This window comes from Mustela nivalis (assembly GCF_964662115.1).
Source record: "Mustela nivalis genome assembly, chromosome: 5".
NCBI classification, from domain to species: Eukaryota; Metazoa; Chordata; class Mammalia; order Carnivora; family Mustelidae; genus Mustela; species Mustela nivalis.
In genome coordinates, this window is record NC_139024.1 from 61,984,283 (window position 1) to 62,107,703 (window position 123,421).

A 123,421-nucleotide genomic window follows, 5' to 3' on the forward strand; every position below is an offset into this window, starting at 1 on the left:
TACCCCTTGATCTTATATCATGAGCATGATCCCATGTCATTAAATGATCCTTAAGAGCTACAAAACATTCCTGTTCATAAATATGTAATAATTCTATTTTTATCCTGTGGGTATTTGTTGCTTCTAATTTTTGTTATTATAAATAAGCCTGTAATGAACATTCTTATGACTAGAAATATTTCAGCATCCTCTGATTATTTATTCAAGATAAATTATTAGAATAAAAATAACTAAATCCTGCTAATGAATATTTTTAAAGCTTTTATTACATTTTGCCATATTGACCTCCAGAAATCTCGATCAATTTTACATCAGTGCGTTAAGAATGTGTTATCAAGGAGTTCTTGGGTGGCTGAGTCAGTTAAACAGTCAACTCTTGATTTCCGTTCAGGTGATGATCTCAGGGTTGTAAGATAAAGCTCCAAATCAGGCTCTGTTCTGGGCATGGAGCCTGGTTAAGATTATCTCTCTCCCTTTTCCTCTGCCCCTTCCCATTTGTCCATTACTGTAATTTGGAGTAGGAGACAGATAATATTGTCATCTAGTTCTTTTAGGTTTCCTGATCAAGAGGAGCCACACTTGGATTTGATTTAGAGACCCCTATGAACCATCCCCTAATGAAGAAACAACCCCACACCAGAGACACTGGAATTTGAATTTCATACTGTGACTGAGTGGGACTTTAAAGATATTACCCCCAGAGAAGAGCTGAGTATATTTTGTATGCAGGAAGCAAAGTAGCCTGAATTTAATTACCAGAAAGCTGGATTGTGGTGGTCATTTTTCCCAAGGTAGATTTGTACTTCCCCTGAAAGTTGAGGCCAAATGACTGGTGTTGGCCTCACTGGTGTTGGAAGTGTGGATAGGAGTGATGATCTCTTCACTGGCTACTGTTAGCCAGGGAAATAAACCCATGTGTTCCCTTTCAGAAAGTGGTACTTTCTGAGGTCTGCCACATTTGTCCCCCATCTCTGCATGTGCCATGACATAGTCTCTATCTCCTTCAGTAATTATTCCTATTTGTTCTCAGTCCTGCTCACTCAGAGGAGTGCCCTTTTCTTTTGAAAGTGAATATTGATGGTAATTTCCAATATCTTCCTCACTGACCCTCTTCACACTGTCCATTCTTCTCTATAACACAATACTTTATCAAAGATTTCCATGAAGATTCACTGATCTCAATTACTTTTGGCCATATTTCCATATAATACAGAGTTTGTAGGATTTGTTTCTTGATGACCATGTGGCTGTAATGTGTTTTTAAATTATTTTTAAAAGAATCATTATACAGTAATATTGAACTTGTGGGATTATATAAAATCCCAATACATAAAAGTCCATTTCCACAAGACTTAACACATATTTGTAAAAACACCACCATAATCTATATACAGAAGAATTCCATCATACCTAAAATCTTCCCTGTGCTATCTCTTCACAATCATACCTTCCCTACCCTTAACCCCTGGCAAGCACTGATCTGTTCTCTGCCATTACAGTTTTGTCATTTAGAAAATGTCATATCGTTAGAATCCTGTATACAAGCTTTTGAGACTGGATTTTTCACTCAGAATAATGCCTTAGATCCAAGTTGTTGTATGTATTCATAGTTGGTCCTTTTTTACTGCTTAGTAGTATTCCATTATCTAGATATACCAGAGTGTATTTATACATTTATCCACTGAAAGACATTTTGTTTCCAGTATTTTGTCACTGTGAAAAATTCTACAAAATTCATGTATAGGTTTTTATCATAAATAGGTGTTGAATTTTGTCAAATTTTTTTTTCCGTATCAACTCTTCAGACTATTTATATGGCAGATTGCACTGATTGGTTTCCAAATATTGAGCCAGTCATGCCTTTCTGGGATAAACCTCATGTATTGTATTATTCTTTTTACATATTAATGAATTCAGTTTGCTAATATTGTGTAGATTATTTTTACATCATTTCCTCTTGTTTTTCTTTTTTGGGTACCATTTTTGTCTGGTGTTAGCATCAGAATAACATTGATCTCATAAATTTCATTGGGAGGCATTCTCTCCTCTTTAATTTTCTGAGATTATGCAGAATTGGTGTTATTTCTTTAAATTTCAATGTAATTTGTCAGTGAAACAACATGAAGCTAGACATTCCTTTTTCAGATTTTATCCAGCAAATTTAATATCTTTCATAGTTATAGGACAGTTCAAGTTATCTATTTCTTCTCAGGTGAGTTTGGGTAGTTCTGGGATTTTTTAAAATTTGGTCCATTTCATGTACATTATCAAATTTATGCACATGGATTTTTTTTTAAGATCTTATTTATTTATTTGACAGAGAGAGAGATCACAAGTAGGCAGAGAGTCAGGCAGAGAGAGAGAGAAGCAGGCTCCCTGCTGAGTAAAGAACCCGATGCAGGGCTCGATCCCAGGACACTGAAATCATGACCTGAACCGAAGGCAGTGGCTTAATCCACTGAGCCACCCAGGTGCCCCTATGCACATGGATTTTTTTTTTTTTGTGGTGTTCTCTTATTATCTTTTTAATGTCTGCTTGCTCTGTAGCTATATTCTCTGTTATAGTTTAATTTCATTAAGGTCAAATGTGAAATGTTTTCCCACCTTCCTCATTGCTCTGTATGATTTCTGGAAGAGAAAAGTGGAAACATTTACAGCTAAGGTTCTTCTGCATTCTTAGTAAAACTGAAATATGAGAAAAATTTCCCTCAGATTTCCAGTGCCTCTTCTCTAACCCATGTCCAAGAATTTGGATTTTTGGTAAGAGTAACATATAGGAAAGAAAATAGTTCACTGGCAACAATTGTGTTTCTCCAGGACTGAAACTGGCAAGTCATAACCAGCTAGCAATAAAGGAGATTGTCTCTTGCATTGTAAATATTCTTTGTGGTTTTTAGAAGTTACTTGGAAGCAGAAAACCTAAAGGAAGAATGGATAAGTGCTCAAAATTATTATAATTTTAATTTTCTAACTTAATTTTAATAGATATGAGATCAAATTTATACTTCCACATTGGTAAAATAGGACCTATGTCTTATGTAATATTTTGGAAAATACATAGACTTAATTACCAATTAAAAGCTGTTTCTTGGGGCGCCTGGGTGGCTCAGCGGGTTAAAAAAAGCCTCTGCCTTCGGCTCAGGTCATGATCTCAGGGTCCTGGGATCAAGCCCCACATTGGGTTCTCTGCTCAGCAGGGAGCCTGCTTCTCCCTCTCTCTCTGCCTATTGTGATCTCTGTCTGTCAAATGAATAAATAAAATCTTAAAAAAAAAATAAAATAAAAGCTGTTTCTTAGGTAACTCTTATTTAAGAGGAGGGGAGGAAAGTTGGTAACAGGGCATTCATATTTACTTAGAAAAACATTAGATTTTAATCACTTTAAGAAAATTTATTTTAAAAAAGACATGAAGTACTGTTATAAATTATGCTACAAATTATGAAATATTTTAGTTCTGTATTATTGACATAAGCAAAATATTTATAAAGTAGTAGAAATGTGCTTTTTAAACTGATAATCTTTTGACATTTTACCCACCTAATGGCCACTTTAGTGTGCTGTTTATTGCTAAGACTTTCTAAATTTGCCTATTGTTTCCTGTTATAATTCTTTGTCAAATTCTTCAGATTTTTAAAAAGTGGCCCAGATTGTGATTTATTAATGTGCAGTACTCATCAAAACATAATAAATCCTGAACAATGCTGCATTTTCTCAGATCCCCCTAAAAAATTAACTACTTTTAGTGAATTCATCATTTTAGTCTATCCATTTATAACTTAATATTTGAGAGTCTCTTTACCTTAATCAATGCTAATGTGGATTTACTGGCAATAAATATGCTCAGATTTTTGTCTGAAAATCATGTCTTTATTGTGTCTTCACTTTGGAAAGATAGTTTTGCTGCCTGCAGAATTCTAAGTTGGGAAAAAAAAAGAATTCTAAGTTGGCAGTGTTTTCTTACAACATGTTAAAAATAGCATTCCATTATCATCTGACTTTCATCACTCCTTGGAATAGATGTGTTTTGTCCTCTGGATACATTTAATATTTCCTTTTTGTCTTTAATTTTAGGCAGTTTTACTATAATGTACCTAGGTATGCTTGGGTTTTATAGAGATTCTTGAATCTTTGCTTCATATCTTGCATCAGTTTTGGACGATTCTCATTAACTACTTATTCCCCATTCTCTCCCTCTTCTCCTTATGGGGCTCTAAATACACATCGAAAGAATTTCTCACCATTTGTTAGATATATCTTGTTCTCTTTTGTATTTTTTGTCTTTTTTACTTTACACTTTTTTTTTAAGATTTTATTTGTTTGAGAGAGAGAGAAAGTACATGAGCAGGGTTGGGGGGAGGGGCAGCAGCAAAGGGAGAGGCAGAAGCAGACTCCCCACTGAGTAGGGATCCCAATGCGGGACTCAATTACTGAGGATCCTGAGATCAGACCTGAGCAGAAGGCAGATGCTTAACCGAGCCACCCAGGCATCCCTTCATTTAATACTTTTACTTGGCAGCTCTAATTTAAATTAAATTTGTCTGATGAGATCTAATTTTGATATTTGTGTTTTCCAAATCTTGAAATTTGATTAGATTGTGTTTATAGGTTCCAGCCTTCTTGTGGAATTCTCTTTTTATCTATTTTCTTAAATATTAATCAAATTTATTTAAAAGTTTCTGTGTGATAACTCTAATACATAGATCAACCAAAAGTCTGTTTGCTTTGATTTACTTTTGTTCTGGCCATTTTGTCCTGTTTCCTGGAATGTCTAATAATTTTTATTGAATGCCAGTCATTGTGAACAACAAATTATATGGGCTCTGGATAACATCCTCCTTAAAAGAAGTTGGGTGTGGAGAGAAGTCAAGATGGCAGAGAAGTAGCAGGCTGGGACGATATCAGGTAGCAGGAGATCAGCTAGATAGCTTATCAAACCATTGCGAACATCTACAAATCCAACAGGAGACTGAAGAGAAGAAGAGTAACAATTCTAGAAACAGAAAATCAACCACTTTCTGAAAGGTAGGACCAGTAGAGAAGTGAATCCAAAGCGATGGGAGGATAGACTGGGGGGGGGGGGGTGTGTGTGCTGGCTCCTGGCAAGTGGCAGAACAACAGAGCCCCAAATCAGGACTTTTAAAAGTCTGCTCCACTGAGGGACATTGCTCCAGAGACTAAACCAGGGTGAAGCCCATGAGGGGTCAGTGTGGCCCCAGGTCCCGTGGGGTCACAGAAGGATCGGGGGTGGCTGAGTGTTGCAGAACTCACAGGTATTAGAGCGGGGAAGCTGGCTATAGAGACAGGAGTGAGCTCTCAACTCAGAGTTACCTTGAACCGTAATCAGTGGCAGAGGACACTGCTCTGTGAATGGGGTCCCCACAAGATCTGAGGAGACACCCCCTGGAAGAACTCAGGGATCTGTGGGGTTCGGAGACTCCACGTAAAGCGCTGTGCCAGAGACGCTTGGTCACAGGCTAGGTGAGCTTGGAGAGCAGCTGGAGGCCAGGGAGATGGGAGTGATTGAGCACTCCTCTCTGAGGGCGCACTGAGGAGTGGGGCCCTGAGCTCTCGACTCCTCCGGGCCAGAGATTGGAAGGCCGCTATTTTCTTTCCTGTCCTCCAGAAATCTACAGAAAACATTCAGGGAACAAAAGCTCCCCGGAAAGCAAACCAGAGCAGATTACTTAGCCTCGCCCCTGGTAAGGGTGGTGCAATTCTGCCTCAGGCAAAGACATTCGAGAATAACTACAACAGGCCTCTCCCCAGAAGATCAACAAGAAATCTAGCCAAGACCAAGTTACCAAGGAGAACAGCGGAATTCCAGAGAAGGAGAAAGCAAAGCATGGAATTCATGGCTTTCTCCCCATGATTCTTTAGTCTTGCAGTTAATTAATTTTCCTTTTAATTTTATATTTTTCTTCTGCTTAATTTTTTTTAACTTTTAGCCTTTCTTCTTTTAACATAACTAGTTTATCTTAACAATACCTTTTATTAAAAAAAATAATAATAATATTTTTTTAAACTTCATTATTATAGTCATATTTTATCCTTCATTATATCTAACTTTATTTTTTTGTATACACATAGGGTGTTTTCTTCTAAAAAATTTGGGGTACAACTTCTTCTAATAGATCAAAATATACCCTAAATCTAGCTCTGGGCTTATTCTATTCTCCAGCCTGAGCAAATTCCCTCCACCTTCTTTTTCTTTATTCTCCCAACCAGCTTACTTTATCAACTCCTGTTTTAGAAATTAAAAAAATTTTTTTTAATTTTCATATTTATAGGCATATTCTATCCCTTCATTGTGTTCACCTTTATATATGTTTTTCATTCTTTAAAATTTTGGGAGACAGTTTCTTCTAAGAGACCAAAATACTCCCAAAATTAAGAGGGTGACCCTGTTCTAGTCACCAGTCTAATATATATATATATTTTTCTTTTTTTATATTTTTTCTTTATTTGTTTGCTTTTTTTCTTTTAATTTTTTTCTGAACTTCTTTTTATCCCCTTTATCCTCTCCATGAGTTGGGGTCTCTTCTGATTTGGTTAAATCACATTTTCCTGGGGTCTTTGCCACCCTTTTAGTATTTTATTTGCTCCTTCATATATTCTTATCTGGACAAAATGACAAGGCAAATATCTCACCACAGGAAAAAAAAAAGAACAAGAGGCAGTACTGAAGGCTAGGGACCTAATCAATATAGACATAATGTCAGATCTAGAGTTCAGAATGACGATTCTCAAGGTTCTAGCTGGGCTCGAAAAAGGCATGGAAGATATTAGAGAAACCCTCTCCGGAGAGATAAAAACACTTTCTGGAGAAATAAAAGAACTAAAATCTAACAAAGTTAAAATCAAAAAAGCTATTAACAAGGTGCAATAAAAAAATGGAGGCTCTTCCTGCTAGGATAAATGAGGCAGAAGAGAGAATTAGTGATACGGAAGACCAAATAACAGAGAATAAAGAAGCTGAGCAAAAGAGAGACAAATAAATACTGGACCACGAGGGGAGAATTCGAGAGATAAGTGACACCATAAGACGACACATTAGAATAATTGGGATTCCAGAAGAAGAAGAGAGATGGGAGCAGAAGACATATTGGAGAGAATTATTGTAGAGAATTTCCCTAATATGGCAGAGGGAACAAGCATCAAACTCCAGGAGGTGCAGAGAACCCCCCTCAAAATCAATAAGAATAGGTCCACACCCCATCATCTAATAGTAAAATTTACAAGTCTTAGCGACAAAGAGAAAATCCTAAAAGCAGCCCGGGAAAAGAAGTCTGTAACATACAATGGTAAAAATATTAGAATGGTAGTGGACTTATGCACAGAGACCTGGAAGGCCAGAAAGAACTGGCATGATATATTCAGAGCATGAAACTAGAAAAACATGCAGCCAAGAATACTATATCCAGCTAGGCTATCATTGAAAATAGAAGGAGAGATCAAAAGCTTCCAGGACAAGCAAAAACTGAAAGAATTTGCAAACACCAAACCAGCTCTACAGCAAATATTGAAAGAGGTCCTCTAAGCAAAGAGAGAACCTAAAAGTAGTAGATCAGAAAGGAACGGAGACAAAATACAGTAACAGTCACTTTACAGGCAATACAATGGCACTAAACTGGTATCTCTCAATAGTTAACCTGAATGTAAATGGCCTAAATGCCCCAATCAAAAGACACAGGGTATCAGAATGGATAAAAAAACAAAATGCTGCCTACAAGAAACTCATCAATATGCTGCCTACAATAAACTCATTTTAGACCTGAAGACACCTCCAAATTTAAAGTGAGGGAGTGGAAAACAATGTAACATGCTAATGGACATCAGAAGAAAGCTGGGGTGGCAATCCTTATATCAGATCAATTAGATTTTAAGCCAAAGACTATAATAAGAGATGAGGAAGGACACTATATCATACTCAAAGGGTCTGTCCAAAAAGAAGATCTAACAATTTTAAATATCTATGTCCCTAACATGGGAGCAGCCAACTATATAAAACAATTAATAACAAAATCAAAGAAACACATCGACAATAATACAATAATAGGAGGGGACTTTAACACTCTCCTCACTGAAATGGACAGATCATCCAAGCAAAAGATCAACAAGGAAATAAAGGCCTTAAATGACACACTGGACCAGATGGACATCACAGATATATTCAGAACATTCCATCCCAAAGCAGCGGAATACACATTGTTCTCTAGTGCACATAGAGCATTCTCCAGAATACATCACATACTGGGTCATAAATCAGGTATCAACCAGTATCAAAAGATTAGGACCATTCCCTGCATATTTTCATACCACAATGCTCTGAAGCTAGAACTCAACCACAAGAGGAAGTTTGGAAAGAACCCAAATACATGGAGACTTACAGCATCCTTCTAAAGAATGAATGGGTCAACCGGGAAATTAAAGAAGAATTGAAAAAAATCATGGAAACAAATGATAATGAAAACACAACTGTTCAAAATCTGTGGGACACAACAAAGGCAGTCGTGAGAGGAAAATATATAGCAATACAAGCCTTTCTCAAGAAATAAGAAAGGTCTCAAATACACAACGTAACCCTACACCTAAAAGAGCTAGAGAAAGAACAACAAAGAAAGCCTAAACCCAGCAGGAGAAAAGAAATAATAAAGATCAGAACAGAAATCTATGAAAGAGAAACAAAACAAAACAAAACAAAAAAAAAGAACTAATCAATGAAACTAGGAGCTGGTTCTTTGAAAGAATTAATGAGACTGATAAACTGCTGGCCAGACTTATCAAAAAGAAGAGAAAGGACCCAAATAAATAAAATCATGAATGAAAGAGGAGAGATCACAACCAACACCAAAGAAATACAAACAATTATAAGAACATACTATGAGCAACTCTATGCCAACAAATTGGACAATCTGGAAGAAATGGATGCATTCCTAGAGACATATAAACTACCACAACTGAACCAGGAAGAAATAGAAAACTTGAACAGACCCATAACCAGTAAGGAGATTCACGGTCATCAAAAATCTCCAAACAAACAAAAGCCAGGGCAAGATGGCTTCCCAGGGGAATTCTACCAAACATTTAAAGAAGAATTAATTCCTATTCTCCTGAAACTGTTCCAAAAAAGTAGAAATGGAAGGAAAACTTCCAAACTCATTTTATGAGGCCAGCATCACTTTGATCCCAAAACTAGACAAGGACCCTATCAAAAAAGGGAACTACAGACCAATATCCTTGATGAACACAGATGCAAAAATTCTCACCAAAACACTAGCCAATAGGATCCAACAGTACATTAAAAGGATTATTCACCACGACCAAGTGGTATTTATTCCAGGACTGCAAGGTTGGTTCAACATCTGCAAATCAATCAATGTGATACAATACATTAATTAAAGAAAGAACAAGTACCAGATGATACTCTCAATAGATGCGGAAAAAGCATTTGACAAAGTACAGTGTCCCTTCCTGATCAAAACTCTTGAAAGTGTAGGGATAGAGGGCACATACCTCAATATTATCAAAGCCATTTATGAAAAACCCACCGCAAATATCATTCTCAATGGAGAAAAACTGAAAGCTTTTCTGCTAAGGTCAGGAACACGGCAGGGATGTCCATTATCACCACTCTTGTTCAACATAGTACTAGAAGTCCTAGCCTCAGCAATCAGACAACAAAAAGAAATTAAAGGCATCCAAATCAGCAAAGAAGAAGCCAAACTATCACTCTTTGCAGATGATATGATACTATATGTGGAAAACCCAAAAGACTCCACTCCAAAACTGCTAGAACTTGTACAGGAATTCAGTAAAGTGTCAGGATATAAAATCAATGCACAGAAATCAGTTGCATTTCTCTACACCAACAACAAGACAGAAGAAAGAGAAATTAAAAAGTCAATTCCATTTATAATTGCACCCAAAACCATAAGATACCTAGGAATAAACCCAACCAAAGAGGCAAAGAATCTATACTCAGAAAACTATAAAGTACTCGTGAAAGAAATTGAGGAAGACATAAAGAAATGGAAAAATGTTCCATGCTCCTGGATTGGAAGAACAAATATTGTGAAAATGTCTATGCCACCTAAAGCAATCTACACATTTAATGCAATCCCTATCAAAAATCTCATCCATTTTTTTCAAAGAAATGGAACAAATAATGCTAGAATTTATATAGAACCAGAAAAAACCTTGAATAGCCAAAGGAATATTGAGAAAGAAAGCCAAAATTGGTGGCATCACAATTCTGGACTTCAAGCTCTATTACAAAGCTGTCATCATCAAGACAGTATGGTACTGGCACAAAAACAGACATATAGATCAATGGAACAGAATAGAGAGCCCAGAAATAGATCCTCAACTCTATGGTCAACTAATCTTCAACAAAGCAGGAAAGACCATCCAATGGAAAAAAGACAGCCTCTTCAACAAATGGTGTTGGGAAAACTGAACAGCCACATGCAGAAAAATGAAACTGAACAATTTCCTTATACCACACATGAAAATAGACTCAAAATGGATGAAGGACCTCAATGTGAGAAAGGAATCCACCCAAATCCTTGAGGAGAACACAGGCAGCAACCTCTTCAACCTCCGCCACAGCAACTTCTGCCTAGCAGCATCACCAAAGGCAAGGGAAGCAAGGGCAAAAATGAACTATTGGGATTTCATCAAGATCAAAAACTTTTGCACACCAAAGGGAACAGTTAAGAAAACCAAAAGACAACTGACAGAATGGGAGAAGATATTTGCAAATGACATATCAGATAAAGGGCTAGTATCCAAGATCTATAAAGAGCTTAGCAAACTCAACACCCAAAGAACAAATAATCCAATCAGGAAATGGGCAGAGGACATGAACAGACATTTCTGCAAAGAATACATCCAGATTGCCAACAGATACATGAAAAAATCCTCCACATCACTCGGCATCAGGGAAATACAAATCAAAACCACAATGAGATACCACCTCACACCAGTCAGAATGGCTAAAATTAACAAGTTAGGAAATGACAGATGCTGGTGAGGATGCAGAGAAAGGGGAACTCTCCTACACTGTTGGTGGGAATGCAAGCTGGTGCAACCACTCTGGAAAGCAGCATGGAGGTTCCTCAAAAAGTTGAAAATAGGGGCACCTGGGTGGCTCAGTGGGTTAAGCCTCTGCCTGCAACTCAGGTCATGGTCTCAGGGTCCTGGGATCAAGTCCTGCATCAGGCTCTCCGCTCAACAGAGAATCTGCTTCCCCCCTTCTCTCTCTGCCTGCCTCTGCCTACTTGTGATCTCTGTCTATCAAATGAATAAATAAAATCTTTAAAAAAAAAAGTTGAAAATAGAACTACCCTATGACCCAGCATTTGCACTACTGGGTATCTACCCTAAAGATATAAACATAGTGATCCAAAGGGGCACATGCACCCGAATATTTATAGCAGAAATGCCCAAATAACCAAACTATGGAAAGAACCTAGATGTCCATCAACAGATGACTGGATCAAGATGTGGTATATATACAATGGAATACTATCCAGCCATCAAAAGAAATGAAATCTTGCCATTTGCGACAAGGTGGATGGAACTAGAGGGTATTATGCTTAGCGAAATAAGTCAATCGGAGAAAGACAACTATCATATGGTCTCCCTGATATGAGGAAGTGGAGATGCAAAATAGGGGGTGTGGGGGGTAGGAAAAGAATAAATGAAACAAGATGGTATCGGGAGGGAGACAAACCATAATAGACTCTTAGTCTCACAAAACAAACTGAGGGTTGCTGGGGGAAGGGGGGTTGGGAGAGGGTGGTGGGGTTATGGACACTGGGGAGGATATGTGCTATGGTGAGTGCTGTGAAGTGTGTAAACCTGGTGATTCACAGACCTGTAACCCTGGGGTCAATAATACATTAAAAAAAAAAAAAGTTGGGTATTTTGTTTGTTTGTTTGTTTGTTTCCTAGGAGACAAAGATGTTGTTAATCACTTTGATCCAATAGGGGATTGAGATTATTAAAATCGAAGACATCTTTGGAAATATCTGAATATAGTGTTTGTGTCTCTGAAACACTGTGAAACTATCCTAAGTTAGTTTGCATTTTCTGCTTTGTTGCTTACATTCTCACCTTGTGCAATTTACCAAATACCCCAAAGAAAAATAATTGCAGAATAATGGACTCACTTCCTTGCAATCCCCTTTATTCCAAGGTCTTAACTTCTCAAGTCTTAGCTACCTTGGCCATGTGGAACCCCAACTCCTGCCTACCCAACTTTGTGAGCATAATAAAAGTTCTAAGACTTCTCTTTCCATTTATCCTCTCATCTGTGCCACTTACCTATTAGAAAAAGGCTTGAGAGGACCACCAGTAAAGAAGGTCATGTTTGCATCAATGCATTGCTCTTGTTTCCAGGATTTGATCCCACTAATCCTAATAGCCTCAGTTGTTCTCTGATGCCTTCAAAAGCTGGGAGGGAGGAGTTTAAATTTTAATACATTATTTTTTTTCATTGTTCTTTTTAGGGTAAGGGAGTTAATCTGATATAAACTACTGTGCCATAGCTAGAAACTTCCTTACAAAATTTTTGCATTATTCTCTCTATATTCTTACCAAATGTATTTTCACCCTGTCATTTTAACTTATTATTTCAGTGAAAGAGATTTTACTATTATCATTTCTGTATAAAACTTGGTTTTTTAATTTCTTTCCATTGATAAAAACGTATACCATTTATACATTTTGTTTCTTTTCAGTCTGTAACTTTAATCTCATAATCCAAATTTTCTCTGTAAATTCTTTGTCTAAAATAGTATTCACTATAGTTCTTTTGATTAAAGGCTTATTTCTAAAGTTATAAGAAAGGAACTGTGATTTTTTAAAAAACTGGCCTGCATACCTTTTGTTCATGCCAGAATAAATTATTTTTCTTTTATCATTTGTTTTATTCTCAGAAGAATTTCAAGCCCCCTTGTCTAGATATCCATCCTTGTGTTTCACAGTTTTTGTAATACATTCTACTTAAACAGAATCTGAAACTCAAACTTCTCTGGGATGCCATAAATATTCTACTTGTATAAAATTTGTATTCAGAAGCTGTTTCTTTATTATGTCATTCATATAAGTAGTAAGAGATGACAAACAAATAATTACATAGATGCTGACTTAATCCAAAGAATTCTAAGATCATGAGTTTTACTCATAATTTACTTTCATGCCTGTAACAAGTTCTTTTAAAAAAAATTTTTTTAATACATAGTATTGTTCCAGATAAAATTATTGTAAGGTTTGAAATCCCATTTTGTAGAGAAGAAATGTCTTATAAATGAATACTAGGGCTACCTGCAACACAGGAGTCTTAAAAAATAAGTCTGCAGCTGTGTTAGTACCCAGAATTTACCTTAACAGCATGAACTTTCCCGTATCAACTGCCCCCAGTTGTTTCTGAAAACACCACTGAGCTTTGTCATATATGCTCCACAACAGATCCTGCCTGTGGTCTTTCTGGCCCAAACTCCTAGTCAAGGCACTCTTTCCCTTTCCCTTCTCCTGATATGAGTTCTCCATTCTGTAGGAGCAGCTCCACTGGAAAATGGCTATTGCTAACACCTAAACAGCCTAGGGGACAGAGTTTTCCCTTAACTAAGGGATGCAGCTAAGTTCAAAATGCAGCAGATGATGAAAGCATACTGTAGTTTTTTTGATGTGTAGCACCCTCAGAAAAGCATCTTACAAATGCTACAAATGCTCTAGAGGAAGTTACCCTCACAGTTTAGACTCCACTTACTTTCAGGGTCCATATGGGTGCTCCCAAACAGAGTGAACGTAGTAAGGGTCAGGTTATTCTAACGCCAGGAATACTCTGAATATAAGTGTACCTAAGAGTCCAGATCATTCAAGACAAGTTGAGAAGGAATGATTTTTTTTCACTCTTCTTTAAGTCTAAGGTCCTAAGATCTGTTGCTCTTGCTCAAAGATGACTGAAGAAGAAACATCTTCACAGGAAGGTCCTGCCCTTGACCATAGGAAGGGCCTTGCATAAAGATCCCATCAGAACAATGACACCAAACAGAATAGTACAGTATTGGTCATCCCGGATTCTGTCTTTTTTTTTTTTTTCTTTTTAAGATTTATTTATTTGAGGGAGGGTGGTAGAGAGGCAGAGGGAAAGAGAATCTCAAGCAGATGACCAGCTGAGCATTGAGCCAGAGGAGGGGCTTCAGGTGGGGGATCCAGGCAGGGTCTCCCCACAGGGCTCCACCTCACAACCTGAGATGATGACCTGGGCCAAAACCAAGAGTTGGGCCCTCAACTGACTATGCCACGCAGGGGCCCCGAATGTTTGCTACTTTTTAAAAAGTTTCTCTAGCTTCTATTGATCAAAATTTCAAAAAAAAACATTAGGGCCACATTGACAACCAATGTCCTCAATGACACAAGACTGGGTGGTGGGCAGAAAGGTATAGGGTTGGCTAGCTCATCTAGAGGCTGGAAAACTTATGTTCTTATCTTAGCTCTAGATTAATTGTTATTTAAATAATTATTTCATTGGTTATGATATATCAACATTTACTAAAAAATTCAGTAAGACCTGACGGTGTCTGGCAGTGAAGCAGAATGGCAGTTCATTTGTCAGTGCGATGATAATAAAATTTATCAAAAAAAAATTTTTTAATAATTAAAATACTTCTTCATTGGGTAGCTGGCTACCAATTGGGAATATGGCTCTGAAAGCTTCGTAATTGGAAAGATGAGTAGAATAGCAATACTTTAACTGCCAGAAATTTTTATCTGATAGACTGAATGGTGGGAGTGGGAATTTGTTTTGGGGATAGATACCTTCTTTTGGGGGAGGTTTCACTTTAATGAGCATTTCAAAGTCAAGAATCTAACCATTTCCCTTGGGACATCTCTGGGCATGGCTGGAGGAACCCAGCTACAAATGCCTCATGCTAAGACACAAAGTATTCTGTTTAATAATGCTAAAGACTGTCCCGTATCCCATCTCTAATGAAGGGTTTTTTACTCCAAATTGATTGTCAGTTTCCCTGGTCTAAAAAGAAAAAAAGGTCAAGGGAGCACAGGGCCTGGGTAAGGAAGGCAAAGAGGAAGGCCCAAGTCAAGGATAAGAATGCTAAGGGTGTACCTGCTATCCCTTTGCCTGGACTCTCTGCGCTGGTCTTGGAATGGCTAATTCTTTCTGATCATTTGAATTTCAGCTCAAATATCACTTCACCAAGGAGGACTTCTCAAATCACCCTGTGCACAGCAGCCTCTAAGATGGCTTCTTATTGTCAGGATCTCCAAGGAAGGAAAGGAAATAACTTTTAAATGAATCACTAAAGAAAACAAAATTACCGGTTTATTTTTCCCCTCCTTTGTATGTAGAAGTATCATTGTTTATCAGTCATTCTAAGAAATTTATAGCTCTAAGCTCTAAATTTTAAGCAAAATTTCAAGAAGAAATTCCCATATTGTTTGTTAGATAAGAATAAACATACTGAATTTTTTCTGCCATCTGATGCTGAGATAAAAGACACCATCTTTGTTCCCAAGAAACACAGTCCAGTGGGGTTCTAGGCAAAATAGATCACTGTGATGAAATTGGATGAAAGGCTGCAATCATGGCTATTGTCCTAGGTAGATCTTACAGTTCCTACTTGATGCTCATATTAATATATTGTTTCAACCCTTTTAAGTTTTTCTCTGCTTAATTCTAAGTCTTTGGGGGATTGAAAGGTGTATACATATTGAGAAAGATGATTCCCTTTCTAATCTATAGAGATTATTTACTGATAGAGACAAATGAAGGATCTGGATCCTTCTCAAGACCCTAGAATTAATGCAAAACTCTACTTATAGTAACCATGTTCATAATTTCACAACTCTGAGAGAAGTGATCACTCAGCTCACTTTCCTAGATTTACATTATAAACAATTTCTAATTCTTCCATCTACCTTTAGAAATCTACAGATCTTGTCCAGGATGATCCTTTTGATGTGCTTGGGATTCTTAAGCTATGTAAATAACTCTTTGCCTCTAAAGACTTACAAATTGAAAATATCATAAAATATGTAGATGCTTTTTCCATTTAATTTTTTTCATAATTGAAATTTGTGTTCCTTGATCAGTCCATAGATTCTATGAAGCTACTTGTAAATAATTCTTAATATAAACACTGAATGTTTGAAAATTCATGAGCTATAATCCATAGCAATTTTTTCAGCAGCTTTCTATCTTAAAATCTGTAGGCAAATTGTTCTTAAATAGAGGATCTCAAATACTGGTATTTTAAAATATTGATGAGCTATTAGATCTAATTTCCCTCCAACTTGTATTTTAATGCATATACACAAAAATTTCTACTCTTTGACAGCACATGAAAAAAGTAATAAGGAAAACTAGAGTACCAGCAACAAAGATGTCACAGTTAGAATGAAAAAACTAAGAACAGGGAGCAGGCATTGAGGGAAACGATTCTACTTTAAAAATGGATTTTAAAAAAGTAAATCATTTGAAATACTTGTCATGCCGAATACATAATTATGACTTCAAATTGTTCTTTAGTTACACCGCATATTGTAGGCTATTCAAACTGCCCTTCTGCAGCCTATGGAGTATTAACTTAACACAAAAGATAATCATTCACTTTTTAAAGAAGATTTGCAGTGAAAGGGGGGAAAAAAGGCACCTACCTAAATATGTTAAAAAGGGGGGGCAAGTAAAATAAGGGGTGGAATTTTTTTCTCCTTTAAAATGTCTTCCTTGGAGCACCTGGGTGGTTCAGTGGGTTAAAACCTCTGCCTTCGGCTCAGGTCATGATCCCAGGATCCTGGGATCAAGCCCCATATCAAGCACTCTGCTCAGCGGGGAGCCTGCTTCCCCCCCCCACTACCACTGCCTGCCTCTCTGCCTACTTGTGATCTCTGTCTATAAATAAATAAATAAATAAATAGAATATATAATATAGAATATATAATATATAGAATATAGAATAAATATAAATAAATAGAATAGAATATATTATATATATATATAAAATATATGTATATATATATTATATATATATATATATATATATATATATATAATGGAATACCATGCAGCCATCGAAAGAAATGAAATCTTGCCATTTGCAACAACTTGGATGGAACTAGAGGGTATTATGCTTAGCGAAGTAAGTCAATTGGAGAAAGACAACTATCATATGATCTCCCTGATATGAGGAAATGGAGATGCAATGTGGGGGGCTTGGGGGGTAGAAAAAGAATAAATGAAACAAGATGGGATTGGGAGGGAGGCAAACCATAAAAGAATCTTGTGTGTGTGTGTGTGTGTGTGTGTGTGTGTGTTAACTTTATTAATTTTTATTTTTTATAAACATATATTTTTATCCCCAGAAGTACAGGTCTGTGAATCACCAGGTTTACACACTTCACAGCACTCACCAAAGCACATACCCTCGCCAATGTCCATAATCCCACCCCCTTCTCCCAAACCCCCTCCCCCCAGCAACCCTCAGTTTGTTTTGTGAGATTAAGAGTCACTTATGGTTTGCCTCCCTCCCAATCCCATCTTGTTTCATTTATTCTTTTTCTACCCCCCAAGCCCCCCACATTGCATCTCCATTTCCTCATATCAGGGAGATCATATGATAGTTGTCTTTCTCCAATTGACTTACTTCGCTAAGCATAATACCCTCTAGTTCCATCCAAGTTGTCGCAAATGGCAAGATTTCATTTCTTTTGATGACTGTATAGTATTCCATTGTGTATATATACCACATCTTCTTGATCCATTCATCTGTTGATGGACATCCAGGTTCTTTCCATAGTTTGGCTATTGTGGACATTGTTGCTATAAACATTCGGGTGCACATGCCCCTTTGGATCACTACGTTTGTATCTTTAGGGTAAATACCCAATAGTGCAATTGCTGGGTCATAGGGCAGTTCTATTTTCAATATTTTGAGGAACCTCCATGCTGTTTTCCAGAGTGGCTGCACCAGCTTGCATTCCCACCAACAGTGTAGGAGGGTTCCCCTTTCTCCGCATCCTTGCCAGCATCTGTCATTTCCTGACTTGTTGATTTTAGCCATTCTGACTGGTTGAGGTGATATCTCATTGTGGTTTTGATTTGTATTTCCCTGATGCCGAGTGATATGGAGCACTTTTTCATGTGTCTGTTGGCCATCTGGATGTCTTCTTTGCAGAAATGTCTGTTCATGTCCTCTGCCCATTTCTTGATTGGATTATTTATTCTTTGGGTGTTGAGTTTGCTAAGTTCTTTATAGATTCTGGACACTAGTCCTTTATCTGATATGTTGTTTGCAAATATCTTCTCCCATTCTGTCAGTTGTCTTTTGATTTTGTTAACTGTTTCCTTTGCTGTGCAAAAGCTTTTGATCTTGATGAAATCCCAATAGTTCATATTTTCCCTTGCTTCCCTTGCCTTTTGCGTTGTTCCTAGGAAGATGTTGCTGTGGCAGAGGTCGAAGAGGTTGCTGCCTGTGTTCTCCTCAAGGATTTTGATGGATTCCTTTCACACATTGAGGTCCTTAATCCATTTTGAGTCTATTTTTGTGTGTGGTGTAAGGAAATGGTCCAATTTCATTTTTCTGCATGTGGCTGTCCAATTTTCCCAGCACCATTTATTGAAGAGGCTGTCTTTTTTCCATTGGACATTCTTTCCTGCTTTGTCGAAGATTAGTTGACCATAGAGTTGAGGGTCTATTTCTGGGCTCTCTATTCTGTTCCATTGATCTATGTGTCTGTTTTTGTGCCAGTACCATGCTGTCTTGATGATGACAGCTTTGTAATAGAGCTTGAAGTCCGGGATTGTGATGCCACCAACGTTGGCTTTCTTTTTCAATATCCCTTTGGCTATTCAAGGTCTTTTCTGGTTCCATATAAATTTTAGCATTATTTGTTCCATTTCTTTGAAAAAGATGGATGGTACTTTGATAGGAATTGCATTAAATGTGTAGATTGCTTGAGGTAGCATAGACATTTTCACAATATTTATTCTTCCAATCCAGGAGCATGGAACGTTTTTCCATTTCTTTGTGTCTTCCTCAATTTCTTTCATGAGTACTTTATAGTTTTCTGAGTATAGATTCTGTGTCTCTTTGGTTAGGTTTATTCCTAGGTATCTTATGGTTTTGGATGCAATTGTAAATGGGATTGACTCCTTAATTTCTCTTTCTTCTGTCTTGCTGTTGGTGTAGAGAAATGCAACTGATTTATGTGCATTGATTTTATATCCTGACACTTTACTGAATTCCTGTATAAGTTCTAGCAGTTTTGGATTGCAGTCTTTTGGGTTTTCCACATATAGTATCATATCATCTGCGAAGAGTGATAATTTGACTTCTTCTTTGCCGATTTGGATGCCTTTAATTTCCTTTTGTTGTCTGATTGCTGAGGCTAGGACCTCTAGTACTATGTTGAATAGCAGTGGTGATAATGGACATCCCTGTCGTGTTCCTGACCTTAGCGGAAAAGCTTTCAGTTTTTCTCCATTGAGAATGATATTTGTGGTGGGTTTTTCATAGATGGCTTTGATGATATTGAGGTATGTGCCCTCTATCCCTACACTTTGAAGAGTTTTGATCAGGAATGGATGTTTGAAGTTTGGAAAGAACCCAAATACATGGAGACTAAACAGCATCCTTCTAAAGAATGAATGGGTCAACCGGGAAATTAAAGAAGAATTGAAAAAAATCATGGAAACAAATGATAATGAAAATACAACAGTTCAAAATCTGTGGGACACAACAAAGGCAGTCCTGAGAGGAAAATATATAGCAGTACATGCCTTTCTCAAGAAACAAGAAAGGTCTCAGGTACACAACCTAACCCTACACCTAAAGGAGCTGGAGAAAGAACAAGAAAGAAACCCTAAGCCCAGCAGGAGAAGAGAAATCATAAAGATCAGAGCAGAAATAAATGAAATAGAAACCAAAAAGACAATAGAACAAATCAACGAAACTAGGAGCTGGTTCTTTGAAAGAATTAATAAAATTGATAAACCCCTGGCACGACTTCTCAAAAAGAGAAGAGAAAGCACCCAAATAAATAAAATCATGAATGAAAGAGGAGAGATCACAACTAACATCAAAGAAATACAAACTATTATAAGAACATACTATGAGCAACTCTACGCCAATAAATTTGACAATCTGGAAGAAATGGATGCATTCCTAGAAACATATAAACTACCACAACTGAACCAGGAAGAAGTAGAAAGCCTGAACAGACCCATAACCAGGAAGGAGATTGAAACAGTCATTAAAAATCTCCAAACAAACAAAAGCCCAGGGCCAGACGGCTTCCCAGGGGAATTCTACCAAACATTTAAAGAAGAACTAATTCCTATTCTCCTGAAACTGTTCCAAAAAATAGAAATGGAAGGAAAACTTCCAAACTCATTTTATGAGGCCAGCATCACCTTGATCCCAAAACCAGACAAGGATCCCACCAAAAAAGAGAGCTATAGACCAATATCCTTAATGAACACAGATGCGAAAATACTCAACAAAATACTAGCCAATAGGATTCAACAGTACATTAAAAAGATTATTCACCACGACCAAGTGGGATTTATTCCAGGGCTACAAGGTTGGTTCAACATCCGCAAATCAGTCAATGTGATACAACACATCAATAAAAGAAAGAACAAGAACCATATGATACTCTCAATAGATGCTGAAAAAGCATTTGACAAAGTACTTTATCTATTTTTATCTTTATTTTTTTAGTAGGCTCCACACCCATTGTGAGCTTGAATTCAGAACCCTGAGATCAAGACCCAAGATCAAGAGTCAGACACCCAACTGCCTGAGCCAATCAGGCACACCCCATCATGTTTTTAATGCTTTAGCAAAACTCTCTTAGATACCTATGAAAAAGGCAAGTAGGAATTTGTCCTTTCCAGATACCATGATTCCATCTGGCCACAGTCCAGTTTGAATGTAGGACCACCACGACATACAAAGCTTGGGAGGCCCTTTAGTTTCATTGATGACCCCTGGGGTTAAACAACAAGCCAGCTCTGACAGGATCCAACTACATTTTGGCACCATTACTGATTAATTAAATTCTGAATGGATATTGAATGGGTTCCACTAAATGATTTAAAAATGAATAGAAGAGGTGAGGTGCTTCCTTCCCAGTCCTTGAAACTGAACTAAGGAGCACAAACGGTAAATGAATCTAGACTCTAGACTAGGAAAACGAGTCACATAAAAGATTATTAAGAGCTGAAAAGGCTCTTAAAGATTAGATAGGCAGATAAACAAACTCAGTTAATGGTCTGACTCCAAAACAATAAAGCCTAGGCATCCATACCACAAAAGGGACGTAGGGAGGAGACATAATAAGGAGGATAGAAAAGTGTCAGTGGTTTAAGCATTTGCTCACTCAGTCCTATCCCGCTGATCACCTCTGCCATTCTCAGGGTCTATGTTGTTCTAGATCCTATCAAAACCACACCAAATTATTGTGGAGAAAAAGGCTACATACTTAGAATTTAAAAATAGGTCCAGAAAGAAGGAAGGAGAAGAGAACTCACCAGCTTATAACTAGGTGACCACCACACCCCTATTTTTTTTAACACATCAAAATGACAAGCTTTTCTTAAACACAAGTTCAACCTTAAACCCTTTCTGAGAATTGCTCTGTAACCAGCAGGGGAAAGGGTGCTTTATGACACTCAGGTAGGGGAAAGAAGAACTCATGACCCTCACAGAGGAGAATCAAAAGAACCTTTGATACTAAACAGAGAAAAGAAAAATGAACCTTGTAGTCATTAGTTACCGAACCTCAAAAAAGAGTTTTTGAAAGACAAGCCTTTGTCAAACCTTTGAAAGAAGGCACAATTGCTTGGGGTAAAACACCATGGATCTATCATTTTGGAAGACTTTATTCCTTTCTTTAATACTTGACAAGTAGTGCTGTCTTATTAGGAAGGGCTGTTTTGTTTTGTTTTGTTTTGTTTTCACCAAAATGTCATCTACCTAGCAGCAGGTCAGGTGGCTCTGGACAAAACCCCTGAATTCAAGGGAGATGGCAAGATGATCTGTGAGGTTCCTTCCCTTGCCAAGATTCTACAGATGCTACAGAAGTCATCAAATCCCAGAACAAGAAGGAATGAGAAGAGGGGAAATGTTGGGAGGGGGGATATACCTGACAGGGAGTCACAGCCCCAAACCACCGGTGGCTTGGCAACCTTAAAGATGGGATCATCAGCAATTGGTATTTTCAATCTGTATCATTGCCTTCTTGTTGCCATTAATTTAGTGACCACAGTTCTTTTAAATGGGATGTATAGCCCGAGTTTTCTGTAGGGAACATGAGTCAAAGGAAGTGGGACACCCAAAGTTATGACGCCTCTCGAGTTCAGGAGCATCTGTCCCCACAGTTATGTTATGAATATTCAAATGTCAGCAGTATTTTCCTATTGGTCTGCATCAATAAACAGACACTTACCTGAGGAACATCCTGGAACTCTGCTGGGCAAATCGCTGATGACACATGTTTTAAACAGGACAAAGGAGAAAAATGTCTCCATGCTTCAACCATATGTCCTTCAAGCAGGCACTCAGAGGCTGGAATGGTAAAGCCCATTTCAGGACAATGTCATTGCTGCAGCCGTTGGCAGCTATTAAAATTCAGTTTTACCCTCAGTGGACACATTCTAAATGAATAAGACAACACAAAGCCCCATGCTCCCAGATCTCTACTATACTCAGCAATTTGGTAAAGAGGGGGCTTTTCAAAGATGAGAGAACCAAAATTATACATGTGACAGACTTCATTCTGACCTTCCTTGAACAAAATATTGACACAAGCCAAATCTCCCTTGTACAGTGCATGCAGCAAAATCTTGTTAATTCAGATTAAACAGAGAATCAGTGTAAAGAAGCTTACTCTAAAATGTATCTGCATTATTTATAAGAAGAAATTCATGATTAAATTATTATCATGAAAAAAAATTTAAGTGTAATCAAATAAGGCTATTGAAGAAGTGGAGCTCTTTCCAAGCACAAGTGTAGCACCCAATATTTATGCAAATTTCAAATGATTTATTTTATTCATGAAAGCTAGTTCACATTGCCCTTTCTAGAGATAATCCTGTTTGGTTAATTCTTGTTTAGAAGTAATAAAACCAAAGTCTTTTCATAGGATGTAAACCATAATTTTCACTTCTGGAGACCAACTGTACACAAGAAGTACAAATTAAAGAGGCATCACCACAAAAATCGAACATTGTAATTTGTTGCATAGGTTTTTGTATTTAGACTTATTGGAAATTATTTCTGTTGACCACAATCCTGCATTTTCTCCTTTTCCAGAAACACAGAGGTGTTGTCTGGTGAGTAGGAACAGAATGTACAAAGATTTGCTTCTCACCCCAAGAAAGTCTAATTCAGGCCAAGTATATACCATGACCAAGATATAATATAATAAATTCTCACATTTAACCTTGCTTCTATATAGCAACAATTTCAAAATGCTATTAGTGTAGAAAATATTAATTTCCATTTCATGGGTTTCACTTCAATGTGTCATTATTTGAATCAGTTTACATTGATTACGTGTTCATTATATAGACCATATTTACTATGTTGGTCTCAAAACAACCATATAAAATAGGTAGTCCCAGTTTACAGAGAAGAAAATTGAAGCTGAAGAAGTTAAAATATAGTCTAAGGGGGCACCTGGCTGGCTTAGTCTGAAGAGCATGAAACTTTTTATCTCAGTGTTATAAATTCAAGCCCTATACTGGGCAAGGAACCTACTTAAAATAAATAAATAAAAAAAATATAGTCTAAGTAAAAGATAGATCTGGAATTCATATGCAACTGCCTGAGTTTCACACTTATAATCTTAATTATTAAATGATTTCTATTTCTCTTAAATTCACAGTAAAGAACTATAGAATTAATAAATGCATATTTGATAAAGGTCTTAAATGAGTCATTTCATCTAATTTTCCCGCACCCCATGCAGAAGTTTCTTCTTCAGTATATCTAAAAGAAAGAAAAATCAAGGCTTTATGAGATATTTCTGGTACTGAAGCTTTTGATTTTGGCTGCTAGTTCATTTCATCATTGGACAACTGTGATGGTTAAATAGATCTTCCTGACTCCAAGATGGCTTTATAAAAATCTTTCTGATCTCTTTTTCCTCTAAAATTCTATAGCAAACAAGAACAAGACATAAAAACTTATAACACCAATGAAACCAGAAAAATTGAATCCATAAACCCCAAACCATAATGAATGAGGACTAGAACAAAAGACAGAATGGTAAATAATCGAACAGAAAAAGGATGCTTAACGGAAATGGGTTAGTGAGCTGAGGGAAAGGTAGCAGGAGAGTTAGAAACAAATAATTTTCCTGGTAGACTTTAAAAAGACTAAAGAATTTGAGGTTAATACTCAGCAAATAGAGGTTCTATCAAAAGTAGTAGTAGGGCTGGGTTGTTTTGTTTTGTTTTGTTGGGTTTTACTCTTTGTTTTTTTTTTAATATTTTATTTATTTATTTGATAGAGATCACAAGTAGGCAGAGAGGCAGGCAGAGAGAGAGGGAAGAAGCAGGCTCGCTGCCGAGCAGAGAGCCCTTTGCGGGGCTCGATCCCAGGACCCTGAGATCATGACCTGAGCTGAAGGCAGAGGCCTTAACCCACTGAGCCACCCAGGCGCCCCACTCTTTGGTTTTTAATTAAGGGAATGAACAGTCAAACCCAAGGGTCCACAATCCCACCTCACAAAGTAAAGTAACTTCTCTCCACCTTTTCAGGATACATAAGGATTATTCTCTGGGGAAGCTTAACCAGAAAGACTCTCTGTTCAGGGATATGAGGCCCAGAGGAGGAAGAAGGTGAGCAACAATGATAAAGGGGGAAAGAAGTTAAAGTTATTAGTCTCTGGATTTAAAAACCCATTAAGCATCCAATACAATAAATGAAAAAGATGCTCATCAAATTTTATCATTGTGAAACTTCAGAATATAAGGGATAAAGAGAAGATTCTAAAGGTTCCACAAAGAGAAAAAAAGAAAAGAGAATCATACAAGAGATCAAGAATAAAAATGACTCCACTTTCAAGGAAAAAAAAACTGGAAACCTAAAAAAACAAGGGAATGAGCCTTTAAAAATTCAATAAATATGTAAAAAAAAAAAGTTTTATTAAAAAAAGGGGGTTTGTTTGTTTGTTTACATTTTGTAAAAAAGTTTACATCTAGCCAAGCAATCAAGTAAGTATAATGGTCGCAAAAAAGGTATTTGAGACATACAAAGTCCCCCATAAATGCTTTCTCAGAAAGCCAGCATACAATATGTTTCACTAAATGAGGAAGTATAACATGAAAGAGGAAGAATGGGAATCAGGAAACAAGAGAGAAATAAAGGGAATTCCCAGGATGACCTCAGGGGAAGTGCTAGGACCACAGCTGTGCAGCAAGCCAAGACTGTGCGCCAAATTAGGCTATAGCAAGAAGTCAAGTCTCTGGGGATGTTTGTATGTGGGGGTGATATCTCCAAGAAGATACTAGAATGTATAAATTGTCTGAGAGGTTTTACCTTGGACAAAATTGCTTAGCAAGGCATTTTACAGAACTTTTGTGCAGTTTGGGGAATACAGAGTACTCTCAATACTAAATAAATGAAAAGAAAAGGTAATCATTAACTCCAGGAAAAACTAAAAGTTACAAAAGAATGGAATTATATATAATCACCGTGCTTTACCCAATTTAGCAGTGAACATATTTCAACAATGAAAATATAGAATATTAATATGAGTTATATTTTATGAAGAAAACGAGGGAAATGGGGTATAGTTAAAATCTTGATTATTATGGGAAGACAGTAGGTAATGTCAAAAACTGACAAGCTGACAGGCAACAATCTAGGTGCCTTATTTATAAAGGAAAAAGTAAACCAGAAAAGAAATACCTGTGTTGATTTAATATTACTATCCCTGGGGAACATGACAGGGTTGAAGGAACAGGGTGGAGAGAGGGACAAGGGATTATTGTTTCTTGTGATAAACTTTTTGTATTGGTATTAGAAATTAGACTTTATATTTTCTTATACCATTTGCATAAAAATTAAAATGTTATTTTCCAAAAAAAAATCCTTACAACAGCTCAAAGGAAAATCACTGAGTTCTGGGGTATCTAAGTGGCTCAGTCAGTGAAGTGTCAGACTCTTGATTTTTTAGCTCAGGTTATGATCAAGCCCTGTGTCAGGCTCTGTGCTCAGTAGGGAGACGGATTAAGATTCTCTCTCTCCCACTCCCCTCTCCTTCTGCCTCACCCACTTCACTCACAACAATAAATAAATAAATCTTAAAAAAAAAAAGGTAAAATACTATTATTAATTTATTAAGTAACACCCATAATAATAATACTATTATTATTAACTAATTAATTAAGGCCCAGTTCTTTGGGCCTCTACCATGCTACAGATGGGTTCTAGAGAGCTACAAGTTTGTGTGTTTGTATTCATTTCAATAATAATTGAAAATGTATAAGTCTGTCCTGAATCACCTAGATAACTAACTGGCATTTGGTGCCATCACTATCACGTGTGTATCTATCAACTTAGCTCGAAGTAGTGCAACTTTTTTTTAAGTTTTTATTTCAATTCCAGATAGTTAACATATAGTGTAATATTAGTTTCAGGTGTATAATATTGTCACTCAGCACTTCCATACAACACCCTTGCTTACCACAAGTACACTCTTAATTCCCATCACTTATTTAACCCATCCCCCCACCTCCCCTCTGGTAACCATCAGTTTGGTTTCTACAATTAAGAGTCTGTTTCTTGGTTTGCCTCTCTCTTTCTTTCTCTCCCCCCACCCCCCACTCTGTTCATGTGTTTTGCTTTATAAATTCCACATATGAGTGGAATCATATGGTATTTGTCTTTCACTGACGGACTTATTTCACTGAGCATCATACTTTCTAGCTCCATTCATGTCATTGTAAATAGTAAGATTTCATTTCTTTTTTGTGGCTGAGTAATATTCCATTCTTTTTTATATTTTTTTTCTCAGATCTAGGGTTAGGATTAGGGTTAGGGTTATGGCCAGGGTGAGAGTATTCAAGTAGCATTACTTTAATAATAGCAAGAAAGTAAGAAAGAGCTATAAATGATACATTCGTATCAAAGGAAGTCCAGTTGAAATGATAACAGGTAATGTGTATGAAAACTATGTAACCATGTGGATGGACCAAGTGTTGAAGAAATCAAGTCATTTCATAAGGCACACTCTACAAGAGTATCATAAACTCAAGAGGACCAGCAAGCAGTACCATATTCATGTTGCAAGTAGCAATTTGGGTTCAGCAAATATTACCTGTCACATAAAAGTAATATTTATTTGAATAGTCCATATTTTTTTTTGTTGGGCTTTTAAAATAATATATATTTAAAATTTGTATCATATAATAACTATAAGCAGAAGTTTATATCTATTTTTACATTAGTACATATTGATACAATGGATAATAAAATAACTTATTTCAATCATGGTAAGTTTTCTTTTTTCCTTTATTAATTTCAATAGTAAATTATTCTGCTAATCCATACATTACTTAAATTTGAGAACGGACTTACTTTTTGTATTCACTGAGATATTTAACTATATCTGTTTAATGCACTCCAGTGTGCCACCCATTTGTGGCCCTCACCAAGGACACATTAATTTAGAAAGAAGTACTTTTTTCTCTCACCCATTTTAGTTTACCAACCCTATCATCAAATGATGTGTATTGTTGGGAACAGTTATCTATATATAACTTATACCTCCCCTGAACTCAGAGAAAGGTGTGAGAAATTGGGGATGGAATATTTTAGTTCTTCTTTACTACTGTAACAATTTACCATGAATCTAGCAGCTTTAAAACAACACAAATTTATTGTTTTACAGTTTTGGAGGTAAGAACTCCACAATGGGTTTCACTGAACTAGAATCAGGTGTCAGCAGAATTGCATTCCTTCTGGAGGATCTAGAGAATAATCCACTTTCTTCCTTCTCCTAGCTTCTAGAAATTTCCCAAATCCCTATTTCTGGCCCCACATCACTCTGACCTCTTTTGGAGTCCTTTTCTGACTCTGACCCTCCACTTCCCTCTTTTATCTTTAGGGACCCTTGTGATTACAACAGGGCCCACCCAGATAATTATGGATAATCCCTCATCTCAAGATCCTTGGTTTAATCATATATGCATAGTCTCAATGTCTCTTTCATCTTGTAAAGGAACATATTACCAGTTCCTGGGATTAGGATATGGACATCTCTCTGGTGGCATTATGGGTATCATTATGCCAAGCCAGTCCCAAGAGCAGGAAGTCTGATGGAGGACCCATGTTCTCTAGAAACGGAAGGAAAAGGGCATGGATGTAAGGTAAGAGAAAGGGGCATTTTAGGGTGAATGAAGAGAAGGTTCTTTTCCTGAGAAGGACTAAGGAGCAAATTGAAGACATAAGAGGGATGGAAAAACTTGGAAGAGCAGCTGGTGGAAAAGGCTCCAACTCAGGAAGAAAGAGTGACTACCTCCCCAAGGGCTTATCTGTGATGTGAAGGCGGTAACATGCTTAAGGTGTGGGATGTGAGGCCAATTACACCAGTTACCATGTTTCTGAAGATGCCACCAAATCCAGCCCCAAGAGAGCCACCTCGACTAGTATTTCAAACTTTACAAAAACAACCAAAGACATCAGAATTCAAGTAGTTCTCCCACCTCCTTTTTGTTATGCCATTGGATTCCCCCCTGCCAAGATTCCTATGAGAAATCTGATGCTAATTAGACTTGCATAAGAAGGGAAAAAAAAGAAGATGAATCATGGACCACACTGGAAATAAACTAAGAAATAAGAAAATACGATCTCTGCCCAAAAGAACAGTGAAAAATTATACTTACAGAGGAGCCTCTAGTGAGAGTTTTAATTTTTTAAAGGACAAAACATGGAGAGTCTGATATGATCTACCAGCTGCTTCTCTTTCCTCAGATACTTGCCCAGGAGGCAGCTACTGAAAGTTGGTGTATTTCTCTCTTGCTGTGTCATACACTGTTCCTTTCCTTCCCCACCCCCTCCCTGCTCTCCTGTCGCTTTGGTGCCTGTGAGTGTGTGTGTCCTTTCTCTCTCCTGTGTTAAGAACACAGCTGCCTGCCGTTCTCCGGCTGGCTGTCGCAGCTTCTCTGACTAGCTTTTCACAGCCTCCTGCCTCTCCTCTTTCCGCTTAGCTCCTTGTCTTCTGGTAAGTGTGACAAACACTCCTCCAAGCCCTGTAAGAAGTTGCAGGGTGCGGTTTGTGGTGTTCGAAACTTGCAACTTGGAGATTGCCCGTGAACTGTGCAAGAACTTTCCATTGTTTTATTTATAATTGAAATGTGTTACTCAGGAAGGTATGTGGGTGATAATCTGCTGGATTCCCCATACAAGTGAAAAATTCTCAAAGAAGGAAAAAAAAAAGCAATAAAGTGTATTAAGAAGATAAACTTTAGAAATAATTTCTTGCTGTTAATTAATTAATATGGTAAGGAACAATTTAAAAGTAGCGGAATTCTTTGACTTTTTTTTTTTTCCTTTATGTTGATTTATCTTGAGGCTACTTTTAGGAATTGAATTGTCTTGTGGTTTACAAAGATTCCGTTATTCTGTTTTAAAGTAAATGTGGGCTATGAGTTTAAAGGATATCCATGGAATTAATATTAAAAACACCATTGGCTGTGGCCTCTGAGGAATGAAGAATAGATCAAATACAACCCAACTTTTGCAGTTAGACTAGCCATACTAAAACTCCTGTGGAAAGTCAGTTTTAAATTCATTGCTTTGAAGTTGGGTTGACTTTAGATTTTATTCCATCCTCAGAAGCCTCCCTAACACTTTAAAACCCACATATGTATTTAAGCCAGTACATGTTTACTGCTTTTAGTTTTGATTTTAAAAGGATTCTCTTCCCTTGATTCGCAAAGAAGAAGGGCTAAATGCCATGGCTCCTTTTAGAAGAGCTTAAAATAACTTCTGGCTGGACAGCAGGTGCCATGTATCTTTCTCTGATTTAGGGGAGGGTAAGTTATATATAGATGAGTGTACCCAGCAAGTAGGGGTCAGGATAAAGAAATGCCAGTGACGGAAACAATAAGGCTGTTTACTGCATCGTTTAATCATAAAGTTGGTGCATTCAAGTGGCCAAGAGAAAGAAGTACTTCCTTCAAAGTGAATGAGTACTTAAGTGGGCGGCCTAGGACTGTAGGTTGAACTTTCCATTCTTGCTGGAGTCCAAGCACTTGACAGCGCCTGCCCTGAGAACAAAAGAGGAAGCTATGCAGTATGGGGAACAGTATTTTTTGTTTTTCCTCTCAGGCCACTACAACAGCAAAACCTGTGAATTATGAGAACCCCATCATATTTTTATGCTGTTAATTAGCAGCATGACCATTAAGCACCATTTACAAATAAAATGCACCATCACTTAAAGGCCTAGGTCAACTCTATTGCAACCCGAGAAATGGAGATAGCCAGAAATCCTGGAATTCTTTGACTCAGCTTGGACTTCAGCCCCTATTTTCAAAGAGGCCATATTATATGGATTATTTCTCAAGTTCATTCCCTCCCTATTCATTAAACATTGCTATTTCTTAAAAATTACAGCTATCCTAGAGCTTCTTGACTGAGAAAAAAAAAAGAGTTGTAATCTTTTTCTTTTCCTAAAAGAAATTCAGTTTTTATATTGGAACAAAAAAGTATTATAGAAATTCAATAAATTATTATCTTGACCATCACCATGGTTCCCAACTAGTTTGTTGGTTAATTAGTCCCTTCCTCCATTCTTCATTTTATTCCAAAAATGAAGCTAGTTTGAACCTCAGAAAACATATTTTATTGATGGATAATTATGTGTTGCTCATTTGAAAAAGGAAAATACTTGAAAAACAAGAAAGTATTTCCTGTATATAGTATAATAATTCATTTATATCAATGTACTCATATTTATCAAATCTTCACTTATGAATTAGAATAGAGTTTAGGACTGCTGTTGTTATGAGTGCTTTTAGTAAGCTCTGTGGCTCTTGTATTAAATGTTTTAACTTTGAAATAAAATAACACCACTTTAAACATTTTAAACACCACTTTAAACATTTAAGACATCTCTGTACTTACAATGACCATAAGTCTACATAGAATAATGTAAGAGAGGGGTAACACAAGTTGGCTTAAGCAATATGATAAATATAAAATGAAAAACAATATCTTGAATTATTCCATTAATGTCAGTGAAAGGAATTTCTACTGGAATTAAAGACCAAAACCAAAAATGTGCTAATAGTGTGAATTGCTTTGGAAAAATGTCTCCCACTGTTTTTACCTAACTAATTGCAACATCAAGGGTTTGTGAAAGTACATTCATTTTATGTTAGAAATTGTAATTAGTAGGTGGCTTTTGGGAATATCCATACCTTTTACATATAACTGGGTTAACTATATAAAACTTGACTATGCTTACCACTAGATACTATTCCCAGTATGGAGGTGAATCACTCTGTACAGCTCTCAGGAGAACCCCAGTCAACACCTCCAGGGGACAGTTCATCATTACTGAGTCAAAATGGCCTGGAGAAGCAAGATGATAAGGATTCCTCAACCACACTCCAAACAACGGAGGATAAGGCAGGTGTGCAGTCTGAACAGGGAGTTCAAGATATCTCTGAGGAACTAAATCGACAACTGGAAGACATCATTAACACCTATGGGTCTGCTACTGAAAAAGAGGGTCCCGCCAAGGCAAAGGAGCCACCTGAGAACATAGAACCACTGGACAATGAGGATTTGGACGGTGATGAGGCCACTGAAGAGACGGAGAGAGAACACTTGTCTTCTGGAGAACCAACCACAACCAAAGAGCCTGTCAGCAATAAAGAGCAAAAATTGGAAAAGAAAATACTTAAAGGACTAGGCAAGTAGTTATGTTCTAATGCATGACTTTCCTTTGATGATTCCTTCATCAGGAAGGGGCACTTCCTCCAACCTTTACTAAAAGCCGCATCTCATTTTTGGATTACTGTAACAGCTTCCTGTAGGGTCTCCCTACACTTCCTTTGCTATACTTGGTGCTTAGCCACATCCTCTCAAAAGAGAAGTGAACTTTTGAACATGTTACTCACCTACCCTGTTTCCCCAGTGGTTTCTCACTGTTCTTAGGACAAAGACTAAAATTCTTAACATGGTCTCTCAGGCCCTAATGGTCTAACCCAAATTAGTCTCCCTAGCTTTACCTCCCATCACTCTACACAGCATCTGCTTCCCGGACTCTCTGCCCCTATCACCACCACCACTACTACTGACTAATGGCTAATCATTCTGATCTTCTCTATCAGTGGTTTGAACACAGCATGCTCTATCCACAAAGCCCACATATATCCTATTTTCTCTACCTAGAAATCCCTACATGTTCAGCCCTTTGGGCACTTAACTTAGCATTTAGTTCACAATTCAAGTGGCATTTTCTTAGCCCAACACTAGATAAGGTCTTCTTGTTTTCCATTTCTGTTGTATCTTGTATCTTTCCTTCTGAGCATTTAGCAGTATATGAGAATGTTACTTTTTGTGATATTTGCTTAATGCATGTCTTCCCTTTCCCTAGCTGGTTTTAGCTCAAGAACAGGAACTGTGTGTGTATTCAGACATCACTGAATGCCTAGTGTTTAAGATAGTGGATGACACATGCCAGGTGATCAATAAATATTTGTTATAAGGATGAACAAACAAGTAAATGAAAGGGAAATTGCTTAAAGCAAAGCTAGTGGAATCTGGATTTAAACAAAATATAAATATAGAGATTGTTTATATGTAAAATGATTACCAGATTGCTGAGTTGTATGTTCTATTACTATATAAAATATTTTTTATTTCACAAAACTCTTCAAAAGGTATCAATTATAGAATGTCAAAAATTGCAGAAAATATTTTTATTCTCATTAGTTTATTGATTCAGCAAATATGTATTAATACCTCATCTTTATGAGGTACTGTACTAAGTAAACAAAGATGAATAAATCATCAAGACCCTTTGGTTAAGGAGCTATAAGCATGGAGAGAAAAACCTTGTTTTTCTAATTATAATTGTAATCTAATATGTTTTATAGGATACTGCTAAGAACAGGCATGGGAAAATTTTAGGTGACCATGTGGGATTTTACACCAAAAATGGCTGTGAAAGAAAGATGAGTTAATTTATTTGCTAGGTTGAAAGCATATTACTGTACATAGGAGAACACCTCTGCCTGTCTTCCTTGGTGAATTTCACTGTGACACTCTGTACAAATACCACTTTCTATATGGTACATTCCCAGACATGCTCAGTAAGGGTTAGCATCACCTTTCTTACTTCTCCATTAAATTTTCTGCATCAATCATTTGTTTATATACCTGCCTCCCAAGGGAGGTAGAAAATCTATCGGGGGCAGCTATAATGTCTTACTCATTTCTTGAAGATAGTGTGGCAAAGTGAAAGGTCATGGGCGCTGGAGTCAGAACTGGGTTTAGATTCCAATAACCAGGTATCTATAAATCCCAAAATATGTCTGCTGGCATGGGATATCACTACCTTACTTAAAACCCATTGTGGGCAATGTTTTCAAGAAGGGCTAAAAGACACATTTAAATAGGACATTTGACTCACCCAACATAAAGAATAAAATAACCCAAATAATACTTTAAAAATATCTACCAAGTTGCAAAGTGCAAGACTGGAATCACTCAAGGGTTCTGGATATTTGGGAAAGAGAATGAAGTTGCTCTATGTTCAAAAGCTGTTTTTCCTTATCTAGCCAAGGCATTTCAGAAACGTCCCTTTGTATTAGCCATCATTAAACTTCCCATAAGACAGTACAAAATCACATCATGGAGGGTTATGATTTCAAGTGTTCCTAATGGAAAATTCTTTTTGCTTTATCACTTTATAATTATTTCTACAGAGGAATATGTATGTGTTGTATTGAGGGGATATGAAAAAAAGTAGGGGTAAAATTAAAGATGACCAACTGTGGTTTCTTCTCTGTCTTCCATGAGTTATTTCAGAATCTATAGTGATGATCTAATTACCCGATTATCAAAAGAACTGTAGAGAAAGAAAACATTCCACAACTCTAATTCCACCACTCTCTCCAAGTTACCAGATTTCAACTGAATGTTTGATCAGAACCAGTGTTTGTGAAGCCAGTGACCACTTGTGTCCACCCTAACTACATGTGTCTCTGAACACCATTGGAATATTCTTCTAGGCACTGTAATGTTTCAGCTACATTATGGCTTAAACATTTTTAGGCTGATCGAAATATATAACCACCATTTTAAACATGATTTCAGCTACCTATAAGTAAGTAGCTTTAACAGACTTCCTAGCTGTTGATCGTCTAGACCATTAGTTTTCAAACTTAACTGTGCATTAGAACCAAATACAGAATTTATGAAAAATGCTGTTCCTGAGCACAGAAATTCAGAATTGGGAGGATTTGAGTGGAACCAAAGCACCAAGGGCAATTTTTATATAGACTGCAGAAGAACAAAAAAGTTCTTCTTCCACCCTTTTGAAGAAAAAGTGAAGTGCTGACGGTGGTCTTCTTTAGAATCTATTTGTACCTTTTATAGAATTTTAATAAATCATTTTACCAGCACCTGAAAATATATCCTTAGATTTTGCTTAGCTACTTGATCAAAGATGAGTTTTCCATTATTTCATGTTTATCCGATAATATCTGCTTTATTGGTATTTTTGAGATGATGAAACATTCTGGCTCTCTAACCTAAAATTCTCCATAGTATATACTTTGGCATATTTGAGATTTCACAAAAAGTTAAAGATTACTTACTGCCACAATTCTTTGACTTTTTCTATATACAGTGAAAATCTCCACTATAGGTGGGCACAGTTTACAATATTTTCTGGACTAATTGGACCAAAGAGATCCTTCTTTCACAGAACACCTTTGATTATTTGGGAAATGTCTCTGCAACCCAAGTACCCAGGACTTATTTTTCCCTGAGAGATTTATTTTTCCTGAGAGATTGCTCCCCACAATCAACACACTGTACACCAAAGCAGTTAGAGGAATGTTTTTAAATCTCTTTAGTGGATAGAGCCATTTTCCCCTTGGCATCTGAACTGAAAGAGACAAAAACAGAGACACGTCTTAAGTAACTGACACGTCTTAAGTATCTCCCTCACCGCTCCCACCCCACCCTCCAGACTCACAGATTCTTATTAATCACTTCTCTGCCAACAGTACGTGGGCCGCACAAGCACCACATAGTAATAAGCACAGAACAATGATAAAATATAATATACTTTCTGATATTCCGGTTGATAACCAATTGAGTAGGAAATCAGAGGTTTGAAGCATAAGCCTGGGAAGAAAACAAAGCTGATCCACAGGTCCAGTCTGAGTTCAGAATACATCTAGTCAACCCACTAATTTTATAGACAGGGAAATTGAAGCTTAGAGAGTTTAAGAGTCTACAAAAAAAAGGTTACTCAACTAGTTGATGTGATTGTGAGATGAGTCATAAAGGAAGCAAGGGGGCAGAACTGAAGTCACTAATATTGCAGGACTGAAGATACATACAAAGTAATTGGTATATTGGTTAAGGAGCATTTACCATAGCTCAGTTAATGGTTTTGCCTTCAGTTACAGGTGACTTTCAGTTGTACCTACTGAGGAGCTTGACTAAGATGGTGGATTCCAAAATGTCTTTAGAAAACCATTTGCTTACTCTTCCTTAGAAAGGGTACTTTCCCAGATGATTTGTTTCATCCATTTTTAGCTTGATTTCTAGTTTCACTGCAAAAGGGGAATAAACTGTTGCCTTAATACAACTGCTAAACTTTTGGAAGAGATAGTAGACCAGAAGAATTCAGGGAAAAGAGGAATCAACAGAGATGGCAAGGTTCGTGAGTAGATTCACAGGGAAGTTAGATTTTAGACCAGGTCCTAAACAGAGAGAGAGACTTAAAGAAATAGGTCAGTTGGGACAGAAGAATATAACTTGAGCAAAGTAATTAGCACTCTCTTCTGATCAGAATTAGGAATAGATGTATTCATTTCTTGCTGTTCTTCCTGGTATTTTTCTTTTTCATTATAAAGTTTTGTTTTATTTTGTTTTCCCTGGAATAATCTCTTCATTTTTAGACTCTTAAAGGGTTTTTTTTCCTTTTAAGAAAGTTTTCTTTATAGTTAGAGTCAAGAAATTACTAATAATTCAAACATATCATCAACTGACCTAATAAGAAGTCCAGGTCCACTCCCCAACTGGGTGAGAGGCAAAAGTTCCAAGTACATAAAGAAAAAAAACAAAAAAAAACAAAAAAAAAAAACAAGGTGACTAAAACACAAAAGATATAAAATGTTGGCCAAATAAAAACAGTGTAACTAGAAAATACAGAGTAGGCAGTATTTTCAAAACTGATAAGCCATTAAAACAAAGCAAAACAAACAAAAACCAGACTATGAGAAGCAACAATGAGGGATAAGAGAATCCTGATAAGTTTTAGAAGTCTGTTGTTTTTTTCCCCAAAACATTTTGGAAAGACAAATATACCGTCCAAACATTGTTAATTTTATTGTTGTCTAAATCAAGATAAAAATGGTTAAATTTATTCCAGTCATGGAATCAACAAATCTTAAATGCTAAACTCAGAACCCATTTAGTCAACTTAATAATTTTATAGAGAGAAAAATTTAGGCCTAGAGAGTTGAAGAGTCTATAAAAAGGGTTACTGTGTCAACTAGTCAGTGACACAGTCTGTTTTAGAACCCAGGGTCTAGTCCTTATCCTTAGTCCAGTGTGAATTTAAATACACTGTCCTTATAATCAACATACACAAATCTTATTTCTCTCAAAAGATATCTATAGATACTCAGAAATTATTTGTATCAGAGTCACTATTTTTAAATTATGTTAGAAAACATAATTAACATTGAAATTTGAATCTGGGTCTAACATTTGAAACAGAATATTCACGATCTTTTCTAGCTTTAAGATTCTGCCATAACACATAGAAAGCAGGGAGGGAGAAGAAAGACACACTTGTGTGTCCAAGACCAAATTTTAGCCCCAAATTTCTAGAAGATAATTTTGGTAGAGAAAAAGTCAGGGTTTAAACACTTATCAAATCTGCATAAACTTAGTATAAATAGTTACCACTATGCCAAAAGTTTAAGAAAAATTCCCATCCTCGTTTATATAGCTGACTTCATTATCTCAATTTAAGTCTTTTAATTTCTTTGATATAAAAATCTTTCCTTTGTAGTATAATACTCCCTTGGCCTACAACTGTGCCTTTGGCCATAGCCACGTGTGACACAGCCGTTCTTGTTGCTCATGTGGCCCTACCCCCTTGTAGACTTACTACTCAACTGAGTGTTTTGTGAACGGAGGGCCATATACCCTTCATGTGCCTTCCCCATTTTCAATGGGGACTTCAGGTCTGTCCCTCACTTTTTTTATGACTAATCTCACAATCACACTGGGGGAAAGACAGGTCACTTGTTCCTAATAAAATGTCTCTGACAAAAAGTCAGTTTGTCTCTCGTGTCTGACAATATCACCAAATGATCTCATTTCTGTGGAATTGTAATTACAGCCTCTAATAGAAGATGAGCAATCCCTTTCCTAGTTCTCTTCTCCATGATAATACCACACAGCATTCTAGTCTGGCAAACCAATGGAAGCCTAAAAATTAAACTCCCTGATGTCACAAATTTATTCATTCTGTGCATGCCTATCTCCAAGTTTCTGGATATTTGTGTAGTTTTTGTTGAAGGGCAAAATCAGTTTTGAAGGATAAATTGATGCTTCTGAATGTTGACCTTTTAGGCAAAATAACAGGATGTGAGAGCAGAAAGATCTCCAATGAGGGTGCCCTAAACAAAACCCTCTTCTCATGGTTAAGGAAAATAAAAAGTTAAGATACTTGGTGTGGAGAGAAAAAAGAGACTTATTGTACTCACTCAAATGTTTCTATCTCCCTCAAATGAGACACATAATGGTTTTATGTGACCATAATCATACTGAGAGGTTTCCTAAGCATATATTCAATGGCAGAGGTGAGAGTAAGATCTGTCATTCACAAAGTCAATCACAGAGCTGTCTTCAGGACAGTCTTCATTTAATTCACCTGCTACTAATGTGCACATGTTGGCTTTGCTTTGTTCCACTATTACCGACATTTACTGAGAGCTTGCCCTGGAACAAACATGATCTCGGTTCTGGGCCAAATCTGATCCACAGCAATCTCTTTCCTCCAATAGATGGCACTCACTCAGGACAACAGTCTTCCTGCGGCCCCTTTCCCAGACTGAAGACAAGGGGAAGGGATGTCCCGACCAATGCACATCTCTCCTGGTTGCTTAAGAACGAACTCTGAGCACAGGCACAGGGGAGATGGGGCAGCAGTGATGACCAGTTTAAACTTGGCTCAATATGTCACAGGCCATAATTGGAAAGCTGGTGGGATGCCTCTCACACCCACCTTCTCCCGGTCTTAGGCCATGTCTCTAATCTGAACTGACTCACTGGGCAGAGATGGACAAAACCAGCTGTTAGCAATGAGGTCATGTTTTTTAAGAAAAAGTTTCCTTTTATTTCTCTGAGTTTCCTGGCATCCAAATTCCACATGGGAATGAATTGAGTTAGAGCAAGTAGACAAACCTTGGATTCAAGCCTTGACTCTGCCAGTGTTAATTATGTAACTTTGGACTTTGCTGGGCCTTAGATTTTTAATCTATAAAATTAACCATTTGTCTGAATCTTCTTTAAAGTCCTTCTAGACCTAAAATACTTTGATGCCATTAGAGTTAGCAGATATAGCAAATAAAAATACAGTATGCCAAGGAGAATTTGAACTTCAGTAAACAATGAAAAAATTTTTTAGTATAATCATGTCTCATGTCCTGTATTTCATCTGGCAAGCTTAGTTTCATGCCTCTCCAGGATAAAAGCAAATACTCTAGCAAAAGGGAAATGCCTATTTTGGGGGAAAGGTTGTCAAAGTTGTTAATATTCTCACATAGATTTACATCAGGAAACATGGCCTCTACTGTGTGGATTGACCTTCCTATTCTAATTAGACAGACTGGCTGTCACTCTGTTCCACCTTGATCAGACAATTTGAAAAGACATCATCAGGGGTACATGCAGGCCCCAGGGTCCCTCTCCTCCCTTCCAAAACTCAGCCCAATGGCTACTTTAAAACAAGATTTCCAGGCCCACAGAAAGGCAAAGGGGAGGCTGAGCTGAAGAAGACAAAAAGAAGAACAATGAGGAAAGAGAAGAATCTGAGATTCACCATCAAATAATCACGAACAGATGAGTCTTAAAATGTAGCATAAACTCCAAGTGGGATCAGAAAAGAAGACTATCAACAAAGATTAAGCCTGGGTGGGAGGAAGGAAGGGCCAGGAAGGTTGAACCCAGTATCACAAGAGACCCAAAAAGGCCTGTGGATAAGAACCTCCAAGTCTTGGCTTGGTTTTCCTTCTATGTTGATTTAATTCTCTGCTAGGTAGGAAATATGAGCGGAACATTCTCATCCAAACCTCACAGAATGCATTCACACAGAAAAACAAGACAACTGGTTACCCCCCAAAAGAGAGAAAAAAAGTACTGAAGGCAGAAAACAAAACCCAAAAATGGCAGATGAAACTGTCCAGACTCTGTGCTTTGGACTGGAAGTCTAGAACCGCATGCATCAATGCAGGCAGTTCGGTGGGCGTCAGAAATTTTGATTGGCTGCTCTGCCTCTTTTTTTTTAATTAACCAATGGGGGAAAACAGGTGACTTATACAAAGTCAGCATTTTTTATTCTTTTGAATATTTTCAAAACATTTTTCTAAATGTCTTGATGGGTTTTGTTTTCTTTAAAGGCAAAGAAGCCAATGTGTTGATGCAAAATCTGAACAAGCTGCAAACACCTGAAGAAAAATTGGATTTTTTATTCAAGAAGTATGCTGAATTGGTAAGATGAGCTCTTTGTGCCAAAGAGGTTCAGGCCCTGGTTGGAGCTGAGAAAAGGCCATTCATTTTTCGGGGACCTCATTAGAGACCATAGCTGGTTACCTCACACAAGCCAAAGCAAGAATCCATAAGAGCAGAATTTTTTTTAAAGGAAAAAGAAAGAGAAAAACTGAGGATAAACAGCACAACCAAGAAAGAGGATAGTGCTGGAGTCTATTGAAGTCTAACCTTCAATTATATGTATAATTTGGGGAACAGAAGAGAGAATTAGAGATCATTGAAAATTGCAGATATTTTAAACTTCTTTTGGGGTTTGTAAGAACACAGAAATATACTCGACCTAAAGGCAAACTTTCATTCAGTTCTTGTGCCTAGGTATTTTGAGGAGCCCCCTCAGGAAGGCAGAGGGATGAGTTTTTCCTACCCTCAGCTTGTGACCCCTTTTCATTTGAGCTTGAAAACTATTCATTCAGTCAGTCAGTCATTCAACCATTCATTTTTCCTCTTTGATCTACATTCTTCTCCCCACCCCACTGTGGCAGTGTTTGATGTGGGTTGCTTTATGCCTAGTTCTAGGTCCTCCCCAGGCAGGGTCCCTCTGAATAAGGCCATTGGGAGGCAGGGAAGCCGCTCAGAGACATCAGAGAATCTGTGAAGGGCACTGCCTCCCCGCCAGTACTCTTCCAATGGGTCAGTTTGGAAAAAGAGGAGGGTTCAGTGAAACCAACCTCTCTGTGAGAGGAGTGCCATTTGAGGTCTGGGCACTACTCCCCAGGGTGTGCGACCCTCCACAGGGATGTGACATTCTCTCACATGATGCTATCCAATGTGCTCCTCCTTCCCATCGGCTTCCTTTTTTTGTTTTAAGATTTTATTTATTTATTTGTCAGAGAGAGAGAGAGAGCACAAGCAGGGGAAGGGGCAGAGGGAGAAGCAGGCTACCCAAAGAGCAGGGAACCCAAGGCAGGGCTCAATGCCAGAATGCTGGGATCATGACCTGAGTCAAAGGCAGACACTTAACAGACTGAGCCACCCAGGCATCCCCCTGGTTGCCTTTAAAAATATATTTTCTTTATTTAAGAAAAAAAAATATTTTCTTTCTTTAAAAAAATATTTTCACTCACTTATGTCTTTTGGACAAGCAGTGACAGGAGAATGACACTACGTCCACAGAGCAAAACACTTCCTCCAAGCGGCAGGCTGAAGGCAGATCTACCTTGCAGCTAATGAAGTTTGGTTCAGAGCCTCTCACTAGCATGGGCCCCTCTGAGGCTCTGGATGCAATTCTCTTTTTTTAATTTTGAGGGTTGTTTCTGTGTGCTTTGTTTTTAAAAGAAAGCCTCCAAAACTGAAAGAACTTCAGGCACACAAGTGCCTCATCTTAACCCTATTGATGGACTGAAGTTTAGCAAGTGACTTGTTTTCTTTCTTTTTCTAACTCCCGTCCTGCGGGCATGTTCCTCCCTTTCTTCTGTCACCTTGCCTCAACTTCTTGGGCTGAACAGTCCTGCAATAAGCCCAGAGGGACTCCGAAACCCTGAGTCAGTGGCTGGTTGTTTAACTATGCCAACAATTTTTAATTGTTTTTTAATCACATAAACCCCATATCATGATGATATGAGAAAAGCTGCAGACACAAGCAAATATATCACTAATCCCATAACCTAAAACACAAACTTTATCTGTCTTCATTCCCAGTTCTGCTATAGAAGAAGATATAATTTTTATAACAATTACTATTATAAGGTTGATACATGATTTGGTATCCAGTTTTGATGACTTATATGATGGACAATTTCCCATGCAGTTTAGAGTCTTTATAATTATATTTTGTAATAGTTGTGTCATTTTTCTATGGAGTGGCCATTATATCCTGGTTCTCTGATTTGGGGACACTGGATTCCTTCTACTGTTTACTTTACCAAGTACTGCTGCACTACACATCGTCATGCATTAGATCTGTTCCTTCTCCTTCGTTTTATGATCCATGATCCCAATCCAGAATTGGGATTACTGAATCAAACTGCATGAATGCCTTTTGGTTTTTCAGGTGTTTTTTAAATGGTCATAGTATTTTCCAAAAGAATGGCAAAAATTTATAAAGTGAGTATCAAGTGTTTCAACTTGTTCTTATCACAGCTTGTTTAACCTTAGCTATTAACCATCCATGAGCAGTTTCAATGCCATAAAATAAGTTTGGTTTCAAAAATATTTTTCCCAAAAATAAGGCCCCCATTCTGGGTCCATCCTTGATCTCTTTGGTACTTTCTAATATCGTTTTCCTTTTGCCCCTCTCATTTACCTCCTTTTACCAAAGCCATTCATATTTCTAGTGCCATGCTCCATACTTGACTAGACTGGGCAGGGTTCCAGCCATATGGGAAGCCGTGGGAGGGGCTGCAGCCCTCAGCAGCACATCAGAGAAGCATCACTTGTCCCATCTGCCTGAGATTCTCTTCCTGAGCCACAGCTGTTCACCCTAGGAACTTCCTCCACCTACTCACCTTCCCAGTCAGGAGTCACCCAATGAAGGTTATCTTTCCAGAGAGCCTGCTCAACTCAAGCCTTACTTACTGTACATTGGCATTTATATCATGTCCTATAATAAACTTTAAAATCCAAAAGGTCATTCTAGAAAAAATGAATAGGAGAAAATTGGCCAAAATCCCATTAAATTCCCTTTTCAGAAAGGAAAAATTGTGAATAATTTCAATCTTCTACTTGGAGACAAAAATCATTGCTCACTGATTTGGATATTAATATTAATATAAAATGTGTCTGACATGTAAGTGTTAACATAGAATAAATCATCAAATTCAAAGCTGTGAATCAAATTGCCACTCTAGCTCACTCACCCTTCCAGATTCTGAATCCTATAATATCACCTACTATTGTTTAATAAGGATACATTTATTTAAAAAGATACCACATGACCTGGAAGAAGTACTTTTTCTAAGTGTCCTCAGTTTTAATGTAGTTACAACAAATCACTAATACTATTCTGATTTAATAATTGGCATTAATTTATTTTAACTTAATAATAAAAAAGGGAGAGCAAGAAAAATAGCAGATAAAAATCTAATATGCCTGTCACAATAGTATAGAAGCACTGTGATGTCTAATTGCATCATTAAATCACTAAGCCAGGATGAAATCTGACTGAAGTTGACTTGGTTGCAATATGTTCACTTTCATTCATTAAGAAACCATATATGGGGGCACCTGGGTGGCTCAATGGATTAAAACCTCTGCCTTCGGCTTGGGTCGTGATTCCAGGGTCCCGGGATCAAGTCCTACATGGGGCTCTCTGCTCAGCGGGGAGCCTGCTTCCACCTCTCTCTCTCTCTGCCTCTCTGCCTACTTGTGATCTCTAACTGTCATATAAATAAATAAAATCTTTAAAAAATATATATGTATTCACAAGTCTGAAGTATTTGAATAAAATTAGCCACAGGCTTTAAAAATTGTCAGAAAGTTAAGGGTTTTTATTTAGAGCATTCAAGAGAGACCTAGCTAAATGTCAAAGGTATATAATTTTGCAGTAAAACTAGAACATTACGTGGTTGATAAGCAAGTGAAGTCATCTCTTCCAACGTATGAAACCCACGTAGGGTATCCTCCTCCTGGTGCTCAGGTAAATCCATATGGGGCAGTGCTCCCCCACCAGGTACAGTAGTCAATGTCTGTCTGGAGATGTTATGAATGCTACGATTGTAGGGGGTAATATTGGCATCCAGTAGGCTGGGGACAAGGATGTGGCTAAAGAGCCTGCAATGCCCAAGATAGCCCCTCACAACAAGAAATTACGTGGCCCAAAGTCTAAATCAATAGTAAATTTCAGAATATATAACAATATGTAAATTTCAGAAAGAGATAATAGGTCATTCAAAATCCAAATATATCTTATTTATCTTGCAACTCTCTCTCTCTAAAAAAATTTTTTACCTCTGCCTTCGGCTCAGGTCATGATCCTGGGGTCTTGGGATCAAGCCCCACGTCGGGCTTTCTGCTCCACAGAAAGCTTCCACCTCTCTCTCTCTGCCTGCCTCTCTGCCTACTTGTGATCTCTGTCTGTCAAATAAGTAAATGAAGTCTTTAAAAAAATAAAATAAAATAAATTTAAAAATTAAAAAATTTTAATTAAAAATATTGAAAAACAAAAGAGGGGAGGCACCTGGGTGACTCAGTGGGTCAAGCATCCAACTCTTGATTTCTGTTCAGGTCATGATCTTAGGGAACTGTGCCTGGAGCTCTGTGCCCAGTAGGGAGTCTGCCTGAAATTCTCTCTCTCCCTCTTCCTCTGCCTGTTCCCCCACTTTTTCTCTCTAAAAAAAAGAAAGAAAGAAAGAAGGAAAGAAAGAAAGAAAGAAAGAAAGAAAGAAAGAAAGAAAGAAAGAAAGAAAGAAAGAAAGAAAGAAAGGAAGGAAGAAAGAAAGGAAGAAAGAAAGAAAGAAAAAGAAAAGAAATGGAAAAAAAATCCAAATATAAGCACAAATATAACTATGGTCCAAAATGAAAAAACTTATCCATCCTGTTTGAAGACATGGAAACTGAGGCATACATGAGTGTTCATATCATGTGTGTCATCACTTGCATCAGGCTCTTGAGGGCACAAGGAACACCTGGGGTCCAAAAGCCCCAACAGTCTCTCAAGGCTTTTCCTCCCCTTGAGTCAATAAGGTCATAATCAAGACAAACACCCTCCTGGATTAAGCATCATTCGGGCACTCAGGGAACTGAGTCCAGCAAAGGAAAGGCTCTGGACGAAGAGCTGTCTTTGCAGACAGCCTCACTGACTATCCACCTGAGATCAACCTGCCTGGAGTGTGCTGTCTCGGGTGGATTGACTGATTGATCCCCAAACTCCCCACACTGGAACTGGAATTCCATTCAACATTGCCAAATTCAGCAAACGAAAATACAGGACACCCAGTTACATTTGCATTTCAGATAAATAATTTTTTTTTTCACTAAAATTGTCCAATGCAATACTTTTGATATGCTTTTACTAAAATTTAATTTCTTAATTATTTGAAATTCAAGTGTAACTGGATGTCCCACATTTTATCTTGCAACTCTATCCCAGAAGTATAGCACCCCAAGATGAAACATCCCATGGGACGCGGGCTTCATTTTCCATGTCAACCCTAATACTTTGTGGTAGCTGCTGGAGGAGTGTGAGAAGAGACCCCAGCTAAGGTTGACAAAAGCATGCATGTCATGATGTGTTGGCCATAAGCGTGGAGGGTGGAGGTAGGGTGGTCGGAGGGCAGGGCATGTTAAGGATACTTGCCATTCATGCTGTTGAACTGTGCAGCTTCTACTTCTGAAGTTGGCGGAAAATTGCCGATGCTGGGTAGTTGAGAGGTCTTTTCTCTTCTCCCTCTGTTTCACAAATCACAGACTTCATCTTCCATTTTATGAGGAAGCTGTTTTGTGCTTTCCTATTAAAAAAAAAATTGCTCTGTTTGTTTTGAGAAAGAATTGTGAGACCAAATATACACCAAGCAGACACACTGTGGACCACTGCACCAAGACAAGGCATTATCATGAATTCTGAGAGCCTACAGATTCCAAGATGTGCCCTTCCATATTGACCAGTGGCACTGGAGAGACTCAAGAGAAAGGAAATTATTTCTGACACCAAAAAGAAGATCAGAGTAAGAAAGGATTGTTATAATGATAAGGGAAAAGCTATAAGAGATATGTTCTAAAAGCTGTATCTACAAGTATCGCCAAGTCCCATTTATGAGGTTTATTTGACTGCAGAGGGTTGGCCATGATAACAAAAAAAAAAATGTTTCCAACAACCACAGAGTGGTCTTTAGGTATTTCCTCTTTTGCTGCTTTTCTGTCAACTCAAAAGCGATTCCTGCCATTTTCTTTCATGTTTGCACCCCTTGTGTCTAGCTGGACGAACACCGCACTGAGCAAAAGAAGTTAAAGCTCTTACAAAAGAAACAGGTACAAATCCAAAAGGAAAAGGACCAGTTACAAAGTGAGCACAGCAGAGCTGTCCTCGCAAGGAGCAAACTGGAGAGTCTATGCCGGGAGTTGCAGAGACACAACAAGACACTGAAGGTATGTATCACCACCGCTCTGAAAAACACACTTTTTGACATGCTGCATAGACACAGGCTTCTTCCACTCATGGAAAGAGCATGAGTTTCTGACCTACAATAAGTTATTTTAACTCCCCAAGGCTGTTTTCTCATCCTTAAAATGGGGATTATATTATATTACTGTGTGGCCAGGGAAAAATTAAATGAGGTCATATACATAGGGTTCTCTGTAGTATCTGACCCAGAGCAGGCTCCCAATAAAATGTGTGCCATCCCCCTTGCTTTTTTATTACTTCAAGTTTGTTTTATTATTTAAGGTAAGACTCAGATCTACTGTTTAAAATACAAATTTGTAAAAATACAACAGTTTTTGTATTATAATGAAATCTGCAGGACATGAGAAAAATGGACATAAAGCTATCTGACATTAAATAGCAAGATTGAGAGCCAAAAAGTCAAAAGTCAGCTGAAAAAGAAGCTACTTGGAAAACCACTGAAGCTCTTCAGACTTAATTATTCAATCTAAAGATAATGGACTGATCACTTCATTCAGTCTGCATGGATTTCATTAATTATAGCATAAGCCTGTAGCAGTGTGCCTAATTTGATTACATATAGACACTAGCTCCATTCAATGAAGCAAGAATCAGGGCTCTCCAAGATAATACTACAGGCATCCACAATCCCCTTTCCAGTTGAAGATCTTAAATGTTTTGACAAACAATAATTAATTAGACACCAACATTTCCATGAGATAGTTATTATTACATGCATTTAGAAGGCGATCCTTTAAGAAGCAAGAGATTAAGATCACTGCTGAGTCTGCACAACAGGGTTGGGAAAAAAACTAGAAGAGAATCATGGCTCTTCATATTCTAGATTGGTTTCTGATATCTGGGAAATGGAAGGCCAGCCTGGTAAACTATAACCCTTAGATCACAAGTTGTAGGAGAAGGGCATCTGGCATCTATTCAGTCATTGCCCTGGGGACAGTCAGAAATGCAGGTTAAATGGGGGCCTGGGAATGAGAGCATTATTCTGTACTTGAGATACATATTCAAGTAAATAGCACTGTGTGTTTACATAAGTAGTGTTATATTGTAAGGAGATAAAAATTAAATCAGATAAGAGTAGAAAGGTTATCAACAAGGATATTTGAAGAATGGGATGGGCTGCCTAGGTGGATCCATTGGTTAACTCTTGACTTTGACTCAGGTGGTGAGTTCAGGGTCATGAGATCCAGCCCCATGTTGGGCTACAGGCTGGGCGGGGAGCCTACTTAAGATTCTCTCTCTCCTGATGCCCCTCCCCCTTCTAAAAGTAATTAAATAATTACTTAATTAAAAAATGGGATCATGTGGCTTGGGCTCTTTGAGTAGCATTCAAAGACAGAATGATGGAAGTTAAGGAGACCCGGTACATATAACCACACACCCTCACTAATGGCCTCCAGTTACTGGCAATGAAATTCAGTATCATTATTACACTAGAACATGTGCTAAGTGCCTTACATATGTTGTTTTATTTTATCTTCACAACAACCTTGCCAGGGTTAATATTAATAGCTCCATCTTGTTGCTAAATAAACTGAGACTTGGCAATCTAAATCAGTTGTCCTAAGGTCATGCATATATTAAGTATCAAAATCAGGCTTCAGATTCAAAATATTTTCCGAGTTCCCTCCTCAGTTTTTCTTTGACCCATGGATTATTTAGAAGTGTTGCTTAATTTTTATGCCCCATGATATATGATCTATCAATGAACATACTATACACACTTGGAAAGAAGGTATGTTCTTCAAATGTCAGGTATAATTTTGCATAAGCAACAATTAGTCTTAGATCATTTAGGTTTTTACTGAATTTTTGTCCAGTTGTTCTATCAATTACTGAGGAAATCTCCTAATATAATTAAAAATCTCCTAGTATAATTGGAAAACTGTCTACTTCTCCTTTTAATTATGTAACCGTTTGCTTCATGTATTTTGAAGTATTAATTTGACATTTGTGATTGTTATGTCTCCTTGATAAATTGTTTAATTGCTGTGAAATGTCCTTCAGTAATGATCTTTTTCTTGATGTCTACATTAACTGATATCAGTAAAGCCCCTCCAGTTTTCTTACTCTTATTGTTTTCATGGTATATCTCCTTTCATCCTTATTTCCAAACCTCGCCTTTATATATAAAGTGAACCTCTTATAGACAGAATATAGTTAGACCTTGTTTATTTTCATTCTTATGATATCTGTTAGAGTACTAGTCCATTAACATACAGTGTAATTATTAGTGTGGTTAGATAGGCTTCTACTATTTTGTTATTTTTCACTATTTGTCCTCTCTGTTTTCTGGTCCTCTATTTTTTTCCCCATCTTCTTTTGGATTATTTGAATATTTTAAAAATTCTATACTAATTTATCTCTTGGATTTCAAGTTATACTTCTTTGTATTTTCAGTGGTTGGTCTGTGATTACTTAAACATTTGTAACATTCCAGTCAAGCTAGAGCTAATAGTGTCTCACTTTATATAATGCGTATAAACACTGCAACCTAAATAGGTCCATTTACTGCCCCCCCTTCAAACTATTATTGTTATATGCATTACATTTGCATATGTTTATAAAGGGATCATGACCTAGGCACCCAGGCACCCCTGTTCGACCTTTTCCTATTGTCCCACAAGTCCTTCAGTCTCTTGTATGTTCTTCACCAATCTTCTTTCTTCTATCTTCAGATTAGATCATTTATATTGGTCTAGCATGACACTAACTGATTCTTTTCTCTGTCATCTCCATTCTCCTCTAAGTCCACCCAGTGATCTGAAAATTTCATATTTTGCTGCTTTAACTCCAAAATTTCCATTTGGTTCTTTCTTACAGATTTTTTTTTTCCTCTCTTGAGATTTCCAATCTTTTCATTCATTAAGATAGTATTTTCCTTTATAGTTACTAAGCATACTTATAATACCTGTTTTTAAATTCTCATTTGCTAATTCCACATCTGGGTCACTATGAAATAGGCTTCCTCTTATTATCTTTCCTTATAAGAATGGGCCACATTTTCTTAACTCTTCATACATCTAGTCATTGTAGACTGTATCCTGGATGTTGCAGTTGTTGTGCTGTGGAGCAACTATACTACAACTATACCATTATACTCCCTGAAAATGTTGTCATTCTTTTTAAGCAGGCATTTAACTTGATTAGAGTCAAATTACAAATTCCCTCTCTTGGGCAGCAGCTCAAACTCAGTTCATTTCTTTTTTTCTCATTAGGCTGCTTTGAGTCTACCCTGCACATGTGTGTTTCAGGGTCAGCCAAAGATTTGAGCAGAATTTATTCACAGAATTTAGGGTTCTTTTTCTTTTTTTCTCTCTCTCTCACTCTCTTTTTTGGGACTCTCCCATCATCTTCCAGGAGCTATAGCTGCCCAGAGTGCTTCATTCTTCACATCGGAAAAATGGTAGGTAGGTTTTCTATGAGAGTTTTACCCATCCCATGCAGATGCTAATTTCAGTCTGCATTCAAGCTACAAGCTAGAAAAAGAGAGAGAGAGAGAGAAACTTAGAGTATACCATTCCCTATTTATAGGTGTTAGCTTCCCTCTAGCTTTTGCCTGACTCTATCTCTAGTTCTCCAGTGTTTTTAAATAGTTATTTCTTGCATTTTGTCCACACCTTATACTTATTATGCATAGAAGTGTCAAAGCAGTATGAGCTTCCTTGGCCATACTAGTAAAACAACCTAAGTATATCTGCATCTAAAATCCATGTGTTAGGAACTTGGGAAGATATAGAAAAAGAATGCATGCCAAACTTTTCCACACACACACACACACACACACACACACACACACACAAATAGCAACTATTACTATTCTGTATTAAAACTGATTCTTCAGTAAGTAAAAAAAAAAAAAAAAAAAACCCACAAAAGCTCATAATTTAGGATCATGTAAAAAGAGACAGATGAAAGTCTGAGACATGGGTTTATTTCAATAAAATACTCATATATTTGAAGCAATAAATGTGAACTTCGAACTACTGAAAAAGAACTGGCTAGTTAGAGATAGGTAAGTGTTTTGGGGAATATGATTTTAGTAAATAAGTAGGATTTGTTATCAGAGTATCATAGAATTTTAACATGGAAAGGACTATAAGACTCACCTAGTCCATGTTACTCGTGCCTGTATGTAAATTAATAATTTACTGATTCACTGAATAAGCACTCACTGGATATCTATGAATGGTGTGCCAGGCACAGCACCAGTTCTAAGATGCACAGTGCTACTTGCACAGTCTGTTTTCTTAGTAATTTCAGTATTGCCCTTCAATCTTATTTGCATTATTAATTTCCGTTTTGAATAATGTACTTGATAAGAAAATTTTTTTCTCTGACATCAGCCAAATGATTACAAATTCTTTCCCAAAAGAGTCAAATTTTATAAGATTTCTCTAGTTTTTTTCTCCCAATGAGAAACGGTGTACTGCGAAATGCAAAATGCTGCTTTGTGAGCCAGGATTCAGCACTATAATGGTTTGGCCTGTGTTTAAACCATCTTAACACCCACACCTTCTTTCTGTAGCCAGTTGCCAGTGACAAGCTCAAACTTGCAGATTATCCTGGGGTGTTTCTTTCATTTACTCATTCATTCATGGATGCAATAGTTATAAACACAAACGGCATGCAGATCATGGTCTATAGTTCTACAGCTAGGAACCTATTGACTTCTTCTTCTTCTTCTTCTTTTTTTCCTCCATTTTTTTAAAAATTTCTTTTCAGCGTAACAGTATTCATTGTTTTTGTACCACACCCAGTGCTCCATGCAATTCGTGCCCTCCTTAATACTCACCACCTGGTTCTCCCAACCTCCCACCTCCTGCCCCTTCAAAACCCTCAGGTTGTTTTTGAGAGTCCATAGTCTCTCATGGTTCACCTCCCCTTCCAATTTCCCTCAACTCCCTTCTCCTCTCCATCTCCCCATGTCCTCCATGTTATTTCTTTGCTCCACAAATAAATGAAACCATATGATAATTGACTCTCTCTGCTTGACTTATTTCACTCAGCATAATCTCTTCCAGTCCCATCCATGCTGCTACAAAAGTTGGGTATTCATCCTTTCTGATGGAGGCATAATACTCCATAGTGTATATGGACCACATCTTCCTTATCCATTCGTCCGTTGAAGGGCATCTTGGTTCTTTCCACAGTTTGGCAACCATGGCCATTGCTGCTATAAACATTGGGGTACAGATGGCCCTTCTTTTTACTACATCTGTATCTTTGGGGTAAATACCCAGTAGTGCAATTGCAGGGTCATAAGGAAGCTCTATTTTTAATTTCCTGAGGAATCTCCACAATGTTTTCCAAAGTGGCTGCACCAACTTGTATTCCCACCAATAGTTAAGAGGGCTCCCCTTTCTCCACATCCTCTCCAACACATGTTGTTTCCTGTCTTGCTAATTTTGGCCATTCTAACTGGTGTAAGGTGGTATCTCAATGTGGTTTTAATTTGAATCTCCCTAATGGCTAGTGATGATAAACATTTTTTCATGTGTCTGATAGCCATTTGTATGTCTTCATTGGAGAAGTGTCTGTTCATCTCTTCTGCCCATTTTTTTATATGATTATCTGTTTTGTGTGCATTGAATTTGAGAAGTTCTTTTTTTTTTTTCTTTGATATTGGTATTTTTTTTCAATTTTTTATTTTTTAAAAACATATATTTTTAACCTCAGGGGTACAAGTCTGTGAATCGCCAGGTTTACACACTTCACAGCACTCACCAAAGTACATACCCTCCCCAATGTCCATAACCCTTCCCCCCTTCTCCTAACCCCCTCCCCCCAGCAACCCTCAGTTTGTTTTGTGAGATTAAGAGTCACATATGGTTTGTCTCCCTCCCAATCCCCTCTTGTTTCATTTATTATTCTCCTACCCCCTTAAGCCCCCATGTTGCATCACCACTTCCTCATATCAGGGAGATCATATGATAGTTGTCTTTCTCCGCTTGACTTATTTCGCATGATACGCTCTAGTTCCATCCACGTTGTCGCAAATGGCAAGATTTCATTTCTTTTGATGGCTGTATAGTATTCCATTGTGTATATATACCACATCTTCTTTATCCATTCATATGTTGATGGACATCTACGTTCTTTCCATAGTTTGGCTATTGTGGACATTGCTGCCATAAGCATTCAGGTGCACGTGCCCCTTCGGATCACTACGTTTGTATCTTTAGGGTAAATACCCAGTAGTGCAATTGCTGGGTCATATGGCAGTTCTATTTTCAACATTTTGAGGAACCTCCATGCTGTTTTCCAGAGTGGTTGCACCAGCTTGCATTCCCACCAACAGTGTAGGAGGGTTCCCCTTTCTCCGCATCCTCGCCAGCATCTGTCATTTCCTGACTTGTTAATTTTAGCTACTCTGACTGGTGTGAGGTGATATCTCATTGTGGTTTTGATTTGTATTTCCCTGATGCCAAGTGATATGGAGCACTTTTTCATGTGTCTGTTGGCCATCTGGATGTCTTCTTTGCAGAAATGTCTGTTCATGTCCTCTGCCCATTTCTTGATTGGATTATTTGTTCTTTGGGTGTTGAGTTTCCTAAGTTCTTTATAGATTTTGGACACTAGTCCCTTATCTGATATGTCGTTTGCAAATATCTTCTCCCATTCTGTCAGTTGTCTTTTGGTTTTGTTCACTGTTTCCTTTGCAGTGCAAAAGCTTTTGATCTTGATAAAATCCCAATAGTTCATTTTTACCCTTGCTCCCCTTGCCTTTGGCGATGTTCCTAGGAAGATGTTGCTGCGGTTGAGGTCGAAGAGGTTGCTGCCTGTGTTCTCCTCAAGGATTTTGATGGATTCCTTTCTCACACTGAGGTCCTTCATCGATTTTGAGTCTATTTTCGTGTATGGTGTAAGGAAATGGTCCAATTTCATTTTTCTGCATGTGGCTGTCCAATTTTCCCAACACCATTTATTGAAGAGGCTGTCTTTTTTCCATTGGACATTCTTTCCTGCTTTGTCAAAGATTAGTTGACCATAGAGTTGAGGGTCTATTTCTGGGCTCTCTATTCTGTTCCATTGATCTATGTGTCTGTTTTTGTGCCAGTACCATGCTGTCTTGATGATGACAGCTTTGTAATAGAGCTTGAAGTCCAGAATTGTGATGCCACCAACTTTGGCTTTCTTTTTCAATATTCCTTTGGCAATTCGAGGTCTTTTCTGGTTCCATATAAATTTTAGGATTATTTGTTCCATTTCTTTGAAAAAGATGGATGGTACTTTGATAGGAATTGCATTAAATGTGTAGATTGCTTTAGGTAGCATAGACATTTTCACAATATTTATTCTTCCAATCCAGGAGCATGGAATGTTTTTCCATTTCTTTGTGTCTTCCTCAATTTCTTTCATGAGTACTTTATAGTTTTCTGAGTACAGATTCTGTGCCTCTTTGGTTAGGTTTATTCCTAGGTATCTTATGGTTTTGGGTTCAATTGTAAATGGAATTGACTCCTTAATTTATCTTTCTTCTGTCTTGTTGTTGGTGTAGAGAAATGCAACTGATTTCTGTGCATTGATTTTATATCCTGACACTTTACTGAATTCCTGTACAAGTTCTAGCAGTTTTGGAGTGGAGTCTTTGGGGATTTCCACATATAGTATCATATCATCTGCAAAGAGTGATAGTTTGACCTCTTCTTTGCTGATTTGGATGCCTTTAATTTCTTTTTGTTGTCTGATTGCTGAGGCTAGGACCTCTAGTACTATGTTGAATAGCAGTGGTGATAATGGACATCCCTGCCATGTTCCTGACCTTAGCGGAAAAGCTTTCAGTTTTTCTCCATTGAGAATGATATTTGGGGTTTTTATAAATGGCTTTGATAATATTGAGGTATGTGCCCTCTATCCCTACACTTTGAAGAGTTATGATCAGGAAGGGATGCTATACTTTGTCAAATGCTTTTTCAGCATCTATCGAGAGTATCATATGGTTCTTGTTCTTTCTTTTATTGATGTGTTGTATCACATTGACTGATTTGCGGGTGTTGAAACAACCTTGCAGCCCTGGAATAAATCCCACTTGGTCGTGGTGAATAATCCTTTTAATGTACTGTTGAATCCTATTGGCTAGTGTTTTGGTGAGAATTTTTGCATCTGTGTTCATCAAGGATATTGGTCTATAGCTGTCTTTTTTGATGGGATCCTTGTCTGGTTTTGGGATCAAGGTGATGCTGGCCTCATAAAATGAGTTTGGAAGTTTTCCTTCCATTTCTATTTTTTGGAACAGTTTCAGGAGAATAGGAATTAGTTCTTCTTTAAATGTTTGGTAGAATTCTCCCGGGAAGCCATCTGGTCCTGGGCTTTTGTTTGTTTGGAGATTTTTAATGACTGTTTCAATCTCCTTACTGGTTATTGGTCTGTTCAGGCTTTCTATTTCTTCCTGGTTCAGTTGTGGTAGTTTATATGTTTCTAGAAATGCATCCATTTCTTCCAAGTTGTCAAATTCATTGGCGTAGAGTTGCTCATAGTATGTTCTTATAATTGTCTGTATTTCTTTGGTGTTAGTTGTGATCTCTCCTCTTTCATTCATGATTTTATTTATTTGGGTCCTTTCTCTTTTCTTTTTGATAAGTCTGGCCAGAGGTTTATCAATTTTATGAATTCTTTAAAAAAAAACCAGCTCCTAGTTTCATTGATTTGTTCTATTGTTTTTTTGGTTTCTATTTCATTGATTTCTGCTCTGATCTTTATTTCTCTTCTCCTGCTGGGTTTAGAGTTTCTTTCTTGTTCTTCTCCAGTTCCTTTAGGTGTAGTGTTAGGTTGTGTACTTGAGAACTTTCTTGTTTCTTGAGAAAGGCTTGTACTGCTGTATATTTTCCTCTCAGGACTGCCTTTGTTGTGTCCCACAGATTTTGAACAGTTGTGTTTTCATTATCATTTGTTTCCATGAGTTTTTTCAATTCTTCTTTAATTTCCTGGTTGACCCATTTATTCTTTAGAAGGATGCTGTAAGTCTCCATGTATTTTGGTTCTTTCCAAACTTCCTCTTGTGGTTGAGTTCTAGCTTCAGAGCATTGTGGTATGAAAATATGCAGGGAATGGTCCCAATCTTTTGATATTGGTTGAGTCCTGATTTGGGACCGAGGATGTGATCTATTCTGGACAATGTTCCTTGTGCACTAGAGAAGAATGTGTATTCTGTTGCTTTGGGATGAAATGTTCTGAATATATCTGTGATGTCCATCTGGTCCAGTGTGTCATTTAAGGCCTTTATTTCCTTGTTGATCTTTTGCTTGGATGATCTGTCCATTTCAGTGAGGGGAGTGTTAAAGTCCCCTACTATTATTGTATTATTGTTAATGTGTTTCTTTGATTTTGTTATTAATTAGTTTATATAGTGGGCTGCTCCCATGTTGGGGGCATAGATATTTAAAATTGTTAGATCTTCTTGTTGGACAGACCCTTTGAGTATGATATAGTGTCCTTCCTCATCTCTTATTATAGTCTTTGGCTTAAAATCTAATTGATCTGAGATAAGGATTACCACTCCTGCTTTCTTCTGATGTCGTTTAGTATGGTAAATTCTTTTCCACCCCCTCACTTTAAATCTGGAGGTGTCTTCGGCTTAAAATGAGTTTCTTGTAGGCAACATATAGATGGGTTTGGTTTTTTACCCATTCTGATACCCTGTGTCTTTTGATTGGGGCATTTAGCCCATTAACATTTAGGGTAACTATTAAGAGATATGAATTTAGTGCCATTGTATTGCCTGTAAGGTGACTGTTACTGTATATTGTCTCTGTTCCTTACTGATCTACCACTTGTAGGCTCTCTCTTTGCTTAGAGGACCCCTTTCAATATTTCCTGTAGAGCTGGTTTGGTGTTTGCAAATTCTTTCAGTTTTTGTTTGTCCTGGAAGCTTTTAATCTCTCCTTCTATTTTCAATGATAGCCTAGCTGGATATAGTATTCTTGGATGCATGTTTTTTTCGTTTAGTGCTCTGAATATATCATGCCAGCTCTTTCTGGCCTGTCAGGTCTCTGTGGATAAGTCTGCTGCCAATCTAATATTTTTACCATTGTATTTTACAGACTTCTTTTCCTGGGCTGCTTTCAGGATTTTCTCTTTGTCGCTAAGACTTGTAAACTTTACTATTAGTTGATGGGGTGTGGGCCTATTCTTATTGATTTTGAGGGGCATTCTCTGAACCTCCTGAATTTTGATGCTTGTTCCCTTTGCCATATTGGGGAAATTCTCCCCAATAATTCTCTCCAGTATACCTTCTGCTCCCCTCTCTCTTTCTTCTTCTTCTGGAATCCCAATTATTCTAATGTTGTTTCATCTTATGGTATCACTTATCTCTCGAATTCTCCCCTCATGGTCCAGTAGCTGTTTGTCCCTCTTTTGCTCAGCTTCTTTATTCTCTGTCATTTGGTCTTCTATATTGCAAATTCTTTCTTCTGCCTCATTTATCCTAGTAGTGAGAGCCTCCATTTTTTATTGCACCTCACTAATAGCTTTTTTGATTTCAACTTTGTTAGATTTAAGTTCTTTTATTTCTCGAGAAAGGGCTTTAATATCTCCCGAGAGGGTTTCTCTAATATCTTCCATGCCTTTTTCGAGCCTGGCTAGAACCTTGAGAATTGTCATTCTGAACTCTAGATCTGACATATTCCCAATGTCTGTATTGATTAGGTCCCTAGCCTTCAGTAGTGCCTTTTGTTCTTTTTTTTTTTTTTTTTTTTTTTTTTGGTGAATTTTTCCGCCTTGTCATTTTGTCCAGATAAGAGTATATGAAGGAGCAAGTAAAATACTAAAAGGGTGGCAACAACCCCAGGAAAATATGCTTTAACCAAATCAGAAGAGATCCCAAATTGTGAGGGGGGAGAAAGGGGATAAAAAGAGGTTCAGAAAGAAAGAAAGAAGAAAGAAGAAAAGAAAAGAAAAGAAAAGAAAAGAATTAAGAAAAGAAAATGAATAAAGAAAAGTATAAAAAAGAAAAAATATATATGTATATACATATATATATTAGATAAACTAGTTAAACATTAAAAAAGAAAAGGATAAAAGTTAAAAAAATTTAGGAGAAGAAGTGAAAAAAAAATGAATAAGAAAAAAAAATTAAATTAACTGCAAGACTAAAGAATCATAGGGAGAAAGCCATGAGTTCCGTGCTTTGCATTCTCTTCCTCTGGAATTCTGCTGCTCTCCTTGGTATTGAAACTGCACTCCTTGGTAGGTGAACTTGGTCTTGGCTGTATTTCTTGTTGATCTTCTGGGGGAGGGGCCTGTTGTAGTGATTCTCAAGTGTCTTTGCCCCAGGCAGAACTGCACAGCCCTACCAGGGGCCGGGCTGAGTGATCCTCTAGGATTTGCTTTTGGGAACTTTTGTTCCCTGAGCACTTTCCGTAGAGTTCTGGAGGACGGGAATACAAATGGTGGCCTCCTGGTCTCCGGCCCAGAGGAGCCGAGAGCCCGGGGCCCCACTCCTCAGTGCGCCATCAGAGAACAGCGTCCAGTAACTCCTGTCTGCCTGACCTCCAGCCGTGCTCCAAGCTCACCAAGCCTGCGACCAGTTCAAGGTAACCTCGAGCTGTGAGCTCACTGTCGGCTCTGTCTCTGTAGCCAGCTTCCCCGTTCTAATACCTGTAAGCTCTGTGACACTCAGACACCCCCGATCCTTCTGTGACCCTGCGGGACCCGAGGTCACGCTGACCCCGCATGGGCTTCACCCCGGTTTAGCCTCTGGAGCGATGTCCCTCAGCGGAACAGACTTTTAAAAGTCCTGATTTTGTGCTCCGTTGCTCCACCGCTTGCCGGGAGCCGGCCCCTCCCCCCAGGGTCTATCTTCCTGTCCCTTTGGATTCACTTCTCCACCAGTCCTACCTTTCAGAAAGTGGTTGATTTTCTGTTTCTAGAATTGCTGTTATTCTCTTCAATCTGCCAATGGAGTTGTAGGTGTTTGCACTCTAGATAAGCTATCTAGCTGATCTCCTGCTATCTGAAGTAGGCTCAGCCTGCTACTTCTCCACCATCTTGACTCCTCCTCCAAGAAGTTCTTCATAGATCCTGGATATCAACCTTTTGTCTGTACTGTCATTTGCAAATATCTTCTCCCATTCCATGGGTTGCCTCTTTGTTTTGTTGACTGTTTCCTTTGCTGTGCAGAAGTTTTTGATCTTGATGAAGTCCCAAAAGTTCATTTTTGCTTTTTTTTCCTTTGCCTTTGGAGACATATCTTGAAAGAAGTTGCTGTGGCTGATATCAAAGAGGTTACTGCCTATGTTTTCCTCTAAGATTCTGATGGATTCCTGTCTCACATTGAGGTCTTTTATCCATTTCAAGTTTATCTTTGTGTACAGTATAAGAGAATGGTCGAGTTTCATTCTTCTACATATAACTGTCCAATTTTCCCAGCACCATTTATTGAAGAGACTGCCTTTTTCCACTGTGTATTTTTTCCCTGCTTTGTCAAAGATTATTTGACTATAGAGTTGAAGGTCCATATCTGGGCTCTCTCCTCTGTTCCACTGGTCTATGTGTCTGTTTTTATGCCAGAACCATGCTGTCTTGGTGATCACAGCTTTGTAGTAAAGCTTGAAATCAGGTAACGTGATGCCGCCAATTTTATTTTTGTTTTTCAACATTTCCTTAGCAATTAGGGGTCTCTTCTGATTCCAAACAAGTTTTAGGATTATTTGCTCCAGCTCTTTGAAAAATACCGGTGGAATTTTGATTGGAATGGCATTAAAAGTATAGATTGCTCTAGGCAGTATAGACATTTTAACAATGTTTATTCTTCTGATCCAAGTACATGGAATTGTCTTCCATCTTTGTGTCTTCTTCAATCTCTTTCATGACTGTTCTGTAGTTCCTCGAGTACAAATCCTTTACCTCTTTGGTTGGGTTTATTCCCAAGTATCTTATGGTTCTTGGTACTATAGTAAATGGAATCAATTCTCTAATTTACCTTTCTGTATTTTCATTGTTAGTGTATAAAAAAGCCACTGATTTCTGTACATTGACTTTGGAAAACTATAAACTCCCAAAATTGAACCAGGAAGAAATTGACAACCTGAATAGGCTGATATCTAGTAACGAGATTGAAGCAGTGATCAAAAACCTCCCAAAAAACAAGAGCCCAGGACCTGAGAGATTCCCTGGGGAATTCTACCAAACTTTCAAAGAAGAAATAATACCTATTCTTCTGAAGCTGTTTCAAAAAATTGAAGCAGAAGGAAAACTTCCAGACTCTTTTTATGAAGCCAGCATTACCCTGAGCCCCAAAGCAGGCAAAGACCACATGAAAAAGGAGAATTTCAGACCAATATCACTGATGAATATGGATGCTAAGATTCTCAACAAGATCCTAGCAAACAGGATCCAACAGCACATTAAAAAGATTATCCACCATGACCAGGTGGGATTCATCCTTGGGTTGCAAGGATGGTTCAACATTTACAAATCAATCAATGTGATAGAACAAATCAATAAGAGAAGAGAAAAGAACCACATGGTCCTCTCAATTGATGCAGAAAAAGCATTTGACAAAATCCAGCATCCGTTCCTGATTAAAACGTTTCAAAGTATAGGGATAGAGGGAACATTCCTGAACTTCACAAAATCTATCTTTGAAAGACCCACAGTAAATATCATCATCAATGGGAAAAAGCTTGCAGCCTTCCTGCTGAGCTCAGGGACATGACAAGGATGCCCACCCTCACCACTCTTGTTCAACATAGTATAAGAAGTCCTAGCAACAGCAATCAGACAACAAAGAGAAATAAAAGGTATCCAAATTGGCAATGAAGAAGTCAAACTCTTTCTCTTCACAGATGACATGATTCTTTATATGGAAAATCCAAAAGACTCCACCCCCAAACTACTAGAACCCATACAGCAATTCAGTAACATGGCAGGATACAAAGTCAATGTACAGAAACCTGTTGACTTCTAAGCTAAGCTAAAGCAGTAAGGAGACAATGACTATATATATATATATATATATATATATATATATATATATATATTATTATATATAATATATATATATATATTCAATGACTCTTACCAAATGGCTATAATCATGCTTGGTGAAATATATATAGTGAGTATTGGCATACAAAGATCACGGAAATAACATCTCAGTTAATATCTTCAGATTATAAAGTGCGGTTATTTCCTATAATATTCCTAAGAAATGTTTTTGTGACTTAATTATGATTCAGATATCAGGAGATTTATTGGAGTAGAGAATATGTTAATACTGTAGAGGAAAGAGGATACCTAATGGTAAGTTAATGTATTTTCAGAGCATAATTCTTAGCATCAGTTCTTATTTTGATCACATTATTCTACTATCATAATACAGATTTGCACAATTACTTCTATTTAAATCATTTATTTCTTTTTAAAAATCCTGTTACATAATTTGATCACAGAAGGCAACTAAATGCAGTATAATTTTCCTTGCCAACCATGAAGCAAGCTTTCATAATAACAATTAGTCAGAACTGAAAGGCATCCTAAAATGCCTATATCATTTTTCAGCAGTGTCTCTATCTTTGGTATGATATAGCAAGATTAAACCCTTTGATTCTAAAAGAATGAGAGGAATCATCACAAAGCAAATAATTCTCAGTATAGATATGGGGGAAATTTGGGCACATTGTTGGTAGTTAGCAATGAAGGGAGGGTTTTGATTTAGGAGAAAAGAGAACAGAAATGATATAAAAGTTAATTTCCAATTCTTGAAGAGGGGGAAATTAGATGTTTCATTTGAGAGTTAAAGAAAATTTGGAACTTAAAATTGCTTTCAAATTCAAAATCTATATTGAACATTTCAATTACCCTATGTGACACATGGCCTGATCGTTCTTTCAGAAATAAAATACCCAGCAAATTTTCTAAGATTTCTTTTTACATTTCTGAATTGCTAAAATTGATCTATAGCTATTTAGCTAAACTTGTTTTCTTTTCAAGCTTGCTGATGAAGGTTTTTCTTACTAAGAAAAAGTTTAATATTGTGATCACTTGTATTTACAAAACTTGGATAATACAATTATGCGTTTAACATGCCATAGTTTTTGTTTTTGTTTTTAATAAAGGAATATAAGATCTATTATTCTTCTTTCTATACCAAACCAAGGTAACATAGGATCTGTCTCAACGATCAGTAAAGCTGAGTGGCCTTTTTTTCAGGCCATAGCCAAGAGATCAAAACCCACCTACTGCATGTTTGATAGAAATTGGTACAGTATAGGCACTCAGCACTCAATGGGAGACCCGTCATCTTTAAAACAAGCCTATTCATCACTAACTATCAAGTTCAAGACCCTCATTGCACCTTCTCTGGGCAACTATGTATTTACAACTGAAACTTATCCTCATATATTTATTTTGGTCCTGAACAAGTTTAGCTCCAGAGAACAGAAAAAATGTCCTGCTTAATGCTCCACACTGATCTCCTTTCACTTACCTAACCCTGAGTTCTATAAACCTGGATGCACATAAACCAGCATAACAAGAAACTTTGCTTTTTATCCACAGGAGGAAACACTTCAGCGGGCACGAGAGGAAGAAGAGAAAAGGAAGGAGATCACAAGTCATTTCCAGACCACTCTGACGGATATCCAGGCCCAGATTGAACAGCAGAGTGAGAGAAATATGAAGCTGTGTCAGGAGAACACAGAGCTTGCAGAGAAACTGAAAAGCATCATTGATCAGTATGAGCTCAGAGAGGAGGTGAGAACCACATCAAACAACTTAGGGGCACTATATATAGATCCAGATCTGGGCTGTAAAGGTGGGGGACTTGGTAATAAGAAAGTTATGGCCAGCCCTCTCAATTGGTTAATGTTTAGGATTAGATTTCTTTTACTAGCCAAAATAAAAACAGGTGGTATTACAAAATACCTGGCTGAAAGCCATATGGGATTTCTCTAAAACTGGAATCACTGCAAAGCAAAGGCAATAAATAGGAAGTAGTAGGTCATGAGCACAGTTACCTTTGAAAATAGTATTTCTCAGCTTTTTAAAAACACTTTCTACAGAGCCAGGAAATATCTCACAGACTTCTTCTTAACAATCATCATGTCATCTAAATGTCATCTACACAGTCTGTGTTCTATATGTCCCACAAATCAATAGTAGTATTAATAATATAATAATTATAATATTAATGGTATTACTTATTCAGCACTGAGTTTGTGCTAGGAAAGCTGCTGAGTACTGTACTTTACATATAATATGTCATTTCATTGTTTCAACAATCTTATGCATTAGATAATACCATACCCACATTATATGGGTGGGAAGCAGAGGTTGAGATTAAATCATTTACCTATAGTCACAAAAGCCAAAAAAGTTTTGTTTTCAGTATTTTACATTAGGGAGACTATGAGGATATTTTGTTATTCCAAAATTGTATCTTAATATTTAATATATTTTTAAGACTCCAGAAGCCTTCTCAGGGTTTTTATATATCATATTATTTACCCTATCCCACGCAAATTTTAAAAGTCTGCCTTAAATGTCACAGAACATAATCAGAGTGGCTCTGCTGACAACATGCTAAGATTTTATCAAAAGAAAAACTGAGCCAATAGCACACGGAAACAATAGGTAAACCAAGAAGTCCTTCACAGTAAGTCAAAATGCCATGCTACCATTTTACCTTGTCACCAAGATCAATCCTACTCCAGAGTGGAGGTTCAGACAAAAGCAAAAGGGAAGAAGCTTAAAAAAAAAAAAAAAAAAAATTTTTTTTTTTTTTTTCCGTACTCTTCAGAGAGATTCCCAGATAAGAATGGCCTGGTAGACCAGTTGTACATTCTTGAAATTGGTTCTAGATAAGCCCCAAGGCTAGAATTCCATAGGTCCTCTTGTCAGTGGGACCTCCTAATGACCAAGAAATTTACACTGAAGTAGAATTTGAAGTTTCTCTTCACTAAGCTAGGCAAGAGGTCAAAAGATGTAGAGGAGGTAAGAGCACATTTGCATATCAATTCATCCATGACCCTTGGCCTTCGTCTTGCTCACCAGAACAACAGAGTTGAAGTGGGGAGGAGCTCCCTCTCAGTCCCAGACCCTGGGCCACAGACTGGTCCTCCAAAGCTGCCTTACAACCCTTGAGACAAGAATGTGGAAGAGAATTCACTATGATAAATTATATGAATATGATTAAAACCAGTTTCAGAAATTGCCAAAATACTGAGTGATGGTGCTATAGCTCTTGCAATATATATCAGTCTGCCCTCTAGCATAATAAGCAGCATCATACTTAGTAGTTGCTACATTTAGACAAAGTTGGGAGCTTCTGGAGCTAACATTACTGAACTCTGCACCTCAACCTTTTGTAGAGCTACTACTTTGCATAGAGCGAAATGCAGTGGGTTTTACTAATTTATGATTTTATACAAAGCCATAAGTGATGGCAGTGCATTTATTCACCCTACCTCCCTTTTCTTTAAATCTCAAAACCTATAAAACATGTGTGTTGATATTACTTTTTTAACTTACATTTCTCAGCACCAATAATAACTAAAGCTTGATATGTGCCATTTCTTTTCTCTTAGCATCTGGACAAAATATTTAAACACAGAGAACTGCAGCAGAAGCTGGTGGATGCGAAACTTGAACAGGCCCAAGAAATGATGAAGGAAGCCGAGGAGCGACACAAACGCGAGAAGGAATATGTACTTATCAGTGTGCTTGTCTGGTGTACTTGGGGGTCAGAGAACCTCTGAGAAAGTTGTTTTTGACCACAATCACAGAGCACTAGACTGATGGAGGGAGCTGAGTTTCTCTAGAGAACTACATTGGCCAGCCCACAGTAGGCATGGTACCTACATGGTTTTTGACATAAAATCATCATGCATCCATTCAACAAGCCTTTTTCAAGCACCTGTCTTATACTAAGCATCATCTAGGTGCTGGGGGATAGCAGTGAGCAAGACCAAGCCTGAGACAGGACAGGCAATAAGCAAGCAAAAATGAAGGAAAATTTCAGATAATAATTGGTGCTATTAGGGAAATGGGGAACTGAAAGGGGGCAGAAGGAGGGAGCTACTCTAGATAGGGTGACCAGTGGCCAAGTTGTATAGCTTTTTAAGCTTGAAAAGTAGTTTGGATTTTACCCTAAACATACTGAGAACGTCTAGGTAGTTTTAGCTAAGGAAATGACATGATCTGCCTTGCATCTGTTAACAGATGACCTTGGCTTCTGGGCGGAAAATGAATTGAAGAGGGACAAGGAGTCTATTCCAGCAATACGGAAGAAGCCTGATGGCAGCTTGGGTTGGGGACATGGCAACGTCCAGTTGGGGAGCTGGGCATGGATAGAAGTTTTCAGTGCAAAACCAACAGTCACTGCTCTGAACTAAAGATGGTGATAGTGAGGAAAGGGAACAGTCAGGGATGGCTTCTGAGGTTGGGGTTTAAGAAACTAAGTGGTGGCTTTTAATGACATCTCACTAATTCCAAACATTCTGAAAACAGCTGTAGGGCCATTCTGCTGATGCAAGAACTGAGAGTTATAGAAGATATGTGACTTGTTTAAGGTCACACACTGCTAAGTGATCAAGATGTGTTGGTCACACTTCCAACACATCACATCTCCAGTGTGTCTGTCTCCAAAACCTAAGCTCTGTGATTGCACATCACACTCAGAGGTGTGTTTCAGAGGCATGCATCGAAGTGTGTGTCTGTCGCTGGGGAGAAAGAGTTAAAATGCAATCAGTGGACCAAACATTCAAATTTGGCCATTTAACAACTGACCATAAACTCTGTGATTACCTAAAAACAGACTAGAATCACTTCAGTTTGTTAGAAGAGTAATTTAATCATAACTTCAGTTTCCAAACATAGCAACAAAGGATGAATTTTAGAGAACATAACCTGATAGACACTGGATAATCTCAAATCAGAAGTCCATGGGCTCTTAATAAAAAAGATTAAGTTGGGGCACCTGGGTGGTTCAGTCAGCAAGTGTCTGCCTTCAGTTCGGGTCATGATCCCAGGGTGGTGGGATCAGCTCCCACATCACACTCCCTGCTCAGCAGCGAGTCTGCTTCTCTCTCTCCCTCTGTGATCCCTCTTGCTCTCACTCTCTCTCAAATAAATAAAACGTTTTTAAAAAGTATGTTGTTAAATCCATCTCCAACTGGCTCTCAAAATAAGAAATAAAGCATCTATTAGTCAGAATCCAAGAAAACTGATGTGCCACCATTGGCATAATTATCCTCTTAGGAAAACTATGCTCCCTTCAGGATAGCAGTATCTTTGATATATAACATAAGACCTGACAGAAGAATAACTAGGCAGAGCTTCGTTTGAAAGAGACTAGGGGCAGTTTTGAGGTGACCCAGCCTTAGCAAGAAACTAGCATGCTACCCTTTTTTCCTACCCTCATGTAGCAAAGCAGCAGATTTTAGGCCAAAAAAATTAGCCCCCTCAGTTTTTCAGGTTCCAGCTGTGATGCTTCTTATTGAAAGCAGTGAAATGTCAAGTCAAAGCTGGAGGGTTCTTTCATCCCAAGTGGAACAGGCAGCCACTTTCTTCCCTCTTGGTCAGGGAACCACCAGTCACCACTGGGCTCCTCAGCCTGCTCACTGAAGCAGGGGATCAGATGGCCAGAGAGGAGCCTACAGGTCTTGGACTCCACATCCGCCCCAGCCCTCCATGGGATGGGTTGATTTCACTCTTACAACAATTAACCTTCATAGCTCACTGAGAGGCATAGAGGAACAGATAGAATCCATTTTACAAATGGAGATGTTGAGCCAAGAGAAAAAGATAATCTTGAATACTAAAAAAGATGCTTCCAAGTTTTTTAAAATGATGACTTTATTGTTTTTTGTTCTGATTGCAAAAAGTGGACATTTTTAAAAATAGGAGCAAAGAAAAAGGAAAAAATAAATCAGCCTGTCTTCATATATACTAGAAACTTCATAAGCTGATGGCCACATAATTGACTAGCCAGATTAATCCATGATGTCGATCATTCTCTCTGTAAACACACTAAAGATGCCCACCGCATCTGTGCCTAGACAGCCATTTGAGTGTCTATACGTGGGTTCCCAAGTTAAGATGGCAGTGACCAAGAATCAGCTCTTTGCTCCCAAAACTTTTCTTTCAGTTATTCTTGCTTTTGTATTATGAAAACCAACAGAACGACAAAGAAACTGATGAAATGTAAGTGAGAAAAGAAAGTTGTTTCTATGAAAACTATGCTTAAGGCTTTGAAAGACGAAATATAGACAAATAGCACAACACGTGTTATTTTTGGAGTTGGAGTAGCTATAAAAGACTGGGAGAAAGCTCTACAACTCCAGAGAATTACCCAATCAAGCTTCTTCGTAATACCTTTAGGTCTGTAGGTTCTAGTACTATTGTTTTAAAAAGTAAAAAAAAACAAAACAAAACATATATATATATATATATATATATATATATATATATATATATATGTTGTATGTGGCACATTATGGACATAATCTTTATAAAAACAAAACAAACAACAAAAAGCTTCTCTGAATTCCAATCAGAAGACCCATACCCCAAACAAAGACCACAGCCCTCTATCAAAACCAATAAATAGGCATCTGAAGTTGAAATAACATGATTTTTATTTTTATAAAGATGGGTTTCGTTTCTTTTCTTTTCTTTTCTTTTCTTTTCTTTTCTTTTCTTTTCTTTTCTTTTCTTTTCTTTTCTTTTCTTTTCTTTTCTTTCTTCCTTCCTTCCTTCCTTCCTTCCTTCCTTCCTTCCTTCCTTCCTTTCTTTCTTTCCTTATTGGAGTGAGAGAGCACAAGCAGGGGGAGGGCCAGAGGGAGAAGGAAGAACCATACTTCCACTGAGTGCAGAGCCCAATGCAGGGCTCCATCTCACAACCCTGAAATCCTGACCTGAGCCAAAATTAAGTCAGGTACTTAACTGACTGAGCCGCCCAGGCGCCCCAAAAATAACATGTCTTATATATGTGTGTATGATTTTTATACCCATCAGCTCCCAATTCTGACCATCTTTGATATGGGGGCCTTGGTTGTATGAAAGACTGTCTCCTGGAAGAGGGATAGGACTTACTGAGTAAATCTTCTATAACATTTGGCATAACAGGTCAAAATTTTAACCCAGTGTTTCTGAAAATGTAATCCATGGAACACCAACATCCAAACTGTTTTGGGGTTTTGCTCTCACTATAGACTGTAATCACACTGTGTACTTCCCAGTTGACATTGTTTAAGGGGGATCTGCTTTTTATCATGCTCCTTAGCAGATTCTGATGCATGCAGCGGTGGAGAACCATGGTCTAGGAGGACAACTTTGAGTTTACTCTAAAGAAACAGCTGCTCACCCCAATGATTCAGGTGGAGGTGTTCTGGAAATGTTCGAGCAGAGCCTGGATGACGGTTGAACAGGATTGCTAGAGGAGGTTCCAGAATTTGGTGGGAGGTTAAGTTTTATGTAATTCATGCTTGAGTTGTAGGTTATTTTTCTTTTTTATCCATTAGAACCAGATTTCCAGTGGAGAATCCAACTGTTTAGCTGCTTTCTTAGCTTTCCTAGATATTTTGCAAAGTTGCCAAAAAATTACTTAAGAGGGTTAGTTAGCAAGTCATTAAGTTTTAGACACAAATTGTCACCACATGGTGATGTAAAGGGCAATTTGACAATCTTTCCATGCATTCTCTCTCCTCACAGTTGCTGAACCAGGCAGCAGAGTGGAAACTTCAGGCCAAAGTGCTGAAGGAACAAGAGACAGTCCTACAGGCTCAGGTGAAGGGGGGGACAACAATGCATGGGGTGTGAAGCAAAGCTAGTCTGTACCAGGCCTCATGTGTGGCAGGTCCGGGGGATACAGGACTTAGAAATGAACCCTAACTTCATATTTATTATTTTAAAATAAAAAGAAAAGCACAATATTATCTCTAAGAAAAATAAATGCTCCACATAAAATCCAGTCAGATGGTTTGCTGACACACAAGTGAGGGCCCTGAGATGGCCAATCAGAATGAGCTGGTGTTTAGGTTCCTGCCTATCTGTTCATAAAACACCCTCTCTCTCTCCTCCCTGTTACCTTACTAAAGCAAGAATAAAATGTAAACTGATCAAATGTACCATCTAGAATATCCTTGCTTTTTAGATATGATTTATAACAAAAGGAAATTAGAAAAATAAAGTCAGCACCAAAGTATTGTGCTATCAAAAGTTGGACTTGACAGTGGTTAATGACTAGAAACAACAGACAGGTAGGGAACAATTTTGATTTGGCTTTGTGATGTCATGTGTGTGTTCTGAGGAGACTGCAAGAATTCCTATTTCAGACTCAAGAATAAAGCCTCAGGCAACAGATGATTCTGTCCATCTTTTCCATGCCCCTAGGGCTCTGCCCTTCCAGCAAACGTTCCCTGTCGTGTTCCAGATGTCGTGTTCCGGCATCCCAGGGCTGAGCTATATATAGAGTGGTGCTAGCTCCCCCACTGGGAGTCCCAGAGCTACAAGGACTATAAGTCCCAGAGAGCAAATAAACTCACAATATGTGAGGAAATCACAAGCCTTCCAAGCTGGGCAGTGTTAATTTCAGATTTGCTTAATTCACTTGTAAATGTTTATGTGCAGATTGCTATATCCTTATTCACTATACAAAACAAAACCAAAAACTTGCCTGAATGAACAAGTTCAATGGACACTTGTTCATTTTTAAAGAGGCAAATAAGAGGGGACTTGGGTGGCTCAGTGCATTAAAGCCTCTGTCTTTGGCTCAGGTCATGATCCCAGGATCCTTGGATCAAGCCCCACATCAGGCTCTCTGCTCAGTGGAGAGCCTGCTTCCTCCCCTCTCTGTCTCTGCCTGCCTCTCTGCCTACTTGTCTCTGTGTGCCAAATAAATAAATAAAATCTTTAAAAAAAAAAAAAAAGAGGCAAATAAGAAAAGAGACAAAATCACAAATCTTATCACTGCAGATAAAAACACAGATAGCATTTTCATATCTAAACTTCCTAAAGCAGACTTTTCCAATGTGTGAACCGAATGCAATGATAATTGTTTTCCCTCAGTAATATAAAATAACCCATCAAAACTGTTTTTAAATACTGATTACATAGGAATTTGAAGCATTTTTCCTAATCTCAATAAAATCAAAGGATCCAGAGTTAAAAGACTCAACTCTAGAGTTACAACTCAAGCTCATCCTTAAGGTTAGTACAGAGCCACCACATCATGGTTGTGGGGTGAGTGGTAGGCAGTGGTCACTCTAACCAGAGGTGGGCAGGAGGAGAGGAGGTGTGACCTCACAGTCTTGGAGACAGTTCAGAGAATCAGAGCGGGACTCCTTGCCCTGTCTCTGCCCCATTAGCAACACAGAGCCTTGGGGGGTACAATAGATGATATTTGAGCTCTTCATTGTCCGTGACAAGCAATCTCTACTCCTCTATACTAAATGGTGATAATGAGCCTGAGAAGGGTAGGTTAATACCACAGGACTCTGGGCTAGGGTCATGTCTTCAGCTGGCATCTAAGCGTTTAAAGACCTGTAGAATAAAACATAAAGGTGTGATCCAATATCCCACCAATACCCCCTCAAATTCGAAAAAGCTTCTACCAGGGGTTTTTTGATGTGCCCATGTTCCTCGCTTGTCCCTCAGTACTGGACTGAGTGACTGAGTCCAGGGACCAAGATCAGAGTCCTGGCTCTTCTGCTCAGAACTTGTCTGACCTTGTGCAATTCATCTGAACCTCTCTACACCTAAATTTCTTTGTCCATAAAACAAGAATACTGTAATACCTCAGTGATCCCAAGCTGGAGTTCTCCGACCTCTGGGAGCCTCATCAATTTTCAGTATTTCCAAAACATAACAGCATACAAGGCATCAGCTACTGTCTAACATATAGTTGTTTTTGACATTCTATCAGCACTCCCTCAGCAGCTATGGAGGGCAACTATTCATGTCTTTGGTTAAGTTTATAAAAGGAAAATGAGTAAATGAATATGTAATATATGCAGTTTGTTTTCAAGTTATGCATGCAAAGCACTTAGATCCATGCCTGGCCCATAAGAAGTATAATTAATTCAACCAGTATTGATTGAGTACCCACTCAGTGCTCAGCCAGGTTCTAGGTGTTGGAGATATACTAGTCAATAAGAGAATCAAAAGTCCCTGCCTAATTAAATTTGCAATCTAGTGATAATGATAATTTTAATTAAAATGCTAACAATTAGTGTATGAGCTAATACAACTATTATTTCATATGTAAGGATCTACATAGGGATGTATGAGACAAAAGGAGTCTGTAGGGGCAAAAAAAAATTGAAGAACAGCTAGAAAAGACGATCTCCAGACCCTGTCCAGCTCTAGTTCTTGAAGGCAGAGAACTTCCAGGATTGAAGCAAGTGGCCCCAAGCTAGGTTAACCTTGACTTATCGTCTACTTTCCATCATGTGGGTTCTCTGCAAGGACCCTCCCTTGTATGTCTCTTGTCTTCGAGGCACTTTTCAAAACTCCAGTAATAACTTAATCTTCAAGAAGAATATAGAGGTCCCCAAGCCCTATGTCAAATCATGTTTAAAGTTCTTGAAAAGTAGCAACATTATATTTTTAAAACCTTTAAACCTTGAGAAACAAAATCTACTACAGGTCAGTGTGCTTAGCCTTTAAACACTTCCTTTGGTTTTACAGTTTCTTTGAAGGAGTGGGGTGGTCAGAGACAAAGGTCTTAAGTCCATTGAGACCACTTCTATGGTCTGGACAAGGGAAATAACAAGGACAGATTGTGTTTTACTAGACAAAATCACTTTCAGCCATAAAACAACAGCTTGCCAGTTTGGGGCATGGTTTTCACTTAGGGAAGGGATGTCTGGCTCTCAATTATACAAACCAAGGCAACAGAGTAAATGTCAGCAATGATCAATGGGATGCAATTGTCACTACAAATAGAGTGTTCACTGGATCAATACGGATGAAGATGGTGGATGTGGAAAGTCAGCAGTACTAATGACGCAGCCACAAAAATACGGCCCAAGGGGGAAGATCACCGAGTAAATTGTTAAAGACAGCCTTTAAACCCCAAAGTCCTCACCTTCCGTAGAGAGGATAAGAGGAGGTTACTCTGCAACTACTGTAATAACTGGACTTGTTCCCCAAACAAATCTCACAGGTTTGCTAAGACGATTCCTAGACACGCTTCTATTTCCTATATGCTATGAAAGTTTGTCATTAAAATTCGATGCTCATTAAAAGAGGGTATGTGTTGCTCACTCACTTAAAAGTGAAAATGTTGGAGCAAATTGTTGTTTTTACTGACCCTAAAATGGTTTGTTCCTATTTCTGCCTCTGGCAGAAGTACTGTGGATGACCTCTGGATGTCCCTTCCATGCCTCTCTGCAATACCAAAATAAGAGCAGGCATATGACACATGAAACCAAACATGCACCATGTCTGCATAGTAGTGAGAGGGGAGGTACTACCAAGCAAACTGGCATAAAGTATACAGGAAGTGCCCCTTTTTAGTTAGTGTAAGTAAAGAGACTTAGGGTTGGTTACCTGAGAAAAGTATAATCCACACAGCTTTTGCCACCTACAACAAAGAGGTCAAAAAGGAAGAAAAGCTGAGTATGAAAAATAGTTCTAAGAAGGGAAATGAGGGCTTTAACTGTTTCATGGGTGTTGAGTTTCAGTTTTGCAAGATGAAATAGTTCTGGAAATCGGTTACACAACAACGTGAATAGAAGTAACAATACTGAACTGTGCACTTAAAATAACTGAGATGGTAAATCTTATATTACATATAATTAAGAAAGAAAGAAAGAAAGTTGAGGGGGAAAAAAAGGAAAAGAAAGAAATGGTCCCTAGGAAAAAGCCAGGAGAAGGGGTAATGAAATGAGACACCACTTCCTGGCACTCGGGGTGTGTCTGCCTTCTCCATCCCACAAGAAAACAAGAGGAAGAGAAACAAAATCTGCCCAACGTATACACCCGAAAGAACGTTCTGCCCAAAGGAAGGGCAGAAGCTGACCAAGCTGGGTGCGGCTGTCCCTGCTGATACTGACAAGGTTGTGCCCAGGAGGTGGGCGGCACATGCGCCCACTCCCGCTCCTCCTGTGGGCAGTCTGCGACTCCAGGGCTGCAAGAGTGGGTTTGGGAGGACCTGCCCAGGAGACTGGAATATCTGCCACCCTCCTGTAACTCTTCAGGAATTACTGAGCAGGGTGGAAAAGAAAGGAGAGAAAGTCAGAAAAAGAAGCTTAACAGGAGATAGGACCAAGAATGCAAAGGAACGGATTTTGTAATAGAAGGTGAAGAAGATCATCCTGGAGTAGCTGTCCCCACCCTAGACCACTAGATCATGTGCAGTGTAGGTAGCCAGTCCCATACAAGCTTATTCTTGGATTACGGGGCTTGACCTACTCAGGGCCCTGAAATCAACTCAGTGGATCCCAGCAAGTACTTTGAAAAAAACAAAAACAAAAACAAAACAGAATTGAATAGGTAAAGAGTGTGTTGCACATAATGAGTTAACGCGTAAGGATTGTCTTATGAGCTGTGTGTGTGTGTGTGTGTGTGTGTGTGTAAAACCCTGGTGTACCTTCCTGGCCATGACTTCCCTGATGCTCCTTTACTCAGGCTTCTTTAACCTGTGTGCCAAGGAATCACGAGAAACAAATTTTAGACCACTAGAGTTGCCCTGTCACATATTCACAGAGCTAAGGTGTGATTTTAAGGTGATGGTCAGCCATTGTTTGACTTTGGGAAAATTTATCCCGTGGAGAGGTTTTATATTATCATTTCATTGTTCTTGTTTACTATGGTAAAAGCTCTGCTATTCTAAAACATTTGAGAATAAGCCATTCTAGATAAGCAGATTTTCTGGGATCTAGGAGTTCAGTCCCATACTCTCTCTACCTCTCACCCCCAAGACTGAGAACTCTCCAATCTATTGGCTTCCAGTCATTTGTTTTTTTCTGCTTTTGAAATGACAGTGTCACAAGTACCACCAGCTAGTCATCTGGTGCCCATTTGAGGAGTTGGAGCTGCTCCAGGCATCCAACAGTACCAAATACTCATTTGAAAATTCAGGCTTTACTAACATGTACCATCTATATTAAATCTCCACTCACTCAAAGCATGCTATTCTAAAATCATTTTTGAAAACAACATTTTATTATTGCATTACTGTCTCTAGCAACACACTCTTTTTCCCTGCCCTGCTTTATTCCTACCCCAAACACAAGCCTTGGAATAAGGATGTAGATAGAGAGGTACAAGGTACCACTCCCATGGTGAGCCACACACTTGCCAACCCTAACCCATATGATGTCTAGTATTTTATGCATATTAGAAAAGGCATTCCTTCCTCAAGACTCATTCTTTCCATCTGTAGAAAACTGGTATAATAAACTGATTTTGATGAAAAGGGACATTTAACTGCTATTGGCTAGAACACTGTATTCATAAACATACAAAACCAACTTGACTAAAATGTAAAAGGCGGCTGCTCAGTGTGGACCAAGCTGTATAATGGCAGCCATTCATGTCTGGTCCACCTTTTCTACCACTTCTTTTCATTCTTATACATTCGCACTCCAGGTAAGTGTAAGGCTCGCCTTCTCCACAAAAACAAGGCTCACGTGATCACCTGCCATGTTCACTTCCTTCTCTGACTGGCACTGTCCTTAATGGAGCTGGCACTTTGTATTCACTGTCCCACAGTCAAGCTGTCTTTGAGACTATCTTCCTATCAGGAGCGCAAGACTCAAAAACAGTAGTCATGTGTTAAATGTTTTTGTACATAGACTCAATACGTAGTTCAGTGCTCAATAAAGGTTTGTTGGTAAAAGTTATGATATAATGAAATGGCAAAGACACATGCTATTTTTTCATTTTTCCTTAAAAATGTACTTCAGTCATACTCACTGACTTAGGTTATTCTCATAGTAAATTTAAAAACTGAACATACTAATATTGTATTGAGAATTCCCTTAAGTCATTTTTCTTCTCAAATAATGAACAACGACATGTTGTTTTGTTCTGGAAGCATTCTGAAAGCAACCCTAAAATGGATCCACTTTTTTTCATATTTACAGCTTACCCTCTACTCTGGAAGATTTGAAGAGTTCCAGAACACATTAACAAAAAGCAATGAAGTGTTTGCCACTTTCAAACAGGAAATGGATAAAGTGAGTATTACTTATCCCCCACAAAATCCTAATGTTTTCTACTTTGACAGGCAATTCTCCTTTGGGTTTTTTGGGTATTTTGGGGGGTATTTTTCTCTCATTAAGATACTTCAGTGCATTTCATAAAGTAATGAAACATTTACACATGCAAATAAGATTTAGACTGTATTTTTTATTGGTAAGTATTTTTCTGGTGAATTAATCTCAGAAAGAGTCCAAAAACACTAGGATACATTTTCACTCTGAGAAAGAATATTTTCCTTTTTTCGGCCATGGAGAGCTAAGGGGTGGGGGTAGGGGGAAGACAAGAACTGGCAATTTAGCACTATATTGTTTATACTAATTTTTTTAATCTTATTTTTAGAGACTGAAAAAACAACTTTCATAAAAATATGCAACAGGAAAATTTTAGAATAGAAAAACCATTTCATGCAATCTTTCTTAGAAGAGAATATATGTAGTACATTATAATTGACAGTACCTTGATTGAGAAGGAAGCCTGTATTCAAATTCTAGGTGTGTTGTCATTCCTCAAGTAGCACTAGACAATCCACTTAACTTCTTTCCAATTTTATTTTTCTTATCTACACATTAAGATACCATTTCCGTTCCCTATTTTACCAGATTGTGAAGTTCAAATATAAATTAGTGTGCCTTTCAAGGGTTTTAAACTTTCTTATAATCTTTTACAAATATAAGGTGCTAAATATTATTATTAGACATAATGTTTAAATTTTATTCAATACAATATTTTCCCAAAATAAAATCAGTATCAGAACTGTGTTTCTTAACAGGCACTGGCATTAACTTTTTTCAAGTGCACAAAGCATCCTTTTAAAGACATTTTCTTGGGGCATCTGGGTGGCACAGTCAATTAAGCATCTGCCTTCAGCTCAGATCATAATTCCAGAATCCTGGGATCAAGGCCCACATCAGGCTCTCTGTTTAGCAGGTAGTCTGCTTCTCCCTCTCCCTCTGCTCATGCTCTCTCACTTGCTCACTCTCTTTAATAAATAAATTTTAAATTTTTTTTCTTAAAATTATATGATAAATTTCACAATTCAGTTAACCAACATAAATAGGTGAATACTTGTTAAAATTATAACTTATTCACTCCAAGATGGCTCTATCTGTTTTTCAAAAATCTTTTTTTCACTATGGAGTGTTAAGACTAGAATAAATATTAGAGTAGAAAAGTGTTTTTGCTTATTTCAAAATTATTTTTGAGATTGGAATAAATATTAAAACAGGAACTTTTAATCTGGAATTTATTTATAGACTTTTAAAGTCAACTTGAGAATTAGCGCGCGCGCGCACACACACACACACACACACACACACACACACATAAATTGATTTGCATATTGTATTTCTTTGAGTGTGGTTCCATAGATTTCATCAAATTCTTAAAGAGGTTGCTGACTTTAAAAAGTATCTAAACTACTAACTTGTTAAGATGCTCAAAATTAAAAGCCATTCAAGTCTCTCCTAGCTTCTCTATAGAGCTAGGAGAGGGGCTAACAGCCTGGGCCCAGTCTCTGGCCTCCAGGCATACACAGCCTCAGACAGCATGGCACAGAGCAGCAAGTGTCCAGGTATGGTTCTTCCAGAGAAACTGCACCTGATTACATGTCTGACCTTCACTTCGTCCAAGCAGAGCAGAGATCCAACAAAAAGTTTCAGGCTCAAAAAAGAGGGGCTGCATTTTATTAACATCTGTATCTTCTGTACCCAGCTCCTTACAGGTTACCAGCAGATACTCCAATATGTTGTATTAAATGGAATGAAATAACTCTAGTCCCACTCTTCTGCTAACTCACCTGAATATTCTTTCACCTCTTTGAGCCTCAGTTTCCCCACTGATCAGTGGAGGTGAAAACAGAACCTTCCTTATGAGACTGTTTCAAGGATGAAGTTAATAGTGCACGTAATCGCATTATATGAATCCCACCACACTCTACAAATGCAAAGACAGGGAGCAGGAAGACGGTAGTGGAGTAAGAGGATCCCAGGTTCATGTCATCCTACAAACACAACTAGATAGCTATCAAACCATCCTAAATACCCTAGAAATTGACCTGAAGACTGACAGAATGAACTCTACAACCAAAAGGAAAAGAGGGCAACATCAAAGAATGTAGGAAGTACAGAGGGAGCTGTGGTCATAGAGAAAGGTGAGAGAGTGACAGAGAGGAGCACACAGGGGAATGCACAAGGAGAGCATTTCCCCAAGCCATTGGCTTGGAAAATGAGAGGGGCTCAATTTTGTGAGTTCTTGCAACCAGCGGGTCTTAAAGCTTGGACTTTTAAGGCCAGCAGTCTTGGCTGGAAAGAAGCACACAAAAAAACCAGGGTAGACAATGTGGAAACAGCAATGTGAAGAGCACCTGGGGCACACAGTGAGGAGATTATTCACTCTTCTCAGAGTGTGTCCCTGAGTGGCAGCGTTCACTGAAACACCTCTCCAGAAACAAAGAAGCTGGCCAGCACCATTTTCCTCCTCTGCCCCTCAGCATAAATGCAGAGCTACCTGCAGGAAGCAGCACAGCACAGACACCAGCCGCCACAGCACACACTGGAGACCTTCCCTGAAGCACCAGGCTCTGGGCACTAAATGACCTTTGCTTTAAAAGGCCCTTATTTTCAGGAGCAGAAGACATAACTGGCCTTTATAACACTGAGAAGAAGACTTAAACAAAATGTGAAGATGGAGAAATTGATCCAAAATGAAAGAATAAGATGAGACCACAGCCAGAGACCCAAGCAAAACAGATATAAGTAACATGCCTGATGGAGAACTTAAAGCAACAGTCATAAGAATACTCACTGGCTTGAGAAAAGAAGAGAAGACACCAGTGATATCTTTTCATCAAATCACAGAGATGAAAGAATGCAATCAAATCAGAGATGAAGAATGCAATAAATGAGATTGGAAACAGGCTTGTTGCAATGAACATCAAGCTGGAAGAAGCAGAAGGACAAATTAGTGACCTGGAAGACAAAGTAATGGAAAGTAAAGAAGCTGAACAAGAGAGAAAGAAGACTCGTGCAACATGAGAATCAACTTAATCAGTGACTCCTTCAAACGTAATAACATTCATATTATAGGAGTCCCAGAAGAAGAAGAGAGAGAAAAGGGGACAGAAAATTTATCTGAGGAAATAATAGCTGAAAACTCCCCAATCTGGGGAAGGAAGCAGATACCCAGATCCAAGAGACACAGAGAACTCTTATCAAAATAAACAAAAGCAGGCCAGGCCAACACCAAAACACACTGTAATTATATTTGCAAAATATAGTGATAAAGAAAAAAATCTTAAAAGCAGCAAGACAAAGTCCTTAACTTACAAAGGAAAAGCCATAAGGCTAGCTGGAGCTTTCTCAACAGAAACTTGGCAAGCCAGAAGGCAGTGGCATGATACATTCAAAGTGCTAAATGGGAAAAATCTGCTCCTAAGAATACTCAATCCAGGAAGGCTATCATTCAGAATGGAAAGAGAGAAAGAGTTTCCAAGACAAACAGAAACTAAAGAAGTTCATGACCCCTAAACCAGCTCTGCAAGAAATATTAAAGGTAACTCTTTGAGTCCAAAGGTGAGACCTAAAGTGAGAGTATAAAGGCAGGAAACACAAAAGCAGTGAAAATGAGTATTTCCATAAAAATCAATTGAGGAACTCTCACTAAAAAGGTATAAAATATAACAACATATATCTAAAACGTAGGAAGGACAGGAGAAAAGAATGAGTTCAATCCTGAATGACCATCATCTTAATATAGACTGCTATTTGCAGAAGAGGTTATATATGAACCTAATGGTAATCATTATATATCAAAAATCACTAATAAACATGCAAAGAACAAAGAGAAAGAAATCCAAATACATCACTAAAGAAAATCAGCAAAACATGAAAGAGAGAGACAACAAAGGATCAGAGAAAATCTCCAGAAACAACCACAAAGCAAGTAATGAAATGGCAAAAATACATATCTATTATAAATAATTTATTTGAATGTAAATGGACTAAATGCTCCAATCAAAAGATACAGGAGTCAGAATGGATTAAAAAAACAAGACCCATCTATCTTCTGCCTACGAGAGACTCATTTTAGACCTAAAATACCTGCATATTGAAAGTGAGGGGGTGGAGAAATATTTATCATGCAAATGGATGTCAAAAGAAAGCTGGAGTAACAAAAGTTGTATTAGACCAACTAGACTTTAAAACAAAGACAGTAACAAGAAAGAAAAAAAGGGGGGGGGCTCTATATAAATAATAAATGGGACAATCCAACAAGAAGATATAATAATGGTAAATATTTATACACCAAACATAGAATCACACAAATATATAAAACAACTCATAACAAACATAAAGGAATTAATCAATAATAATACAACAAAAGTAGGGGACTTTAAGTTACATCAAGGCACAGATCATCTAAACAGAAAACATACAAGGAAACAGTGGCTTTGAATGAAACACTACACCAGATGGACTTAACAGATATATTCAGAACATTCCATCCTAAAACAGCAGAATATATATTCTTTCCAAGTGCACATGGGACATTCTCCAGAATAGAGCACATATTAGATCATAAAATAGGCCTCAATAAATACAAAAAGATTGAAGTCATTCCATGCACCTTTTCTGACCACAATGCTATGAAGTCAAAGACAAGAAAAAATTTGGAAAGACCATAAGTACATAGACATTAAACAGCAGTCTACTAAACAATGAATGGGTCAACCGGAAATCAAAGAAGAAATTTCAAAATACATGGAAACAAATGAAAATGAAACCAAAACCTTTGGGATGTGGTAAAAGTGGTCCTAACAGGGAAGTACACAACAGTACAAGCCTATCTCAAGAAGCGAGGAAAATACCAGATAAACAACCTCATCTTACCCCTAAAGGAGCTATAAAAAGAACAAAAAGGCCTAACACCTGCAGAAGGAAGAAAATAATAAAGATTAGAGCAGAGGATGTGAGGGTGATCTGGCTGCAACATCTATCACCCCATTGATCACAAGGGTTGATTCAGTGGATGTGGCTGGGTAGGTGGGTGTCGCAATAGAAGAGGGACATTCTTTAGTCAGGGATATACGAGCAGTTGCACTCCCCTGCCAGAACCCAGATAAGCTCTCAAGGTCCATTTGTAGGCAAAGGTGGGGTAGTCAAGCTTCCAAGACTCCAGACACATCCAAATGAGGTGCTGCATGTGGTAGTCCACTTTTCTTTAAAAATAATAGTTAACACAATTAATAAGAAGAATAAAGATTAGAGCACAAATAAATGATATAGAAACTTAAAAAAAAAAACAATAGAATAGACCAATGAAAGCAGGAGCTGGTTCTTTGAAAAAATTAATAAAATTGATATACCTCTAACCAGACTTACCAAAAACAAGAGGAAAGGACCCAAATAAGTAAAATCAAAGACGAAAAAGGAGAAATAACAACCAACACCACAGAAATATAAACAATTATAAGAAAACACTGAAAAACTATATGCCAACAAATTGGACAACTAAGAAATGGAGAAATTCCTCGAAACATATAAATTATCAAAACTGAAACAGGAAGAAGCAGACTGATAACCACCAAAGAAATTGAATTAGTAACTAAAATACTCCCAACAAACAAAAGTCTGGACCAGATGGTTTCACAGCCAAATTCTACCAAACATTTAGAGAAAAGTAATACCTATTCTTCTCAAGCTATTCCAAAAAATAGAAGAGGAAGGAAAACTTCCAAACTCATTCAACAAAGCCAGCATTATCCCAATACCAAAACCAGATAAAGACATTGCTTAAAAAAAAAAAAAAAATACAGGCCAACTTTCCAATGAACACAGATTAAAAATTCTCAATAAAATATTAGCATACCAAACCCAACAATACATTTAAAAAATCATTCACCATGTTCAAGTGGGATTTATTCTTGTGTTGCAAGGGTGGTTCAATATTTCCAAAGCAATCAATGTGATACATCACATTAACAAAAGAAAGGACAAGAAACATGTATGATCATTTCAGTAGATGCAGAAAAAGCACTTGACAAAGTATAACATCCACTCATGCTAAAAACCCTCAACAAAGCAGGTTCAGAAGGAACATACCTCAACATAATAAAGGCCATATATGAAAGCCGACAGCTAATATTACCCTAAGTGAGGAATACTGAAAGCTTTCACTCTACAGTCAGCAACAAGACAAAGATGTCCACTCTCACCACTTTCATTCAACATAGTACTGGAAGTTCTAGCCACAGGCATCAGACAGCAAAAGGATATAAAACGCATCCAAACCAGAAAGGGAGAAGTCAGACTTCCACTATTTGCAGATGACATGACACTACATATAGAAAACCCAAAAGACTCCACCAAAAAACTGCTAGAAATGATCAACGAATTCAGTAAAGTCATAGAATATAAAATCAACACACAGAATATGTTGCATTTCTCTGCACCAATAATGATTCAACAGAAAGAGATTATTAAGAAAACAATCCCAATCAGTATTGAAGCAAGATGGCAGAGGAGGAGATATATATATCATCAGGTCCCAGGAGTTCAGCTAGATGGTTACCAAACCATCCTGAACAGCTACAAATTCAACAGGAGATTGAAAAGAAGAGCAGCAATGCTAGGAACAGAAAATTGACCACTTTCTGGAAGGTAGGATGTGTAGAGAAGTGAATCCGAGACAACATAGGGAAGAGAAACTGTGGGGGGGTAGGGAGCCAGCTCCCAGCAAGCAGTAGAGAAACACTGCACAAAATTGGAACTTTTAGGAATCTACTCCACTGAGAAACGTCATTCCAGAGGCTAAGCAGGGGTGGAGCCCTCCTAGGGACAATGTGGCCTCAGGACCCACGGGATCACAAAAAGACCAGTGCTGTCTGAGTGCAGCAGAGCACCCAGGAATCAGAGTGGGGAAGCTGGCTGCAGAGAAGGAGCTGGGGCGGGGGTGCTTTCAGCTTGGGGTTACCTTAAACTGTGATCTGAGGCACAGTCAAGCCACTGCTCTTTGAGCAGTGACCCCAAAAGTGGCAAATCTGGAGAGATCCCTTCCTTTGTCCTCTGGGAGGAGTGGCAAGGGAACAAGTGGCAGGAATCGGCTGGTTTTGGAAACTCTGAATGGGGCTGTGCACCAGAGATAGAAACACTTGGTCAGAGTGCCTGGGTGGCTCAGGGGTTAAGCCTCTGACTTTGGCTCAGGTCATGATCTCAGGGTCCTGGGATAGAGCCCCACATCGGGCTCTCTGCTCAGTGGAGAGCCTGCTGACCCTTCTCTCACTCTTCCTGCCTCTCTGCCTACTTGTGATCTCTCTCTCTCTCTGTCAAATAAATAAATACATAAAATCTTTAAAAAAAAAATAAAAACAAAAGAAAGAAACACTCAGTCACAGGCCAGGTGAGCTCAGAGTGTGGCTAGAGATGAGGGGGTGAATCTCTGATGGTGAATTAAGGAGTGGGGCCCAGAGCTCTCAGTTCATAAGGGGCTGGAAATTGGGAGGGCACCATTTTCATTCTTGTCCTCCAAAGCAGTACGGAAAGCATTCAGGGAACAAAAACTCCCAAGAGCAAAACCAAACAGATTGCTTAGCCTGGCCCCTGGCAAGGGCAACAATTCCGCCTTGGGCAAAGACATTTGAGAATCATGGCAACAGACCCCTCCCCCAGAAGATCAGCAAGAACATCCAGCTAAGACCAAGTTCACCAATCAATAAGACCTGTAAAACTTCAGAGCTACGGGAATACAGCACATAGAATTCATGGCTTCTTTCCCATGATTCTTTAGTCTTTCAAAGTTAAATTTTTTATTTTTTTTTCTTATTCTATATTTTTTTATTTTTCTTCTTTCATATTTCCTCTCTGCTCCACTGAGCAGAGAGCCCGATGTGGGGCTCTATCCCAGGACCCTGAGATCATGACCTGAGCCAAAGTCAGAGGCTTAACCCCTGAGCCACCCAGGCATTTTTTTTAAAGATTTTATTTATTTATTTGACAGAGAGAGATCACAAGTAGGCAGAGAAGCAGGCAGAGAGACAGGATTAGGAAGCAGGTTCCCTGCTGGGCAGAGAGCCTGATGCAGGGCTCGATCCCAGAATCCTGGGATCATGACCTGAGCCGAAGGCAGAGGTTTTAACCCACTGAGACATCCAGGGACCCCTATTTTAACGTTTTTAAACCATTTTATCTTATACCTTTTCAATAATCTTCTTAAATTTTCGTTCTTATAGTCATATTCTATCCTTTCATTGTATTTAAACTTATTTTTGTATATAAGTTTTTCTTTCTTTAAAATTTTGGAATACAGTTTCTTCTAACAGAGCAAAATGTACCCAAAATCAAGTGTATGGCCCTGTTCTATTCACAAGTCTAATATGTATGTATGTATGTATGTGTATATATATACACATACATATAATATATATAATATACTATATGTATACTATATTATATAATATATATACATATATAATGTATATATACTATATATAAATATATATTATATATATAAAATATATATATGTATATATATACATATATATATTATTTTTCTCCTCCTTTCTTCACCCCTCGGTTTTAGGTCTCTTCCAATTTGTTTAGTGTACATTTTTCTGGAGTCATTGCTACTCTTTTAGTATTTTGTTCTCTCATTCATCTATTCTTACCTGGATAAAATGACAAGACAGAAAAATTCACCTTAGAAAAAAGAACAAGAGGCAGTACCAACAGCTAAGGACCTAATCAATATGGACATTAGTAAGATGTCAGATGATGAATATCAAGGTGATAGCTGGGCTTGACATAAGCTTGGAAGATACTAAAAAATCCCTTTCTGGAGAAATATAAGAACTAAAATCTAACCAAGTTGAAATAAAAAAGCTCTTAATGACAGACAATAAAAAATGAAGGCTCTTACTGCTAGGATAAATGAAGCAGAAGAAATAATTAGTGATATAAAATAACAAGTGATGGAAAATAAAGAAGCTGAGAAAAAGAGAGATAAACAACTATTGGACCACGAGGGGAGAATCTGAGAGATAAGTGATACCATAAAACAAAACAATATTAGAATAATTGGGATCCCAGAAGAAGAAGAAAAGGGGGGGGGGCAGAAGAAATATTGGAGCAAATTATAACAGAGAATTTCCCTAATTTGGTGAAGGGAAAAAGCATCAAACTCCAGGAGGCACAGAGAACCTCCCAAAATAAATAAAAAATAGGTCAACACCACATTACCTAATAGTAAAACTAACAAGTCTCAGTGACAAAAAGAAAAATCCTGAAAGAAGCTCGGGACAAGAGGTCTGTAATATACAATGGTAGAACTATTAGATTGGCAGCAGACCTATCCATAAAGACCTGGCAGGCCAGAAAGGACTGGCATGATATATTCAGAGCACTAAACGAGAAAAATATACAGCCAAGAATACTATATCCAGGTTGGCTGTCATTGAAAATAGAATGAGAGATTAAAAGCTTCCAGGACAAACAACAACTAAAAGAATTTGCAAACAACAAACCAGCCCTACAGGAAATATTGAAAAGGGTCCTTTCAATATTTCAATAAGAAAGAGAGAGCATAAAAGTAACAGACCAGAAAGGAACAGAGATGATATACAATAACTGTCACCTTACAGGAAATACAATGGCACTAAATTCATATCTCTCAATTGTTATCCTGAATGTAAATGGGCTAAATGCCCCAATCAAAAGACAGGTATCAGAATGGATGATTAAAGAAAAAAAAAAAAAAAAAGACCTATTGATATGTTGTCTGCAAGAAACTCATTTTAAACTCAAAGAAATTCAAGAAACTCTTTTTAGACCCAAAGACACTTCCAGATTTAAAGTGAGGGGGTGGAAAACGATTCACCATGCTAATGGATGTCAAAAAAAAGCTGGGGTAGGAATCCTTATATCAGATAAATTAGATTTTTAAGCCAAAGACGATAATAAGAGATGAGAAGTACACTATACATACTTAAATTATCTAACAAGAAGATCTAACAATTTTAAATATCTATGCCCCTAACAAGGGAGCAACCAATTATATAAACCAATTAATAACAAAATCAAAGAAACACAGAGACAATAATACAATAATAGTAGGTGACTTTAACGACCCCTTCCCTGAAATAGATCATCTAAGCAAAAGATCAACAAGGAAATCAAGGCTTTAAATGATACACTGGACCCAATGGATATCAGAGATATATTCAGAATATTCAATCCCAAAGCAAAAGAATACATATTCTTCTCTAGTGCATATAGAACGTTCTCCAGAATAGATCATATCCTGGATCCCAAATCAGGTCTCAACCGGTACCAAAAGACTAGGATCATTCCCTGTAAATTTTTGAGCTACAATGCTTTGAAACTAGAACTCAACCACAAGAGTAAAGTTGGAAAGAACCCAAATACATGGAGGCTGAAGAGCATCCTACTAAAGAATGAATGGGTGAAGCAGAAAATTAAAGAAGAATTGAAAAAATTCATGGAAAGAAATGAAAATGAAAGCACAACTGTTCAAAATCTTTGGAACACAGCAAAAGCAGTCCTGAGAGGAAAGTATATAGCGATACAAGCCTTTCTCAAGAAACGAAAAGGTCTCAAGTATACAACCTAACCCTACACCAAAAGGAGCTAGAGAAAGAACAGCAAAGAAAGCCTAAACCCAGCAGGAGAAGACAAATAATAAAGATCAGAGTAGAAATCAATGAAACAAACAAAAAGAACAGTAGAACAAATCAACAAAACTAGGAGTTGGTTCTTTATATGAATTAATCAGATTGGTAAACACCTGGCCAGACTTATCAAAAAGAAAAGAAAAAGGACCAAAATTAATAAAATCATGAATGAAAGAGGAGAGATCACAACCTGCAACAAAGAAATACAATTATAAGAACATATAATGAGCAACTATGCACAAGGAAATTTGACAATCTGGAAGAAATGGATGCATTCCTAGAGACATGTAAACTACCAAAACTGAACCAGGAAGAAATAAAAAACCTGAATAGACTGATAACCAGTAAAGAGATTGAAGCAGTAATCAAAAATTTTCAACAAGCAAGAGCCCAGTACCAGAGAGCTTCCCAGGCGAATTCTACCAAACACTTAAAGAAGAATTAATACCTATTTTCCTGAAATTATTCCAAAAAATAGAAATGGAAAGAAAACTCCCAAACTCATTTTATGAGGAAGCATTACCTTTATCCCAAAACCAAAGTCCCCATCCAAAAGGAGAATTACAGAACAATATCTTTGATGAAAATGGATACAAAAATTCTCACCAAAATAGTAGCCAATAGGATCCAAAATTACATTAAAAGGATTTTCACCATGACCAAGTGGGATTTATTCCTGAGCTACAAGGTTGGTTCAACATCTGCAAATCAATGTGATACAATACATTAAAAAAAGAAAGAACGAGAACTATATGATACTCTCAATAGATGCTAAAAGAACATTTGACAAAGTATAGCATTCTTTCTTGATCAAAACTCTTCACAGTGTAGGCATAGAGGATACATACCTCAATATCATATCATAAAAGCCATCTATGAAAAAACACAGAGAATATCATTCTCGATGGGGAAAACCCACAGCGAATATCATTCCCGATAGGGAAAAAACTGAGAGCTTTTCGCCTAAGGTCAGGAACATGGCAGGGCTGTCCACTATCACCACTGCTATTTAACATAGTACTGGAAGTCCTAGCCACAGTTATCAGACAACAAAAAGAAACAAAGTCATCCAAATCAGCAGAGAAGTCAAACTCTCGCTCTTTGCAGATGATATGATACTTTATGTGGAAAACCCAAAAGACTCCACTCCAAACTCCTACAACTCATACAGGAATTCAGTAAAGTGTCAGGATATAAAATTAATGCACAGAAATCAGGTGCATTTCTATACACCAACAGCAAGACAGAAGAAAGAGAAATTAAGGAGTCGAATCCATTTACAATTGCATCCAAAACCACAGATACCTAGGAATAAACCTAACCAAAGAGGCAAAGAATTTGGACTCAGAAAACTATAAAGTACTCATGACAGAAATTGAGGAAGGCACGAAGAAATGGAAAAATGTTCCATGCTCATGGATTAGAAGAAAAAATACTGTGAAAATGTCTATGCTACCTAAAGCAATCTACACATTTAATGCAATCCCCAGCCAAATACCATCATTTTTTTTCAAAGAAATGGAACAAATAATCCTAAAATTTGCGTGAAACCAAAAAAGACTCCAAAGAGCCAGACAAATGTTGAAAAAGAAAACCAAAGTTGGCAGCATCACAATTCCAGACTTCAAGCTCTATTACAAAGCTGTTATCATCAAGACAGTATGGTACTGGCACAAAAACAGACACATAAATCAATGGAACAGAATAGAAAGCCCAGAAATGGACTCTGAACTCTATGGCCACCTAATCTTAGACAAGCAGAAAAGAATGTCCAATGGAGAAAAGATAGTCTCTTTAACAAATGATATTGGGAAAATTGGACAGCCATATGCAGAAAAATAAAACTGGGCCATTTTCTTACACCACACACAAAAATAGACTCAAATGAATGAGACAGAAATCCATCAAAATCCTTGAGGATAACACAAGCAATAACTTCTTCAACCTCAGCCACAGCAACTTCTTCCTAAAAACATCACCAAAGGCAAAGGAAGCTAGGGCAAAAATGAACTATTGATGAATGAACTCATCAAGACCAAAAGCTTTTGCACAGCAAAGGGAATAGTCAACAAGACCAAAAGACGACTGACAGAATGGGAGAAGATATTTGCAAATGACATACCAGATAAAGGACTAGTACCCAAAATCTATAAAGAACTTATCAAACTCAACATCCAAAGAACAAATAATCCAATCAAGAAATGGGCAAAAGACATGAACAGACATTTTTACAAAGAAGATATCCAAATGGCCAATAGACATGAAAAAGTGTTCAATATCACTCAGCATCAAGGAAATACTAATCAAAACCAGAGCGAGATACCACCTCACACCAGTCAGAATGGCTAAAATCAACAAGCCAGGAAAGGACAGATGTTGGCAAAGATGTCCCCCCTACACTGTTGGTGGGAATGCAAGCTGATGCTGCCAGTCTGGAAAACAGTATAGAATTCCTCAAAAAGTTGAAAATAGGGCTACCTTATGACCCAGCAATCACACTGCTGGGTATTTACCCTAAAGATACAAATGTAGTGATCTGAAGGGGCACATGCACCCGAATGCTTATAGCAGCAATGTCCAAATAGCTAAACTATGGAAAGAACCTAGATGTCCATTCAACAGATGAATGGATAAAGAAGATGTGGTATGTATATAATGGAATACTATGCAGCCATCAAAAAAATTTGCTGTTTGCAATGACGTGGATGTAACTAGAGGGTAGTATGCTAAGCAAAATAAGTCAATCAGAGAAAGACAATTATCATATGATCTCTCTGATATGAGGAATTTGAGAGGCAGGGTGGGGGGGTCATGGGGGGTAGGGAGGGAAAAAATGAAAAAGATGGGACTGGGGGGGAGACAAACCATAAGAGACTCTTAATCTCACAAAACAAACTGAGGGTTGCTGGGGGTGGGAGGGTAGGGATGGGGTGGCTGGGTTATGTGCTATAGTGAGTGCTGTGAAATGTATAAGACTGATGATTCACAGACCTGTCCCCCTGAAGCAAATAATACATTATATGTTAATGAAAGAAAGAAAGGAAGGAAGGAAACAATTCCACTTACAAGCACCAAAAACTATGCGATACCTAGGAATAAATCTAACTGAAGAGGAAAAAGACCTGTACTCCGAAACTATAAAACACTGATGGAAGAAACAGAAGATGCCAGGGGCATGATCCCAGGGTCCTAAGATCAAGCCCCACAGCCAGCTCCCTGCTCAATGGGGAGTCTGCTTCTCCCTCTCCCTCTGCTGCTCTCCCTGTTTGTGTTCTCTTGTGCTCTCTCCCTCTCTCTCTCTCTCACAAATAAATAAATAAATTCTTTTTAAAAAAAAGAATCTGAAGATGACACAAAGAAATTGAAAGACCTTCCATGTTCATGGATCAGAAGAACAAATATTGTTAAAATGTCTATATACCCAAAGCAAATCTACACATTTAATGCATCAAAACACCTACAGCATTTTTCACAGAGCTAGAACAATCCTAAAATTTATATGGATCAACAAAAGACCTGAGATAGTCAAAGCAATCTTGAAAAAGAAAAACAAAGCTGGAGGCATAACAATTCCAGATTTTAAGTTATAATACAAAGCTGTAGTAATCAAAATGGTATGGTACTGGCACAAAAACAGACACATAGATCAATAGAATAGAATAGAAATCCAGAAATAAACACACAATTTTATGGTCAATTAATCTTTGACAAAGCAGGAAAGAAAATCTAATGGGGAAAAGAATGTCTCTTCAACAAATGATTTTGGTAAAACTGGACAGCAACATGCAAAAGAATGAAACTGGACCATTTTCTTATACCATACACAAAAATAAACTCAAAATGGATTAAAGACCTAAATAGGAGACCTGAAAGCATAACAATCCTAGAAGAGAACACAGGCAGTAACTTTTTTGACATTGGCTGGAGCAGCTTCTTAGATACACTTCCTAAGGCAAGGGCAATAAAAGCAAAAATAAACTATAGGGAATACATCAATACATCAAAATAAAAAGCTTCTGCACAGTGAAGGAAATGGTCAACAAAACTAAAAGATAACCCATGGAATGGGAGAAGATATTTGCAAATGACATATCTGATTAAGGGTTTGTTTCCAAAATATATAAAGAACTTTTAAAACTCAACACCCTAAAAATGAATAACCTGATTACAAATGGGCAGATGATGTGAACAGACATTTTCACAAAGAAGACATCCAGATGGCCAATAGGCACATGAAAACACGCGCAACATCACTCATCAAGGTAATGCAAATCAAATCTACAAAGAAATATCATCTCACACCAGTCAGCATGGCAATAAAATTAACAACTCAGGAAACAACAGGTGTTGGCAAGGATGTGGAGAAAGGAGAACCCTCTGCACAGTGGGTGGGAATTCAAAGGAAAACAAGCACCTTAATGTTTATGGCAGCATTATCTACAATAGCCAAATTATGGAAACAGCCCAAGTGTCTATTGACTGATGAATGGATAAAGAAGATGAGGTATATTTATACATGCAATGGAATATTACTCAGATAGGAAAAAGAATGAACTCATGACATTTGCAACAACATGGGTGGAGCTAAAGAGTATTATGCTAAATGAGGTAAGTCAGTCACAGACAAACACCATGTGATTTCACTCACACATGGAATTTAAGAAATAAAACAAAAGAGCAAAGGGGGAAAAGTGAGGGGGAGGCGAAACAGACTCTTAACTAAAGAGAACAAACTGATAGTTACCAGAAGGGAGATGCATGGGGGGATGGGTGAAATAGGTGATGGGAATGCAGGAGGGCACTTGTTGTCAGGAGCACCGGGTAATGGATGGAAGTGTGGAACCACTATACTGTACACCTACAACTAACATTACACTGTATGATAACTTACTAGTATTCAACTAAGAACTTTTTTTAAAATGTAAAGACAGAAAATAAAGAACTGTCTTTGCATAACAACTTTTCAGATGTGCCCAGATAGTATCAACATTTTAATGGTAAAGAGCCTGTTTAGCTTTCCCACTGATAGTTTCTTACTCAATAATGTAAAAAAAAAAAAAAAGAAGAAGAAGAAAAGAAAAAAGAAAGAAATCTAAATTGCAAGCTTATTCCTGTGACTAAATAAAGCTACTTTTACTTTAAACTAAGGAAAATACAGTGACAAAAGAAGGGCAGACTTAAGGAGCTTCCTTCTTCCTGAATGGGCTCTGGTCCAAATAAGTTCATTCAACACTGACCTGGATGATTCATAAATATATATGACTCTCCCCACTCAATCTTCATTCTGCAACATCAGACCTGTTTGCTTCAGCAGCTAGAAACAAAAGGACTTTTCTTAGCGTCACATATGGAACTAATAGCCTTTTTTGATATATTAAGTCTTTTGGATTAACATTAAAATATTCCAATTTCTGTAGACAACTAAGAAAATGAAGAAGTTAGAGAAGGACACAGCCATGTGGAAAGCCCGGTTTGAGAACTGCAACAAAGCTCTGCTGGACATGATTGAAGAGGTAAGAAGACTTCCCCCAACTTATTTTCCTCTGTTCAGTCCAAATACTCATACTCAGAAGATTATTATGATTGAATAGTACAAATTATAATCTTTGAAAAAGAGCTGATTTTTTTTCCGAGATGTGACCTATGAAATTATAATAAAAATATTTAGAGCAAAATGGAATCGGGTCCAGATTCACAAAGAGCTTTGTGACCCTAAGTCACCTGCCTACTTGCCAAGTCCAAAGCTGTCCTCAAATCAGCTCCATGCCTGCCCAGGTGCATTCCTTAAAGACAGGACAAGCATCTTACTTGTCTTTGAATTTCCCTAGTGCCTGGCACAAAGCAGGTGCAGAATATATTAGTGAGTTGATTTGAACCTATGAGGGAAGACAGCAGCCTGAGCACTCAGGGTATGTACTACTTTATAGACAGATGTGGGGATGTGTTGTTTAATTCTTCCAGTAGCCATTTAATTACAGATAGTATGTCAAGCTCTGTAGATGTTGAGGCAAAGGTACATGGTCCTGGATCTAAGAAGCGGAGCTTACAGGAAAAGGTCTCTCCGTATCAAAAAGTGAAAAAAAAAAAAAAAGTCTTAAAGGGTACCAAGTAGCACAAAGGTGGGGGCAAAGAGTAAGATGATTAGGAATGATTTCATGCACAAACACACCAACATTTTGTACAGAAAAAGAGGAGAACTGAACAGTTTGAGCAGGCAGCATCATGAATTAGTGTGTGGGGAGTTTCTGTCGTTATAATTACTCTTCTAACAATTCGTCCCAAATTGCAACCAATTCCAAAGAGATGAGCTTATTATTCACCAACATAAATCAAACAGTTGCTGGAATCGCATACAGCAGTTTATCTCTAGACTAGATGAGGCACTGCTGACAGCCACGTCCCCCTCCATCTCATTGTGCCACTGGAAGACGTCTCGGTCTTGCAAGCAGAAAAATGCATGTACTTTAAGATTTTGGAGGCCCTGGACTGGAGCAAAGAGAAGCTTTGCCCTCTTCCTCTCCCAAAGGAAAGGATACAGTGATTCAAACTCTACCCGAGTCTCACACACAATGGAGAAACAGCTGTGATGCCCCAGCCAGGAGTCTGTCCAGCCACCTCTAGCGGTCAGGCCCCAGGGTCTGGTAGACAGATTCCTGGGCAAATGGTTTTGCTCGTCTCCAGAGAGCATCCTGACAATTTTGCTTTGTTGATTTATGCTTCTCCCCCCCCCACCTTCTACTATTTTCAAATCACAGAAAGCACTGAGAGCTAAAGAATATGAGTGCTTCGTCACGAAAATCGGGAGGCTGGAGAACCTCTGTCGAGCTTTACAAGAAGAGAGAAACGAACTGTACAAGAAAATTAGAGACGCAAAAATGCCTGAAACGGATGCCCGAGGTCAGCACACCTCCGACGAAGAGCCCGAGTCCACCGTGTCTGGGGGCGTGGGGGTTGATACAAAGGAAGCCGAGAGCGTTCACAACGCTGTGAAAAACCTGGCCACAGCCTTCATGGTCATTCCCCACCCAGAGTCACCCCCTGACCTGGCCAGAGAAAGCCAACCGGAATTCGGCAGTCCTCAAGGGGGTGCTGACTCGGCCCTGCGGGAGCCGGAACAGTCCCCTCGGAGCCCTTTATGCCCTTCCCGGCCTCCCCCAACTCCTCCGGCGGAAGCCGAAGGAAGCCATGAGGCAGAACTGCCCTCCAGGCCCGGGAATCCCCCCGCGGGGTCGGGAGCACAGGCCCAAAACCCGGGTCTCCCTGCAGCAGCCCAGGCTGACCAGCCGCCCCAGAAGCCGGAGGCAGAAGCTCCCAGTCAGGCCCCGCAGTCCCCCGCCGAGGCTCCCCTCCCAGCGATGGAGGCAAAGGGTTGGGCTCCGCCAGCCAGGCCAGCTGAGCAGACTCCAGCTGGGGTGCCCGCCTGTGGGCCCAGGAGGCCGCCGCCCCCACCCCCACCGGAAGCAGCGGCAGAGGGGCTGCCCCCACCCCCACCGGAAGCAGCGGCAGAGGCGCTGCCCCCACCCCCACCGGAAGCAGCGGCAGAGGGGCTGCCCCCACCCCCACCGGAAGCAGCGGCAGAGGCGCTGCCCGAGGGGGCCGACACCAACCTGGAAGGAGTAGACTAAGCTTCGCTGTGCTTCCGAAGCTCTTCTTCCTGCCTGTACATCGTCATAACAGATTGTCTTCTGAAAAGGCATTAAGGGCTAGGTTTGTCTAAGGGAAGAGACTTAATTAGAATCAAGACATTTTCAAAGGTTGTGCAGAGCACTCTTAGCCTGTGCTATTTGTTCTCAATTTATAACCCATTTGCAGCTTTTCCGTTTAACATGGGTTGATAGTATAATTTTCCCAAATGGCAACAAAACATACAAATAGAAAATTCATATTAGTTCTCCATTGAGATGGTATTTATTTCAGTTTCTTAATCAACAATTAGATTTGGTGTTTCAACACTTCACTACAATATATAAATATAGAAAAATGTGATGTTTCATTTTATTTCACTATATAGTTTTGATAGGCTCCATAGCAAGTAATGGATGCCCAGGTTCCATTTAAGTATCTACCTAATATATGCATACATATGGCTGTGTCTGAATGTATATACATATATGTGTATGTTTCAGAGTATATACATATGTGTGTGAATATATACATATGAGTTTATGTGCCTATATATACATGTGTGTATTTTATATTATATATATAATATTCATTCATATATATATGTATATTATATATACACATATATTTATATATATATATACACACATACACACACACACATGTATATATTACACATACATTTCATCCCTTTTTGGAGTTCTGTCAGGTAAAATATTTAGATGGTAATCAAAAAAATCATCTATTTGCTTGGGGTGAGAGTAGACTAATGCTCTGTGAATCAGAAGTAGGTTGAGAATGCAAGTATTTAGGCCACATAATGTTGGGCTAAAACAAGTAACCGAATGGTAGATCAATAAATCCAACCAATTGGCCAATTGATCAAATGTCCAAACAGCACTCTGCACACATTGTGAGTGTGCAGAACACATAGACACAAAGTTGTCACAAGAGGTTGTAAGCAGAAAAGGAGAACAGTCATAGCTATAGACCACTCACCTCTTCCAGATGCCTCTCAGACACAACTCCGCATATTGCCTTGCTACACCATGTAGTGAGGCAAGGACTCGTGGCTACCTGCATGGAAAGGACTGGAAGTGAGTTGTGATCCAGGGCATGGTGGGACTGAGGGTCCTCAGACTGACAGAAGGCTATGCTCTTACTCCTGCCTCCTGTGCTATAGGAGTCTTGAGAAATAATGTTCACCTACCCCTACCAGGTCCCTAGCTCCCTCACTGCCATCTACTGCTCTCTTTCCAGAGGGTTTCCCACCACTTCTTGCCATCATGGCTTTCATGTATATTCTCAAAGCACCTGCACATTTTTTCCAACTTCTTCCCACCCCAGACTTTACAGGAAGTTTTACCCAGCCTTCATCTCAATTATTGCTAACTAAAAGCTATTATTTTTCCAAAACAGAAGTTCACACACGATCTTAATATGAGTGATGAAGCATACAAACCAACACATTATCTGCTTTTTGGAATTCTCTACAAAGAACAAATGGGTCCCTACTCAAAATGGTTTGAAAAATACGTAAGGACTCAGAAGAAGGCAAGAGCTAGAGACACCTGGGGTTGTCTACATGAGTATTACATTACCCTTGCTGGACAAGAACCTCTAATACCGCTGATGGCATAAATTACTCAACCTAGGGTAGAGGGAGACTGGAACAGTGAAACTGGAAGCAAGGGAGAACAGGAGGGCAAAGAAGAGAAAAAGGGGAAGAGGAGGGAGAAAATGAAAAAAAAAAAAGTCTAACCCAGCCCTACCTTAAAAGTTGAATTCAAATAGAAAAATGGATGAAGGCAAGATTCTCTACTCTTCCTCCGGAAATCCATTCTTTAGTGTCACGGGGGCTTTCTACCAGGGGACACAAAGCATGTAGGCAGCAATCAGATGCTCCAAATATTGTAAACTGCATATAACTTGTTTGAAGGAGACAGTGAGGGTAAGAACAAAATGCTAATCAGGAAAAAAAAGTATATCACTGTTTGAGAAACCACATATTTTTATTTATTTTTTTCCATGGATTTTTAAAGGCTTGAAATACTATAACCACAGATGATCCAGCCAAATTCAACATCACTGGAAATCTTAGAGATTTAAACATTCATTTCTTTCACAGCCAAATGCTCACCGTAACAATCCAGGAGGGTCTCCTTTCCCACTATTTACAGAAGCTGAACTTCCAAGAACAGAGTAAGATTAGATAATCATAGTAAAGTCTCAGTCTGAATGCTTTGCACAAGAAACAGGAGCCAAAATCCAGTAAATCAAATATTCTAATACCTGGAGTTCTTTTTTTTTTCCATCCAAAAATCTTTCACAGCAACACATTACTTAATACTGTGTATATCTTGGGTCGAGTTTCAATGCAATACCTTGCCTAAAATTTGCAAAGCTTAATATAGGCTCTGGAAGGATTATTTTAATATTCAAAGACTGTTTTATTATAGTCCTTTGTATTAAAATTCGGCCTTATGAATTATAACAATAACTCATAAGATCTGAAAGAATAAGGAACTTCCATTCTTTATCAAGTTCATGTAACTACTTCTAGAGATGCCAAGTCTACCTTCCAGAAACACCAGTATTGTTTGTGTTTTCTAAATTAAAAAAATGTAATTCATGTACCTATTAAAGTTACTTCTCTTCCCAAATGCCTACTTTTGTTACTTCCATGGGTCAATAATACCTAAGAAAGAGTCTGGCTTTATTTTGTTGGTGGTGACATTTTTGGTCTCTGAGTAGAACATAAATATAATGAACACTTTGATCATCTTGTGGAGTGTGTGTGTGTGTGTGTGTGTGTGCGCGCGCGCACATGCACGCACAGTGAGAGAAAGAGAAGGAGGGAAAGAAGAGACAGAGAACATGACTGCCCAGAACTAATGAGAGAGCAAAACCCCAACTCCTCTGCCTGGCCCTCAGCTGCCAGCAGTGATCACGTGGCCTGTGTTCCTCTTCAGTGCCTGTCTCCAGTGAGACTGCCATGTGAGCTCTCAGAAACACTCTGAGGAGTAAGGGAACAGGTGTGGAAAGTGTCAGCTCATTTTACTTCTACCTGGTCTTTTTTTTTTTTTTTTTAAGATTTTATTTATCTATTATTTGAGAGAGAGAGAAAGCATGAGAAGAGAGAGGTCTGTAGGAGAAGACTCCCTGCAAAGCAGGGAGCCCAATGTGAGACTTGATCCTGGGACTGCAGGATCATGACCTGAGCCTAAGGCAGCGGCTTAACCAACTGAACCACCCAGGCACCCTCTACCCAGTTTTTCTAACTGCTCCAAGAGTTTCCCTAGTAAGACCCAAGAGGCCTGACTATTCTGCCTTTTGCTTTTCTCTCTTCCCAATCTATACTGATCCAGGAGGGGTTTCTTGAACAAAACATTTCCTAGTATGCTCAAAGAAGAGAAATATTTAGCTAAAATGAAAAAAAAAAAAAAGATTAAAGCTCCTTTTTTGCCTGGGATAGATATAAATTTTTAAAATGTGTAACTATCTAGATATATCTAGAGCTACTTTTAAAATAGCTCTTTCAGGGACGCCTGGGTGGCTCAGTTGGTTAAGCAGCTGCCTTCGGCTCAGGTCATGATCCCAGCGTCCTGGGATCGAGTCCCATATTGGGCTCCTTGCTCCGCAGGGAGCCTGCTTCTCCGTCTGACTCTGCCTTCCACTCTATCTGCCTGTGCTTGCTCTCGCTCGCTCTCTCTGACAAATAAATAAAATCTTAAAAAATAAATAAATAAATAAAATAAAATAGCTCTTTCATTCTCTCTCTCTCTCTCTCTCTTTTTTTTTTTTTTTTTGAGATAATGTATTATGTATTGGCTCTAAAACAGAAGCTGCTTTTCAATAAGACTAAGATATCACTAGGGGAGAAATCATTTCAGGAAAATGTTCTCAGCTCCTTCTCCTCTAATTGGCAGTTTTATCCAGCAGTTTGGAAAAATAAAAGTAATTTAAAATATAAAGAATTAGAGTGTCTGACTGGCTAAGTCAGAAGAGCATGAGACTCATGACCTCGGGATCGTGAGTTCAAGCCCCACCTTGCTTATAGAGCTTATGTAATATGGAAAGAATTCCCTAAGAGAAGATAGGAAATAAAAATGATGACTCTGGTCTCTAACATTTGTTGCCTTCATAAACTGGCAAGAAAGATTTAGACTAGGCGAGTAGGGTATATGGGTAAATTTTCACAAGGTTTAAACCGTTTATATTTCTGAACTTAACAACCTAAAAGTTAAAGTTATCATTAGATCAACCACAAGGGCATTCCACTTGAATAGAAGCATTCATAAATGATGTTACTAAAGATTTTTCTCAGTCCTGTGAAACTGTATCTTCCATACTTGAAGTGAAGTCTCCTTGGTAGTAGCCCAAGAGAAGTTCTATAAATACCAATTGCTGGGGCACCTGGGTGGCTCAGTGGGTTAAAGCCTCTGCCTTCGGCTCCGGCTCAGGTCATGAACTCAGGATCCTAGGATCGAGCCCCGCATCGGGCCCTCTGCTCAGCAGGAAGCCTGCATCCCTTCCTCTCTCTCTGCCTGCCTCTCTGCCTACTTGTGATCTCTGTCTGTCAAATAAATAAATAAAATCTTTAAGAAAAAATACCAGTTGCTAGTGCATCTGAGTGAGTGTTCCCACAAACACACACGGGTGCACATGCATACATAAACACATGAGTATAAAATTTGTCCTAGATTTGATGCTGTTCCTGTCGGTGAGTTTACACCTGTTTTTCAAAAGACATTACTATTCCTTTCCTGACAAGGACAAACTATGAGAAGAAATCATTTCCTGTATAGATAAGGATATTTGATAGAAACACTTAATTAGCAAAATAAACCCACAAGTTCATTGATTCATGGCACAAAAATTATCCACAGAAGCTGATTCACTCTACCAGGAGATAAGAAACAAGATCAATGTTTTACAAAGTGATATATCCTAACGTTCAATTACCTCATGTCAAAATTAAAACATACCAAGGTATAAAACTCCTTATTTCGGGGCTGACAGTCAGTATGACATTTTATGTCAAATAACACAAAACCATCACAGAAGCCAAGTAACAAGACATTAGGGTAAGAGAGGGAAAGAAGCGAGAAAAAGAGACTTTCGATCTGAGAGCTCATACAAAAATGAAAAATAAAAAGGATAAAACTTTAAGAGCAATAAAAGGAAGAGACACATGGGTGGATGGGCCCTTTTGTGAAAGCAAGACCCCCCCGGGAGCAAGAGCCATGACAGCATTAGCACAGCTTCCTCCCAGGGGATTCTTACAGACATGTTTCTCAGTGCGGTTGCTTTAGTGTTTTTCTTCTTATTTGCCTTTCTTCTAAAATAATAAATGCATTCTTTTCTGTAAAAAAATAATAATGATAATAAAATTATATCATGGGATGTGTAGAAAACAGAGAGAAGAGACAATTATCCCTAATTCCATCACCCTAACTTAACCAGGGTCAGCATTCTCTCTATCATTGTATATTTTATATCCTCTCTCTTTTTTATTTAACATGATTTAGTTTGTCTTTGGGGAAGGGGACAGTAGTTCAATTGAGAGTAACAGCTATTAACGGCTGCCAGATTTGAGTGTTTACACTATGTACTCAACTCTTACACACTTTACCATATATACACACGGAAGTATATTATGCTATTTATAGAATCAGACTATGCAAATACAAATACACAGCATTCTCAAACGTTGTTTGGAAAAGTCGTGCTATGCCTTGCACTTGAATGTTCCACATGTATACACATTTCCAAGTAAATCTGGACATAGCTAGAGTGAACTTGCCGCAGCTCAAAAAAGAAAGAAATATCCAACTCTAGAGACAAACAAATGAGGTAACTGAGAAAATAAGAGAAAGGGTCAAACTCAGGTTTATGAAGTGACAAGAAGCATATAACACCACAAATCATAGCCTTGGCTAAATAAAGGTCAATGTTCTAAAATAAATTTACACTCTTTGACATTAACAAGACAGTTAGTGCTTTTGTTGCTCTAATGAAATGATGGTCACCAGCATTAGCTATAGCATATCCATAAAATAGAGCCAGGCTGAAAACCAATGTGAACTTGAGATTGATCTGACATCTACCAGGCAGATGCAAGCAGCCATGGAGTAATCAGAGAACCCATATACTAAGAAGACTTGAAAGTCAGGGTTCAAATTTATAGGAATAGCACAACAAGGATGCCTTTCATCGCACCCAAAGTCATGAGGCTAAACATATGTCAGATGTGATATCATAGGCCAGATTTATTAGAAGATAGCCAAGTTCTGCCCAACCCAGTATAATCCCTCACAGACTATTTTAATACTTAGTGTAAGGAATTCATGTTCAATCACTTGTTTTCTTAACATCCTTATCAAGGAGTTAAGTCTAAGCTTAAGTCTAAGCAAGGTGGAAAGGGATAACACAAGTCCAGGAATCAGGCCATAGAGTCCCTAGATGACTGGGTGACTTTGGAAAAATAACATCTCTGGGCTTCAGTTCATTCACCTTATAAAATGAGAGCCTTAGACTGGATGATGCCTGAGGGTTTTGGCATCTCTGATTAAGTCCTCAAGAGACTTAAGAACTTCTATAGGGCTTTCCACAGCCCAGGGAGAGCTGTAATCTAAGAGATCTGCACATCACCTTGGGCACTTCTATTCGAAATCAGGCAAGGGGAAAGAGACAAGATATTACCCAAATAAAAGAAATGCTTTTAATTTTAAAAATTAGAAGAAGTATTGAGGAAGAAATCACAAATTCTTGGAGTTCTTCAACAAATTCTAAAGACCGTCTATGTATACGGGTCTATACCCGTATAACTTGACTCTATTGGCTCAGGACCAGAAGGCCTGGTTGAGTCTGACGATTCCTGGGCACTCAGTACCAAGGGAAGGGTCTGCAAGAGATGCTGAGAGGCCCCACACCCCACTAAACGTTCTGCAACCAAAAAGCAGGACAGTGACCTTCAGCAGCATTTTTACCACAAATGGTACCCAGATCTCCAAGTGGAAAAGTTATGTTCCTGGTCGAGAAGGAGGGTTTTATGGAAGGTGTGTGTATAGTTATTTGTGTGAATGTATATGAGTGCATACTTGTATGTGAGGGTAAGTATAAGCCAATGTATGTAATATGTGCCAGAATATGTGTATAGTTTTGTGTGTGTGCCATGTGCACATAGTTCTATGTGAAGGTTCACAAGTACATGTGACAGTATTTACCCATAAAAAAATCGACATGAGCCAATATACATGTGTGTTGTTATGTGCAAGTTTATGACGTGTGCATGAGAAGACTGAGAACTAGAATCTCAATGCCACCGATGTGATTTGAGGCATGTGGCTAGCTTGGTTTTCACAGGATCGTGGCTTGTTGCAGGCATTTGTTCACATGACCAGTCCACTTTTGTTTACAGTGGCAAAGGGCTTGTTCTTTTTTGGCTGACAGTCTGCCTTCTAAGCAAACAGGCAGGTGGGTGAAGCTTCAGGTGTGGGGGCAGGTGCTCTTGAAATAATTGCACACACTACCAGCCCTGGGTGATACCCCCATTGATGCACAACTCTCAGCCTTAGCCAAGGCTCTGGGTATTTCTGGAGATATTCTCATAGACTAGCCACAGCTTGAGCAGGGAACACAGGAAGTAGTAGAAAATATATATATATATATGGCAGACATATATTATATATATATATGTCTTTACTAAACTATCAGCCAGCTGAAACTAAGCCGCTGAATATTAAGACTGTTTCTCTGAATTAAAAACCAAAGAGAAAGTATCCAATCCATTTATGGTTTTTTTTAATATTTTTTAAATTTATTTTCAGCATAACAGTATTTATTATTTTTGCACCACACCCAGTGCTCCTTGCAATCCGTGCCCTCTATAATACCCACCACCTGGTACCCCGACCTCCCACCCCTCGCCCTTCAAAACCCTCAACAATCCATTTGTTTTAATCATAAATGAAGGTAGCAAACCAGACTTGATTGCAGATGCTACCAGCCAATCAGCCAGTCATGCCCATGACTCATCCTTTGTGCAGAGAGATTTTTTGCTATGATACAATTCACCTCCCAAAATATCTAGTATTGACTAGTGGTGTTGTCATAGCTGGACCATCTGGCTTCTCCCTTGCCTGTTATTAGAAAACCGATCCAGAAATCCTCCAAATCAGTCTGGGAGAAATTTAAAGCAATACCCAAAGGAATGAGAGTGAAAGCTTTTTTATAACAAATTAATTGCCTGCCATACAAGTTAACTGATGATCTTCAAGAGTTAAAGGAAACAAAACAACTAAACATAAACAAAATTTGAGACGAGAACAGAATGGGGAAAAATAGTCACAACAAATAGAACAAAGCATTAATATTCAGGATACAAGTAGAAATCACAGAAAGCAATATGAAAAGACAAAACAACCCGGAAGGAGGTGGAAGAGGCTGAGGGAGCAGCCTGCCAGATACAGGTGATGGGAGACAGGGATAGTGTCTATGGAGAACGTAAAAGCAGTAATGAAACCAACCACTAGTCAGTCTTCTTTTTCCCACCACCATGCAATCCTGAATAACACGAAAGTTGTCCTCACTTCCAAGGACGATCACTCCCACTATGTAGCCCACATTTGCATACCACTGGCATGAAATATGATGGGCAGTTCATAGAAGAAGAAATGTAAATGACCAAAACACAAGAGGCCAGTAAGAGAAGGGAGATATTCTATCACTTTTGCCCATTAGACTGACAAAAATGTAAATATTCATAATATTCTATTTTAGCAAGGATGAGAGCAAATGGATACACTCAAAAACTGTTGGTACAGGGGCGCCTGGTTGGCTCATTAGGTTAAGCATCTGACTTTGGCTCATGTCATGACCCAGGGTCCTGGGACTGAGCCCCAAGTTGGGCTCCCTCTCAGTGGGGAATCTCTTTCTCCTTCCCCCATCTCCCCACTCATGCTCTCTCTCTTTATCTCTCAAATATAAATAAATTCTTTAAAAAGAATTGTTGGTACAATATGGGACCATCTTTTTCTTGTCCATTTGTAGGAGTTCTTTGGAAGGGCAATTTGGCAGCTCGTACTCAGTTTTTCTAATGTGCAAAAACAAACATTATTTGGCCAAGAACAGACATATGGCTCTTGCCTACCTGCATCTTTTCCCTGGAGGAAGCACTTTGTCCCAGATACATATAATCTGGATGGGGCCAACAATCACAGAGTCCTAGTCCTCCAGGCCAGGTCTGGCCTCAGGGCTGGGCCTAGAGCTGGAGAACACTTGCTGCAGGATTTGGTTCAGCCAGTGGTAGCTCTAGGATTTCCACAGAGGAGCTTCTGGAACAATAAATAATCTGCTTTAAAGAGGGGCAGGAGGGGACGCCTGGGTGGCTCAGTTGGTTAAGCAGCTGCCTTCGGCTCAGGTCATGATCCCAGCGTCCTGGGATCGAGTCCCGCATCGGGCTCCTTGCTCCACAGGGAGCCTGCTTCTCCCTCTGACTCTGCCTTCCACTCTGTCTGCCTGTGCTCGCTCTCACTCTCTCTCTCTCTCTTACAAATAAATAAATAAAATCTTAAAAAAAAAAAAAAAAAAAAAAGAGGGGCAGGAGGTTATTTGACTTGTCCTGAAGCCGGAGTAGCTGCATAGCAGCCACACTGTTTTGGCTCCTTATGTTATCTCGGGGTTTGTGGGCACAGAAACCCCACCAACCCAACGTGCCTAAATTCACCACGACGGGTCCAGTCTAACTGAACAGTTGGTTCTTTCTGCTGCCCACATGGAGATGGCCTGGGGGGGCAGGATAAAGTCCAGGGGGAATGAGTGGAGTTGAAAAATGAGGAGAAACAGAAACCTTGTAACTCTATTTGGGCCCTGGATCCCATTTGGTCTTTTCAGATCAAATAGCTTCCCTTTTTGTGAAGAGGATGTGAGTCAGGTTGCTGTCATTCACAATCAAAGAGCTCTGAGTCACAAAGAGGAGAAGTTCAACACGGTGAAGTGTGGCACACCAAGAAAAGAGGTTAAAATTGTAATAACTGAATGTATATCAAAATGTTTTAAAAATCTCATTTCTCACTACAATTTTTCAGCTTCTCTTTAGAAGCCTCTTATCACAAAAATGATGAGCTAGTACAACATAAATTTTTCCATGTAACCCACCACCCAGGTCAAGAAATAAAACACCACCCAGCATTTTAGAAGTTCCCCCTTCCCTTCTCAATCACTACCCCCCACCCTGTTCTCCAGAGGAAACCATTGCCCTGATGAATAACAACATGGATTTGTTTCTGCCTCTGTGTGTGTATGCGTGTATGTCTTGTTTTGTCTTGTTTTTTACTTTGTTAAAGTGTTCTTTTGTGTCTGCCTCGTTTTTTTGCTGCAACTGTGTCCATGTGTCTAAGCGTTGTTATACTTGTAAGAGCAATTCATTTATTTTCATTGTCCTATAGTAATCAATGGTAGGACTCCACCACAACTTATCTATCCATTCTAATGTTGACTGACATTCAAATTGTTTCCGATGATTGGCTACTACAAATAATGTTGCTGTGTGATTTCCTAGGTATATACTTCCAGAAATTGTGGGGCTATATGACATATACCAAATAGTTTTCCAAAGAGATTGTACCAATTGTTTCAACTACCAGGGCATGAGAGTTCCCGTTGCTCCTTGTCCTCCTCCTGGGATCATTAGCCATTTTAACCTTAGCTAGTTGGGAGTAGGCTGTATCTCACTGTAGCTTTAATTTGCCTTTCCTGGATAACTGAGGTTGAACCATCTTTTCTTACAGTCATTGGCCAAGTGGGGAGATCCTCTTTTGTGAAAAGCACATTTGTCATTTCCCCCCATTTTTTTTCATATTAAGTCATCTGGGTTTTTTTCTTGTTCATTCATAGAGTTCTTTGTACTTCTAGAAAGACTTTACTAATTAATGTAATAATAAATTCTTCTCCTCTGTGGCTCTATGGCTTTAATTCTCATAATGATACATTTTGATAAGCAGAATTTGTCAATTTAATGATGCCTAATTTATCAATCTTTACCTCTTTGACAAATACATGTGTTTGCTGTTTAAGAAATCTTTGTCAACCTCAAAATTAAGAAGCTGTTCTTTCATGTTATCTTCTAGAAGCTTTATTCTTTTACCTTTTACATTTAGATCCACAACCTACCCAAAATGAATTTTTAAGAGAAAGTGATGTAGAGACTCAGATTAATTTTTTTCTGCATGAATACTCCATTCATCAAGCATCACTTATTTAAGCAAAACATTTTCCTCCACTGCATTTTTAATGATCTTAGTTCTAAACTGAACATCCATTAGTGGGTAGGTCTTTTTCTAGACTTCCCGTTCTGTTCCCCTGATTTATTTCTCCTTGCACCAATACATTGTTATAATGACTGTAGCTCTTTTTTAATTTAAGTTCAGTTAATTAACATATAGTGTATTATTAGTTTCAGAGGTAAGTACTGTAACTTTATAATAAGTCTTTATAGGCAATAATCCAGGTCTTCTACTTTGTTGTTCTTCAAGATAGTGTTGGCTATTCTTAAATTTTATTTCCATGTGTAAATTAGAACCAATTTATCAATCTACATACATATACACATACACATGCTGGGATTTTCATGAGTATTGGATTTAATTGATAAATCCATTTGGGAAGAACTGATATTTTTATGATATTGAGTTTTCCAATCCATTAACGTGGTAAAGATCTCCACTTATTTATGTCTCTTTGATTACTTTTCAATAATATTTTCTCATTTTCTGGTGTGTTTGCTCATTTTTCATTAAATTTAATTTGGTGTTTTATGAGGACATTTAAAATACATTTATTTAAAGTGTTGCATTAACTTTGGAATAAACTCAACGTGGTCATGAAGTAACATCCTTTTCACATTATTAACTTGGTTTGCTTATATTTTGTTTAGGATTTTTGCATCTATGTTCATGAAAGAGGTTAATTTTAATTAATCTTAATTCTCTTATAATGTCCTTGTCATTTTGAGTTGGGAAGTTTCCTTGCTTTCCTCTTCTTTGGGAGACTGAATATGGTAAATGTTCTTTCCTTAAACATTTAAAAGAATTCTTCAGTTAAGCTATCTGGGATTTAAGTTAGAGATTTAATTTTCTTTCATAAATTGCCCACTTTTTTAAAATCAGTTATTGGGGGCTGTATTTTTCAAGATATTAATCCTTTGCATCTAAGTTATCAATTTTATTGGCACAAATTGTTCACGATATCTTTTTAAATTTTTAAAAAATTCTTCAGTATCTATAATATTTGTTACTCCTGATAGTGGGAATCTATGCCTTCTCTCTGTGTCTTTTATTAGTCTTACCCAAGCATTCTTAATTATAGTATAGTGTTCACAAAACCAACTATTGGTTTTTGGTTTTATCTATTTTATTTTCTTTGTTGTACATTTTGTTTTCTGTTTTATTGTGTCAATTTCTAGATGTTTAATTGGCTGTTCTTTCTCTAACCCCTTGAGATAGATGTTTAGATCACCAATTTCCTTCCTTTCCTCTTTTCTAATATATGTATTTAAAACTACCTACAAATGGCTTTTCCCTACATCCCACAAGTTTTGGTCTACTTTATTTGTTACCATTCAACATATTTTCTAATGTTATTTTTTCTCTGACATATTTTCTTTAAGATTTTATTTATTTACTTGAGAGAGAGAGAGAATGAGAGGGGAGAAGGTCAGAGGGAGAAGCAGACACCCTGTGGAGCTGGGAGCCCAATGAGGGACTTGATCCTAGGACTCCTGGATCATGACCTGAGCCCAAGGCAGTCACTTAACCAGCTGAGCCACCCAGGTACCCACTCTCTGACATGTGTTTAAAAGTATATTTATTCCTTTCTAAACAGAAAATTTTCTATGTATCTTTATTTTTGAATTAGCAGCTTAATTCTGCTATGATCATAATCCATATTCTATGTGATTTATTTGAAAATTTGTAGGAACTTCATAGCCAGCATATGGTCAATTTTGGTAAGGGTTCTATGTGCAGTTATTGAGGGCAATGTTCTATCTAGACCAAATAGGTCAGTTTTATAGGTCATGTTCAAATCTTCATCCTGTTTGATTGATTAACTTATTGATTTTTAGGTCCCTAGTTCTACTAGTTACTGAGAGAAGTGTGTTAAAATATCCTACTATAATTGCATGTTATTTTTCAAGTTTTTATTTAATATAACTCTGTATTTTTATATTTCTCCAGTTTGTTCTTCAAGTATTGCCTTGTATCTTACTAGGTGTATGATTATGATACCCTTATATTGGAATGAACATTTCCTTATTATAAAATTTGTTTTTATCTTTAAACTGTTTACTACTTTAAAGAGTACTTTATCTGATATATAAGTAACTGAGCTTTCACTTGGTTAATATATACATGCTATATCTTTTTCCATCCTTTTATTTTCAACTTTCCTAAAATCTTATCATTTGCACCATGCACGTGTATACAACACTGATTTGAGTTTTGTTTTGGTTTGGTTTTTAGTTTATTTATTGTATTTTGTCCAATCTGATGATTTGCCTTTTAAAGAGAATTTTTTATACCTTTACATATAATGTTTTCATTGTTATATATAAATTTAAACTCACTGTCTTTCTATTTGTTTTAAATTTATTCCATCTGCTTTGTGTTTCTCCCACACACACACTTTCTTTTCATATCTTCTTTTGGACTATGAATGTTTATTATTTTTATTACCCCATCTCCCCCCTTGATTAATTGTTTTTAATTATACAATCTTTCATTATGCTTTTAGTGGTTACCATGGAGATTTCAACATTTACCTTTAACTTAGTCAAGTCTAATGAGTAGTATTACATTCACCATTTCCTGCCCAAAGCAGAACCTTAGTACATTTAACTCCATCCAGTCTCTTTCTATGTCCTTTGATTGACCTTCCAGTTTATGATCTCTCTTTTCAACTATATCTAAGCCATGTTAAGCTACTCTATTGAGTTCTTAATCACAGATAAAAGATATAAATGTTCAAATTCAGAAATTGCATTGGATTTTTTATAGTTTCCTGTGCAATTCTCTATCTCATCATTTAAGTTCTTGAACATACTAATCATAATTATTTTAATGTCCTTGCCTGATCATTGCAATATCTGGATCACTTCAGGGTTTCCTCCCCTTGGTTTATACTGGATGATTTCTATTTGGATACAGGACATTCTCTATTAAAAATTTTTCGAAAACTAAAGTTCTGGATAGGGTCATCTTCCTGAAGGGAGCTTATTTTTGCTTCCAAGAGGCAGTTACGGTGGAGCAGATTACCTCATCCAGCCATAAATTGAGGTGATTTTAAGTTGGACTTCTGCCTTTTTAAAGAGTCATCGATTTTTTTATGGCTTATGGTATAGTCATTTAAGGGTCCCAACCAAAAGTCTGGAGTGTTTGCCAGGACCCTAAATCATTGGCTCTCGCTAAACTCTAATTTTTGTTTCTGATACTTCATAAAACTGCAGGAAGCTTTACTTAGCTTCTGAGCCTCTCAGCCACAGTTTGGATATTTGCAAGTGCCTGAGGGAAAAACAAGTCTCATCATCACTGGTTTTGTTCGGTGGTTATTGTAGTTCTTCTTCTTCTTGTTTTCCTTTTCTTGAGGACCTGTCACCTCAAAATTTTGCTCCCCGGGTAGTTTTCCAATGCCTTCAAACAGATGTTGTATGTATTTTCTCCAGTGTGTCTAGTTGTTCTTGGAGGGAAGTTTGCCCTGCAACAAGTGATTCCACCTTTACCAAAAGTAGAATTCCCACCCAGCTTGTCTTATGAAAAACAATTTTATTTTCTTGAGATTCTGGGGACTCATCGTATTTCCTGTGAGCTCTAAAATTAAATGATTCCAATGACTTTGTCTCCTTCGAGTTTCTGTTTCTTATAAGAAGCAACCATGAGGGATCTTTACTGTTGTTTTAGCTAATATTTTGACCTTTATTATTATATAATAAAAATATTAAATATCAACCAGGGTTTGAAGGGAGATAAATAAGTTTTAGTCCATGTGCCAAAGAGTCGGAGGCCACAGCTGATCCAGCAGGAAAGTGTGCCTGAAGAAACTAAAGATACCCTCCTCTCCCACTGGTGGTAGCAGTGTATGTGCTAGGCAATTGTCAGATTATCCCAACCTGTGCACCCATCCTCTGAGAAGTTGCTTTGTATCCACTTAAATTTTCAAGCAATTCAGCTAGTGCCTCTCTCTTACAGTGGGTTAGGATTTGCTAACGTGAAAGATACTCCTCCCATAAACTAAGAGACTAGCAACAACCAATCCCTACTGACTGGTGGGTTCCCATCACTTTGTATAAGAATTTAACAGGTTTGAATTAGAGAGAAGGGGGTGGGGAGCGCATTGTTGGTAGTCTTAGTCCATTCAGGCTGCTATAAAAATTGTCATAGACTAAGTAGCTTGTAAACAACAGAAATTTATTTCTCATATAAAAGGAGGGTGGGAAGTCTATGATCCAGGTGCTGACGGATTGTGTCTGGTGAGAGCCTGCTTCCTGGTGCATAGGTGGCCATCTTCTCACTGTGTCTTCATGTGGCAGAAAGGGCAAGAAAGCTCTCCTGAGCATCTTTTATAAGAGCAAGAATTTACAGTCATGAGGGCTCCACCCCATGACCTAATCACCTCCCAAAGGCCCCACCTCCTAATGCCAGCTCACTGAGGGTTAGACTCTCACACGTGAATTTTCCAGGAACACAGTCCATAACTTGGTTGAAACTCAGCTGTCAGAAAACAGAGGTTAATTATGGTGGCAATATTTTCTAAACCCAAGTAGAAGCACTTTATGACAAAGGCCAATACTCTTCTCTACAGGCAATAAGACAGAACGTTAGAAATCAAGACTGACTGGGAGAAGCCAGCACAAAGGGATGAAATGTACAATTCTGTCAGTGGTTCAAGATATTCTTGATTTTCACTATCTGAGTTCCAAGATGAGGCTTTAGGGAGTTGCCCATTTTGATGAGATTTTCCAGAGCCCTGCCGGGAGGGAAGAGCCTGGGGGGCGGAGGGGTGGCCTCAGCTTCCAAGCTGCTCCCTGACCCAACTATCTGCCGGGAAGCAGATAACTGAATCCTAACCCGCTTATTTTAGCCAGCGGCTTTGCCCCTAGTCTCCAGTCTCCCAGTCAGCTTCCAGAGGCTTTTACTCTGAAACTGCCTGGGAACAGGGACAGACGGCAGCAACTGTCCCCGCACTGATAATGGGCTCGAACCGCTGCTTTGAGTTGATGATTTGCATTCCCGCCTGCCCAAACCCGCAGCCTCCCTTCCCGCCAGCTTCGGCACAGAGAGGACGGGAGCGCCACCTACTGGTGTACTGGGGGTGTAGCCAGCCACGCGGCCAGCCCAGGCCTGCTTGTCACCCAGCAACGGCGCTGAAAACCACCTTTGTACAGCGATTAAGTAGGCCTCATCTTCTGCCAACTTCAGTGACTGCTGACCACAGCTAGACTGAAAAAGTCTCAAGGAAGTTTATTCTGCTCTGAACAAACGAAACCAAACTGCAGTTGGGATCCAGGCTGCATTCCACTTAAGTGAGAAGTAGGCGAGCCAGCAAATGCAGAGTTTAACACAGAACAGTCATTAGGTCCTTAAGCCGGTACTGGACCCCAGTGAGGTACCAGGACAGAAGGATGAATGGCCTCCTGTAGACAAACAATGGAAGGAGGAGGAACCCATGTCTGAATTCCACGACTGACAGCACACACTCAAGAAACCCAGCCAGGACTGATTCTAAGTTTGCAATTTGGGGGATCTGAATTTTCCGTTTTTCCCTGAGTTCTAGGGACACTGTCACAAAGCTTAGAGGAAGAAGTCATGATGACTTCTTTATTATTGGGCTTTTTGAGTCACCAATTAACACATGATATATTTGGAATGTTGTTCTCAAAATAGCTGCTTTGCCGGCGCTGTAAGCATCCTCTGGGTCGGCTCTCATAAAATCTAGCCATGACAACTCTCAGAGGCTAAATCCTTGCCCTGGATTCCCAAACTCTTCTCCATGTGTTAATAGCACATTTCTGACCGATGAAATACATATGTCGATATTTTTAACATCTAATGACATCAGAAAAATCTTACTTGAAATACATGCGTACATATTTACGTAAGTTAGTAAGTAAACACCCTAGTAAGTCCAGAACCCAATCTGGTGACTCGTTCACACATACACAGCTGGGCAGCCAAACTGAACACCCCGAGGGGGCCCTCCCCCACTGAGAGACTCTGGGATTAATAAAATAAAATAATCATAGATGCCAATATGGGCAGGAATCTCAAAACGTCAGTTCAATTTCTGACCTCACTCTGAGCTCCAGGGCCCTCTAGACTCCCTGCCAAAAGGTCATCAACACTTTAAAACACTTTAGTGATAGCAAATTCCTCCAAAGCAGCTCGCTTGTTGTTTAGATGATTCTTCCTTAATATCAGCCAGAATATGATGTAATAACAGCCTACATTTGTTAGACACTGTTTTGTATATATAATAGCTTATTCTCCTCAATCATGCTGCTAAGGAAGATACAGCTATTACCCTGCTCTGCACATGAGGAACCGAGGCTTAGGGAAGTTCAGAGGCTGCCCAGGGTCATCCAACAAGCAGGAGATGACTCACGATTTGAACACAGGTGGTCTGACAACAGAAGCTCTCTGAATTATGGGTTCTGCATAGTGTAATGATTCCCACCTCCTCTAACTTCTGCTCATGGTCCTCAGTCTACCCCCTTAGGCCACAGGAGCATCTAATTTCTCTTCCACGTGACGGCTTTGGTGCTTAGCCTAGAGGAGGTGCTGGCTCTTCTCCCAGCTAATCAGCCAGGCCTTTCAACACATCTCATACAACATGATTCTTATCCCTCTCCTTCCCTGGGCCCTCTATTTTGACATGCCCCATTTGGTCTATGTCCCTCTGAATGTGTTCCCCAGATCCTAACATTACCATATCCTTGATGTGGTTTGACCAGTGCCATGTTGAAAGCATGACCACAGCCAGGATTCTAGACCAGCGCTGTCCAACATAACTCTCTGTGATGACAGAAATGTTGTATAGTTGCCCTGTCCTACTCAGGAGCCACTAGCCTCTCTTGGCTGTTTAGTGTTTGGAATTAAAACTGAGGTTATTAAAACTGAGGAACTAAATTTTTATTTTATTTCATTGAACTATTATTTCTAGTGAGTACATAGTAGAGAATGTAGTTTGAGATTCTGTATTTCTAAATCACATCCCGACCCAAGCTGACCTGAATGTTCTCAATAAATTTGCCATTCCTGGGGCACCCAGGTGACTCAGTTGGTTAAGCGTTGGACTCTTGGTTTTGACTCAGGTCATGATCACAGGGTTGTGGGATCAAGCCCAGTGTCAGGCTCCATCTCAGCATGGAGTCTGTTTAAGATTCTCTCCCGCCCCCTATGCACTCTCTCTTTCTCTCACTCTGTCTCTCAAGTAAATAAGTATTTTTTAAAAAGGGGGCAGGGGTATGCTATCCCCATCCTATCTCAGTTGGCTTTTGGGGCCTCCAAGTATATTTTATATTTATCTTTGACAGATGTCACTTCATGACCATTCCAGTTTTTAAAATCATCCCCGATCTGATTTTGTCATTCAGAGTATTTAGCGTCTCTCGTGCTCCATGTCACCTGCAAGTTGGCTAAACATACTGGCTACATCTTTACAAAACACAGCTAATGACGTGTGAGTAACACATATAGCTAACATTTACTGAGGGCTTTCTCATGCCAAGAGCTGTGCTGTGCCCTCCAGCCGTCTATCTACAGATCCTCATCCATACCCAGGAATGACTTGATCCACCGCCCACACTCACCTGACTAGACTGCCTTCTGTAACAAGGAAACACATTCATATACGTGGGCACGCACGCACACACACACAGAACAACACTAGAAAACCTCTTCCACAGAGATGTCAGTTATGAATCTACATGCTGCACACTGTCACTCAATCACAATTGTCCTTGCTTCCAAGACTATGTTTTTATCATGTTCACAAGAATTCCGTGAGAATTCTTGTCAAATCTCTTGTAGAAGCATGTATTCACAATATTTGTAAATGCTGCCCCGAACTACCTAACAACCTATTAAGAAATATGAGATCAACCTACCCTATTTTTTTTCTTGAACTCATCCTGACTCTAGGAACTATCTAATGGTCATTCCTCACTTAGTGATTCACTCATTCAAGGACACATTCCCCTGTCCATCAAGAATAACTCAAAAACTGAGACACTAATGAAAATTTTGCTTCAGCAAACTGTCTAGCTTGTCAAACAGCAGTAGAGATGCATTTAAAGTTTAGAGAAAAGAACAGTTTGGATTGAAAAGCAAGATTTCAAGGAGTGCATTTTTTTTTAAGATTTATTCATTTTTTTTGAGGTGGGGGAGAGGGAGAAAGAGAATCCTCAAGCAGACTTCCCACTGAGCACAGAACCCGACATGGGGCTCAAACCCAGGATCTTGACATCATGACCTGAGCCAAAACCAAGAGTAGGACAACTCAGCTGACTGAGCCACTCAGGTGCCCTCAAAGAGAACATTTTTTAAATAATCACATGTCTAATAGGACATTAAATGAGATTTCCTTTTAAGATTTATTTATTTAGGGACGCCTGGGTGGCTCAGTTCGTTAGGCAGCTGCCTTCCGCTCAGGTCATGATCCCAGCGTCCTGGGATCGAGTCCCACATCGGGCTCCTTGCTCAGCGGGGAGCCTGCTTCTCCCTCTGCCTCTGCCTGTCATTCTGTCTGCCTGTGCTCGCTCTCTCCCTCTCTCTCTCTGATAAATAAATAAAATCTTTAAAAAAAAAAAAAAAGATTTATTTATTTATTTATTTATTTGACAGACAGAGATCACAAGTAGGCAGAGAGGCAGGCAGGGAGAAAGGAAGGGAAGCAGGCTGTCCGTGAGTAGAGAGCCCTATGCGGGGCTTGTTCCCAGGACCCTGGGATCATGACCTGAGCTGAAGGCAGAGACTTTAACCCACTGAGTCACCCAGGTGCCCCAAGATTTTTTTTTTGCCTGTTTCCCCAATTTCAACTAAAACTCCAAGATAGGAGTACAAATGACAAAGCATCCCCTAGTCTTGAATCTGGACCATCTTGGCAGAACTTTCTTAAGAGGTAGCCTCAAACCCCCTCCAGTGGTCAGCTATCTGCAGTCCTTAGATGAGAAAATTAGAATGATAAGAAAGGACAGTTGGTGGGTGATGATGTCTTGGCAGAGTTATCAGACTGCTCTGCCATCTCTTTCTCCTCTCTACCACAGATGGTAGTAGAAGAAGATGGTAGAGGTGAGTAGAGAATGTCTGTGAGGCCTCCGAAGAGGTAGAAAGAAAATCAGGAGAGTTCGTTGTCATGGAAACCAAGGGAAGGACTCGTTTCAAGGAGAAAGGGAGTGCGGCAGCTACTGAGTGGCACTGAGAGATTAGGCTAAGGAGCAAAGGCATAGCTTGTATTTAACTACAATGGCACACTGGCTTCCTTGATCAGAGCAATTTCCTCCAAGCAGTAAGAGTGGAAGTGAGATGGTAGTAAGTCAAGTGCTAGCGACAGAAAATCCAGACAATTCTTTGAATTAGGCTGTGAAAGGGGAGAGAAAGACTGGTCAGTGACGGTAAATGTAAATTCCAGGGAAGAATGTTTAAGATTTTCAATGATCAGTATAAAGTCTTCCAGATAAATCAACCTGCAATTTCACATGCATTCCAGGAGGTCCCATCCTGTGGTGTAGGGAAGGGGATGAGCCTTGAGGAGATCTGTATGTATACACACCTAAATGGGTGGGTTTTTTTAAGACTTTATTTATGTATTTGAGAGAGAGAGAGAAAGCAAGCATGAACAGGGGGCGGGGGCAGAAGGAGAGGGAGAAGCAGGCCCACCCCCACTGAACAGGAAGCCCAATGCAGAACTCCATCTCAGGACCTTGGGATCATAGCCTGAGCTGAAAGCAGCCACTTAACTGACTGAGCCACCCAGGTGCCCCACCTGAAAATTTAATAATCTTTAAAAGAAAGATCAAAGTTCATTTAAGTCCTGTTGCATTAATGAAAATAAAAACAAAAAAGTAGAAGAACCAGAGGATCATACAAAGTTTGAAATTCCTGAAATGTCCAATTTATGCAGCTGTGGAAGACTTTATCAAGGTTTCTGAGAAGATGGGGATGGTTTCAGCTAAACCAGAGGCACAGTATGCACCTGTGAAACAGCCCCAGGTGAGCCCAATAAAATAAAATGTGCAGGGGCACGGGGTGGCTCAGTGGGTTAAAGCCTCTGCCTTTGGCTCAGGTCATGATTCCAGGGTCCTGGAATGGAGCCCCACATCGGAATCTCTGCTCAGCGGGGAGCCTGCTTCCCTTCCTCTCCCTCTGCCCACCTCTCTGCCTACTTGTGATCTCTGTCCTGTCAAATGAATAAATAAAATCTTTAAAAAAAAAAAAGATAAAATGTGCAACCGCATACACGCGGATATGATCGTTGCCAATTAGGTTATTCATAAAGTCAGTTTCAGGTTTCTAAACTGACATGTATAACTAGATAGGACTGAGAAACTTTCAGATGGAAATCTTCTATACTGTCATTTCAATCCAAAGAAAATGACAAAATTAAAAATACATATCATTGGAGGGCACCTAGCTGGCTCTGTCTGTGAGTGTGCGTCTCTTGTTCTTGGGGTTGTGAGTTAAAGCCCCAGGTTAGATGTAGAGATGACTTAAAAATAAAACAGAAAAAAAAAAAAATAAAGGAATACATATCACTGTTGGGAGAGGAAGCAGTGTGTTATGGTGTGGTTCCTGTGGGAGGTGAGGGTCCAGAGCACACATGAAAGGTTAATTGTCACTAAGTAGGAAGCATTTGATTTTCTCTGGTGCTTTAAGCTTTGAGGCTGGTCTCTGGCCCCTCTCCAGGCTGGCTGTCCAGTGTTTGTCCTAAAACATTTCATTCAGCCAGTTTGAGAAGGGGGTCATGCTTTCCGGGTTTGAGTCCTTCTTTCACAGGGCCAAACAAATAACTCAACCAAATCTTGAGGAGTCAACAGACAGGAAGATGTGGAAGAATCAGGGTGGAGAATCTCTGAGGCAGAGGAAGAAAACCTGGAACAGATACTAACATTGGAAAGGAAAAGAGCCAATCATTTAAAGATAAGAAAGAAGGAATAAAGTTACAGATGCTGTGTAGTTTGGGAACTTGGCAGCAAGAAGTTGAAGGATTTTTCATTTGTTGCCTTGAATTTCAATGTGGAGTCAAAGGCAAGGTCGTCCCTGTGAATGGGGAGCAAAAGCAGTGGTGGGAGGTGGTTAAAGAGAATAAAGAGTTTTTAAAAATAAATAAATAAATAAAACCTGCCATGAAGTACATGCCTTGGAGACTAATGAAAAAAGAACAAAATGGTAGAGCCTTTGAGACCTGGACAAAGACCAGGAAGGTGAAGTATCCCCAAATCCATGGGTTTGGGGGCCCCTCCAGTAGCTTCCCAGGCTGTGTGAGGCCCCAAGGAGGTGCTCCAGGATACAAATGCCAGCTAGAATACAAGGAGTAAGCAAGATAATGTTAGTAAGACAGGAAGTGAAGCACTGGGCCATGAGGTCCAGGTTGGACTGGAGGACCTGTCACTCAGTAAATACTTGTTAACAGAGAAAGAAGAAAACTGGAAACCCAATAGTTATCCTTCCTCCCACCAAACATAATAATCACCACAACCTACTGACTTTATGTTGCAAATACCCTTCTCCACTCTCTTCACTTCTAGGATCTCACCATGGGGTCACCAGCATCCCAGCATTTCCCACCTCCACCATTACTCACAGCAATGAGAACTTTTCTTAAACACTTAAACGTGCCTTCTCAACTCACTAACTTCCAGGAAAAGACCAAATGACCAACTCAAAGGGCAAGAGCAGAGGCCCCACTGATTTTTCTCTGGCCCTTATAGAAAACATGAAGTTGTTCCTTTGGCCACATACATATGAATCTACAAGAAAGGGGATATGGCGGACATCAAGGGAATGGGTACTGTTCAAAACGCAAGGCCCCACAGCTGTTAGCACAGCAAAACAAAAGTCTACAGTGTTACCCAGCATGTTGTTGGCATCGTTGTAAACAGCAAGTTAAGGGTAAAACTCTGGCCAAGAGAGTTAATGTGCGTGGTGGGCACACAGAGCACTCTAAGAGCCAAGGTAGCTTCAAGACATGTATGATGAGAAATGATCATAAAAAGAAAGAAGCCAAAAGGAAATCTTCTTGGGTTCATTGGCAGCACCAGCCTACTCCACCCAGAAAACCATACTTTACGAGAACCAATAGAAAGGAACCCATTCACTATAAATTCAGGGCATAGTGCGTGTTCAAAACAAAACGGACAAAACTCTGAACTGTTCAAACTAAAACAGAAACAAAACCCTACACTTACCTTGCTTTTTCCTGCTCAGAGTCCCTCCATGGTGTCGTGAGAAGGATCCTAGCTGAAGATCAAGGTACTTCAGCCACACAGCAAACGAGATGGTTTTCTATTTCTCCTATAGACCCTCTCATCTGACATGGCCCGGTTAGTAAATGTCCCTCTCAGAGGGGCTGCCCAGATCCTAGATGAGATGGCATTGAACGTGCAAGGATGTTATAAGCAGAAATGCCTGTGAGAGAAAATTACGGAGGCAGAGGAGGCTGTTGGAGCTGGGGGGCAGAATGCGGTCAGACGCCCAGGGAAGGACAGAGGGGAGCCAGGTATGGGGAGCACCTGGCCTTGCATGCAGTCTCAGGAAGGTAGGGCAGGCTCCACGGGAGTCTGGGAGCTAAAGATGGCCTTTCAGTCACCCTGAGTCTCCCAGGAAAGGCCCTGCCTTGATCACCACGCTGTGCTCAGCCACTGGCTGGGAGCCACCAGTGCAAGCATGGCTCAGAGCTAACACGATGAGGAACTTCAACTTGGACCCTTGGTTTCTCTCCCGGTCACTGGAGGTCTGTGAAGCACATTCTTAGGACCACTTTGAGCTAATCTCAAATCCTTAATAAAGTATCACAGGTGTTATAAATTCTGACCTTCACCCACAACACCACCCTTACCCAACATTGCTCCAACTATATCAGACTTCTCTCAAGTCCAGAACATACCATGCTACTCTTTATCAAGCCTCTGTTTGTTCTGCATCTGCTACGGAGAAAGCTCATCCTGATCCCACCCCCACCTTGGCTTAGCTATCTTCCTTACTCAGCTTTTACTCTTGTCTTCCCTTAAACATCATCTCCTCAACTCCCCTGCCCATATCCCTCAGACTGGATTACGTGCCCCATGATGTGCTCCCGTGACGGTCAATTCTCCTATATAGACTAGGTCAGATAAGTAAGCATCTGTCTAGCGTTTGGCTTTGTGGCCAGTTGAAGTAGCTGCATGACAGGTGGAACCATCTGTCTCATTCGCCACTAGACCCCGGGGCCCAACACATGGCCAATGCTCAAGAGAGGCAACAAACCATCTTGACTTCCTTCCTTCCTTGAAATCAGGTAGAAGGTGGCTGCCTGCAAGACATCAGGGCAATCACAGTCCTAGAGAGCCAGCTAAGGTTGAGGTTTAGGAAAAAAATTTAGTGAGCAACCTAAAGCAGGAGGATTAGAATATAAAGTTAAGTAAAGTGGTATATGTTGTAAAGAAAAGTTAAGGCAAAGATCAGACCAACAATGTGACCATTTTTGCTGAATTGAGTGTGAATCTAGGCTATAACAATAGATATTTATCAAACAACATGGCACCTGAAGTCTCAATCAGTCAGGATTAAATTCAGCTGTGGATAGCAGGAGGCATGAAACATGACGTTCTACACATCAGGGATCCTAGCATAAAACAGATGGCACATTCAAAGGGGTTTAACCAGAACAAAATTTAAGGAAGACATCATTACAGAGGTATGGCTGGATTAAGGAAACCAATAAGGAGTAGGTGAATGGGTGGGGAAGCTCCATGGGGTTAGCAAGAGCAGAAGGCCATTGCCACTTCTAGACCAAAGGGACAATGGAGGAATGGTGTTACTGGAGCCCATCAAAGCTGAAGCCAGGGAAAGAAAGCACTGGGCAGGACCTCAGGCCACAGAGGAACAGAGCCTCCACTAGAACAGAAACAATGTAAGCAGGGTGGGAACAGAAAAAAATGATCATTCTCTTTTCCCCATTGATCATTCTCTTTTCCCCATTGATCCCTCAGTGGGCCAAACCCAACCAGAAGTCAAAGGGCAAGGGAGCCTCTTAGAGTACAGATCATGGAAGACAGAGTGGAGAATGGATGTGGGGAGAGGGCTGCAAAAGGAAAATAACCAGCACAGCAGCTTATTAATCTCACATTAGAGCAGATCCTGATGTAGGTACCCCAGGACTCAGATGCCAGCCCCATGGTCTTCAGGCACCCAGGCTCCTTCTAACTTTCTGATTCATCGTCCTTAACAGTGGGCTTCTTTCCTTACATTCACATCATGGTAAAGATGGTTTCTGGTGCTTCTGATAAACATTCTTATTCCAGGAAGGAGGAAGGAGAAAAGGGAGAAGGCGCAAAGGGACCTTCCAGTTGAGCAGGGCCTCCCTGAAGGAGTTCGCTAGGAGCCAACCCGAGACTGCCACAGACGGCTCATTAGCTACCCACAGATGCAAGGGAGCCTGAAAAAAAAGGTAACCAATACTCTGGCTCCCTCAAGAAAATCATGGGCTTTTAGTAAAGAAAGGGTAGGCTGAATATTAAGTAGGCCCTTCTTGGAACAATGATTGAAGAAACTGCCAGAGATGGACTTACTGAGAGACAGTATGAATTTCCAGAAGAAAAACTTTTTTGCCTCATATAACTTTACCACCTAATATCTATTTAGGTTTCCACAGTTTCCTGTGATTCATAATCTTCCTAAACCCAGAGACCATTTGCTTTATATCTTCTTACTGACATAATTCTCAAGGAATATTTGTCAGTTAGTGATTGGCTGATTTCTTTAGCTGATTGTAATGAATCATACTTCCAGCTGATGAAAATGAAAACTCTTCATTCATTCTCTCAATAAACATCTATTGGCTGCTTACTATGTGCCATGGACCATTTCAGATGCTGACATACAGCAGAGAACAAAAGAGAAAAAAAAAAAATCTCTGTCTTCATGGAGCTGACATGTTAGTGGGGAAAACAGACATTCAGTATGATACATAAATGCATGTTAGTTAGTTCTAAGTGCCCTGAAGGAAAATAAAGCTGGAAAGGGAAAGGAATGTTAGATAGGAGTTGCAATTTTCTGCGATCAGAAAAGACCCGAGAAGACAACAGAGGAGTACAACCCTATGAGAGGGCATGATTTGCAAGTACGTGAAAGGAGAGTAGCTCAGGCAGAGAATAGCAGCAGGTAGAAGTAGTTCCCGGGGTGCCTGAGTGGCTCAGTCAGTTAAGCTTCTGCCCTCAGGTTGAGGCTGTGGTCACACAGTCCTGGGATCAAGTCCTGCATTGGGCTCCCTGCTCAGTGTGGAGTCTGCATCTCCCTCTCCCTCTGCCTCTCCCTCCTGCTGTTCTCTCTCTCTCTCTCTCTCTCTCTCCCCCCCACGACCCCTGCTCTCTCAAATAAATAATTAAATCATTAAAAAAGGAGAAGAAGAAGCAGCAGCAGCAGCAGCTCCGTGAGGGGGGTGAAGGGGTATTGTGGCTAAAATAATAGTTCCCCCAAAGATATCCAAGTCCTAATCCCCAGAACCTGTGATAATGTTATTTGGCAAATTTGCTACTTAGCTGACTTTAAAATAGAGAGAGTGGTCTGGATTCTTGGGAGAGCCTAATGTACTCACAAAGGTCCTTAAAATAGAAGAGGGAGGTATAAAATGATATCAGAGGGATACAATGTGAGGAAGACTCAGCCCACCATTGCTGACTTTGAAAATGGAGGAAGAGGGCCACAAGCTGAGGAAAATAGACAGCCTCCAGAAGCTGGAAGGGCAAGGGAACAGAGTCTCCTCCAGAACCCCCAGAAAGGGATGCAGCTCAGCCAGCACCTTGAGTTTAGCTCAACAAGACCTGTGTCAGACTTCAGACCTACAGAATTCTAAGACACTAAATTTGCGTTGTTTAAAGCCACTGTTTGGAGTAATGTGTTATAGCAGAGAAAACTAATACACATGGAAACACATCAGTATGTTAAAGGAATAGCAAGAAACTAATATACATGAGAACACATCGTATGTTAGAGGAATAGCAAGGAGACATCACTGAAACAGAGTGGATAAGGGAAGGAGTGGAATACTTGGCATTTAGAGAAATAATTGGGAGCCAGATCATGTCATTTCTCATTGGCCATTTTAAGGATGTTGACTTTTACTCTGAGGACGAAAAAGGAAACATTGCACAGTTTCCAGCAGAGCTGTCATGTTGAAAATACACTGAGAAAGCAAGGCAGGCACAGTAAGATGGGCTAGAAAGCTATCCCAGTAAGCTGAGCAAGACAACTGTGAGGAAAGACTTGTACCACACGGTAGCACTGGGCTGTGTGAAGTGATTAGATTCTAGACATATTGTGATGGCTGAGTTGACAAGATTTTCAAAAACACTGAATATAGAATATGGGGGGAAAAAAAGAGTCTGGCATGATTCCAAGCATTCTGGTCTGAGCAACTGGAGTAGCCAGTAATTGAAATGGGCAGGAATGCAAGAAGGGAATGTTGTGGAGGGAAGATCAGGAACTCTGTATTAGACATGTTTTTACTTTCTTTTTTTTTTTTTTAAGATTTTATTTATTTACTTGACAGACAGAGATCACAAGTAGGCAGAGCAGCAGCAGCAGCAGAGAGAGAGGAGGAAGCAGGCTCCCTGTGGAGCAGAGAGCCTGTTGCTGGGCTCCATCCCAAGACCCTGGGATAGTGACCCGAGCTGAAGGCAGAGGCTTTAACCCACTGCACCCAGGCACCCCTGTCTGTACTGGACATGTGTAACTTAAAATGCATAATACACATTCTGCTGGGTTATGTTATTGTTCAAAATAATTCACTTCTCCAGTTGATGGAGTATACTTCCTGTCACACTAACTTCAGTCTTGGCCACATGACTTTGGCCAAAAGAATGTGAGTAGATGTGATATATACCATATTTAGAGGCATCAAAAATTTCCACCTGCCCTCTTGTTCCCTCTCTGCTATGAGACTAGTTCAGACCAGATAGAGGTGATACCTTCAGCTGGTCTGAGGGATCTGAGAATAAGAAGACAAGGAGTGATGAGCCATCTATGGAACAAAGAAAATCTGAACCCAACCCATAGCATGGAGCTGAGATGCAGCTGAACTGGGAATCCATGAACAAGAAATAAATGTTTGTCAGTATAAGCCACTGAAATTTGGGGGTTATGCTCTTTTAAACTAATACAGTCTAGAGTTTAGGGGAGACGTCTTGGCTAATATATCTATAAAGCCATGATACAGGATGAGATCACCAAGGCAATGAGCATAGATGGAACAAAGAAGCCTGCACACTGAGGCACTGGTTGTTAAGAGATCAGGGAGATAAAGAAGAACCTGCTAAGGAGGGATTGAGAAGAAGCTAGCCAGTAAGGTAGGAGGAAAAACTAAAATGGGCACTAATGCAGTGCCCTGGAAGAGGGGGTGATCACTATATTAAATGCTATTCACAATTTAAGTATGATGAGAGAGGACCACTGGTTTTAACAGATGGAAGTCAGTGTGAACTTCTCAATAGTTGTAATGGAAGGATCAAATGGAAACATCACTCCTTGTGATTATATTGATTTTTCAGTAACTATTTCTTGAGCATCTACTATGTGATAAGCACTGTTCTAGATATCTCATATATACCAGTGAAACAGACACTTGCCCTCCTCCCCATTTCTCCCTCCTTAAAAAAAAAAAAAAAATTAAAAAAGGAAAATAAAACCCTGTGCCCTCAAGAGGCTTAGATTTTAGTGGAGAGAGACACATTTTTTAAAAAGCACAGTAAATGAGTCAGAAGGTTATAAATGCTATTAAAAAGTAGTTCAGGAAAAGGGAAACCAGGAACGCCTGAGGACCAATTTAAATAAAGTGGTCAGGGTAGGCTTCATAAAGAAGGGGACACTTGATTTATGGCTTTTAAGAGCTGATTCTCTGATCCAAGACTTTCTCCAGGATTTTACTTCCCTTGATGCTGTTTACAGCCCTTAGCTGGCACTAAGTAATCAAGTGAATCTACAATACCTGGGACTCTAAAGGCTAATTAGTTGAATAAATAAACCAAGAGTAAAAACCAAGATGGTCTAGTCCAGCACAATCTGATAGAACTTTCTCCAGTGATGGAAATGTTTTATAATGGGTGTTATCCAGGATGGTGGCCACTAGCCACATATAGCTATTGAGAACTTGAGATATGGCTAGCACAACTTAGGAAGTGAACTTTTTTTTTTTAAAGAATTTATTGATTTGACAGAGAGTGAGAGAAGGAGAAAAAGCACAAGTCGGGGGAGTAGCAGAGGGAGAGGAGGAAGCAGGCTCCCTGCTCAGCAGGGAACCCAATGCGGAACTCCATCCCAGGACCCTGAGACCATGACCTGTGCCAAAGGGAGAGGCTGAACACACTGAGCCACCCAGGTGCCCCAGGAAGTGAACTTTTAACTTAAAAATTTGTTAATTTAATTTGAATGACCACACACGGCTAGCGGCTACTGTACTGAGTGGCCCAGTTCAAGAGTTCTTGATTTGAAACAATCCTTGTGCTGTTTCCCTCTCTTTCCAGAAAAGACTTCTTTTTTTTAAAGATTTTATTTATTTATTTGACAGAGAGAGATCACAAGTAGGCAGAGAGGCAGGCAGAGAGAGAGAGGAGGAAGCAGGCTCCCTGCTGAGCAGAGAGCCCGATGTGGGACTCGATCCCAGGACCCTGAGATCATGACCTGAGCCGAAGGCAGTGGCTTAACCCACTGAGCCACCCAGGCGCCCTCCAGAAAAGACTTTTAAGGCACCTTCTATTTCTGACATTCCTAATTTTTTTAATCTTAACTACCTAAATAATCTTAAACATGATCACTTTTATCCTAAAGGTGTAAAAGATGAAGTGATTTTTACCAGTGGCCCAGAACACAGGTCAGTCCTTATGACCCAGATATTTTCTTTACTTTCAATATTTTGATATTAGACTTTCCGAAAGGAATCCCCAAAGGAGCAGGCATCAAAAAACGGAAAATATGTATAACGAAGAGTATATTCTAGGTGAAAAGAAAAAAATTGTCTGAATTCCCCCACAGCTGCTCATTTATGTCTCTGACATGGAAAATTTCCAGTATGTTCACTTAACTGTAACAGATTAGCTAATGGGTAAGGCCCTGTACTAGACACTATGAATACACAATGTTGAAAACATAGTCCCTACCCTTAAGGAGAGCATAATCAATGACATCTACATGGAGTGCCATCACATAGCTTCCAAAGAACGACAGCCTAGCAAGTTCTCCGTGCTCCACATCTGAGCAACTTAATGCCAACAAATCATTTTTGCTAAATGCTAACATTGCAATCGGTCAGAGCTCTGTCTCCATCTGGCTCTGCCCTCCAGACCACACACCTGCACCTCCCCACCATACCCCCACCACCGGCTGCAAAGACAGTATTGCCTTTGAAGAGTTGAAAACTTTCTTGACCCATGTTGGAAATGTGACCTGGAAGCACATACATTAAAAAATGAGCACATCTCCACAAGCCAAGAACTCCATTTACTTCAAGACCTTTCTGGTTTCCTTTCTTTTGGGTGTAATAATAGATATTGAAATCTTCATATTTAGTATCTTGTTAACTGAAATT

At 38.8% G+C, this 123,421-nt stretch overlaps 1 protein-coding gene across 1 annotated transcript; it reads left to right on the top strand.

Moving 5' to 3' along the window:
- The first annotated feature begins 29,107 nt into the window (after positions 1 to 29,107).
- Positions 29,108 to 93,130, top strand: TXLNB (taxilin beta). Its single transcript, XM_082731050.1, has 10 exons — positions 29,108 to 29,262; positions 31,519 to 31,962; positions 39,929 to 40,020; positions 45,930 to 46,100; positions 61,636 to 61,830; positions 63,663 to 63,782; positions 67,789 to 67,863; positions 74,169 to 74,261; positions 90,385 to 90,480; positions 91,723 to 93,130. The coding sequence occupies exons 2-10, from the start codon at positions 31,533 to 31,535 to the stop codon at positions 92,590 to 92,592; spliced, it is 2,142 nt and encodes a 713-aa protein (XP_082587176.1). The 5' UTR covers positions 29,108 to 29,262; positions 31,519 to 31,532; the 3' UTR covers positions 92,593 to 93,130.
- Positions 93,131 to 123,421: the final 30,291 nt, after the last annotated feature.

Bases quoted from the DNA above. Each gene is read 5' to 3' on its own strand.
- TXLNB (XM_082731050.1), top strand. From the start codon at position 31,533: ATGGAGGTGAATCACTCTGTACAGCTCTCAGGAGAACCCCAGTCAACA. The intron at 40,021-45,929 runs GTAAGATGAGCT...CCTTGTGTCTAG, and splicing joins TCAAGAAGTATGCTGAATTG to CTGGACGAACACCGCACTGA. The intron at 61,831-63,662 runs GTGAGAACCACA...CTTTTCTCTTAG, and splicing joins AGTATGAGCTCAGAGAGGAG to CATCTGGACAAAATATTTAA.